This window comes from Indicator indicator, chromosome 1 (assembly GCF_027791375.1).
Source record: "Indicator indicator isolate 239-I01 chromosome 1, UM_Iind_1.1, whole genome shotgun sequence".
NCBI lineage: Eukaryota > Metazoa > Chordata > Aves > Piciformes > Indicatoridae > Indicator > Indicator indicator.
The window spans coordinates 3,459,375-3,563,940 of record NC_072010.1 but is presented as its reverse complement, the minus strand read 5'-3'; the positions used below and the strand labels follow the sequence as shown (position 1 = coordinate 3,563,940).

Genomic DNA, 104,566 nt, shown 5'->3' with positions numbered 1-104,566 from the left:
GCTTTCAGAGGCTGGAGCAGCCCAAGTGCAGCAGAGGCTTTCGTGGGAGCTGGCAAAGCTGACTGGGGAAGCTGTGAGGAGAGTGGGACAAGAAGATACAGATGGAAAAGACTTGTCAGCAGATAACACCTTGTTGACACCAAACCGTTGTGCTGATGGCAGCAAAAACTTAGGGCTTTGCATTTAAAAAGAGAAATCTTTATGTCTGCAGGCTGCAGCTCCCTGTTTTAGAGTGGAATCTTCTGCGTCCTACCGAGTGCCAAATGAAAGGAACAATTAAGAGGCTGCAGCACAAAGGATCTCTAAAGTCACCTGGTAGTGCTACATGGGCTGTGATCCTCCCCTGCTTTTTGGGAGGAACAAAACACAGCACTGGTGTGAGGAGCCCACAGCCCCTTTCTCCACTGCAAGACCTGGGCTGAGCAGCTTTGGTGAATGTGGCTTTGTCACTAATGTGCCATGTTAGTATGAAAATATAAATAAGAAGAGAAAAACGCCACCCTGGGTGTGAGAGATCAGGTGTTCCTTTAGTGTCTCTGAACAGTGTAATGCACATGCAGTACTGAGAGGACATGCCAGGTCAAGTTGGATGGGGCTTTGAGCAGCCTGGTCCAGTGGAAGGTGTCCCTGGCCATCCTCTCAGTAACCAAGACCTCTCTTCCAAAGCCTCTTCCTCTTTCCAGCTGCCCTAAGATTCAAAAGCTCAGGAAATAATGCAAATACACAACTGTGCTCAAGATAGTCAAACCAGCTCTGCTTCAAAGAAAACATGTTAGAGTGGGTCCAGAGGAGGCCATGGAGATGATCAGAGGGCTGGAGCACCTGTCCTGTGAAGACAGGATGGGAGAGTTGGGGCTGTTCAGCCTGGAGAAGAGAGAGCTCCAGGGAGACCTTTTAGGAGCCTTCCAGTGTTTGAAGAGGGCCAAAAGGCCTGGAGAGGGACTTAAGGTTTGCAGTGACAGGACAAGGAGTAATAGCTTCAAACTGGAAGAAGCCAGACTTCAGATTAGACAGTAGGAAGAAATTCTTCACCATGAGGGGCGAGGCACTGGAGCAGGTTGCAAAGAGAAGATGTGGAGGCTGCAACTCTGGAAGTGATCAATGCCAGGCTCGATGGAGCCTTGAACCACCTGGTCTAGTAGGAGGTGCCCCTATCCATGGCAGGACCCTTTAAGATCCTTTCCCACCCAAAACATTCTGTGATTTAATACTCTGCAGATTGGTAGGAGCTGGTTCTGCTGGCATTCTCTCAGGCTGACTACAGCCTTCTGGGTCAGTGGGGAAACCTAATAACAACCTTCCAGTACCTGAAGGGGGCCTGCAAGAAGGATGGAGAGAGACTGTTTACAAAGGCCTGTAGTGATAGGACGAGGGGCAATGGCTTCAAACTAGAGCAGATTTAGATTGGATGAAGAACAAGTTCTTTACCATGAGGGTGGTGAAACACTGCAATAGGTTGCCCAAGGAGGTGGTTGGAGCCCCATCCCTGGAGATACTCAAGGTTAGGCTCAACAGGGCTCTGGGCAACCTGATCTAGTGAAGGATGCCCCTCCTGACTGCAGAAGGGGTTGGACTGGATGACCTTTGGAGGTCCCTTCCAACCCAGACCATTCTGTGGTTAACCTTCTACTTTGCACCATGTAAGTCTCTCAGAAGAAGGTCTCAGACATTCTGATGAGTGTCACTGTTGCAGAGAACAGGGATGCAGCAGGAAAGACAATTCTTGCTGTCTTAGGTATGGTGTTGCCTCACCTACAGCTACAGAGAATATTGCTGCAATTAGGAGATAACACTCTCAGGCACCCACTTTCCCTGTGTATTTTATCAGATAAAGGGTTTATGTGATTACTAAAGCAAATAAACAGAAAAAGAATATAGTATTTGCTGAAGGGTTATTCTTAAGGCTTGGGAAATTCCTTGTGTTCTCATACCAGTCTAAGCCTCTCTGCTGCTACTTGGACAGCTCTGCATGCCTCAGGGCTTCTGTGGTGTCAGCTTTTTACTTTCATTGGCACACACTGATTTCATAAGCAGACAAGAACCAGTGAGCCTGCTGGGGGGAGGGAAAAAGATCTTTAGGTTACTTGTAACTGGTAATATTTAGAGAAACTCACCCAGAACAGCAGTTACAAGAACTTAGTATTTTCAGTGTAAGGATATGCTTGTTGGCACAATGGTTAAATCAGGACAGGTTGGATGAGGTTTTGAGCAGCCTGGTCAAATGGAAGGTGTCCCTGCCCGTGGCAGAGAGCTTGGGTCTAGATGATCTTTAATCAGAGAGTGGTTTGGGTTGGAAAGGATCTCCAAAGGTCATCTAGTCCAAAGGTCATCTAGTCCAACCCCTGCCTGCAGGGACATCCTCCACTAGATCAGGTTGCTCAGAGCCTTGTTGAGCCTGACCTTGAATAATTCCAGGGACAGGGCCTCAACTACCTCCCTGGGCAACCTGTTCCAGTGTTCCACTACCCTCATGATAAAGAACTTGTTCTTAACATCCACTCTAAATCTGATCTTCTCTAATTTCAAACCATTGTCCCTCATCCTATCACTCCAGGCCTTTGTAAACAGTCCCTCTGCACCCCTCTTGTAGGCCCCCCTTCAGGTACTGGAAGGTTGCTATTAGGTCTCCCCAGAGCCTTCTCTTCTCCAGGCTGAACACCCCCAGCTCCTTCAGCCTGTGCTCACAGGAGAGGTGCTACAGCCCTCTGACCATTTTTTGTGGCCTTCCTCTGGACCCCCTCCAGCAGGTCCAAGTCCTTGTGTTGAGGGCCACAGAGCTGGACACAGTACTTCAGATGAGGTCTCACCAGAGGAGGGTAGAGTGGTAGAACCACCTCTCTCAATCTGCTGGCCATGCTGCTTCTGATGCAGCCCAGGATGCCATTGGCCTTCTGGGCTGTAAGTGCCCATTGCTGGCTCCTGTCCAGCTTCTCATCCACCAGCACCCCCAAGTCCTTCTCTGTAGGGCTGCTCTCAATTAATTTCATCGTTCCCCAGCCTGTATTGATACCAAGGATTGCCCTGACCTAGGTGCAGAACCTTACATTTTGCTTTACTGAACCTCGTGAGATTCTCCTCAGCCCACCTCTCCAGCCTGCCCAGGTGCCTTCCAACTCAAATCATTCGATCATGAGATAGATAATGATGACCTGTGGGAATTCTCACCACCCAGCCCTAGCAGCCTCCTGCTAGCAGCAGTTTAGACTGATTTTTCTAAGGGTCAATAGTTCATGTTGCAAACTCCAGTTTAAAGCACACAGAGACTTTTAAATAGACATATATTACACAACTCAATCTTCAAACACATCAATAGGTAGACATTGCACAACCCCCTTCCCCCAAAGGAAAATGCTTTAAGGCACAGATTTCATGTTTATTCCCTGTAGGCATTTTTTTGTTTCCTTTTCCCAAGTTCAATGTAAAATTTAAAAGGACTACAATTTTAAAAAGGACCCAAATTCAAAGGGATCCAGATTTAAAATCACTCAAATTTAGAAGGACCCCAAATTTAGAAGAAGGACCCCAAATTTAGAAGAAGGACCCCAAATTTAGAAGAAGGATCCCAAATTGAGAAGAAGGACCCCAAATCCTGACTGGAGTCACCAGCAGGAGGCAAAGTGTTATGTTCTGGTTTCACTTTTTTATTTATTTTATTTGAAACTTGTATCTACAGTGGAAGATGACTTTGCATCTACCACTTTGTTGTGCTCATCAGTTATCTCATGGCTGCAATCCAATAGCCACGAATGTAACTTCAGGCCATTTCTAAGTAAAAGTTGTCAAAACCTAGTGCTTTAATTTAGCCAATGAGTGAAAAGTTAAGCAACCAGAGTATGGACAATCCTCAGAGGAAGATCAGCTCAATCTCAAGCATGTATGGAAACAGCTCTGTAATTAAATTACCTCATTAGCAACCCCTTTTTGTAAGCACTCAACTTGTTTAAACCCTGAACTCCTAAAATGCCCTCACATTTTAGCTTGTCAGTGCACAAATGCCTTGGCACCTCAGCCCCCATGCTGTGCTGGCTGTAATTTGATTCAGTGGACACTGATTTGGCTGCAGCCAAGGGAGGCAAAATGAGCAGGGAGGCTTCAGCAGGTTGAGTGGAAGACTCCTCCTACTTTGACCCCCTGAGCAGCCAGGGCATTGTATTCTTCCACAGCCTTCTCTGTTTGCAAGACCAAGACATCAATCCCATTCTTCTTCAGGTAGTCCACAGTAGATGGTGGAACCTCAGAAGAGAAAAAGGAATGAGAAGAAGGATTAGGTATTTCTGTGATTCATTCACATTTTATTCTCTCCAATAAAGCTACTTCTATACACCCCTCCCATCTCTCCTTAACACAGTGCTAAATGCAGCCCTTTCTTACAAAGATAAACAGAGCTGGAGCTCAATGGTAACTAAATCTAAACAAGGGGACACTCACCTCACCAAAAAGCTAAAGAATTGCTCTTCCTGAAGTAAAGCTCACAGGAATCATGGAATGATAGGAGTTGGACAGGATCTCCCCTGTCAAGGTAGGTTCACCTAGAGAAGGTCACGCAGGAACACATCCAGGCAGGTTTTGAAAGTCTCCAGAGGTGAAGACACCACCACCTGTCTTGGCAGCCTGTTCCAGTGCTCTAGCACCCTTAGTTCCTCCTCATGTTTAGATGGAACTTCTTATCCTCAAGTTTGTGCTCATTACCCCTTGTCCTGTCACTGGGCACCACTGAAAAAAGACTGTTCCCATCCTCCTGCCACCCAGCTTTTAAGTATTTGTAAGCATGAGATTCCCCTCCCCCCCAGTCTTCTCTTTTCCAGACTAAAAAGGCCCAATTCTCTCAGTCTTTCCTCATAATAGAGATGTTCCAGTCCCATCATGATCTTTGCAGCCCTTTTCTGTACCCTCTCCAGCAAGTCCCTGTCATTCTTGAACTGGGGAGCCCACAACTGGACACATTACTCCAGATGTGGCCTCATCAGGGCAGAGTGGAGAGGGAGGAGAACGTCCCTTGACCTGCTGGCGCCAGCACTGCTGAGCTTTCTGTAGCCATTTATCTGCTGGAATGACACCACCCTGCCAAACCCAGGGTCCCAAAAATGCCTGATTACCAAAGTATACACAGCAGGCTGGATTCATAACCTGTTCTGGGAGAGGGGGACTAACCACACTGTAAAATTTCTCCTGGTTTAGAAGGCTCCTGTATCAGAACATAGACCTGTTGACTGCTCAACACTGATACTGATATAGAGGAGCTCAAACGATGTTTCTTTCAGGAAGAGGACTCCTGGCAGGAGTACACTGGTGCTAATTCAACATCATGACCAGCCTTGTAGGCAAGCTCAGGAGTGTGGGTTAGATGAGTGGACAGTGAGATGGATGAAGAAGAGGCTAAACAACAGAGCTCAGAAGGTTGTGATCAACAGTGCAGAGTCCCATTGGAGACCTGTAGCCAGTGGTGTTCCCCACCAGTAGTGGGTCCAGTCTTACTCAACATCTCCATCAACAGCCAGGATGAGGTGATAGAGTTTACCCTTGGGATGTTTGCTGATGATACAGAACTGGGAGGAGTGGCTGACATAGCAGAAAGCTATGCTGCCATACAGCTAGACCTAGACAGGCTAGAGAGTTGGGCAGAGGTGACCCTCATGAGGTCCAACAAGAATAAGAGCAGAGTTCTGCACTTGAGGAGGAATAACACGATGCACCAGTGCAGGTTAGGGGTTGACATGCTGGAAAGCAGCTCCGTGGAGTCCTGGAGGACAGTAAGTTATCCATGGACACTGATGTGCCTGTGTGGCCAAGAATGCCAATAGTATCCTGGGGTGCATTAAGAAGAGCACGGCCAGCAGGTGAGCGGAGGTTCTTTTCCCCTTCTACTCTGCCCTGGTGAGACCACATCTGGAGTGTTGTGACCAGTTCTGAGCTTCCCACTTCAAGACAGACAGGGATAGAAAGTGTCCACTGGAGGCTATGAGGATGATCAAGGGCCTAGAACATCTGTTTGATGAGGAAAGGCTGAGAGACTTGGGGCTGTTTAGTCTGGAGATGGGAAGGCTGAGAGGAGATCTTACTGATGTGTATAAATACCTGAAGAGTGGGTGCCAGGTAGGTGCCAGTCTCTTTTATCAGTGGTGTCCTGTGATAGGACAAGGGGCAATGGATACAAACTGGAACACAGGAGGTTCCACCTCAACATGAGGAAAAACTTTTTTACTGTGAGGGAGCCTGGAACAGGCTGCCCAGAGAGGTTGTGGAGCCTCCTTCTGTGGAGACTTTCAAGACCCATCTGTGTGACCTGCCCTAGGTAAATCATAGAATGGTTTGGATTGGAAGGCACCTTGAAGTTCACCCAGTTCAAACTCCCCTGCCATGAGCAGAGACACCTCCTACTAGACCAAGTTGCTCAAGGCCTCATCCAACTTGGCCTTGAACACCTCTAGGGAGAGGTCATCCACATGAGCAACCAGTTCCAGTCTCTCACCACCCTCACTGTAAAGAATTTCTTCCTAATGTCCAGTCTGAATCTTCCCTCTTCCACCTCAAAGCCACTACCCCTTGTCCTGTCACTATAAGTCCTTGAAAAGAGTCCCTCCCCTAACCCATCTTTCCCAGTCCAGGCTCTGGTTGCACTTGTCTTCACTTTGCTGCTCTCTGATTTGTTCCCCCCACTGTCCCCACTGTCCCCATCATCATAGGACAAGAGGGAATAGCCTCCAGCTGCACCAGGGGAGGCCCAGGTCAGACACTAGAAGAAACCTCTTCACCAAAAGAGTTCCCAAACACTGGAACAAACTCCCCAAGGAGATGGCTGAATCTCCATTCCCTAGGGTGTCCGGGGTGCTTTGGCAGTGGGGTTGGACTCAATGATCTCCAGAGGTCCCTCCCAACCCCTACCATTCTGTGCCTTTTTTTTTTTTTTTCCCCAAATCAGAAGGAGAGAAAAACCAAAGAGTTCTGGTTTATGTTTCTCACAGAACAAAAACCTACCTGCAAAGCCTCACTCATGCCACGACCAATCACCACAGTTTTAACACCCTTCTTGACAACTTCTTCAAGGTCAGCTGGCTGCACTCCTGGAGAATGCTAAGTGGAAGGAGGAAGGAGGAAGAAAAGAACAATCTGTGTAATGACTGCAACAACCAGGAAAGCTTCCTCTGTCTGCTCTGAAACTGCCCACAGAGCAGCAGGTAAAGTAGCTGTACCCAAAGGTAACACATCCTCTTTCCTGCACACAGAGAGTAGCTAACATTGGTAATTACAGAGGTATTTTCTGTGCAGAGGAAGGATGAGAGTTAGTCAATTGATGGCAGTATTATCATTCTTTATTAAACAGTTAAAAATACAACACGTTTCTAAAATGTTTAATATTTATAGCTGCTAGACAAAAAGGCTGAAGTGAAATCAATACATTGCAGCAGACTGCTGTTTGTTTTCAAAGCAGCAAAACCTTTTAGTAATAAAGACTGTGGCAAACCAAAGTCATTTACTCACTTAAATGACAAACAGCTCCTCAAATTATTAAAGTGATTAAATTCTTCACTTGTTTACTTTGCAAATCTCCTTTACCAAAGAGGACTGAAAGATTGGTCAGCTTCATTGCAGTTCACAGCTTCAATTTAGATCAGAGGGCTGGAGCACCTCTCCTGTGAGGACAGACTGAGAGAGTTTGGACAATTCAGTCTGGAGAAGAGAAGACTCCAAGGAGACCTTCTTGTGGCCTTCCAGTATCTGAAGGTGGCTATGAGAAAGCTGGGGAGGGACTTTTTAGGGTGTCAGGTAATGATAGGACTGGGGGGAATGGAGCAAAACTAGAAGTGGGTAGATTCAGATTGGATGTTAGGAAGAAGTTCTTCCCCATGAGGGTGGTGAGACACTGGAACAGGTTGCCCAGGAAGGTTGTGGAAGCCTCATCCCTGGAGGCTTTTAAGGGGTCAGGCTGGATGTGGCTCTGAGCAACCTGATGTAGGGTGAGGTGTCCCTGCCCATGGCAGGGGGGTGGGAACTGGATGATCCTTGAGGTCCCTTCCAACCCTGACAATTCGAGATTCTAATTTCTGTACTACCCTTAATTTTGAGAAAGAAATACTTGAAATAGAACTCCTCAAAGAAAGAGCTTTAACGTTGTGTTGCTGGGTTTTTTAAGCACACCCCTCTACTATTAGTGTGATTTAAACAGGAATTTACAAAGATTCTTTGGTGTCAAGGGCTACAAAGATGCTGAGGGGACTGGAACATCTCTCTGAGGAGGAAAGGTTAAGAGACCTGGGGCTGTTTAGCCTGGGGAAGAACAGACTGAGAAGGGATCTTCTCTATGTAGATGAACAGGTAAAAAGGCAAGGGGCAAGAGGATGGGGCTGGGCTTTTGCCAGTGGTCCCCAGTGACAGGACAAGGGACAGCAGGCACAAACTGGAACACAGGAAGTTCCACCTGAGCATGAGGGGGAAAAAAAAAAAAAAAAAATCTTTGCTGTGAGGGTGCCAGAGCACTGGATCAGGTTGTATAGAGAAGTTGTGGAGTCTCCTTCTCTGGAGAGATTCCAAACCTGCCTGGACATGATCCTGTGGAACCTGCTGTGGGTGACCCTGCTTTAGCAGTGGGGGTGGGCTAGAGGATCCTCACAGGTCCCTTCCACCCCCTACTGTTCTGTGATTCTGTATTCCACAAATACACCTTTAATATCAATATAAAACACTATTATGCCACACTAATTTTCCTCTTGGATTCAATTTCTGTCTATCTTTGTATGGCCAAGAGCAGGACACTGACAAACTGTGGCCAGAGTTTGGTCTCTTCCTGGTGCACATTTCTTTTTTGTTTGTTTATTTTTAACCACAACTGCTACTTCCCCCCATTTTTTTTTTTTTTGGTAGGATTCTTAAATTCTTTTAGAGGACTATGATGAGTTTCTCACCTGAAGTAGGTAATTCCATGGCAGACTGACAGAGAAAGCTATTTGTTATATTTCCAGAAAATGCTACATTCTTTCAACAAATTAAGGTCAAACCACCAGCTTAACACTTGGCTTCTACTGTGCATTCCTTAGTGAGCTTTTCTCTCTGATGTCCTTGGGTCCTCTCCTATCCTTTATCCCCTGCCCAAGTCTTCAGCTGCTGATGCTGCAGCCTTCCATGAGGTGTTGGGAGCTCTCTCCTCAGCCCTGGCAATGCCTCAGCTTCAGAACAGAGCAAGGAGGACTTTTCAAGCTGAAACAGACACATGAGCTCCTGAAGTTGCACATGAAGCCTCCTATGGTAGAGTGCCACTTCCAATGAGTGGATTAAACTGATCCCACCAGAAAGGCTTTAGCCTGGCTGGTATCTGGAATTCCAGCAAAAGACACTGTTCACCTTTATGGCTTTCCAAGTTCATAGACTATGTCAAGTTGGAAGGGATCCATAAGGATCAGAGTCCAGCTTCCTGCTCCTTGCACAACTTCCTAAAACTAAGCCATATAAGTATCATCCAGAAGCTCCTTGAACTCTGACAGGCTTAGTGCTGTGACTGCTTCCCTGGGGAGCCTCTTCCAGTGACTGATCACTGAAGAGCTTTTTCTCACTGTTCAGTCTGAACCTCACCTGATGCAACTTCACTCCATTTCCTTGTGTCCTGTCACTGGTCACAAGAGGAGATCAGCACCTCTCCCTCTGCTGCATCCCTTGAAGAAGTTGTAGACTGTGATGAAGTCACTTAACCTTCTCCAAGCTGAACAAACTAAGGGACCTCACTCCTCTTAAGCCTTGGCCTTGAGACCTTTCACCATCTGAGAATCACAGAATTGTTTTGGTTGGAAAAGACCTCTAAGATCATTGAGTCCAACCATCAACCTAACACCACCATGGCCGTTAAACCATGTCCTGAAGTGTCATGTGCACACATTTCTTGAACACTTCCAGGGATGGTGACCTCTCCACCTCTCTGGTGTCCTTCCTCTGAACACACTCTAATAGTTTAACGTTCTTCTTGTATTAAGGCCTCCAAAACTGCACTTAGCACTTGAGCTGAGGCTGCACCAGTGTACAGTAGGACAATTTCCCTCCTCAATCAGCTTGCTATGCTGTGTTTGCTGCACCCTAGGGCATGGTTGTCCCTTTTGGCTGCCAGAGCCAAAAGTTGTGCTCCCCTCAGTCCATCTGTAATGATATGCAGAGGTGACTTCAATGTACAGAGCTTCATCAGACCCAGTGTCCACAAGGAGAAGTTTATGACAGACTAGGCAATGCTTTCCCTTGGGGGCTGGAAAGCAGACAGAAAGAAGGGCTCTGGTTTCACTGCACTTACAGTATTTAGATGGCTGGGGAAGGTTTGCTGTCATACAATCAGTACTCCTGACATATTGCAGCCACAGAACAAAAGGTTTTTCCTTGGTTACACAAGACACACTGATGCAGGAGCTTCCATGTGCTTTGCAGGAAACATTGTCACTAAAAGAAACATGGCACATGGAATGTATCCTTGCTGATTTGACAGCTGAAGGCAAAGAGGAAGGGCAGCAGAATTTCTGGCCTGTTTTGTGCTCTGGCCTTCCTCTCAGGATTCCTACTGCTTTTCTCCCATTAGCAGATGGCACTGAAAGGCAGGCAGCCAGGGAGGCTGCCTTTCATCCCTAGGGGTGAAGGTCACAACAACTATTAGTGCTTGGTTACAGAACCTTGCAGAGCCAGTTAGACAATTTTTCTGATGAAAGAATTGGGTACTAGACAGCAGTCTGACAGCAGAGGAGGAAAGGAAGCAATTTGTTTCCAGATAGCGTGTTGGACATGACCAGCAGTGCTTCCTCCCCATACTTCAGCTCCACCTACCCCCTGGAAGAACATGGTCAGAAAAAGCAGACATACTGTAATCAAGTGCAAAGAAGCATGCAGAAAATCTGTCTAGTGAATCCTACTTTTTCCAGTTAATCCAGTTCAGATGAGCTTCCTTACAGCTCTTCTAGAGCTGGAGATGCAGTCTGGAAAAGCTTGCTTCTGTTCTCACATTTACTTTTTGTTCTTCGTTTTTAAACCAAGTCACCCAATGCCTCATAGCTGCAGAGGGGACTGAATTCATCCAAAGCAGGAACTTCTCAAGTGACCTGTATCAGGTATGTTTTACTTCCTGATGATATAAAAACGATGCCAGAAAACCTCCCTCTCCACATTACTCAACTATGGTTTTTTTTTTCCCTCCTCCGATTTTAATTTAACATAGAGTTAATTTCCTTGTTTCAATTGGAGGACTCCTCCAAGGGTATTTATAGACTTCATCCATGACCTCGATGAAGGGGCAGAGTGGTTACCAAGAGAATTCACTGTGTGGTTAGCCAGTCTGTGAGCTCTTCAAAGAGAAACTGGTGCACATGCATTGTATCTCCATATTTTTCCTCTGAAATGAGTACCAGGGATCCCAAGGAAAAAGAATATAAACTAACTCTCATGCATTGTTGTCTTCCAAGCACACAAAGTCATTTACTGTCGATTTCTTTTCACTTCCCATCATTTTTTTTTCCTATCACTCAAGATAAGTATTGTTTACACCATCTGAAAAGAGGTTGTTACCAGCACCTTACAACAATCACTCTTAATCAAACACAGAATGGTGTTTGAGAGCTCTGTGGTGTGTGAGAGTGGTCTGGTCAGGGTAGCTGTGAGGACTGGTGGTAGCAGTTGCTGCAGCCTGTCACCTGTGTCCCTGCAGTCCTCTCATGTCTCCACAGTCACTTCTGAAACATAACGGTCTGTTCATCCCAGGAAAAGTCTAAAAGTGTTAGATGAAGGCAAAAGGTAGCTTGTGGAATTCTGGCTGGAACTTCAACAATTGTTCTCTAGACCGTTATCAGAGTCCCATAGGGTGAGGGACAATGGTTTGAAATTAGAGAAGAGTAGATTTAGATTGGATGTTAGGAATAAGTTCTTTACCATGAGGGTGGTGGAACACTGGACCAGGTTGTCCAGGCAGATAGTTGAGAACCCATCGCTGCAGATTGCTCAGAGCCTTGTCAAGCCTGACCTTGACTAGGCTCTGAGCAACCTGATCTGGTGGAGGATGTCGCTGCTGACTGCAGGGGGTTGGACTAGATGACCTTTGGAGGTCACTTCCAACCCAAACCATTCAATGATTCTGTGGACAGCAAACAGCAAACTTACATTAGTCCCAGTTTCTCGCCAATCCCAGGTCCGGCTTCCCCCCGGCCACACTTTGCAGTCCTTATAAGTTGTAGAGCAGCCTTTCACCTTCATCTGACCCCAAGAAAGGGAAGCAATTTCAGGGGAAGTCATCACAAAGTTGAACCAACGTCTGGAAAAAGGATATTTAATATGTAACAGCAACCTAACATACGCAGCACCTTAATAAAAACAGAGAATTCTGTCCTTGCCCTGAGGAGCTGGGAAGGAAACACTGTTACAGACTTTATCTTTGGGATGTTGTGACAGCAGAACTGAATTCAGCAGAATTCAGATTTGCTGAATTACCAGTCCTCTTGGGGATTTCGTGCAGGATTTTGGGTAAATTATCTTCCACACTCGATCTGTACAAGTATTGGGTGCTCAACTTTTAAAACTCTCAGCAAGGATCACATCCCAGAATATCCTCTTGCAGATGGGTTTTAATCTTCTGCCTAAAATGTAGAATGAAGATGATAATAATTCCCTGAAATATCTGAGAGAGACTTTCTTTCTTTGGCCGCTTCGTTAATTTGAACTGGTAAGCGAGGTTGAAAATCCCAAACATACCAATCCAATAGAAAAGCCATGAACAAAACAATGACAGTGCCATATTGCTATAGCAAACAAGACTTTTGAGACATAAAGGAGTCAAATCTTCTCTCCCCAGTCACCCCTTACAGGGCCCAAGTCTCTGTGTAATGTCTTAGGAGCGTTAAACACCCAGATAGCAGCTTTTCTAATGTTTGACCCAAATCTTCACTGGGTCAACTTAAACTCTTTATTTCTAACCCTTTATGTTGTGGACAAGAACAACTTAATCTTTATCTTTTCCACCATCTTTTGTTTTCCTGAGGACTTAACTCTTGGTCTTTTGTCTTTCTTTTGGTTTAAACTTCATTTCCCTCCAGTCATGTTTTCTAAATCTGCTTATTTTCTTCTTAGTTTTTTTTTTTTTTTCCCTTGGCAGCCAACAATTGGTACATTTCTTTCTTTGACATTTGTGGCCTAGAAGTAGACAGAGTGCTCCAGCTGAGACCTCATCAGCACTGCTACAGACCAACCACTTTTTTGTATTAACCGCAGCAATTTTCAGATCTGCTGTCACAATCACAAGCCAGCCATCAGCAGGGGATTCTGCCTCAGAAAGCGTTTCCTTCCAGCACCAGGAAAGCTCACACCCTCTTCACAGCCCTTCACATCACTGCTGGTGTGATTCCAGGAGCAGACAACAAGAAAGGAATCACTTGGTGATACCCTGGAAACGTGTTGGAGTAGCACAGCAGCCAACTGACACGCCTCAAGGCGCAGAGTTACCCTTCTGCCCTTCCTGTTCAGAAGGGAGATCATCTGAAATCCACATTAGGAAGAAAATGGGTTGGTTGTGCAGCCAGAAGAGCTCTGCTCCTGCCTGAAAACCTAAGTGCCAGATCCTTCCAGATACAGTTTATTTGTTCTCACCATGTTCCAGTATTCAAAGATGGAGATACCTTATATGGAAAAGATGAGGGGTAACAGGTATAAATTTACTCCTGGAGAGATTCCGATCAGGAGGAAAATTTCTCACAAAGGACAACCAGCCATTCCAGTAACCGCCCCAGGAAAGTGGTGGAGTCCCCAACACTGGACACTTCTAAGATTAAGCTGGACAGGATGCTGGGACAGCCTGTCTGTGCATTTGGTTTGACCAGATGATCCCTGAGGTCCCTTCCAAGCTGCGTTTCTATTGTTGTATGATCCTACGAAATTCACCAGGAAAAATAAAAACTACAAAACAAAATAAGATCTATCACAGGTGGTGCAGATTAAAGAAAGAGTCCTCACAAAAGAGAAATCTTTGGATTACCAAGAGGACTGGAAGCCTCCCCTCCTTTCTTGCACATGCTACAGCATGGACAGACAGGACACACTCTTCTTGGATTGACAGGAGTGGATCTCAGTATCTTGAATCAGATGTCACATGAAGTAAAAGCCAAAACTGATGTCAATTTGGATCCAGCACAGGAAAGAGTCTGCCAGAGGTTTTCTTCCTCAGAAAAAAAAAAAAAATGGGGCAATTCTGTTTTTCTTGCTCTTTGTAAAGTTAGTAGCACAAGTGCTCTGCCAAACAGGAAGCCAGGCAAGCAGCTATGGGACAGCCAAATTTGCTTGGATCCATGGATTCCAGGTCATCTCATTACACATCCACAATGCAATGGATTTAAAAGAAGGTTCTAGCACTAGTTTTTTCCCAAATTCTGCTTGAAGAGAGATAATAGCAGAAGAAATAAGCAGAAGTAGTCCCAACAGAATGAAAGCACTCATCAACCAAAGAGTAAAGGATGAATAAACAACCCAGAAGCTGGCTCTGAAGAACAAAAATAATTTGTGCCTGTGCTAGTTTTGAGATAAAATGGTAGAATCAGACCTGGATCTTAAGACAGAGGGGAATGAACAAAAAAATTATTTGGAATATCTCATTTCCCAAATCAAATAGGATTACAAGGCTGGAAATCAAACTGGCACAAACTGCAAATGGAAGAGCAAGGTTTCCATAGTATCTCTTTCAAACAGCCCCAAAATAAGTAAATAGCAGGGGAAAAAATAGAAACAAAAACCAAAAAAGGCATGAATAAAAATTTGTAATCTAAACCTATTTCCCATAATAATGTCAGAGAGCATCAGCAAGGCCAGGTCATTTTAATTAATAAAAATATCCTAAATTGGAGTAAGAATGAACTTTTTAATAGAAACACTGAACATTCTTGATACAGGGCATGGTCCAATCATCACCAGCAAGGAGTAAGGTGGGAGGTTGGAAGGAACCTCTGGAAGTCACCTAATCCAAACCCCTTGCTAAAGCACGGTTACCCAGAGCAGGTTGTCCAGGTTCACAATGTCCAGGCAGGTTTGGAATCTCTCCAAGGATACCCCACAACCTCTCTGGGCAGCCTGGTCCAGGGCTAAGCACCCTCAAAGGAAAGAAGTTTTTCCTTATGTTCAGATGGAACTGTTTGTTTCCCAGTTTGTTCCCACTGCCCCTTGTCCTGTCACTGGGCACCACTGAAAAGAGACTGGGCTCCATCCTTTTTTGACTCCCAGCCTTTAGATACTGAGAAGCATTGATAAGATCCCCTCTCAGTTTTCTCCAGGATAAACAGCCTGGAGTCTCTCAGCCTTTCATGCAATCATAGAATAGTCTGGGTCGGAAGGGACCTCCAAAGGTCATCTAGTCCAATCCCCTCTGCAGTTAGAGAGATGCTCCAGTGCCCCGCCTCGTTTCCTGAACAAATGAGTTAGTGTTTTAATTATTCACTGTAACTAATGTACAGTACCAAAATATACAATACCACTTAAGATCAAAAGAGACCATGAACGATATGACTCACAAGTATGACCTAAAATAGTAATTTCTGCAAATCACAATAGCCCAAACACTGAGAGACAAGCAGGAATAATGGTTCAGGAATCTACAAGCAAAGTTACGACAATGTAAAAACACAGGAAATAAGGGAAGCCAAAGAGCTTAAAAGGAGGCAAAATACAAGTTTATGCAAGGAGACTGTACTGAAAGGAAGAAAGAAAAGCAGTAGCTAAGTATGACAGAAGGAAAAAAGCTGAGAATACAACAGATTAAACTTGAGATTGAAGTGCATTTAGGCAAGTAGGTGGATTTTAAAACTGTCTGCACACCTGTCTTTTGTGAGGGTAAAGCCTGTTTCAAATAGCAACAGATAGAACAAAAAAGGTGAACAAAAGCAGAGTACCAGAGAACATGTTATTGGGAGACCACAGAAGGAAGGAATGTTTCATAAAACTCAAGGCACAACTTGAGATGAAAGAGGACAAAGGGTAAAAGAGTAAATCAAGGTATGGGCAGAGCAAGTCCTGTAAGGTATCAGAAGACAATGTAATTCTCCAGTGCTGCCTGGAAACAGGGTCAACAGGTGAAGGTGGGTGCAGCCGATGTAGTTTCAGAAGTGATATAGCAGCTAGGGAAGAAGGTCAGGATTCAAACAGAGTCAGCAGAAAGGCAAGTAGAAAGGACAGGATAAGTTTAAATGAGCTGGGTAGGGAGGGGGCAGAGATCAAGTTTAAGAACTAGGCAAATACTTTTTGGGAGCTCAGTCTAATTTTGCTGGGGCATGTAATGAAGGCAAGTTACTCGGGGAACTCATGGAGCAACTTGGTCTAGTGACAGGTGTCCCTCACCAAGACAGGGGGCTTGGAACTAAATGATCTTTAAGGTCCCTTCCAAACCAAATCATTCTGTGATTTTGACTGGAAGAGGTCACAGAGGGCGAGTGCTGGAAAAAGAACGGGGCCGGCGGAGGGGGTGAGGGGGGGGACACAAAACTTTGAAGGCAGGGGTGGGGGGAAAAAGGAGGAAAAGTCAGAGAACAGAAAGAAACATCAGGGCACGAATCACAGAATCATTTTGGCTGGGAAAGACCTGTAAGATCGAGTCTAACCGTTATGTAAAAGTCTGGTGCTAAATCACGTCCCTCAATACCACATCTCTGCATCTTTTAAACACCTCCAAGGACGGTGATTCACCACCTCCTTGGGCAGGCTGTTCCAGTGTTTGAGAACCCTTTCGGTGAAGAAGTTTCTTCTGATATTCAACCTAAACCTCCATGGCAGAACCTAAAGCCGCTTCCTTTCATCCTATCACTTGTTACATGGGAGAAGAAACCACCTCCACCTTGCTACAACTTCCTTTCAGGTAGAGAACGAGAAGGAAGGGAGAATACAACCGCGAACACGCTGGGGAGGTGGCGGGGGGGAGGCAGGAACCTGTAGGCAGGGGTCGGCAGGCATAGCTCTTGAACCGCCCATCTCAAAACAGGCCCTGCCTAGCGCTGGTCAAGGCTCCAAGGCCCCACCGCCTCACGCCTGTGTCTCTCCCCCACAGGGCGGGAAGCGGCCCGCTCCACGGAGCCCCTTCGCGGCTGCCGAGCCGAGCCGAGCCGAGCCGCCCTTCCCTCACGCAGAACAGACCCATTACGACCGGCACGCGCCCGCACTCACCGCCCGCGCGCACGACCCCTGCCCCGCTGGTCGCAAGCTCCACCTAACCCGCCCGTCGGTGGGGAGCGGAGGGAAGGATCCTCTACCTTCTCATTGGCCATCACTGCCTGCCGGACCCGCCCTCCTCCCGTTGCGATTGGTCACACCGCCTCTCTATCCTCACCCCGCCCAAGCGTCGCTCCAGCCTTGTTTTCATTCCCCAGGCCGCACGAGGCGGGGGGTGTTGCTCAGCGCCGCTCTAGCCACCGCCTCCTCCCTCCCCGTCCTGCTGTTGCATTGTGGGATAGTGGCGGCGCGGCTCGGCAGCGCCCCCTCCCTTCTCTTTTACTGCCCCCCCTCCCGCCCCCTCCCCAGCTCCTTCTCCATCCTCAGGTCCAAGATGGCGGCGGCGGCAGCTCCTTCGGCTGCATCTCCGCCTCCTCCTTCTCCGGCAGGCCCGTGCTGCCCGGGCTCGTGGCCTAACTTCGCCGTCGTCTGCTCCTTTCTCGAGCGTTACGGGGCCTTGCTGGACCTGCCCGAGCTGCCCTTCCCCGAGCTGGAGCGCGTCCTGCAGCCGCCCCAAGAGCCTGGAGACCAGGGTGAGCGGCCCGCATACCTCCCCCCCTTCCCGTACACACATTCCCTTTTTCCCCAAATGGCCGGCTGAGGGGGGCTGCGGTGCGGGGGGGTGGAAGGGGGGGCCGGGGCTATTCCCCCCCCGCCTCCTCCCGGCCCCGGGGGTGGAGCGCTTTGAGGGAGGGGAGGGGCCTGGGATTCCCGGAGCGGCTCTCCAGGGGGAGGGGAGTCCTTTGCCCCCTCAGCACGGCCCTTCTTTTTTTAGGGGGGAGCAGCTGTTTGTGTATGTGTGTGTGCGCTGCCTCCCCCAGTGGAGAACGAGAAGGAGGTTAGGGGGCCTACCCGTTCCTCCCCCGTCTTGCTGCCGGCTGATACACCCCCACCCCCGCTACACACTTGCCCCCGCCTCTCCTTTACCCTGGGTTTGTCCCTGAGCTCTGTCCTCCTGGAGAATGGAGCATAAGCCGAAATAACTATTTTTGTTTAGCTTGGCACTGGCAGCGGGTCTTTTCTATGCACTCCCCTCCCTCCAGCTTGGGGGGTCGCTTCTCCCTCCCCTCCCTCCTCCCGCCTTGTGTCCATTTTTACTTCTCACCTGAAACAGGAATGACACACGCACGCATATGGCAGTGTTCTGATCCTGTTTCACTCTCTCCTTTCCTCTCTATGTATATGAGGTGAGGAATGGCGGGGGGGGGGGGGGCGGCTAGGCACAGAGAAGCTCATAGCCACGGCTGCTCTTGTAGGCCATCTCCTCCCCACAAACACAGCCAGCCATTGTGTGCTATCTCCATCCCTCCCTTCTCCTCCCCCTCGTCGCCTCTTGTAGTTGAGGGGAGGGGGGGATAAGCTTACTGCTTGGTCCTTCCCCCCCCGCCCGCCACCTGAGCTGTTGGAGGTGGAGGGATGGGTTATGGACTCCACTGTTTTCTTTCAAGGCGCTCCTCCTCTCCTCTGCTCTCAATCCAGTAGCAGATTTGGTTGCCAGACTCTAATTCCTGCTCCGTGCAATGGATGTGGGAGGGCCCAGGCCAAGAGAGCAGGCCGGGGAGGGCTGTGTGGAGGCGGCGATAGGAATAGAGAGGGGAAGGTGCTTGTTGCTCTCGGTCTCTTGTCCGTGTTATTGGTTTGGTTGTTGCCTCTGCACTCTTGCCACATAGGGAGACCGTGGAGCTCACGGCGCATGCTCGGCAAGGCCCCATAGAAACTTCCTGCTGCTGGAGCAGCCCAGCTCAGGGCTGCATTTGGTCTTAACAACCCCTGCTTTTATCCCCAGAACGCACTCACTCTCACCTCATTCCCCACCAAATCTGCTTTGTCTGGGGCTGGGTTTTTTGTTGATGTTGTTGGGTTTTTTTTGTTTGGTTGTTTTTTTTAATTGAATCGGTGTGTAGGTGTTTCCTTATATAAAGGAAGTTGCTTTTTGCAAAGTGCAGATGTCCTGTCAGTGAGTTCACAGCAGCCGCTGCTGGATTATAATGAAATAAGATTAATGTTCTGTCTTCTAGTGTTGTCTGCCATTTAATAAATAGGAAAGGCAGGTGAGATCTGCTGACTTCGAAAAACAGGGTTAACTTCCTGGAAAAGAGGTATTTATATGCAGTTCCCCAGCACTCCTGTGCTCCTTATGTCATATAAAGGACTAATTAGAAATACCATTGTTTTGTTAAACTGTCACAAAACTTTTCCCTAAAAACCACCAACACACTTAAAATTTTGAATTTTTAAGGAAAATATTCCTTTTAAAATGCTGTCTGTAAAGAAAACTAGTAGTGTTGCAGTGTGACACAATAGAAGTGGGTGCTGCAGGGTAAATTAAAAGGTTGACATAGTGACCTGTAAATGCATTTGAGTGAAAAAAGAAATAATCCTGATGACTTTAATTGCATCATGGGGACTGGTTTATCAATAGGACAACAATTAATGCATGACCCTTTTCTTACAAGCTTTCAAATGTCTTGGATTTTTGCATTATGGGTTAACTTGATTCTTTCCAAATTTTTAAACTTGTCCCTGTTTTGCCCTCTGTGTATGGCAAGGTATAGATTATTCATCCTGATTTAGAACAGTCTCCCCAAATGGAAGGAGTTTTAATCTCTGAATGTTTTGCTTGTGTCTGGTGTATTTAATATATTTGCATTTTCTCATCTCTAAGAAGCTGTGGAGATGTGAAGAAGAAACTTGGGTGATTTTTGATGCTTTGTGTGATAACTTGCATGACAAGGGTTTTCTTTTTCTTTGATACAACCAACTCATTGGGCTTGGTTTGTGGTGCCAGTAGCTGTTCCCTGGTATGTTTTATGCTTTTGGATAAAGCTTGCAGTAACTAGATTTCTCTATGTGATTTTTACTTCAGTTAGTCTCTAAAGTGGTGCTTTAAAGGATACAAGTTATAGAGTTGCTAAACATTGATTGAAAACTGAATTGGTCCTTCTATTTTTTTTTTCTCCTCAACTTCTGTTATTTACCAACTGTGTGTAACTTTCCTTGGATAGCAAAAGGGATTTTGATTTCAGTGATTTATAGTTAGTTTCACTTTTGATAGCAGCGTTGCTTGATGGTGGATGTGCACTGACAGTAATATATAACAAAATCTAAGCAAATACCTACAAAACATCGGTGTGTTTTATTCTGAATTACTTAAGAGTCTGCTCTAAGTTTTCAATTTCAGCTGCCAAGTAACAGCTATTTGGAACTGCCCTATGTATTCGTTTTACAGTCAAGGAGGAGAATCAATAGTTTGGGGGTTTTGTTGATTACCTTGAAGACTGTTTTGAGACTGCTCAGTAGTTTCAAAAGTGGTTTTGATGTGGGCTTTTTTTTGTTTGTTTTTGTTTGGGTTTTGTTTTGTTTTTCAAATGTGGTCAATATTGCCTTATCTGAAGAGTTACTCTTGGAAGGTGCCACTAGAAGTGATTTATATTAGGAGCCTCAAGGAGAAGTAGGAGCTCCAGTTTGAATGTTGTTCAGTAGTTGTATAACAGTCATGTTTTTTTTTTCCTGTTAATAATTAGAACAAAGAGCCTGTTCATTGTTATGGAAACAAGGTATAGCCTTTCCTTACAGGAAGGGATGCTGCAGGGATGCTGAGCACATGTTGACAGCTAGGAAGCTATCACATATTTCTTGGAGGGATTTTAGATCTTTGTTAATACTCAGAGAGTTCTTGAACTTTGCCATGTTACCTGTGCTACCTCTGGATTTCAAGAGATATATTGACAGCAGTGCTCAAGTAGTAGCTTAACTAGTTTAGGTAGCAAATTAACCTCTATCAATAGCAGGTTAAATGTTTTAACTTTATGTACACAGGTATAGTCTTGTCTTAAAATGCACAATCCAATTAAAAATGTTCTTTGGAATAAAAATCATGCTTGAGTAGGAAAATAAGAATGTGTGGTATTGATTTCACCAGTAGCTGTTGAAGGGTGGGATAAACTGGTAGCTGTGGAAATAACTTGTGGCTTATGAAGGCTGCATACCATAAAATAGCTTAACCTTTCCAGCCAGTGGTTCATTTTAAAGTTGTAACTGTTTAAAGTAATGAGACCTGTGCTTATCTGGTGATTTATTTTTTTTAACAATTTTCTTCCATTTATGAATGGTTTTCCTTGCTTTCTGTACAACGATGTGACTTGAGATGCCATTATGACAGGCTTAAACTTCTTTAGAAAGAAGTTGAGTGTCTGTCAAGATGGTGCCAGTGTTGACTCGTAAAATGTACTAGTTGATAGGCCTCAACAAGTAAATTGTTTCTTGTAGGATTTATTAAAAGCATCTCAATATATAATTTTAACTGGAACTTCTGAGTGCTGGGTGGTGTCATTATCCCTGTGTTATTGTAGGTTTGGATGCAAAACTAAGGTCACAGTACAGACCATCCTACCCTGTAGTGCTGTCTCTCTTCTGCCTCTGCTTGCTTCTGAATGCAAAATTGCAACCTGGAACAAATCATCCCAGGAAACCAATGCCTCTTCTTCTTCTCCTCACAAACATACACTGTCTTTTTCCACTAAGAGTTTTACTTCCAACAGAAGAGCAGTTGCAATTTTAAATATGTAATAAAGGGGAGTAAGAACTATGTATTTAGGGCTGTGTTTAAGAAACCATGATACCAAATCAGCACCTCTCTTGTGTTGGTAAATAGCTTAAGAATTGGTATAAATGTTAGTTAAGCACTTGGTCTCTTGTGAATGAAAATATTAGTGGAATGATAGCTTGCATAATGGAAATCTAATTTTGCATGTGACTATCTAAAACACTTGCTGGTTTGCCAGGTTCTCCAGTGTATGCATAGGGGAACCTCTCCAGAGGTGAATGGCATCTTCTGAAGTGTGCTGGGCTGTCTTAGCTCCTTAGTTTTTGGCATCTTTCTTAGAACTGTGGGGTTTGATGTGTCCTTGATTGAAATGGTACAAAGTGTGCATGTTTTGAACGTTCTTTCAGCAAAAGCAAATTTGCATCAAAGTCTTGCTGCTAATGATGGTGCTAAAGGTGGCACAGAAAACATCAAGTGTGTTTTGGTGCGTAGATTTACCACAAGGTACTCTTCTGTATCCTCTCCACAGCTCACACTTTTTCACCTCCTTTAACTCTTGACAATCACCCAAGCAGATGGCCCAGCCTAAAAGTTTGTCACTTGCAACACGTTCATCATGTATTCATTTGTTTGGAGTTTGATGATAAAAGCACTCTGCAAGTGTTGACTCAGGTTTAAGCAAAAAAGGACATACTGCAATGCCAGTGCTTGGTGGTAGGTCCATTTTTATAAATGTTTTCTCCCCTTCCCCTTTTCTGTCTTTAAAATGAGAACCGAGATTAGAGGCAGGTAGCTTGTGGAGGATCTGTACAAGCCATTTGTAGTTTCTTTAATTTTTTTTTTTCAGTAGAGAATACCTGATACTACTGGGAAAAAAAAATGAACTGATAGAAGTGAAAAAAAAAATCGAGAGAGGGACTTTGGAGGTACCATGTTTCAAAGCAGTAAGTTCTATTTTGTGAGCTGCTGTAGTTTAAATCTTTCAGACACCTAACATCTTTTTCAAATGAATTTGAATGCTGCAGTAATTTGTTTCAGTGGGTTGTCAAGTTTTTTTGCTGTCATTCCAATACTTCTGGAAAGATTTGCAGCATTAAGCTTACGGGTTCTTACCAGTCTCTGAAGAAATGAACATTGACTTAAACTGCTGTTGAATATTTGTATGGGAGAAATAAACCTGAAGCTTTGTAGCTGTTAATTATTGCAAACAAAGGCCAACCATGTCTAAGGACGAAGAACTTGACAGGGTTTCAAGCTCAAGATTAGGTCTTTTCCTGCCAAAGAGGGTAGAGTATTCTGTTAATGTGATGGCAATGGAGTTGGAACTAGATGGTCTTTAAGGTCCCTTCCAACCCAAACCATTCTCTGATTTTTTTTTTTTTTTTGTACTTTAATGTTTGATATCAAGCATACTTGTGTAGTTTTGATCAGAAATTAGGGGGTTTGAAGAAAAGTCGTGATACGTTGCAGTAATGTGTAATATTCACAGGAATTTGGTTAGTATTAAAAGTGGGGCAAAAAAGTGATATGAAAGTACTGTCAAACACTGCTTTACTTCAATTTTAATAATTGATACTGTACTTGAGGTGTATTAACTGGTTTCAATGGAGAAAGATTAATTCATGTGGTGTCTTATGGAAAATGACAAGTTCTGGCATCCAGGGTTGGTTGTGTCTGCAGTACTGGAGGAGTGGAGTTTATTCACACAACAGATAGTGCTAAATCTTCTGCATTAAACATACCAGGTGTGTGGCTGAATCGATCCTGCAAGCGTGCTTCTGCCAGAGCACTGTATCAGCTACTCAGAGGTAACACTTATCATCTGCTCTGCAGCTCTGAGAGTTAATCTCTCTTCACACCCTTTCCTTTATGAGTAACAAACTTAACTGCTGTTCTGAGTCAGGTGGTTATGACCTGAATGCAGGCTGAACTTCATCTGTGTGCATGTGGAATATAAGTAGATCATTGCTGTCCTGCTGCACCTAGGGACTGAATCAAAACATTTATGTCAAAGCCATTAAGCCACCACCTGTTAGTCAAATGCAGTATTTTTCAATTAGCCACAAACTACTGGAGAGCAAAAGTGTATCTAGTAAACTTCAGAACATGATTTAATATTTCTGTGCTTGTTTCATTTCACAGTATGAGGAGAGTTCTGTACCTCTAATATTTCTGGCCATCAAATGAACTGATTTGTCGGAAGTAGACTTCAGCCACTTGGAGCTGAAATTCTCAAAGAGCGTCACAGGGTTAAATTCTGAGGAACTATCAAGGGTAATCATTCTTGTGCTGACCTCATGGCAAATAAGTCTCTAATGCAGAATAAACTCCTCTTGTCTACACTTCAGTCACTTTAGATCAATATGACTTTAAGATCAGCACGTCTTACCCACATGTGCTTTTCTGTTACTCATTTAAGAAGTGAATTAAGTTTGCTTTGAACTTAATTGTCTCATAATAGAACATGGATTTGTTTTAACAGTTTCTTTTTTGTTAGTTTATGTGCATTGAGCTACCATGTCAGCTCACCAGACTGTGATCTTGTGTTTAGGCTGGCAGTGCCAGTTTTAACTGGGCTTCACATCATCTCATGATCCTCTGTAGAGGACAGGAAAACACTGTGCTTCTGGGGAGACAAGCAGCTCAGTCCGTTTCCAGTAACTATCCATCTGAAAGAGGTGACAGAATGCCATTGGGAATGGAAAAAAAAACTTGAAATGCTGCTTTCCATGAGCTGTGACAGGATACTCAAGGCCCCTTCCCAAAGTTCAACTCTTCTAGGGATTATGTAGGTTCTGTAAGACCATGTGCCTCCATTGAGGAAGGGCAGTATGCTTTTGGGAGGCATCTTTGTCTCAATTTGGATGGTACAGAACTGAAGAAAAAACTTCTGATATTACTTCCAAGTCACATTATTAAGGCTTCTTTCAGGACAAGTGTGTAAGATCTGGAGTTGTTGTTGGAAATCCTTGTGGCCAGTGTGAAGTGACATTTGCTGAAAAGTTCTAAGGGCTGGAATGTGGTGTATTTGTATTGGAGAATTTTAGGAACATCAGAGTGAGTTGTGTGTGATACCATTACATGTAAACTGCAAGTTACATTTTGTCCAGAAATCCATGTTGCTATACCTTGTCCTTGGCCCTGGGCAAATTCTGCAGAAGCTGGTAGAGTTTTTCAGAATACTCTCCTTGTATCCATGTTTGTAGCTCAGAGACTACTGAGTCTTCTACTACTATGAATGCAACTTTTTTTGTGTTTGAGGTTACTTCATGCTAATACTTCGTAGTGTAAGACCACGTACCAGGTATGTGTGTGCAGTCGTAGAATCACAGAAGGGTGGGTGTTGGAAGTGACCTCTTGACATTTTCTAGTCCAACCACCCTTCTTTCCTAGAGCAAGTTGTCCAGGATTGCATCCAAATGGGTTTGGAATCTCTCCAGAGAAGGACACTCCTCAACCTCTCTGGGTAGGCTGCTCTAGTGCTCTGGCACCCTCACAGGAAAGAAGTTTTTCTTCATGTTTAGATGGAACTTCCCATGTCCTGGCTTGTGCTGTTGTCCCTTGTCCTGTCGCTGGGCACCACTGCAAAGAATCTGGCCCCATCTTCTTCATCCTCACCCTTTAAATATTGAGATGATCTCCTCTCAGGCTTCTTTTCTCCAGGCTAAACAGCCCCAGGTGTCTCTGCCTTTCTTTGTCAGAGAGATGCTTCAGTCCATTCTTCATCTTTGTAGCCTCAGTTGGACTCTCTCTAGTAGTTTCCTGTCTCTCTTAAACTGAGGAGCCCAGAACTGCACCCAGTACTCTAGGTGTGGCCTTACTAGGGCAAAGTAGAGGGGGAAGAGAACCTCCCTCAATCTGTTGGCCACACTCTTCTTCATGTGCTCCAGGAGACCATCGGTCATCTTGACCACAAGAACATACCTCTGGCTCAACTGTTAGTGCCTGGTGCGCACATTCCTGAGCCCGTCTGGATGATGACATTTAGATTAGCTTGCTTATGGCCTGCGCTCAACTGAGAACTTCATGGGAACTTCTGGAAAAATCATGGTGTTGTTGATACGATGATTAAATTGGAGTAACTGTGGTGTTTGTGTGCTCTTCAGTAGCTGACAGACTGCGTCCCTCGGGCAGAAACATGGTAGATTTGGGGGGAGGAAGAGAACCTGCTTTGTGACTCAGTGACACTGGCCTACTGGAGGCAGAAGACGAGGACAGAAAGACTTTTTTTTTTGTGGGAGATGGAGGGGGCAGGACCTACAGAAGGACTGCCCTGGCAGAAAGGTGCTGCTGAAGAATAAATACCCTGCTGCAGAATCTTGTGGCTTTGTGCTCACTGCTTCCTCAAAGCCAGTTGTCTCTCAGTATCCAATGTAACATCAATATGTCTCTGGATCATGCAACACTTAGCAGTCCAGCTGCAGTCCTCCAGGTTTATGGTTTTCTCCCCAAATCTATGAACTCTCTTTTGCTTTGGTTGTTCTACAAAGCTCAACAAACATTTTAGCATTAACAAGTGTTTCTTGGTAGACTCTAGCATTTGACTGTCTCAGATATGCAGTTTGCCATCAGCCTGGTATGGTTATTTCTCTTCCCAAGAGCCAAACAAAGCACTTAAAGCTGGAGCAGTGGAGAATTTCTCAGAATTGCAGTAGAAATTGTGACCCTGTTGATGTCTGCAATGGTCTGGGGGAAAACAAACAATTTCTCCAAGTGAGAGCAAGCCAATTTCTAAAGGTTCCTGTGTTTCAGCAGCTGTGCTTTAGCATTCAGTTTCTTTCCATTATGATCATTTAGATCTTGTAGTACCTTGGAGAACAGAACTGCTTACCCTTGAACTCACAGGTCTGATTGATACTTGGAGAATGGTGTACTTCACCAGTCCCAGCCTTGCAAATTCCCTTTTCTAAGCAAATGGTTGTCTAGGGCTGTACCATTTTTTTGTCCTAATGATCAGTTCTGGTTGGCAAAGTCCTCAACCAGCAGCATGCTGAATGAAGTTGGTAGTTTAAGTTTGTAATCACTTGCAAGTAATCACTTGATTTCATACTCCACTCAGTGTCCCTCCAGTACTGCCCTGTCTGCTTTGCAACTTATCCACTGCTTTCTAGTAGCACAAGAGCCTGGGCACATTCATTGCCTTTTAGTATTAATGACTACCAGGGTTATAATGGTTTCCTCCTGAGAACAAACTGCAGTGGCTCACAAAAGCCATATTAATTAGTGCATGATAGAAGTGTGGAAATTTGATTTTGATGCCAGAGCCTGCAGTGTGGTGTTCTTGTTACCAATAATACATTGCAAGGGAACATTCAAGGTGGAGAGCTGCATGACTCTTCTAGAGCACTTCTTGTGAGGAGTGGCTGTGGGAACTGGGGTTGTTTAGCCTGGGGAAAAGGAGTCTGAGGGAAGATCTCACTGATCTCTACTACCACTTGAAAGGAGATTGCAGCAAGGTGGGGGTCACTCCGTTTTCCCAAGGAACAAATGATAGGACAAGAGGAAACAGCATAATGTGACAGGGAAGGCTTATGTTGGACATGAGGAAAAGTTTCTTCACCAAAAGGATTGTCGGTATGTGGAACAGGCTTCCCAAGGAAGCAGTGGTCATCATCTCTGGAGGTAATTAAAAGATGTATAGATGTGGTGGACTTGGCAGTGTTGGATTAACAGTTAGACTTGATCTTGAAGCCTTTTCCAACTTAAATGATTCTGTGATTCCAATCATAGGTCTCTTCCAACCAAAATGATTCTATGGCAGGATGCAACAACGATGGAAACTCAGCCCAAAGAAACCCAGTATTTCCTGGAGGTGGTAGTTGAAACGGAATTAGCTTAAACTAGGCTAAAGAGGCCATGTGAATGCTCAGCTTTGCAACAGATACTTCCAGTAAGTGGCAAAACTATCCCTTGAAATGCATATTTAAGCTTAGACAAATTCTGTAGCAGCCAGTAGTAGCTGACATAAATAACACATTAGCAATCTGTTTGAAGGTTAAGAAAATTTAGCAGCAGGTAAGAAAAATCAATTCTGAAACAGAGGAACTTGAGGAATACCTAATCTTCATAGGAAGGATGACCAAAAGTTCTAAGTGAAGGAATAAAATTGCTGACTATCCTAGATGGAGCATGCTTGCAAAGCTAGTAGAGGTCTCTGAATATGTGTTTGTCTGATAGATAGGAGTAGGGTGGTGAAGATAGGTGTAAGGGCTAAATGTTGGGGGTGAGGGGGTGCCAAGTAAAAGTTGTTTAAAGGGTGGAAACCTAACCCCAATGTAGTCCCGGAGGAGAATGTACATACAGCTGGCAGTAGAAAGAAGGAAGGTAGGAAGTTCAAGGTGGATCTAGAGAGGATGTGGTGAGAGAAGTGTCTTATGTAAAAAGAAAAATAAATCTAGGAAGCATGAGTGTCTAAGATCAGCAGCTACTACACAGTGATTGAACTAAGCACATCACTGAGAACTTAAGTAACTTCTGGAGTAAGGTGTCATTATTAGAGTGACTTGTGGTATCTTTGTTCTAGGTACGCTGCCTCTCTGGCAATAAAGATTGGAGTATGATAAAACTGACATGTTAGGAAATGGTGCACTGGAACATGGCAAAGAAGTGAAAGCATGCTGGGCTGCCAGGCTTAGTTACTTTCCAGAAATGCTTAGGAAAATGCAACTAATGAAAACACAAAAACTCATGGTACAGAAGTGGAAAGCAGAGTGACTAGCACATATTAAAGAGCCTAACAAAGATTTAGGGGATCAAAAGCAAGGAGCTTTTACAGCTGGTTTTGATAAACTTTATGAAATTGTAATTTGAGAGTTCTGATAGTTGTCTTAATTATTCTCCAAAGAAAAACATCTCTGCTGTTTTCTTTTGAAAGTGTGGATCATTCTTCTGAAGCATGGATAGATGGATCATGCTTGGCATGTACTTGTATAGAGAAACCAAGGCTTTCAAAGAATCACAGAATTATTGAGGCTGGAACAGACCTCTGAGCTCGAGTCTGTCCTACGACCTAACACCACTGCATTGGCAAGACGATGTCAAAGTGCCACATCCAATCTTTCCTTAAACACCTCCAGGGATGGTGACTCTGCCACCTCCCTGGGTAGTCCATTCTAGTGTCTAATTATCCTTACAGGTTTACAGAATTATTGAGGTTGGAATAGACCCCTGAAGTCACTGGTTAAAGTGGTTGATTTGTATTCCACAACAACATTACCTGCTATGACCAAAATAGTAACTCTCATGCCCAGCCCTTTCTTTGACATTATTCTTTGTGCCAGGAGGAATCAGGTGAGTTGTGGAATATGTTTTTAGCCATTGCTCTCTAAAGCCCAGCATGTTGATGTAGATTAATGTTGTCAGTGGTCTGTGTTCATGCTGTTGATTTTAATCTGGGACTAGTTGAGGAGTGAGTTTATTTTCTCTTCATCCCTGGCAGAGGGTTTAAGGAACATCAAGGAATGCATCACTCAACCACACCAGCTGAGTCAACCACTGAGCATGAGTCAGCATCCAGAGTGGTTATCTGTGAGAGGGAAAGCATCACTGGAAATTTTAAATTGATTAACCAACAGGAAATTGGTTAGAAAGAGAGAGATGTGTTTTTTTGGTCACTGTGATGTAAATAAAGTAGAATAATTTCTGTTGTGGTGTTTCACGGGTTTTTTTTTTATGGTTGTTTTATTTAATGGCATGGACAATTAATCTTTTTTGCCAAGAAAACAGGAAGCAGGTGAGTTGTTATCAGAAAGATTGAGGTGAGAGATGGCCAATCCAGACTAAAAGGAAGCACTGTTATGGATAAAATAGTACTGTGAATAGGCCACAAAACTGCAAATGAAATGGATCTAGAAGTGTGCATCAGAAGGGAAGATGTTCATGGCAATTACATTCCAGAATACTGAAAATCAGCAGTTAGCTCAATAAAATATTGCAGGTAGTATGGTGATAGGTCAGAGGAAAGCACCCACATTAACACGGAGCTGTAGTTGACAAATTAACAAAGAATCACAGGTAAAACTTGGGGGTATTTTATCTGGGGTATGTATATCTACCTCTTGTTGATTGCTTGTTTGCCTTCATCTTGATTTTAATGCTCAGCTGTGGAAGCACTGTCTTGAAAGAAGATAGATCTGTAGACTAAGGACAGCTGTAGGAAAGTTCCAGCTAAAAAAAAAAAGAAAAAAGTTTTTAGAAAGGAGTGCTGTTAAGTTCAGAGGACCTTTTTATAAGTATATAAAGAATATTCCTAGAGATTTGAGTTCATTGATATTGTAAGCAGAGAAAAAATGGGGTAATTAATGAAATGTAAAAGCGAATCAGATTTAAATTCCTTTCACGTGTTCCATAATTACAGTTGATTGCTGTAAGATATTACTGAGGTCAGAGCTCGAAGATTTAGACACTAATGAATATTGAGTTGTGAAAATATATAAAAGGAAAACTAAGAATGTCAAGTTTCTTGCTTCCGAGTTAAGCCAGGCTCTAACTAGAAAGAGGATTTAAAGATGCCCCAGGGACAGGTAGTTTTCATGTGTGTGCTGGGGGATTTTGTTACCTGTGTTGTGAAACAGCAGATGGTGGTCACCATCAAACCAAGGGCTGGATTGCACTGGAGCCACACTGTGGCTCATCATTTTATTTTCCAGATTCATGCACAAACGCATTTTGTACTGCCAAGTTTTGTTCACTTCTCTACCTGTTCTGTGTTGTACAGGCAGGGTAGGACTTTGATGCCACAAGTTTCCTGTGTTTCAAACACTGTTGTGTTTTTGGGAAGCTAGTTCAGTGGGAAGATTCAGGTACTTGATCCTGAAGTCTTGGTTACCCCTGCCAAGATGCAACAGGCCCAGAGTTATAACAGTTTCTTGCAATTAAAAGAATTATATTAAGGGGATAGAATGCAGAATTACAGAAGTTAGGGGCTGGAAGGGACCTCAAAAGGTCATCTAGTCTAACCTCCCTGCCAGAGCAGGATCACCTGTACTAGATCACACAGGAACACATCCAGGCAGGTTTTGAATATCTCCAGAGAGGGAGGCTCCGCAACCCCCTTGGGCAGCCTGTATTTTAGTAGTGTTAGCAGGTCAAGACATGAGTTTGCTCATAGAATTTTATACTTAAGAATTGGGTGTTTCAAGAAATCCTAATCCTCAGTTCATGTCTGAATCCTTCTCTGAGTCCTCACTTTGTATGTGATTTAATTAGCAACTTGTAAGAGGACATAAGTGGTTTGCTTTTTCTTCAGGTCTAAATAAGTATTTTAGACTTAAGCTCAAGAAAATTGATCAAAATCCATGCCGTGTTTTTATGTGCTACTATCTCTTGCCAGGCAACTGTCTTGGATAGTTTTGCTTCTTAATGTATTGTTTCTTAAGAAATAACGGAGCAAAAGTTTCTGCTAGCTGTGAAACCATTTAAAAGAAGCCTCAAATTCAGTGCTAATTGGATTAAACTTGTAAAAGTTGTGGTTTGTGATCAGGAATTCATCTGTACAATGACTTTCATCCAGCTGTGTGACTGCCTCCTTTCACAGAAGTCTTTGTTGCTCTCTTGTGACTGTTCTGCCCAAGTTTCTCAGATATGCTGTGTTTCTTCCTGGGTAGCTGGTGTTTTTTTAAAAAAATACTTCACATTCTCACTTGCGTTGCTGAAAAATTAATGAACAGATACTACCTTAGGGCAGAACAAACATGCAGTTACTTATTTCCAGCTTCCGGGCAAGCGTGTTCTGCATTGCAGAGTGAGTGGCGTTGGCCTCACCTTCAAAGTTTGCTTAGGCTGATCCTTAGAGAAAACTCATGCTCATATAATGCTGCTATTTGTGACATACCAAATGCTTACTGAGCAGTGCTTGGTTTTGCTACACAAGTTGGTCAGTGCTGAATGTTTTGCTGAGTATAAAATGTACATTTGTAGCATGGTTACGTTCTTGCATTCCTTTAGGGTCCAGGAATTTTTTTTTCTCCCATGGGGAGACTTCAGTTTGCAAGCCTGGGTTTTCAAGAAGAGATGTCTGTGTTAATTGACAGTTACAGAGAGAGTGCCAAGGAACATTCACCTGTTGATATTGTTCAGCAAAGCTGTTGTGTAAATGACAGATGAAATGATGAATTGCTGAATATGTGAGACTTACTTGAAGTGCAGGTTGCATCACCAGTGACTAGAGAAAATAAATGCTATTTAAAAAAGGCAGGAGTATTTTTGTAGCAGATCTCATCTGATATAGGAAAATGGATAAATCATTCTGGTTGTGATTTTTATTTTCTATTTTATTTTATTCCCCCCTATGAAAGCTAAGGAATGATAACCTCAAAACTTAGTTTATTAAAGTGATTTATTAATTTATAGTTTTATTCAACCTGCTCTGAATTTTTTTACCATTGCCTTTTAATCAAGTTGGAGAGAGTGATTTTATAGTATAATTGACATCTTCTCTTCTGTTAATGCTAAAGAAAATTCTCAGATGGTACCCAGCAAAACTGACACCAAAGTGGTGTTTCTAGTAATTGAGCAAAGGAATTAAAAGGCATTTAAATGTGACCTTTATTTCCTGTGATGAACTAAAAAGAACTTGCATTCAACCTATCCTCTAATAGGACACAATGGAGGAAGCTGTTAAATTTGTGATGTGAATAAAGCTAAATGAAGCTGAAACCTTCTTAACTACTGATGTATGAACATAGAGTTGCATATGCTTAATGTTGGTTTTTTTCACTGCACTGAGGATATGTTAGTTTTGTAGATCAGGATATGTGCTCTTTCACTTGAAGTTAAATGCTGCCATGCTTAGAGACTGATTTTTTTTTTTTTTTTTTTTTTTTTTTTTTTTTTTTTTTTTTTTTTTTTTTTTTGGTCTCCCAGAAATGTCTGTGCATGGGTAAACCTTATGAACTGTGGTGGGATCTGCAATGGTAATTGTCTAATGGGAAGCAACATGTTTAGGTAGTGGTTTAAGAATGAGATGTACACCCCAGTAACTGCTAACACTCAGTACCCCCAAGACCTTCTCCCAGGACCTTACATATATTGTTTTTCTCTGGAAATACTTACCAGACACTGCAACAGAACTAACCTCACCAAATATGCTTAGCAGAGCTCTGATGTTTACTTCAGGATGAGCTGACTCTTCCCAAAAGTGTCTTTCTCCCCACGGGTTTTAAATGGCTTTATGTGGACCTAGCTCAGATGCAAATATCTATACTTGTTTAGATTATTCTTACTGCTCTGCTGCTGGTCTTGCCTAGTTTTTAATGGCAAAATATCTAAAAAAATGTGGAGCTGGGAGTAGGGACTAAAACTTAGGCTCCGTTTTCACAGGAATTAGACCATACTTTCCTTTCTTCTACTTTCAATCTTTGAATCTTGCATTACCTTCCTAGCTGGTTGCCTTGTGACTTGGCCACCATGCTAGGAGTGCAAGTTGCAATTTTGAACTTTTTGAAAGGGAATAAAGCTCTTGAATTCAATTTTACTGTTTCTTAAATGGCTGTGTAACTACTTAGTGTGAGATATAAAGGTAGATGTTGCCATTTCAATTTCTTCTACTTGCATCCTTCCCAGTAAGCATGAAGTTCCATTAGCGTACTGGCCAGCAAATGCCTCAGCCCAGACTGAGATCTGGTTGTAAATCTTCATATCATGGAATAGTTTGGGTTGGAAGGGACCTTTTTAAGGCTCAGCTAGTCCCACCCCCCTGTCATGGGCAGGGACATCTTCCTCTAGATGTCCAGTTCTGGGCTCTTCAATTTAAGAAGGATATTGAGACACTTGAATGTGTCCAGAGAAGGGCAATGAGGCTGGTGAGAGGTCTGGAACACAGCCCTGTGAGGAGAGGCTGAGGGAGCTGGGGGTGTTTAGCCTGGAGAAGAGGAGGCTCAGGGGGACCTTATTGCTCTCTACTACTACCTGAAAGGTGGTTGTAGACCAGTGGGGCTTGGTCTCTTCTCCCAGGCAACCAGCACCAGAACAAGAGGACACAGTCTCAAGCTGTACCAGGGGAAGTTTAGGCTGGAGGTGAGGAGAAAGTTCTTCACAGAGTGATCTGCCATTGGAATGTGCTGCTCGGGGAGGTGGTGGAGTCACTGTCCCTGGAGGTGTTCAAGAAAGGATTGGATGTTGCACTTGAAGCCATGATTTAGTTGTCATGAGGTTTAGGGTGATAGGTTGGACTTGATGATCTCTTAGGTCTTTTCCAACCTTGTTGATTCTATGAGTCTAGATCAGGTTGCTCAAAGCTCTGTCCACCTGACTTGTCAGCTTCCACCAGGACATGCTGGCAGGGAGAGCTCAGCCAGCTAGTGTCCCAGGAAAGGCACAGAGAACAATTTGGAGCAACACCAATGCTGCCTTCCTTCCCATGCTGGAAATTTCCACTTCCAAGTACAAAAGCCTCTTCAAGTCCAGGTATGCTCAATCAGTTTCAAGGGAAGATGGACACAAGGAATGCTGTGAATGGCCCAGTGGAACAGAGCCACAGCCAAAACTATACACTGATCATCTGCCCTGGTTTATGGGATTTTGAGGTGGAAGAAAGATCAATTATCTCAGTACAATAACATATCCCAGAGGAGTGAATTAGAGCCTGCAAGGAGGCTGTGCCCCACAGCTACCACCTTAGACGTGCCAGATGCAGCAGGGATCAGCTTTCCTCTGCAGTGGAGATCCTAAAGGTTGCTCATGTGGTTTAATTAAGTAGATCTCCAACCCCTGCATTACTATCACTCTGTAGCAGCAAACAAGATACCTATCACAACCCATTTTTCCCAGCACCACCATGTCAGAACCTGGGTCCCAGAGAGGGGGTGACAGGGAAAGACAAAGGTATTCCACCCCACACTCATACAGCCAGTACTCCCCACTCCACTTTCTGAAAGGTCTCAGCTGTTCTTAACTCCCATCACTGTTTTCAAACATCATTCTGTCTCTTCAAGGACTAAAAGGACTTTTGAAAATAGGATCCAGATGCTTCTGAAAATGTTCCTCACTGTTTGTCAGTTTCAGTCTATGGATAATACCAAAATCATTAACTTCCATTCTCATACATTCTTTCAGAAGTGGTACAGTTTGCACTCATAGTTGAAATTTTGGCTTTGAGCTCATAATTGAAAGTTTCCCTACTGATCTTTCTGGTGAGGGGTTATGTTTCTGAGTATCCTAGAATGGTTTAGGTTGGAAGGGACCTCAGAAATGACCTACTCCAACTTCCCCACCACGGTCAGGAATGCCTCTCAACTAGACTTGGCTGTTCAAGGCCTCATCCAACCTGGCCTTGAACACACCCAGTGAGGGGGCATCCACAGCCTCCCTGGGCAACCTGTTCCAGAGTCACGTCACCCTTGTACTGAAGAACTTCTTCCTACAACCCAGTCTAAACCTACTCACCCTCAGCTGAAAACCATCCCCTCTTGTCCTAGATGATCTTTAAGGTCCTTTCCAACCCAAACGATTCTATGAATGTATGGATCTGGGAACATCTCCCCTACTGAAGTAGGTGCCTCTTGAGCATTTGCTGTTGTAGAGATGAGGAATCCCATCTGATCAACATGCTTCTAGCTCTGGCTGTGCTTTATGGTGACTAACAGGGCACCTTGCATATTCTTACATCTCTTTGGTGTGGACAAGTGTGTTCTGTAACATGCTCCAAAGGCTGGCTCCCACTGTCCAAGCTGGGCATGCTGGTGGCATCCACTGCAGCTCTGCCCTGGTTGTCTTCCAGGAAAAAGCAACAAGTCTCTGAAGTGGACTTAACCCAGTGTATCAAGCAGCCATGGGATGCACCTGGGGAGCTGTGAAACCTTTCAGAGTCCTCTTCTGAAGTGTAATCTTCACTATTACCTTTCAACTTTGTCAAACCTACTCTTTCGTTGTCGAGTGTGAAGGAGGGAAATGAAGATCTTCTGCTCCTATTTTTCAACTCTTGGATAATTATTACAGTGATGTTTGAGGCAGAGATGCCTCAGCAAGAACGCGAACCCTGGAGTCATTTTAGGAGATCTTTTCTCCTGGTTTGGTTTTTTTTTTTTTTTCCTAGCCAAAATGAAAGATAGTTGTGCTGTTGTGTCTTTGCATTTATCTGCTGTGGTGCCAGCAGTTTCAGAGAGTCAAGTGCTTGCCTCTGCATGAATTAAGGATCAGCAAAGTCAAGTGCTCTTGATTTTTACATAGTTGAAATGCAAGTCATGGTCACTGCAAGTGATTTAGCTGTGAACAATGGCGATACCACAGTTACAAATGTTTTCAGTACCTATTTTTCAGTGCACTTTGCTTGTTTCCCAATTGCTGCCACAGTCTGGTTTTTCTCTCTTGCTGTTCATGTGTCCAGAGTTGGTGGACTGGAGCCCATTTTTCATTCAGTACATTTTTGGGGCTGTAAAATCGGCTTTTATTTGCCGTCTTTCCTTTCCTGGGCTGTTTCCACTTTCTAAAATAGATGTTGTGCTATTTTTGCCTGCATTGTTTTCCAAGTAATTTTCCTTTTTTCCTTTTCTGCCTCCATTTATTTTTGTTGCTCATGTGCAGCATGCTTTTCTTCCTAAACTCTATGCTTTATTCTAACACCAGTCTTGCTTTTCACAGCATCACAGAATGGTCTGGGTTGGAAGAGACCTCCAAAGGTCATTTAGTCCCAATCCCCTTTTGTTTAACCTTTTTGCTGTTTATTTAATATTAGCTACAAAGTCCTCAGCATTACTAGCAACATAGGGAGGACCAACTCCCTGTACCAGTACAGGTTAGAGATTGGCCTGCTGGCAAGCAGGCCTGTGGTGAAGGACCTGAGTGTCTTGGTGGACAAGAAGTTCACCATGAGCCAGCAATGTGCACTTATGGCCAAGAAGGCCAGTGGTTTCCTGAGGTGCATGAAGAACACTGTGATCAGCAGGTTGAGGGAGGTTTTCCTTCCCCTGTACTCTGCCCTAGGGAGGCCACATCTGGACTACTGGGGCCAGTTCTGGACTCCCCAGTTGAAGCAAGTCAGGAAACTACTGGACAGAGTCCAGTGTAGACTACAAAGATGCTGAGAGGCCAGGTGCATCTCTGTGAGGAGGAAAGGCTAAGAGACTTGGGGATGTTTAGCCTGCAAAAGGACAGCCTAAGGGGGGGATCTTATCAATATCAAAAGGACAGGGATCAGGAGGATGGAGCCAGACTCTTTTCAGAGGACAGGGCACAATGGGCACAAGATGGAATGCAGGAGTTTCCACTAAGATATAAGGAAAAACATTTCTGTGAGCTTGCTAGAGCACTGGAACAGGCTGCCCAGAGAGGCTGTGAAGTCTCCTCTGGAGAGATCTAGAGTCTGCGTGGATGTGATCCTGTGTAATCTGGTCTGGGTGACCCTACTTTAGCAGGGCAGTTTGACTAGATGATCTCCAGAGGGCCCTGCCAACCCCCACCATTCTGTGATGCTGTGAACTTAATAGCCAGAGAAGGAAACAGAGAGGACTTGTCATTTTGATGAAAAATTAAACCATCATGTAACTGCTAAAGGCTTGCTGGAAAACAGCTGAACTTCTGTGTAGGCGTTTTGTTTAGCTGAGCATGGTCTTTAACTCCAGCTTCAAGAGCTACACTGATCACAATACATAGGATTTTTTTTTTTTTTTTTTTTAAATCTCAGGTTCAGGTGTAGTGAGAAGGTGATTGATGATAGCATGGGCATTAGAGAGCACAATCATCTGGTTGATTTGTGGGCATGGAAGAGGGGAGAATAAAATAGGAGGGAAGGGTGCCTAGTAACAGTTCAGACCTATAAATGGTAAATTCTAAATACTTGAATAAAATATCGTAGCTAAAATTAGAGCTGATATTTATAGTCACTTCCTATTTGTAGCAAGGTCTAATGCAGTGAAGTCAGTAAGCAACTCTTATAGCAAGGTCTGTTCAGTTGGTAACCTGTGAGTGGAAAAGACTTTTTGGTCTCACTTCAAAGCACTGTCCATGCTGATCTCAATTTATCTGCAGGAGGCAGTGAAAGAGGTGCTGTGTTGGGATCCTTGGTTGTGAGGGTGTTAATGAGCAAGATTAAAAATCTTAACTTTGCTTGAATAAGCATAGAATTGTTAGGGTTGGAAGGGACCTCAAGGATCATCTAGTTCCAAACCCCCTGTCATGGGCAGGGACACCTCACACTAGAATGTTAAAGTGGAGGAATAGTGTTAGTGACCCATGCTCAGCACAGCCCAGGCAAGCAGAGTCTTCTAGCAGGTATTTGTACAGGTAAGAGATGAAAAGGTGCTTGGATACATGTTTGAAAATGATCTAGCTGCTGAGCACCCAGATTCCAAAGTGCTTTCCTGGGATAACAATGTCAGAGCATGCTTTGTTTATTTTTAATGCTTGCCAAGTTCTTTTCCAGGAACAGGATGTAAAACTGCTACTTGGTGTCTTGTTCTTTCTGTTTTGATTTTCAGTTTCATTGTTGACATGTTTAATTGCTCTTCTCATTCCCTCTGGAGGCAGAATAGATCCATTTTTTTCCCCTTCCCTGTTTGTTGTCTTTAATGGGCACATGACTTGGGAGGATGGTCATACTCATCAAGTGACTCAAAATAACTTTAGATTGTCCTTTGGAGTGAGAACTGGTTGGTTTTGTTTGTGGTTTTTGTTTGCTTGTTTTATTTTTAGCTTGGGAAACACTACAGAGATGAAATGCTTCAGTTTTTATTTTTTTTTTTTTATGTCAAGCTTGTTACATAATTTGGGGCTTGTTATTATGGCTCTGTATCAGAGGTTCAGTGTAACTTCTTGTCTGGTTCATACTGAAGTTCTGTGCTTAGAATCAGAGACTCATAGAATGGTCTGGGTTGCAAGGCCTCTGTAAGCAGTCTCTCTTCATTCTTTTTGTAGGTCCCATTCAGGTAGTGGAAGTACCTGAGATCTCCCCAGAGCCTTCTCTCCTCCAGGCTGAACACCCCCAGCTCCCTCAGCCTGTCCTCACAGCAGAAGTGTTCCAACCCCCTGATCATTTTTGTGGCCCTCCTCTGGACCCACTCCATCATGTCCATGTCCTTCCTGTGCGGAGGGCTCCAGAGCCAAGTTCACACCAAATCCATAATTTATTTTTGTAATGGCCTACAAACTTCATAATAACACATCCCAACTACAGGGATTTGCGTTTTCTCTTTATTAAGAGAAGAAACAAGTTAGGGAGTTCTTAGAGAAGAATATTTATGGTGGCATAAACCTGTGCTGTTGCTGCAGGATATCCTATCTCCTTTCTTTTCCCAAGTGCTTTGCTAGCTTTTTAATGAACCAGATGAGGAATTTACCTTTAGTTGAAACTAATCTGGAAGACAAAGTGTTTGCTGGCTCAGAGGACCCATGGGACCTCATACACGAAAATGGAGGAGAATTAAAGATGTCAGAAATGTGGTCACTTGTCTGTTGGGTGCTCTTGTGCCTTTCATAAGGGATGCAGCTGACTGGTTTTAAGCAAATTTATGCATAAGGGCTTGTCTGTGAAGGGAGTTAACTGCATGGTTAGTGTGTGGTGGGCTAAGAGGTGGATTTGCTATGTAGTTCACAGCTCTTCATCATCAAATGCCTGAGCGGATGCTCCTGTCTTTGCATGTGCTTCCAGTTCAGCTCCCTCCAGCACTGGCAGCGGAGGGAGCTGAACATGGTGGAACCTGTTTTGCATTTGCTTGTTGTTGAGTTCTTTGTGCAGGGTGCTGGTAGCTAATACACATTAATTTCATCCATGAGCTCACTTCTCTTAGTAGAGAAGAATGGGAAGTGGGAAATGATTAATCACAGAATCATTTAGGTTGGAGAAAACCTTTAAGATCAAGTCCAACCATTAACCCAGCACAGCCAAGTCCACCATTAAACCATGTCCCTTATCACCACATCTACATGTCTTCAAAACCTCTCCAGGGATGGTGACTGTTTGCCAGCTTCATTTCACTACTTTGGACATGTTCTTGTAGTGAGGGGCCTGAAACTGAGCACAGTATGTGAGGTGTGGCCTCACCAATGCTGAGGACAAGGAGACAATTGCTGCCCTAGTCCTGCTGTAATGATGCTGGTGACCTCAACTATCTACCTGCTTAGTGTGATTTTATTTGACAGTGAAGCTACAACGTGCAGAGGTGATAATGGTCAAGGGAGAAAGATGAAAAAGAGCAAACTGTTAACAGAAATGTGCCCTTTATGAGTCACTTCATTTTTTTCCTTCCACTTGCCAAAACAGGTTATCATGGGAAAAGGTTTTACTAGTGTAACTGGGAAGACCTGTTTTGTGTTTGTGAAGCATGAAAACTGCCAGCAGCCTTTGCATCCCAAAATGTGACTTCTTGTTCCTTCCCCATAAGTCCCCAAGCACAAGGGCTGCACTGGACTGGACTGTATTTCTGGAGAAGAGGAGGCATAGGCAGTGCAAACCACATCAGTTCCTGGGACTCTGTGTACACCGTGGTTCTGATCATCCTCTCTTTGTTTCTAGCACTTCAGATCTGATAGGAAGGTTTTTTTACCTGTAATCATTTTCTTAAGAGCAAGTTGTCTTTATCCTCCTTCCAGTCCCAGGGCTTTGTCTGTCACCTACATTTTTTTGGTTTCCTCCTTCACTTCAGTCTTGTTTAGGTGAGTCTTCAGCTCATGTAAGCACATTCATTTCGGCAGAGAAAAGAAGCAGAGCTGAAATGAGGTTATGGTTGTATGGGAAGGGTACCTACAACCAAGTCTTTAATCCACTCTTGTGCAGGTGTTTGAAAGCTACAGCTTTTATAAACGTGGTTTCCACCTGTTCATAATTTTTTCTCTTCTCTTTCAGTTTGCTGTCTTTCCCCAATTATTAGAAATGTGTGACTGATGCAGGGGATATTTCCTGAAATGCTGGAGTAGATAAAATAGAGCTCAAAAGAATCTTCGAACACTTGGATCAGTCTTAGGAGGATAGGCTGAGAGACCTGGGGCTGTTTAGCCTGGAAAAGAAGATCTTTGCTCATCAGTAGCTAAAGGGTGTCAGTCAAGAGCATGGAGCCAGTTTCTTTTCAGTGGTGTCCAGTTATAGGACAAGGGGCAGTGGGCTCAAACTGGAACACAGGAGGTTCCACCTGAACATGCAGAAACTTCTTTCCTTCGACTGTGGTGGAGCACTGGACCAGGCTGCCCAGAGAAGTTGTGGAGTCTCATTCTTTGGAGTGATTCAGAATCTGCCTGCTTGTGATCCTGTGCAACCTGCTCTGGGTGACCCTGCTTTAGCAAGGAGGTTGGACTGGATGATCTCCAGAGGTCCCTTCCAACCCCCACCATTTGATTCTGTGTAAGACTCAGACAAGAGCCTGCCCTTCAGGGAAGGGCAGGTCAAACACCACCAGAAGCCCTTTATAGAGTGACTCACTCTTCTGAGTCATGGCTTTTTTCCTATGAAAAGTCTAGATTTTTGAATATCTAGCAGATGGCACCATGGCTTAATTACACTTGATTCTTTAAACCAGTTTTGTTAGATAGCACTGTACCAGTTTCTATTAGCCCTTTGCACAGAGTCCTGGTGTGTTCTCCATCACTTGTGTAAAGGTTTTGGAGAGCTGCTTTTAATCTTCAGAGAGATCAGCATTTCAGAAGAGTTTGAGAATATGATTCAGGTCTAGATTTGTTTTGTGTATGTTTGGTTTGGGACAAAAACTTAAGCAGAATGGTTGTTAGGCAAGAAAGGAAGATGCTGTGTATCATTCCTTCCTTTATCTGAAACTTAAAGAAATGAGAAGTTGTGAGGTTATTACAGGAGCTCCTGAAATGCATGATGCAGGTCCCACTTGAATGGTGGTGATAGTTTACAAGGAGATAATGGTCTACTGTTGTAGATTGAACAACACCACAACTCAGAAGTCATTACATCTCATAGAATCATGAAGCTTGGAATTAGTCTGGATTAAGTCCAGCCATTAACCTGACACTGCCAAGTTCACCACTAAGCCGTGTCCCTAAGCTCTACTGTGTTTTGTTTTTTTTTTTTTTTAACACTTCCAGGGACAGCGAGTCTACCACTTCCCTGGGCAGCCTGTTCCAATTCTTAACCACTCTTTCAGTGAAGAATTTTTTTGCTGATACCCAATCTAAACCTCCTCTGGTGCAACTTGAGACTGTTTCCTCTTGTCCTATTGCTTGTAATTAGGGAGAAGAGACTGATCCCCCTCTAGAGAGTGAAAAGGTCTCCCCTCAGCCTCCTTTTCTCCAGGATGAAAAAACGCAGTTCCCTCAGATGCTCCTCATAAGACCTGTGCTTTAGGCCCTTCAGCAGCTTAGTTGCCCTTCTTTGGACATGCTCCAGCAGCTCCATGTCTTCCTTGTAGTGAGGGGCCCAAAACTGAACCCAGGATTTGAGGTGAGGTGCAGGGACAATCACTGCCCCAGTCCTGCTAGTCACACTATTTCTGATGCATAGCCAGCAGGTTGAGGGAGGTTATTCTCCCCCTCTACTCTGCTCTGGTGAGACTGCACCTGGAGTACTGCATCCAGTTCTGGAGCCCCTATTAGAAGAAGGATCTGGAGGTGCTGGAATTTGCCCACAAAAGGGCCACGAGGATGATCAGAGGGCTGGAGCTCCTCTGCTATGAGGACAGGCTGAAAGAGTTGGGGCTGTTCAATCTGGAGAAGAGAAGGCTCTGAGGAGACCTTCTTGTGGCCTTCCAGTATCTTAAAGGGGCCTACAAGAAAGCTGGGGAGGGACTTTTAAGGATGACAGGTAGCGATAGGACTAGGGGGAATGGAGCAAAACTAGAAGTGAGTAGATTCAGATTGGATGTTAGGAAGAGGTTTTACACCATGAGGGTGGTGAGACACTGGAACAGGTTGCCCAGGAAGGTTGTGGAAGCCTCATCCCTGGAGGTTTTTAAGGCCAGGCTGGATGTGGCTATGAGCAACCTGATGTAGCGTGAGGTGTCCCTGCCCATGGCAGGGGGGTTGGAACTGGCTGATCCTTGTGGTCCCTTCCAACCCTAACAATTCTATGATTCTGTGATGCAAGCCAGGATAAAATGTTTATCTTTGGTATTAAGCAAGTAAGATTAGAAGTGTTGCAAATATGATTCTTACTGATGACCCACTCCATGTCAAAAATTCTCTGTATTCTGAAGAAAAGTCAGTTAATTCACGCAGGTTCAGTTCTGAGATGATTGAAATGTTAGTTGCATTTACTAGTGTACTTGTACTCCTTGCCAGAGAGGTATTCTGGGAAAGGAGAGATTTTTACACCATTCTTTAGCCTTCCTACCACCCCTTCCTGAGCTGGTGTCTCTGGCCAAGTCAGGTGTACACTGCTGCATGTGATCCATAGATTATTTACAGTTCCTTAGGTTTCAACAGAGTTTGTTTCTTTTAACACTTGCACAAAGAGATTTTTGTGGGGACTGGGGACTGGGTTATTCAAAACAAATCACCTGTCTATCTTTAAACGAGGATTCCAGTCAGAGTGTAACCCTTAGAAGGAGATCTGATTAAATGGAGTCTTAAAATCATGGTTGGAAGGGATCTTGAAAGGTCATTCAGTCCATCCCTCCTGAAGCGAGCAGGGACATCCTCAACTAGATCAGGTTGCTCGGAGCCTTGTTGAGCCTCAGGTTGAGTATCTCCAGGGAAGGGGCCTCAACTTACCTCCCTGGGCAACCTGGTCCAACATTCCACCACCCCCATGGTAAAGAACTAGTTCCTAATATCCAATCTAAATCTACTCTTCTCTATTTAAAACCTTTGCTCCTCATCCTATCATTCCAGGCCTTTGTAAACAGTCTCCTTGTAAGCTCCCTTCCAGGTACTGAAAGGCTGCTCTTGGTTCTCCCCAGAGCCTTCTCTTCCCCAGGCTAAATACTCCAGCTCCTTCAGGCTGTCCTCACAGCAGAGGTGTTCCAACCCCCTGATCATTTTTGCAGCCCTCCTCTGGACCTGATCCATCAGGTCCATGTTCTTCTGTGTTGAGGGCTCTAGAGCTGGACATAGTACTCCAGGTGAGGTCTTACCAGAGCAAAGTCAAGTGGCAGAATCACCTCCTTCAATCTGCTTGTTTTGATGCAGCCTACAATATAGAACAATACAAATAAATAAACCCAAGTGAAACAAATACAAACCAAAACCCAATACTAAATTAAAAAAAAAAGGAAAGAAATAAAGATGCAGATCTAAAGCTTTGATCCAGCACAATTTTGGATATTCTATCTCACTTCCATGTCACACAAACACAAGCTGAGGTTTAGTTGTGTGAGTTGACTTTGATAAAATTGCTTGTGTGTATCAAGTGCTTTGTGCTTAATTTTGTTAGTGCCAAGTGCTTGGCACCTATCAGGGTTAAGACAGAGTCATAGAATGGTAGGTCAGAAAGGACCACAAGTATCATCTGGTCCAACCTTTCTAAGTAATAGAGTTGAAATGAGATGGCCCAGCACCCTGTCAAGCTGAGTCTTAAAACTGTCCTTTGTGGGAGAATCCACTACTTCCCTTGGGAGATGATTTCAATGTCTAACTGTTCTCATGGTGACAAATTTTGTTCTGGAGTCCGATTTGAAGACTTTTTTTCTTGTTCCTCTTAAAATATGTGGTGTTGAAAATTATGAAATGTATTAATTTTCAGGAAAACCAAGGAGGAGATGTGCTAGGGTTCTTCAGTGTGTGGTGGTAGTAGAAATAATACAAATGGAATAAAAGAGAGTGAGAGCTGTGAATTAGGGACATTGAAAGGAGGTGACTTTTGAAGGACCAGGCTGGTACTTTATGTATTTGTTCAAAGGAGCTTGTGTATTAAACTTCTGGCTGCAAACCAGCAGCAGTGATTTACTTAACAAATGACACAGGCATGTTCATCAGACTGATATTTTACCAACTCCATAGGTTCACCTGAAAACAGAAGCATCTATTTAACTGCAAGATAAGTATCAGCTAGGTGAAGTTAAATACTTAAAAAATCACACAGTTACTCAAGTCTTGTATGAAGAAATAGCTTCTCATAACATCTGCTTTAGCTCAAACACATTTGGTGTCCCAGCTGTTTATCCTGTGCCAAGTAATGCTCCTTCAACCTGCAGAAGTCATAAATGATGATCCTGAAAGTTCTGGGGATTTAAACTTCTAAAGTGTGTGTGTTTCTTGAGTAATGAAAATGCTTGTAGAAAATAAAATGGTGTAAAGAGTACAGAAACAGAAATACTTAAAGTTTATTACTTTGTGTTTCTCAACAAACAACAAATGGGAATCACAGAATGTTAGAGTTTGGAAGGGAACTCCAGTGATCAAGTCCAACCCCCCTGTCAAAGAAGGATCACCTAGAGTAGTCCACACAGGAAGGCATCCAGGCAGGTTTTGAAAGTGTCCAGAGAAGGAGACTCCACAACCTCTCTGGGCAGCCTGTTACAATGCTCTGTCACCCTCACTGTAAAGTTTCTCCTCATTCTTGGAGGTCCCTTCCAACCTCTAACATTCTGTGGTTCTCTGATGTTCAAGTTTGTATCTATTGTCTTATTGCTGCGCACCACTGAAAAGAGCCTGGCCCCCTCCACTTGACACCCATCTCTCAGATATTTATACACATTGATCAGATCCCCTCTCAGGCTTCTCCAGACTAAACAGCCCCAGGGCTCTCAGTCTCTCTTCATAGGGAGATGCTCAAGTCCCCTTATCATCCTTGTGGCTCTCTGTTGGACTCTTTCTAGCAGCTCCTTGTCTCTCTTCAGTTGGGAGCCCAAAACTGGATACAGGATTCCAAGTATTCCACACCATCCAGGTGTGGCCTCACCAGAAGAAGGCTCAGCTCACTGGGCCTGTAGACTTGCATTATGTTGTTTTTAAAAACTTATACTACTTACTACCTTGTAAAATGGATGTTCTGCAAATTTGCCACTTGGTGGTGCCAGATTGATTTACAAATTACAGATAAGAGTTAAAATGAGATGTTGAAGTTGTGGCTGAAGAGCATACACCAAAAGAGAAGTAAAACTTGGTTGGAAAACTTGGATTCTGTGGTAGCACTGGAGCAGCTGCGCTCAGCAGCAGTTCTGGCCTCCTTTCTTCAAGCCCCAGCTCTCTCTGTCCCTCCAGTACAAAAGACAGCAAGTACATAGCAGAGCTGCATCTGTGAGGACAAAGTTTCTGGAACATTTCTTCCATACCATGCACCCAGCCAAAAATAGTTTGGATGCAGTGATATTCTGGGATGACTTTGGAGTTTCTGGAGGCAGCTGCAGGTGTGCTGCTCATGGTGGTGTTTTTTGTAGGTGTTTGACTGGCATTATTCCTGTCCAGTTGTTCTTTTAATGCTGCCAAAATATTTATATATTTATCACTGAGATCTGTTTCCTTGAACTTAAGGAAGGGCACCAGAAGGGCAATGATCATTGTAAAGATAAATCTAAGCAACAAGACCCATGTGATTCAGTTAAGCTTCCTTCGTCTCTCAGCTGTGGGGCTGCTCCTCAGCAGACTTTTGTTACTTGGTTTTATTGAAATTTCTCTATTTGTCACAGCGTTATCAGTGTTTAGCATTGAAGTATATTTGCACCAATCTTCATAACATCTCTTTGTTTTGTTTTTTTTTCTCTCTCAATACTGCAGTTCCCAAAGAATTGGTGGAGCTTCACTTGAAACTGATGAGAAAGATTGGGAAGTCTGTCACAGCAGACAGATGGGAAAAATATTTGATCAAGGTACAATATGCACGTTGTGTTACCCTGCAGCGCTGGAATATGGGTATGATGAGCTGTTGTGTCAGCAATCCCTGCTATGAATTACTCTGAGCCTTGAGCTGAGTTGTGGCCAACATCAATCTGTGTGCCCAGACTTCAGTTGCATAAGATCCCAACTTAACTTTGTCTGCTCAGGCTCGAATCAAAAGAACTTCTGAACACAGATGGTATCTTCTGCATAAAAGAAAGTGTCCACTTTCATACCTGACAGTAGAATACTTCTTTGAGAATTTAATAGTCTACAAACAGGCCACACTAAGCAGACAGATTTACACAGTAGATTAATTTCTGTCAGTTCATAGATTCATAGAATGGTTGGGTTGTAAGAGGGCCTTTAAAGGTCATCTAGTGCAACCCCTCTGCAGTCAGCAGAGACATCTTCAACTAGAGCAGGTTGCTCAGATCCCCATCCAACCTGGAATGTTTCCAGAGATGGGGCATCTATCATCTCTCCAGGCAACCTGGGCCAGTGTCTCACCACTGTCAGGGTAGAATTTTTTCTTCCTTTTGTCTATTCTGAATCTCCCTTTTTTTTTTTTTTTTTTTAAGTTTTGTTTGGGTTTTTTTAGTTTAAAACCATCACCCCTTTTGCTATGAAGTCTGTCCCCATTTTTTCTTACAGGCCCCCTTTAAGTACCAAAACATCACAATAAGGTCTTACCAGAGCCTTCTCTTCTCTAAGCTGAACAACCCCAGCTCTCTCAACCTGTCCTCACAGCAAAGGGGTTCCAGCCTTCTGATATTTTTGTGACCCAGTTATCTGGATACGATTTAATTATTGTGATTTGATTGGTATTCATACAGGGACTGACCATACAGATTCTTGTAGCATGTGTTAATAATAACTGAAAGTATTGCAGTGATTTATATGTCCATGCTCAGAATGGCTCAGCTGAGATGAAAATGTAATTATGCATCAGTAAAAATACAGCATCCTGTTGTTTCACATAGTTATGTGTTGGTATTGCAATTGTGGCTATGCCATCACTGGTACCTTGCCTGCAAATAGTTTTCTGCTTAAAGAACTTGCAGTACTTCTATACAGATATTAAAAATTACTAAGTTAACATTTCTCCTCTGGATGTGTTTCATGTCTTTTAAACCACTAAAATGTAGTATTGGTATTGTCTGTACAGCCATGATCATGTTTTAGTTAGAGCACTATGGGAGTAGCAATGATGCAAATAATGGCAATTTGCAAATCCAGTTGCATTTTGCTCCCCTAAATGGTGTCTGTAAGCTGTACAGAGATAGGGATTTGACTTGAGATTTGTGTAGTCTTAAAATTATGTTTTTAGGACTGAGAACATGTCAGGAAATAACCTGCAGAAGGGTCTTAGGTGAAATCTAACCTCTTAACCAGTTGTAAAGTATTTATGATGATGTTTTCAAATAATAATGTAATGATTTATGTAACTTTTGTGTATTTCATATTTACATTTTATTTACTGAATTGTGTTAAACGCACAAAAAAAAGCCATTGCAGTGAGCTGAGAAACCTCAGCTGAGTGGTAAACTTACCTACCCCACTGAAGCCTTTTACGCTTGTATGGTAAGCAGACAGCAGACAGATAACCCAAATTTATGAGGGAGTAGTTTGGAAAATCTTCCTTCAGCAAGCATTGAAAGGATGGGAAAATGGAAAGGAAACTCCCACATGCCCCTGTTAGGACCAAGTAAGTGGTAATAAATTCTACTTCCTTTAACAGTCTCCAGAGCTAACTTGAAGCTTGTTTTAGCCAGTGGCTCAAAGGAACCTTGAAGAACAAAAGAATTTGGATATAACTGATTAAAGGCATTCTAATCTCGTACCTATTTCAGAGGGGTATAATGGATTTAGAAAAAACAAGGAAGAGTATTGGGAAATGCTACAAAAGCCAGGAAAAGCTGAAAAGATGTGGAACCATGGAGACCCTTCTTCCTGCATGCCTGCAGTATTATTCAACACGCTCTGTTGCAAAGCTGACCTGTTTTTCCTTTGTTAGAAACTACTTGTGTGTTGCTTTGATAAAAGAGGGTTTGATACAGCATAGATGTGACCATTTTCTTATTTAGGAAGGAACTGTAAGTGGTGGACATTTAATCTTACACTTATGCATGTGCATGTTATTAAAGTTTAGGCCAAAGTGTATCTCCTGTTAAAATGTTTTGGTTCTAAGCCAACCATCTATCAGATGCTTTAACTGCCATGCTTATAAAGAACATCATAAGAAATCTCTCTAAGCTGGAGCTGGTGTTTTGATTGATCAGTATATTTTGGGAGATGAGAGGAGAGCTCTTTCCTTTCCCTCTTCTGATGGTGAACCACCCTAGCTCACCAGCATACACACCAGTCTGTTATGGAAGAAAATGGCTCTAGGGCTTCAGGAATCTTGAATTTTTTTTTTTCTCCTCTGCACAAGGAATGTGTGTGGTTGTGGATGACTGAGGTAAAGCAGTGGCCTGTCCTAAGCACTTTAACAGCTTGGGGGAACTGTCCAGCTTAGCTCTTATTTGAGAAATGTGTAGTTGAGTTAATTCAGATTGCTCTGTCTCCTGGCAAAATGCTTTACCTAGCTATTGTCAAACATATTTTGCATTTTCATACAGAACATTTCTATAGACTGGCTCACATGAAACAACACTGAAATCATAGAATCGTTCAGGTTGGAAAAGCCCCTAGGGTTCAAGTCCAACCATTGACCCTTGCTACAAAGTTCACCCCTAAACCATGCTTCCAAGCACCACATCTAAACACGACCTTTAAACACATTGGTGACTCAGCCACCTCTCTGGGCAGCCTATTCTATTGCCTGACCACTCTTTCTGTGAACATTTTTTCCTAATTTCCAGTCTAAACCTACCTACCTTGTTGCAGTTTGAGGCCATTCCATCTTATTCTGTCACAAATTACCTGTGAGAGGAGACCAGCACTGCATCAACACATTCTGAGCACATTGTCTTTTCTGATTGTTAGCATTCAGATGTCTGCAGTCACATCCAGGCAGACTTCTCTGCTGTGTCTTTACCTTTCTAAACCTTCATTTTTAAAGTGAACATTTGGAGCATGCTAGTAGTGAGTGTTGGATGTCATCACAGCTGCTTTGGAAATATTTGGGTGAGAGGTGTTTGAGCATCTCCCTTGCAGGGTGGGAAGGTGCTGAGCAGTCTTTAGCACGTAGCAGCCAGCGGCTTCTGTGAGCAGAAGGTTTTTGATCAGTGTGAAATGTCCCCTCTGTGAAGGCAGAGACTGATGTTTCAGCAAAGCCTGGATCAGTGAGCTCTGTAGTTCAGGGATGTGACAGTTCTTGTCAGGAGAAAGCATGATCATCTGGGTTTTAATTGTCATGTCATCATTTCAGCTTGAGCAGATGCTTCATCAGCTCTGATGTCGCTGAGGTTTGCTTTGACAATCAAACGCTTCCACAGCACAGGAAAATTCTCATTATTGCTTTCATACTTAATGAGTAAGTAATGAAGAGCGACTGGCATGTGCCCTTAGCAAGAGTTTGATGTGCAGTTTGCCAGTGCTCTTCACGTTACACAAGTGAAAATGAGAGAGGAAGAAGAGTAACCTCATTTTGTGACTCAGCAGCACTTGTCACCCACTGTGAGCTTTGGCTTTGTGTCAGAGAAGTACCCCTGTAACGTTCCTTAACCTTAGATGAAGCAGAGAAACTGCCTTCCAGCAGGATTCATTGTGACCAGAGAGTTCTTTTCACTGTTCTCTGTCAGTCATGGGAAGTTAGGAGTGTGATTTACGCCATGGCTGAGCCAATCTAATTGCAGCCTTACTGCCCAGTATCAGTACTAGGGAGAGTAGAGGGTAGGCAGCATGGCCATGGGGACAGAGGAGAGCAGCAGCCCTTATCTTGGTTGTAGCCCCCCATGTGGAGTTTTGCAACGTGAATCAGCTCATCTGTACTTCTGGTTGGTGAAATTTAGGGTTATTTTTACTGCTGTTTCCAGAGAAAGCTGCTTTCAGATATGACTCGTGGGTGTCTAAGTAGCTTAGTATCTTGTATTTAATAATAATTCGGCGATTGGGAGATGGCAGTGTTTTGATGAGTCTATTCAGCAGGGCTTTGCTTCCATGCATCCTGAAAGTTAGCAATACCTTGTGTGCTAATGTGAACAGTAATGGTTCAACACTGGCACTTCAAAATAATCCTGACAGGAGATGTGGTTGTGATGGAGCTTCTGCCTCTTTCTAATAGGTATTTCCACTAGAATAGCCTTACGGCTTGGAGATCCCACCGTGTGTTCTTGATTGATGAGCAGCTCCTCTCTGTTCATGAGAGCTGTCTTAAGCACTTCTGAGTTGTTTAGGAGAAGAGGGAATTTCTTCTCTGCAATCATTATAGCAGCTCCTGCTGACTCAATCTATTTATCCTCTACTGCCACTTTTTTAATGTTTTTTTCCTATATCCTCATATTGATGTAATTGAATTCATTTCCTTTAAGTAAATTGAAATTGGCTATACTTACAATATCATAAAATATTTATCGAGCAGCTTGAAGCCCAAGATATTTTCTAAAGAATAACAGTGCCACAGTGTGAAGTGAGCATCAGCTCCATTTGTTGTCTGCAGTACAGTTGCAGGACTTAGGGGGCCCCAGGAGGGCTTGGCAAATTACCTGCCAAATGCAGTAAGGAAATCACCTCTGCTCAAGAGAATTTGTATTCCAGAGAGTCAGGAAAATGGGAGATTTTGCACAGCAAAGATAGGAATACTTTCACAGTTCAGAGTTGTGTCAAATTGAAGAGGTTTAGAGAAGTTGGTGGTGATCAAGGTCTCAGTGACCTACTCTTACATGGAGAATTTTCACTGCTTGCCAACCTACCCCAGTTCTATTGTTTATTTTTTGTGTGATCTTTTTGACCTGCAGTCCTGAAGAGCTTGTGTATCGTTGTTGCAGTAAGGTACTGTTAATATAAAAGTGTAAAGTTCTTTTCACCTACTAACCTGAGCAATCTTGCTGTTTCCTGACAGATATGCCAAGAATTCAACAGCACTTGGGCTTGGGAGATGGAAAAAAAAGGATACCTAGAAATGAGTGTTGAATGCAAACTGGGGATTCTGAAGGTACACATTCATCAGCTAAGTTTCTAACTTACTTTTTCCTCACTCACTTAAATATCATCACGTTTGGGTTGGAAGGGATCTTAAAGGTCATAGAATTGTTTGGTTGGAGAAGACCTTTAATACCATTCAAATCCAACCATCCTCTAACTCTAAGTCTGGTACTAAACCATGTACCTCAGCACCACATCTCTGCATCTTTTAAACACTTCCATGGATGGGGATTCAACCACCTCCCTGGGGAGCCTTTTCTAGTGCTTGAGAACCCCCTCATTGAAGAAGTTTCTTCTGATATCCAATTTAAACTTCCCCTAGTGCAACTTGAAGCTCATTTCCTCTCATCTTTTCACTCAGAAATGAGCACCTACCTCCTTTCAGGTAGTTGTAGAGAGCAAGAAAGTTTCCCCTGAGCCACCTTTCTCCAGTTTAAACAACCCCAGTTCCCTCACCCACTCCTCAAAGGACCCTTCACCAGTTTTGTTGCCATTCTCTGGACCCAATCTATAACCTCACTGTTTCTTGTACTGAGGACCTCAAAACTGAGCACAGTACTCAAGGTGCAGCCTCACTAGTGTACAGGGACACAATCACTTCCCTACTCCTACTGGTCACACTAGTCCTGCTACAGGCCAGGATGCTGCTGGCCTTCTTGGCTACCTGGAGATAAGATGGCTCATCTTCAGCCAGGTTTCTGCTAACACCCCCAGGTCCTTTTCTGCTGGGCAGCTTTCCAGACATTCTGCCCCAAGCCTGTAGAGTCACATGGGGTTGTTGTGACCCAAGTGCAGGGCCTGGCACCTGGCCTTGTGGAATCTCATACCATTGGCCTTGATCCATTGATCTAGCCTAGCCAGATCCCCTTGGAGAGCCTTCTTACCCTCAATCAGATCAACACTCCCTCCCAACACAGTGTCATCCACAAACATACTGAGGGTCCACTCAATTCCCTCATCCAGATCATTGATATAAATATTGAAGAGACATGTTTTGTTCAGTATCTTTATCAGCGACCTGGGTGAAGGGATTGAGCATGCCCTGATCAAGTTCCTGATGATACAAAACAGTGGGGGTTGGCTGACACCTGTCAGGCTGTGCAGCAATCCAACGTGACCTGGACAGGCTGAGAGCTGGCTGCAGGCAAACCTCATGAAGTTTAATAACGACAAGTGCAGGGTCCTACATCTGGGAAGAAATAAGAACAGGCACCAGGATAGGTTAGAGGCTGCCCTGCTGGAAAGCAGCTCCACAGAGAAAGACCTTGGAGTGCTGGTGGACAGCAAGTTCTGCATGGACAACAACATGCTCTTGTGGCCAAGAGAGCCAATGGGATCCTGGGATGCATCAGAAAAGGTGTGTCCAGCAGGGCTAGGGAAGTTCTTCTACCTCTCTACTCTGCCCTGGTGAGACCACACCTGGAATCCTGTGTCCAGTTTTGGGCTCCCCAGTTCAAGAGAGACAGAGACCTGATGGAGAGAGTCCAACAGAGAGCCGTGAGGATGCTTAGGGGACTTGAGCATCTCCCCTATGAAGAGAGACTGAGAGCCCTGGGGCTGAGAAGAGTCTTGAGAAGAGAAGACTGAGAGCGGATCTGATCAATGTGTATAAATATGTGAGGGGTGGGTGTCAAGTGGAGGGGGCCAGGCTCTTCTCAGTGGTTCACAGTGATAGGACAAGGAAACAATGTTTTCAAACTTGAATACAGAAGATTTCACCTCAACATGAGGAGAAACTTCTTTCCAGTGAGAGTGACAGAGCCCTGGAACAGGCTGCCCAGGGGGGTTGTGGAGTCTCCTTCTCTGGAGACTTTCCAAACCCACCTGGATGCATTCCTGTGCAGACTACCCTAAGTGATCCTGCTCTGGCAGGGGGTTTGGACCTGATGATCTCTTGAGGTCCCTTCCAATCTCTGATATACTGTGAGACTGGGATGGCCCCAAAAGTGAGCCCTTGAGAAACACCACTTGTGATTGGCCATCAACTGAGTTTAACTCTATTCACTGGTTTGGGTTGGAAAGGACATTGAAGATATCTTAAGTTTCAACCCCCCTGCTGTTGTCAGGGACACCTTCCACTAGACCAGGTTGCTCAAAGCTTCATCCAACATGGCCTTGAACACCTCCAGGAAGGGGACATCCACAGCTTCCCTGGGCAACCTTCACTGTAAAGAATTTCTTTCTCATATCCAATCTAAATCTCCTTTCTTCCATCTTCAGTGCGCTCACTCTCCTATCACTGCAAGCCTTTGTAAAAAGACCCTCCCCAGCTTTCCTGTAGGGGTGTTTTATTGTAGGATGAGATCATTTGTACTATGTTGAAAAATAATTAAATCATTAAAAGTAAGCATTTTAAGCTGTCCAGAAAAGATGAACCCAAAAATGTCTTTCCTTTAAAAACATCATAATCTGAAAAAAAAAAAAAAGTTGTCTGTGACTAACTCACAGATCCTACAGAGAAATGCTTAAGAAGTTCCAAATTACACTGAAAGGAAATGAGCTGATTTTTGTTATCTGTTTATATTTCGGTATTTTAACAGTCTTTCTGCTTTCTCACTCTTTCAGTATCTCTGTGAATGTCAGTTTGATGACAATCTGAAGTTTAAGAATATAATTAATGAGGAGGATGCTGATGCCATGCGTCTCCAGCCCATCGGTCGAGACAAGGATGGGCTGATGTATTGGTACCAACTGGACCAAGAGCATAACGTCAGGATGTACATAGAAGAACAGGATGACCAGGATGGATCCACGTGGAAGTGCATTGTTAGGTATTCTTTCTTCCTTTTCTTTTTTTTTTCTTATTTTTTAGGGATTTTTAGCTATTTGTGACTGAGTCTTAGAAATTTGTTTTAATAAACCTCCATTTCTCCTAGAGGGGTGTCAAGGGTTAGGGCTGGGCACTAAACAAGTGACAGATGTTCTTTATAAACTCCTCTGCCTTTCCAGTGGGAGGAGAAAGGGAATAAGGGAGAAAGACTGATGGGTTGGGAAACAAAAAAAACAGCTTTGATGAATATAATAAAAATAAAAAGAAATAGATGCAAATAGATACAAACCAATGTCAAACCCAACCTTCTGGTGGCAATTGCATCACTGTCACCACTGACGGGCAGGCACTGAGGAAGTCCCACACTGGACTCGGCAGCAGGTAGGAACTGGATTCAGAAGTTTGATTCAGGAATGCATGGATTGGGATTGAAGGCAGAAGAATGGACAGTCTGAAAACACCAGACACTGAAGATGAGAAGATGACCTTTGTGATCCTTCAGCGTTATACTGAACATGATGTCCATGGGGTGGAATCCTTTGTTGTCACCTGTCCTGTCTGCTTCTCCCTGCAGGTGCCACCTCTTACTTACTGCACCCCAACATGGGGCGCAAGATGTAGCAGCACCTTTGGTCTGCGCAGGAGCAAGTCTAAGCCAGAGCCTTTCTGCAACCCAAGCCTTGGCAGTAGCTCTCCCCATCAGCGTTCTCACTGCTAGAAGCAGCCACTGGCTGTGCACACCTGACCTGAACTTCAGAAAATGCCCTCATTGAGCAGTGCCTGAGCTGAGAAGTCAAATCACTGAACAGAATTAGTTCTGGTCTAGCTCAAGCTAGGACTGTAGGATTTGTGGCAGTGGGATTTAGTGCCTTGACATGGATGTTTTAGTGAAAAACTGTACAGAAAGAACTTACTGAGTTGTTGGTAAGAGCCAAAGTCTAATTTTTCTCAGTCACAGAACCACAGAATTGTCAGGGTTGGAAGGGACTTCAGGGACCCTCTAGTTCCAACCAGCCTGCCATGGGCAGGGACACCTCACGCTAGATCAGGTTGCTCAGAGCCACATCCAGCGTGGCCTTAAAGACTTCCAGGGATGAGGCTTCTACCACCTCTTTGGGCAACCTGTTCCAGCATCTCACCACCCCTGTGATTCTGTTATGGTGAAGAACTTCTTCCTAACATCTAATCTAAATCTCCCCTCCTCTATCTTGGATCCATTACCCTTGGTCCTATCACTACCCAACATCCTAAAAAGTCTCTTGCCAGCTTTCTTGTAGGCCCCCTTCAGATGAGGCTACTAGGAAAATACAGAAGAGGTACCAAGAGAAGACTCATAAGGACAGTGGCTCCGTATTTTTTGCTGGCCAGCAAAATGATTTAGGAAGCAGAGAGGGTCTCCTACTTCTGTGACTTCTGCTCTGTTAAGAAAATTACAAGTGGACAGCTCTTTTTCTTGGGAGAATGACGTTGCAGTTTGAACTTCATGAAACTGCAAAACTGTCAACAGTACAAATAGGCATGAGAAACCTTCTGGAGTAGAATTTAGCTCATGGACCACTAAAGATGGGGTGTGTGACTTTGATGCAGACTGACGTGTGCATGACTCAGAGCCTCTGAGTCTCAGGCTGTTGGTATTTTAATGATATTTTGGCTTCAGGCTCATCGGGTTTGTGGTTCTTGTTACATCTTTTATTTTTCACTTTCCTTCTCTATGCAAAGTATATGGGACCTTTCTTACTGGAAAAAAAAATCAGCTTGAAATTTGTTTTATAGTTATGAGTTACCTATTTTTAGTAAATACCTTAAAATTTCGATTAGTTACAAGTAGATTCATCACAGAAGCATAGAATGGTTCAAGTTGGAAGGGACCTTAAAGATCACCCAGTTCCAACACCCCTAACATTGGGCATGGACACCTTCCACTAGACCAGTTTGCTCAAGGCTCTGTCCAGCCTGGCCTTGAATACTTCCAGGGAGAGGCCATCCACAACCTCCCTGGGAAACCTATTCCAGTCTCTCAGCACCCTTGAATTGGATTCAGAATCATAGAATCACACAGTTTGGAAGGAACCTTTAAAGGTCATCTAGTCCAACCTCCCTGCAGTGAGCAGGGACATCCTCAACTAGATCAGGTCACCCAGAGCCCAGTAAAGCCTCACCTTGAATATCTCCAGGGATTGAATCATCAGTTCTGATTTCAAAAAGTACACAGAGATGTAAAAAATGGATTTTTAAAATGTCAAATGATGCTTGGAGGTTTCTTTTGTTTCCAAATCTTCTTTTTTCTATCTACAGCTTATTTACATCTCCATAACGTTAGTAACCAAGGGACTCATACAGACCATTGATGGTGGCTTAAAATGATAAGTACTGCTACCAGTGACATTTGGACAGATGTTGTGAGAGAATAAAGTGAATGTTTGTAAGCAAACTGATCAAGAGCTGATCAGGGTTTATTTATCTTCATTCATTATGTCCTACAAGAAGGCTGTTGAGGTGCTGGAGCGTGTCTAGAGAAGGGTAAGAAAGCTGGTGAAGGATCTAGAGAACAAGTCTTCTGAGGAGCTGCTGAGGGAACTGGGGTTGTTTAGCCCGGAGAAGAGGAGGCTGTAGGAAGACCTCATTGCTTTCTACAACTCTATGAAAGAAGCTTGGAGTGAGGTGGTGCTTGGTCTCTTCTCCCTAGTATCAGGTGGTAGAATGAGAGGAAATGGCCTCAAGTTGTGGAAGGGGAGATTTAGGTTGGATATTAGGAAAAATTTCTTTCCTGAAAGAGTGGTTAGGCATTGGAACAGGCTGCCCAGGGAGGTGGATGTGGAATCACCATCCCTGGAGGTGTTCAAGAAACTTGTGGATGTGGCACTCTGGGACATGATTTAATGGCCACGATGGTATTAGGTTGATATTTGGATTTGATGATCTTAGAGGTGTTTTCCAACCAAAACAATTCCATTATTCTAGACTACAGAAATCAGTGCCAAAAGCAGAAGGAATCAGGGTTCTGCTGGGCAAGTTCTAAGACCCCACGCTCAGACCAGAACAACACAGCAGTAGTAAAATCTGCAACGGTTTTTAGCCTGAGATTCCACAAAGCTGCAGCCACACACTGGTGGGTCAGGTGTTTCACAGTGCAAGTGTATCAGGTTTGCAGGGCAGAAGTCACTTAAGCAGATGGTGTGTGTTTGTTTCTCATGAACCCCTTGGGTTAGTGAGTGGCTTATCAGACAATGTGTTTTATCTTCTGTCATCTAGAAATCGCAACGAGCTTGCCGAGACCCTTGAGCTCTTGAAAGCACAAATTGATCCAGCCCTGTTGAAACCCAACAGTTCTCAGCAAGAGAATTCATCACGTGAAAGCCCGAGCATAGATGAAGAAGATGCCAAGAAGGGTGAAGAAGCATCTACACAAGGTTTTCTGCCTTCTTTTCTCCGTTTTCAGTCTTGTGCCGAGGCAGTGTTAGAATTTTTAACTGTATGAAAAGTCACTGTGTTAGGGTAGGACTTAATACAACAACAAAACCACACCAAGAAAATGTTTGTTTGAAAGAAATCAAGTGAATACTGACTACTTTCAAGTGATAAATATTTTTGGAGTTCTTCTGGTGTGTATTTAGGTTTAAAGGTTTGTTTAGCAAGGAGAGAGCTGTGTGTAAATTGTTTTCAAAGTGATTTTATTTTTGTTGTACATGTTGTCTGATATTGTAAACGCTCATCGCTGTATCTTTTCGTGGGGCATCAAACCGTTGCCAAACATTTCCTCTTCTAGCAACATTAAAATCTTAAAAAGACCAAAAAAAAAGTTTGCAATGCCATGATTGAAATCACTGAAGTAGTGGCTGTGGTGTTTATTGTTTTCTTCAGGGCTTGATTCAGGAAAAAATGCAGGTTATTTCATCAAATATTTCCCAATGAACATTTAAAATATTAAAACATTTTCAGAGTAGTCTGTAGCTACCCCCACTGTATTGTTGTTATTAGAAAAGAACCTTCTTTTTCTTCCTTATGTCATTGCACATATTTAATAACTTGGGTGTATTGATTGATGAGAAGCTCACCGTGAGCTGGAGTCTGCTTATGCAGCCCAGAAGGCAAATCGTATCCTAGGCTACATCGAGAGGAGTGTCGCCACCAGGTCAAGAGAGGTGGTTCTGCCCCTTTACTCTGCTCTTGAGACCCCACCTTGAATATTGCATCCAGTTCTGGTGTCTCCATCAGAAGAAGGACACAGAGCTGTTGGAGTGAGTCCAGAGAAGGGCCACAAAGATGATCCAAGGGCTGGAACACCTCTGAAACAAAGATAGGCTGAGGGGAGCTGGGGTTGTTCAGCCCGGAGAAGAGAAAATTCTGGGGAACCTTACAGCCTACCTTCTAATACCTGAAGGGATCCTACAGGAAGGCTGAAGAGGGGGAATGGTTTTAAGGTGAGGGAGAGCAGGTTTAGACTGGATCTTAGGAAGAACTTCTTCAGTATGAAGGTGGTAAGGCTCTGGAACAGTCTGTCCAGGGAGGTTGTGGATGCTTCCTCCCTGGTGGTGCTCATGGCCAGATTGGATGAGGCCTTGAGCAGCTGAGTCTAGTTGAGAGGCATCCCTGCCTGTGGTAGGGAGGTTGGAGTAGATGATCTCTAAGGTCCCTTCCAACCTAAGCCATTCTGTGATAACTTCCCTGACCTGTTGATTTGTGCATTGGTTTTACTAAGAATCAGCCTAAAATACTTTACGTTCTAAGAACCTGAGGCTTTTTTCAGGTTACAGAAGGCTGTAATGTTATTATCCCAATAAATTTTACCCAAGTTACCAGCTGCTGTTACCATTTTGTCAAACTACAGCTGTGCCAGTGTGCTCTCATGGACAGCAAGACCCATGGTCTTCTGGGGTGTGCTAAAAAAGATGTGGCCAGCAGGTCAGGAGAGATTCTTCTCCCCTCAACTCTGCCCTAGTGAGGCCATGTCTTACTGTGTCCAGTTCTGGGCTCCCCAGTTCAAGAGAGACAAGGAACTACTGGAGGGAGTCCAGTGGAAGCTATGAAGATGCTGAGGGGACTGGAGAATCTCTCTTTATGTGTAATGGCTGAGAGACCTGGGGGTTTAACCTGGAGAAGAGCAGACAGAGAGGATCTTCTCATGCTTATCAATATCTAAAGAGTGAGGGCCAAGAGGGTGGGGCTGAGCTCTTTTCAGTGGTTCCTAGCACCAGGACAAGGAGCAGTCGGTATGAACTACAACATGGGAAGTTCAAACTAAACATAAGGAACTTCTTTTCTCAGAAGTTTCTTGGACCAGGCTGCTCAGAGAGGTTGTGGAGTCTTCTGCTTTGGTCAGATTCAAACCCACTTGGACATGATTCTGTGCATGCTGCTCTGGGTGACCCTGTTTTAGCAGTGTCATCAGGCTAGATGATTTCTGGGCATCCATTCCAACCTCCATGCTTCTGTGATAAAGGAAGATATTTTCACAGTCAGAAACAAAATCGGAGGATTCCATTGTTAGGTTTGTTTTGAGGCATGTCTTGGTTCTGAGTATCAAATAGGAAGACTTGCTGTTTTAGTCACATTCTTTGCAACGTTGTAGAACAGAGTAAAAACATTAAACACATCGATAAAATTTGAGTTGTTGATGAAGCACTGAAAGACTACTGTAGAAATTGCAGTAGGCTGAACAGCAGCAGATTTGTCTTTCAGTCTGAGGCATTTTCAATGCCCAACTGTGCATGTAGGTGACGACATGACCTGTGTGGTTATTGATGCTACAGAATTACCTCCCAACTACTGGTCTTGTTTTGGTCTCACTAAAAAATGGTCAATCCCAGCTTAGGTCATCTAGTTGAGATCTCTACTTCACGCTTTGTGTTGAATTCAGGAGGAGCCATTTGGAAACATCCTAATGAATGTTCCCACTGTAGATAACTCCCCAAACGCCATGGCACAACTCACCTGGGTCTGTACTTGCCTTAGGCTGTGTGTTCATGCAAAGTCACTCCCACTGCCATGTGTGTAATGACTAATGACATTATTTACTTCTGCAGTGCTGTCAGTGTCTTCACAGAGCACTGCTTAAAATTGAGAAGCTTGAATATTCCTTTCTGTTAGTCCAAGGACTTCACACAAAGCCCTCTTAAGGCACAGTGAAAAGATACTGGAACAGCTGATACCTCTTTGCTTTGGCTACTTCCCAAACAGCATTAAATTGGTTCATACAAGGCTAAGAGGAAATGAAGCAATGTTTATATGTTTTTTACTAACCTCTTTGATTGACTTGCAGTCAATCACAACCTGTGCATCAACTGCACAGTCATTTTGTAGCTATGAAAAGCCTTATGAGCAGTTCAGGGAGTTAAACTGTGGAACAACTGTTTATTTCCAGTATAAAGAAGTTTTGGGACTCTGGTGAGATTTGGTAAAGTTTGGGATAAGGCAGAAGGTGAAGGGAAGAAATCATAGAATCATAGAGGCCTTTTCCAACTGAAACAATTCTAAGATTATTGAGTACAACCATCAAGCTCAGACTACTATGACCACTAAACCACTTCCTAAAGTACCGTGTCTGTGTATTTCTTAACATCTCTGGGAGTGGTGACTTAAAATCATAGAATCAGTCAGGGTTGGAAGGGACGACAAGGATCATCTAGTTCCAACCCACCTGCCTTGGGCAGGGACACTTCACACTACATCAGGCTGGCCAGAGCCTCATCCAGCCTGGCTGCAAACACTTCCAGGGATGGGGCCTCAACCACCTCCCTGGACAACCCATTCCAGGCTCTCACCACTCTCATGGGGAAGAACTTCTCTCATGTCCAGTCTGAATCTTCCCACTTCCAGCTTTATTCCATTCCCCCTAGTCCTATCGCTACCTGATATCCTAAAAAGTCCCTCCCCAGCTTTCTTGTAGGCCCCCTTCAGATACTCCACCTCCCTGGGCATCCTATTCCATGGTTGAACAGAGCCTGGGCAGAAAGAACTGAAGGGAGAGTAGAAGAACTCAAGTCACAGAAAAAATATTCTCACTGTAGCAGAAAAATTTAAGAGACAGTTTTTAGGTTAAAAGTGCTTGTTGGGGAAAAATTTTATGAAGGAGATTGAAAACATCCTTGAACCTTCAAAGTATTCTCCCTTCTGGTGCCTTAGAGAGGCATCTTTCACTGCTGTACTAATTGCTGCGACCTCTTTGGATTCATGCTTTGTATTTGAAAATACTGTAAAATCGATGAGTTCTTCCTCAACACTGTTTCTAAAATGCTTGTTTTCTTTAATGTAGTTGTTAACTGTCACATCCTTTCCCTTGTGTGTTTCTGATAACTTTGTGAAGCTCTCCTCTTAGAAAAAAGATTGCATTAGTGTGGAGGTAGAAAAAAAAAAAAAACAAAACAATTTTTTTGTTTGAAGTTGCAGCACACTTGCCATAACCTCTTCCAAATGGTAGAAAATGCTGTTCTGGTATATATAGTGCTGCTATAGTTGCTCTTTCTAATTAGTTCTGTCTGTTAAAATAAAAAGCACGAGGTATTAAGAGGCTGCACTAGTAATAAATAATAGGTTTAATAATAGTAATAAATAACAGTGACAGAATAGATGTGTGGGTTCTTCTGAGTGCTGGAACTGTGCTTTAAGCCCTAATGATGTAAAACTGATTTAGCAGAGTAGTTATAACCTAATTCCTTGAGCTCTGCAGGGTTTTCTGGGCTATGCTACTACTCACTGTGCTTCTTTTGAAAACTGTGTGAAGTGAAGGTAGAATTGTCTGTGTTTTCATAGTACACAGTCAAATGTGTGAGGTTTAACAAAGCCAGGTGCTGGGTCCTGCACTTGGGTCACAACAGCTCCATGCAGCGCTGCAGGCTTGGGGCAGAGTGGCTAGGACATTGACTAGCAGAAAAGGACCTGGGGGTGTTGGTTGACAGCTGTCTGAACATGAGTCAGCAATGTACTGAGGGTGGCCAAGAAGGCCAACAGCATCCTGGCCTGGATCAGGAACAGTGTGACCAGCAGAAACAGGGAAGTGGTACCCAGCACTGGTGAGGGCACACCTTGAATACTGGGTTCGGTTTTGAGGTCCTCACTCCCAAGAAGAACATTGAGGTGCTGGAGTGTGTCTGGAGAAGGACAAGAAGCTGTTAAAGGGTATGGAGAACAAGACTTGTGAGGAGCATCTGAGGGAACCAGGACCATTTAGTTTGGAGGAGACTGAAGGGAAACCTCAGTGCTTTCTCTCTCTGAAAGGAGGTTGGAATGAGGTGGGGCTTGGTCTCTGCTCCCTTGTATCAGGTGATAGGACAAGAGAAAAAGGCCTGAAATTGTGCCACGGGAGGTTTAGATTGGATATTAGGAATAAATTTCTTTTCTGCAAGAGCGGTCAGGCATTGGAACAGGCTGCCCAGGGAGGTGGTAGAGTCTCCATCCCTGGAGGTTTGAGAGTTGAGTTTGAGAAACATGTGGACGGTCTGGGACACGGTTTAGTGGCTGTGGTGGTGTTAGGTTGACAGTGGGACTCGGTGTTCTTAGAGGTCTTTTCCAACCAAAATAATTCTGTGGTTCCCTGATAGGAGATGAAGTCAGTGCCCAGAGACTCCGAGGTGCATTTTGCCATAAGCTATAACATTGAATGTCTTTTCTGTGACCTGTTGAAATCCAACAGTTAAGTATTTCTTGAAACAAAACCGTGTGCTAGCAGGAGGCTGATTTCTATGTGGAATTCCCTTGTAGGACGTGGAATCTTACACTATGTTCTGCTTTGTGAAGTAACTCAGAAACTCAAGTGAGGCTTCAAGCTGCTGCTTCATGCTCTCTCTGCTTAGGTTTTGTGTATCCTCTAAAAGTGTTGTGGTCTGACTAGAGAAGGAGCTGAGACGTCTGTATTAAGAAAGAGAAATCTAGCATTCTGCTGCTAGCTTCTGAAATTTAAGTGCATAATTCAACCAAACTCTGATTCTCTAGCTAAAAATTGTCAGCCTCATTTAGTGGCAGTATTAGTTAAGCCAGGTTTCTAATAATTCCCTGAGAGAAGATTAATTTGAGAGGGACTCTGTGTCATTGGGGTTTTTAGATATACCTTTGTTTTGATGGATGCTCCTTGTAACCCTGTAGGTCCCCTGGTTGTTTCATTGCTGTTTTTCTCTGTCAACAGAAAGTCAAGTAAAAGTCAAAGAGGAAAAAGAGGTGGTGGAGGAACAGTCGGTGGAATCAGAAAGCCTTCCTCCTCCTGAGGTCAAAGAAGATGAAACTACGGTGAAAACAGAGAAAGTGGAGGAAAAAGAAATTATAAAATTGCCAGTAATAGTAAAATTAGAGAAACCTTCAGAATACAATGAAGAAAAGCAAACCGTCAAAGAAGAAAGCGACTCCTTCAAAGAAAATGTCAAGCCTGTTAAAGTAGAGGTGAAGGAAAACAAAATAGATTCAAAAGACTTAAAAGAAGTCAAAAGTTGTACAGACAAAATAGTTCATGAGCCAGAGAGGTTAGAATTTTCTGTTAATGTCAAAACTCCCCAAGAAATTGTGGAGAAATCTGTGGAAGAAAGTGAGAAACTGAAAAATGACCAGCAGGCAAAAATACCACTTAAAAAGCGAGAGATCAAGCTGACAGATGACTATGACAGCCCGATAAAGGGGCCCCTGTGTAAATGTGTTACTCCAACAAAAGATGTCTTGAAGGAAGAAGGGAAACCAGAAGAAGAAGCTTTTAAGAGAGTCCCTACAATTACTGCTTTATGTCCTGAAGGGAAGGTGCTGGTCAATGGAGAGGTTAGCTGTGAAAAAATAACCCCGAGCGTCATACAGAACAACAAGTCAGAAAACTCTGCTGGCCCAAAGGAAGAGAGCAACTCACTGAAAGAGAAAAATGGGAACAGTGGGGAGAAGGGGTCAGACTCCCTAAATTCTGTTAGTAAAATTATCAAAGCCTGTGAGGCTGAGAAAAACGCAGTAGCTATGGTAAAGGAAACAGGGCCTGTGGTCTCTGAGGTTTCTAATCAGAAAGTGCCTTTAAAGGAGGAATCTAGTCCTGTGGAAAAAGAGTCCCTTGACAACATGACTACTGAAATGGTAGTAGAAGAGTCTTCAAATGCTGAAGACTGTGCCAAAACAAGTGAAGAGAAAGAAGCCATGGACATCCAAAAGGACAGACTGCCGCCACCCAAAGAATGTTTAGAGATGCTAGAGAAGTCCACAAATGCATCTGCTCCTGCAGAACTGCCCCAGCTTGCACTGCCTGATGAAGAGACTTTGAAAAGTAAAGATGAATCTGAGGAGAAACCTGATTCTCCAAAAGCTGCTGAGATACCCCCTGCGTCTGCTTCTCCTGTTACTTTAGAAGAACCTGGTTTGGAAAAGGAGGACTCTGATAGTAAAACAACTCTACCTGAGGAGAGCAAAGCAGAAGAAAAATCCAGCCCTGAAAAACAAGAGGAAGAGCCAGAAGCTGCTAAGACAGAGCCAGATAGGTTAGATGATGCCCATGCTTCTAATCTAGAGGACTCTTCAGAGAGTAAAAAGGAATCTCCAGTATCTAAAAGCAAATTCAAGTATAAGCTAGTTTCTGAAGAAGAAAGCTGTGCAACAGACAATAAAGAAATAACTTCTGAAAGGCAGAAGGAAGGAATTAAATTAACAATCAGGATCTCCAGTCGGAAGAGAAAGGCAGAAACACCGCCAGAAGAGGTCAGCATTGGCCGCACGTTGAGGCGATCTCCAAGAATATCCAAGCCTACTCCCAAAGTTGTGGAGACTCGGGATCAGAAACCTGACAAAAAACGACCTGAAGAGGAAGAGGAGAAACCTGCAGCAGCACAGAAGCATGAACGGAAAGAAGATGCAAAAAAACAGGAGAAGGAGTCAAATTCTAAGGTCAACAAGGTAATGCAATTTTGTTGCCTGGGAATGGCAAATACCTCTGATCTTGCCTATCAGGAGAACATGCACTTAGATGTTGAGGATTATATTCTTTGGGTCAGCTTGTGCAAGAAACTTGATTTGCAGTCCAGTTAGTAGAGTCCAGCAACTTAAAAACACCCCCTAAGAGAGTGCTAGTATCTCTTGACTTAAAAATCTATAAAACCCCTCTCTTAACCTAAGCTAAGTAGATCAAGTCAATGGGAGTGAATTCCTCTAAAAAATGGTCAGACCTGAGTCAGTCTGGTTGAGTGACTGAGGGGTGACTTCTAGCTTCTGTGGATTTATTAGATGGATACTTCATAAGACAAAAAGGAGCCAACAAATGGTGAGGAATAACAATATTGACTTCTCTTTCTAGGTGAAGTTAACATTATTGTTGTGGTGAATTCTTGATACAATTAGGGTGGTGAAACACTGGCCCAGGTTGCTCACAGAGGTGATAGGTGCCCCATTTTGGAAACATTCAAGGTCAGGTTGGACAGGGCTCTGAGCAATCTGCTCTAGTTGAAGTTTTCCCTGCTCACTGCAGGGGGATTGGACTGGGTGACCTTGAAAGGTCCCTTCCAACCTAAAGCAGTCTATGAATCTCTTCTGATTTAGCTGTTCTCATATGTGGGATGTACATTCAACTTCGGGTGGAGGTATCTTTGTTCATGATAAATTTTTGCTTATGAGCACACCTCTTAAAAGTATGTCAAGTAAATATTAACACTCAAAGTTGCATGGACATACATACACATAGTTTGCTGCTTTCACATGCTGCTGTGTTGAATAACCTTCCTAGAATGAACAAGCAGTTACTTTGTCAGTGAACGATGACATCTATACTGAAATGGAAATCTGTCATAAAGAAATGAAAAATGAAAATAGTAATGATTTTAATTGTAGTTTTAATTTCAAAGACCTGTTGCTGCAGGTGTTTTAACTTGGATCTCTTTGGTTTTGAAAGATAAAGAGATCAAAAGATGCTTAGTTTATTCTAGAGAAATTTTAAAGTAAATATAGTAGAAGAAGGAGTTTGAAACTAAGAATGCTCCAGGGAGACCTTATAGCAGCCTTCCAGTACCTGAAAGGGGCTTACAAGAAAGCTGGGAAGGGACTTTTTACAAGGGCTTGTAGTCATAGGATGAGGAGGAATGGATTGGAGCTTGAGGAGGACAGATTTAGATTGGATATTAAGAAGAAATTCTTTACAGTGAGGGTGGGGAGACACTGGAATAGGTTGCCCAGGGACGGTATGGGTGCCCTCTCTCTGGAGGTGTCTCAGGCATGGTTGGATGAGGCCTTGAGCAACCTGGGCTAGTGGAAGGTGTCCCTGCCCTTGGCAGGGAGGTCAAAACTAGATGATCTTTAAAGTTCCTTCCAACCCAAGCCATTCTATGAATCTGTGAACATTTCTGTTCTTTTAAAGAAGGGTCTTTAAAAATTAGGTTGGAAATAATAATGATATACAATGAAGCCTAAACTTTAACTAATACTTGGATTTAAAATATGGATTTAAAATATATGTGCTACTGAATTTTAGTGAAGCTTAAAACATGTAAAGAGAGAGAAATCAATGTTAAGAGCCTGAAACAAAATCATATCAATATTAGAAATACTGCTTTGGCTCAAGTCCATCCTGCAGGAGAAATAGAGTATTTTGTACATCTTCACTTATTCAGCTCGTTCAGGTAGAACTGAAAAATGTTTTGAGTTTGAAAAGCTAGAAAAGTTATTTTCCCTTTACAGTGTCTTTAGGAAGAGTTGTGGGGAAATGATGTCTATGATAAAGAAGTCAGTTAATGGGAAGAAAAGTTTGATATGTTGCTTTAAATAAAAAATATCTTAGTTGCAGAAAGTAGTTGTGGCTACATCAAAATAATATTCTGAAGGGTTAACAGATTAAATATATTAAATAATCTGTTGATTAGATGGTGTTTGGTGATAGGTTGGACTTGATGATCCTGAAGGTCTTTTCTAACCTGGTTAATTCTGTGATTCTGTAATTTTAGTAAAATCTGGTTCTATTTCAAAATATGAGAGTAAATATGATATGTTTTGGCATGGGGGGGTGGGCTAGATGATCTCCAGAAATCCCTTCCAAGCCTTACCATTGTGGGATTCTGGGAGAGGGGGGTAGGTGTCCCTTTGATTAGCTAAAAAAAGGAAACATTAAACTGAATCAGAAAAATAATGGAGAAGTATAAATGTGAAAGAATATGTAGATAGAAATTATGCACTTTAAAATCTTCAGTAATACTATTTCAGAAGAATATGCCTCTCTTAGAGGAAAGCACCAGAAATGCTGAAGTTAATGTACTTGTAAGAGTGGAAGCATGTTTCCTGAAGTGAAATAAAAGACATCAACTGTACATGAGGGAGGGAAAGATTCTCTTTAGTTTGAGGAAACTATCATTAAGAAATCCAGTTCTGGGGCCCTCAGTTCAAGGAGGACAGGGAACTGCTTGAATGAGTCCAGCACAGAGCCACAAAGATGCTGAAGGGAATGGAACATCTCTCTTCTGAGGAAAGGCTGAGGGAGCTGGGGCTGTTCAGCTTGGAGAAGAGGAGCCTGAGGGGTGACCTCATTCATGTTTATAAAGATGTGAAGGGTGGTGTGGGGAGGAAGCAGCCAGGCTTTGCTCAGTGATGTCAAAAGATAGGACAAGGGGCAATAGGTGCAAGCTGGAGCAGAGGAGACTCCAAGTGAACAGGAGGAGAAACTTTGTCACTGTGAAGGTGACACACCACTGGATCAGGCTGCCCAGAGAGGTTGTGGAGTCTCCGCTGGACACTTTCAAAACTTGCCTGGATGTGTTGCTGTGTGATCTGCTCTAACAGGGGGGTTGGACTCAATGACCTTTTGAGGTCCCTTCCAACCCATAATGTTCTGTGATTTTGTGAAATGTAGAATTTACCATGTTCACAAGCAAGTTTACCTTACCAAAGTAGAAAAAAGAGGCTAAGAAATTTGTCTTCCTACTTTTAAATCTTATTTGAAAATGTCTTCCTGTTCTCTCTCTATTGCATTTTGAAAGGTAATCTATTCATTAAAATGCTCTGTTGGACTTTTACTGCAGCTGTGCTGATTGAAATGATTTCACCCTAAAGGGGTTTTAAGATCTGAGGAGAAACTGTGAGCTTCCTTTGTGTTTTCTCTTTGAAACGCTGTGTCTCATAGAGAAGCAAAGTGCGGTGGACGGGTACGCGAACACGTGGCAGGTGGAAATACTCAAGTAATGAAGAAAGTGAGGACTCAGAGAGTGAAAAAAACTCTGAGGAGGAAGAGGAAGAGGAGGAAGAGGAGGAAGAAGAACCTGCACCAGCTGATGACGATGAGCCATGCAAGAAGTGCGGCCTTCCCAATCACCCCGAGCTGGTAGGCTTTTGGGGAAAGCTGCTGTTAGCTGTTGTGTCAGTTTGGGTGGAGTGGCTTTGGTGTATCATCCTTTGGGGTGGCTCTGTGTAGGAGAATGCTCTCTATGTTTTAGCTGGCAAACACATGACAGTAGATGAGTTCACCTTTATTAAGGAGAGAGGGAAGTTACTGTTCTGTTTACCATCTCTGAAATGTCCTCTTTTATGTGGTGTAAACACAGTTTAGCCCACGGAAAATTAACCTGGGTGAGGCTTTGAGGTTGTGCCTGCAACCTCGCTGAATACAGGGGAGACATTAAACACCCAACCAGCAGTGCAAAGCATGATTTCCAGTGGCTTGTGACATGGTCAAAACTAACCTCATCATCCTGGTTGGATACAGCTGCACATCACCCTGAAGACTGGGACAGCAAAACCCCACAGCGAGTTTTTGCTGTTTCTGATGGTTCTGGTCCATCAGTGGTAAATATCATCACAGGTTCCTCTGGTAATCTGGGAGATTATAATGTGCAGTCCTGCTTTGAATCCACAAAATAAGCATTCTCTCAGGTGTGTCACAGGTATCCCAGCCTAGCTGAGACGAAGTTCAACCTTTGAAATGTTAGAGATCAATATTCCACAGCTTATGCCAGCTTTGTTCCTCATTTTAGTGGAAAGGGATACCTCAGGTTTTACCCAGCCTATGACCTCTTAATGGTTGCCTAGTTCTGTATACCCCTAAGTCTGCAAGGCTTTGCCTCTACCATCCTGGACGTAAAATTATCTTGACTGAGGAAGTGACCAGGCATGAGCATATAGGGGAAGATTTCACACCACATCTTGTCCAGATGGAGTTTTCCACTCAGGGTGGGATCTGGAAAGCATTACCAGATTCCACACTGTGGGCCCAGAATCTGTGTAGTCCAGTAGTACAAAGTGCCTGAGAACACATAATAAGAGGAAATCTGGTGTTAAAATGGAAAGCTGCTGCTAGATAAACTTCTCCATCAAAACCAGCTCTGGCCCCAGAAACATTTAGTGATAACTGATACAGGAGTGGTTTGGTTTTGGCACAGCCCACAGTATTTATAAAATGCTTCTGCGTTGGCTGGGGAAATAGTTCTGAAGCTTGTGATGTGTGGTGGATGCCAAAAGACGTTGATGATTCATTTTGTTTCCACAGATATTGCTGTGTGACTCGTGTGACAGTGGGTACCACACAGCCTGCCTTCGCCCTCCTTTGATGATAATCCCTGATGGAGAGTGGTTCTGCCCACCTTGCCAGCATGTATGGTTCCTTTTCAATTTCACTCTTCTTTTCAGCTTTGCTTGTGGCTGTGGGACTTGTTGGAAGTTTAACAAGGGGGTAGAGTGTACCCTCACTGTGTTTGCTGATGGTACAAAACTGGGAGGGGTAGCTGACACACCTGAAGGTTGTGCTGCTAGCCAGCAAGGTCTGGACAGGCTGGAGAGCTGAGTGAAGGTGAACCTGGTGAAGTTCAATAGGAGCAAGTGGAATCCTGCACCTAGGGAGAAGTATCACAAGGCACCAGTACAGATTAGAGGTTGTCCTGCTGGAAAACAACTCCAAAGAGAAAGACCTTGGAGTCCTAGCATACAGCAAGTTCTCTATGGGACAGCAATGTGCCCTTATGAGCAAGAAGGCCAAGGGCAGCCTGGGGTGTATTAGTAAAAAATGTGTCCAGCAGGTCTAGGGATATTCTTCTCCCCCTTTACTCTGCCCTGGTGAGACCATACCTGGAATACTGTGTCCAGTTTTGGTCTCCCCAGTTCAGGAGAGATAGGGTTCTGCTGGAGAGGGTCCAGTGAAGAGGTATGAGGATGATTAAGGGGTTTGAGTACTGTGTCCAGTTCTGGGCCCCTCAGTTTAGGAAAGATGTTGAATTGCTGGAGCATGTCCAGAGAAGGGCAACGAGGCTGGTGAGAGGCCTTGAGCACAAGCCCTATGAGGAGAGGCTGAGGGAGCTGGGGGTGTTTAGCCTGGAGAAGAGAAGGCTCAGGGGAGACCTCATTGCTGTCTACAACTACCTGAGGGAAGGTTGTAGCCAGGAGGGGTTTGGTCTCTTCTCCCAGGCAACCAGCACCAGAACAAGAGGACACAGTCTCAAGCTGCACCAGGGGAGGTTTAGGCTGGAGGTGAGGAGAAAGTTCTTCCCAGAGAGAGTGGTTGGCCATTGGAATGTGCTGCCCAGGGAGGTGGTTGAGTCACCATCCCTGGAGGTGTTCAAGAGGGGATTGGACATGGCACTTGGTGCCATGGTTTAGATAGGCATGAGGTGTAGGGTGACAGGTTGGACTCAATGATCCTTGAGGTCTCTTCCAACCTTCTTGATTCTATCTCTCCTGTGAAGAAAGTCTGAGAGACCTGGGGCTGTGTAGTCTATAAATACCTGAGGAGTGGGGAAGGGCACAGGCTCTTTTCAGTTGCACTCAGTAATAGGACAAGGAATAATGAATAGGCTGTAACACAAGAAGTTCTACCTCAATGTGAAGAAAAACTTCTTTACTGTGAGGGTGACAGAGCACTGGAACAGGCTGCCCAGAGAGGTTGTGGAGTCTCCTCTGGAGACTTTCAAAGCCAACCTGGACATGTTCCTGTGTGGCCTACCTTAGGTGATTGTGCTTTGGCAGGGGGTTTGGACCCAATGATCTCTGGAGGTCCTTTTCAACCCCCAACATTCTATGATTCTGTGATTCTTTTAATTCCCTTTTCTGACAAAAAGTAGACTGTAATGAATGGTACAGATGCTGATCTTTCCTCCTGCCCATTGGTAAGATTTCTTAGCAGTTAAAAAAAATATGTGAGCATTAGTTCAACATGACAATAGTTATGAAAGAAACTAATGTTGTGTTTCCTTCCCTTAGAAATTGCTCTGTGAGAAATTAGAAGAACAATTACAAGATCTGGATGTTGTTTTAAAAAAGAAGGAGCGTGCAGAGCGCAGGTAACTACTGCTGGGCTGTGCTCACAGCAAGCTGCTGAGCAGGGGGGTAGTGGTAACTGAACAAAGCAGTAAAATAAACTAGGGGCTGGGGAGGAAAGTAGTGACAAGATTGGGAATTGGTAAGACCAGTTTTGACTTCCCACTGATTATTGGTGGTGCATTGCTGGGAGAGCTTGCAAAAAGGGAGAGAAGTCAAATAATTGGAAAAGACCAGCAAATAGAAATAATACAGATACAAATAATGCCAACTATTTGTATTGAACTTTGGTTAAGGTGCCTGAACACAGATTTGGCTTTCCCATGCCAAGAGTTAAGTGGTTTTCAGTACTATTTCAGCTGCATGTGCTAATGATACTGTCAGCCATCTGGAGATTTCCTGCTGTAAGTAAGGTGAAGTGCTGACTGTGGGGCCAAAGTCACCCAGATTAATGTGGTTTTTGAGTCTTGCTGCTTTAGGTTCTGTTGGACCTGGCCAAATTTGCAAGATTATGCAGTTGCTGTAGTGCAGGGTCAGCTAAATTGCAGCTCTGAATTCATTTTGTGTCCACTCCTGCCATTACTGAAGGCTAAGTACAAACCGATTTACTGCATTTATAAACAGCATCTTTAATATTTGGAACATTCTGCCTGCACTTTTCAGACCTGAAAATGAGGGACATGAAAGAGAATCTGCAGAATTTATACTTTTTAGGGCATGTATTGAGAACTTAGCACAATGTAATAATGTCATATGCATTATTAAACAAAACTTTGCATGAATTCTATCTTAAAAGGCAAATTTTGCCAGAAGGTGAGACCCTTTCAAGAAAACACTTGAGCAGGCTTTTATTTGTAGCAGGTCCTGAAATATCCCATGGGATGTAGTGATTCAGTGCTGGGAAGAACAGAACATTATCCATGTGTGTTTTCAGCTTCCTTCAAATCTCCTGTTTGTTATTGCTGCTTCAGCAGCAGCAATGGCAGCGTCAGGCGAGGCACTGAGTGTTCCCAACACCACTGCTTCTGCTCGGAGTGGATCTAGATCACACTGTGGTAAAATTACCCACAGCTTGCCAATTCTGCTGAATTTGTAGCTTTGGGAACAAAACTCTTGGCTATTTTTGTGAGTGAGCTCAGCTTACCCACAGCTCCATCTGTGCAGGAGCATGGGACACAATGGAACTGTGTCTGCTGCTCTGCTTTGTGGTGGGAGGACTCAATGATAGTGAACAATTATTTTTGAACCTTCTTTGGTAAATACTCTGCTGGAAAACGTCCCATGGGATTTCCCAGTCTGTCTGGTGTGCTTGAAATCACCAAGTGTTGGCTAAATCTTCTAACAGTTACAGGAGACCATACAACTGATGTCATAAAAATTTTCTTTGTCTGAACCGGATGTTTAACAGTTGGTTTGCAATCTGATCCCCTCACCAAATGAGCCTAACATTTGATATTTTACATCGTAGGATTGATTTTATCTTTTTAGAAGTCTCTTAAAAAGAGAAATAAGCTTGGGTTATAAATGATACAATAGTTGAGTATTTAAGTCTTGGAGCTTAATGATGACATATGTTAGCAAATGGTGGTTATGGTTTTGCCCAGGGGGGTTGTGGATGCTCCCTCTCTGGAGGAGTGCAAGGCCAGGTTGGATGAGGCCTTGAGCAACCTTGTCTAGTGAAAGGTATCCCTGCCCATGGCAGAGGGGGTTGCAACTAGATGATCTTTGAGGTCCCTTGCAACCTAAGCCATTCTATGAATCTATGAAACTGTAGGGAAAATGCTGAAGGATTTTAATTCTAGAAGAAATTAGAGTCCTTCTTTCAGCTTGGTGTAAAAGTTAAAGCAGGTTGATGGTTTGGAGCACAGAGATATTTTAATGCAGTGTTTCTGCCTTTCTGGCAAAGAGAGGAAGCCCATCTGTCCCATAATGGGCAGACAGACCTAAGGGATTCTTTGAACCAGGGTTATTATTGTGCTTTATGAACTGGTGATGCTACTCTTCCAGTTACTCTCTAGCTTTCAGGAATCTGACTGAAATTGATCCATCTGTTCATCTCTCTTTGGATGCATCCCCAAAGTGTTATGTCACAGGGATTTTTTAATGAAAACTTTCATTTCATGCTGACTTACAAGCACGTAGATCAAAGTCAACCTTTTCTTCTTTCTGTTCATGGATTCAAGGTGCTGCTGCAACAACCTGGCTGAATTTCAGGTTTCTATAAGCATGTCCCATCCCCAGCTAGAGAGAGTGGACATGAAAGCTTCTATGGATGTTCCTTTTAGTTCATGTTAGAGACTCTCAGGCTTCTTGATACAAAATCCCTCTAGGGTCTACTTGTCGGCTGCTCCCAGGCCAAATCAGGTGGAGTACCTCCTTTCATGCACACTTTCATGAGATCCCTGTAGCAACTCTTGCAGCTGCTTACAAGGAGGAAAATGTTTTCTTGATTTGCCTAGGAAGAGTTTATAACCTGTCAGTGCTTATCTGCACCTACCATTGGAGACCTATTGGCTCACATGTTGCAATTACTGGCTACAGTGTTGAGCTTCTGGGTGCTACATAGCAGTGATGAATGTCTTGGGTACTTCATTTTACATTTCATTGTAAGACCTTCACCTCAGCAAGGCTGACTTGTTTCATCTGCTGTTTTCTTAAGCAGTGTATATTCAAGCCAAGGAGAAGAAAAGCAGATCTTGAGAACCTCACAACTGGATTCTTCTTACCTCTCTTGTCTCTTGATGTTCTGCATTACAAGTGCAGGAAACTACGAAAGACTCTTGCTGAATACTAAAGTGTTTACATTTCTAGTGCCTTTCTCATTTTAGCAGTTACATCCTTGCCTGAAGAATCATAGAATCATAGGAATCATAGAATCAGTCAGGGTTGGAAGGGACCACAAGGATCAGCCAGTTCCAACCCCCCTGCCATGGCCAGGGACACCTCACACTACAGCAGGCTGGCCAGAGCCTCATCCAGCCTGGCTGCAAACACCTCCAGGGATGGAGCCTCAACCACCTCCCTGGACAACCCATTCCAGGCTCTCACCACTCTCATGGGGAAGAACTTCTTCCTCACATCCAGTCTGATCTCCCCACTTCCAGCTTTATTCCATTGCCCCCATGTCCTATCACTACCTGATAGCCTAAAAAGTCCCTCCCCAGCTTTCTTGGAGCCCCCTTCAGATATTGAAAGGCCACAGTAAGGTCACCTCAGAGCCTTCTCTTCTCCAGACTGAGCAGCCCCAACTCTTTCAGTCTGTCCTCATAGGAGAGGTGCTCCAGCCCTCTGCTCATCCTGGTGGCCCTTCTCTGGACACCTTCCAGCATGTCCATATCCCTCTTGAAATAGGGGCTCCAGAACTGGATGCAGTACTCCAGGTGGGGTCTCAGCAGAGCTGAGCAGAGGGGGAGAATCACCTCCCTTGCCCTGCTGGCCACACTTCTCTTGCTGCAGCCCAGGCTCTGCTTGGCTTTCTGGGCTGCAAGTGCACATTGACAGCTCCTGGTGAGGTTCTCATCCACCAGCACCCCCATGTTCTTTTCATTCATTTCCAAAAGCATAGTGATTTTTCATATTGTATGACAAAATTCTTCCTCATCCAGACAATCTCTTGGTGCTCAGATGGATGAAGATTTCTTTTCATCTGTCAGTTTGGACAACTGACACTAGGAGACAAAACCAATTACCTGCCAGAAATCTCAGTGTAGATGTAATGATACCAAGTTGTCAAATTTGATGATATTTTTGGCTGTAAAACAACCTAAAGTCCATTTTTACTCTTTGTCAGTGTCACTTTAGCAACCATATTTGTTCATGTTATTTAAGATAATAACATTATGGTAGATTTCCTTCAGTAAAGAGTTCTCCAGGAGGTTATTTGGTTAAAAATGTGTTGTGCAGAAAGCTGGTCAGAAGATTTCTAAAATTCACTTAGGTTCTTTAGACATTAATTAAAGCACTGGAAACGATTTTTACACATAGCTGCCTCTATTTGCATTAAAAAAAAATTAATAATGCAGATAAAAAGAAATATATCAGAAATTACTGCACATCTCAAAGCAGGCATTTGTGTTCAGGTCTGGGTGAGTTGTCTACATGACACATCCTGTGGGGACTCAAGGGTAATGTGCTTGTACAACCACTCACTGTAACTTCAAAGGTCTGATTAAGCCTCCTTAGCTCAGAAACCCAGATGAGGTTGGTGTCAGTTCCTGCATGATTTCAACTGTGATGATGCTTCACTGGATCCTGAAAGCTGGAATTCTGCTGGCAAGTGTCTAATTCATACCTTGTCCTCCCCTAGGTTCTTCAGAGTGCATGTTCTAAAACACTCTTACTCAAAATAATTTTAAAATCTAGAGATGTGGTTTGCTTTTAGAGTGCTTGCTGAGCCCAAAAAAGGCTACCAACTTTCTTTAATGTCTTCATTTCTTTCAATTATTCCTTGTTTTCCAAGCAAAAGGCTAGTAGGTGATAGTTTTGTCACACACTCCAGCTTGGTTTAGTACCTGGCTGTTCTTCCTGTCAGGCTGCTCCTTTGAAAGGTCAGCTCAGTACCCTGAAGGTCAGCACCCAGTGCTGTTTGACAGGTGCTGGGATATGCAGGACATCTCTAGTTGGGGCTGACAGATGTGTAAGACCTGTTGGAGACCTGTTTCCTTCAGTAGCCACAAGTAGAGGCCAGGAGCCAGAGCGTGCCCAGGGCAGTTCAAAGGATGCAAGATGCTGGTGCTGAGGCAAGCAAAGCCTAAGAGGAATTTTACTTGCTTTGATTTGATCTTGAAGCAAACATCTGAGAAGAGACTTTTCCTGTCTTTGAGTACTAAAAGCCACTAAGCTGGTGAAAGGCCTTGAACACAATTCTTACAAAGAATGTCTGAGGGAACTTGGGTTATTTAGTCTGCAGAAGAAATGCTGAGAGGAGACCTCATCAATCTCTGTAGCTACTACAAAGGAAGCTGGAGCAAGGTGGGAGTTGGTCTCTTCTTACATGCAACAATTGACATAACAAGAGGAAGTGGCCTCAAGTTGTGCCAGTGGAGGTTTGGGTTGGATAGTAGGAAAAAATTTCTTCACAGAAAATGTTCCCAGACATTGGCACAGGGTGCTCAGGGAGGTGATAGAGTCACCATCCCTGGAGGTGTTTAAAAGATGCACTCATGTGCTGCTGTGGGACGTGGCTTAGTGGTAAAGGCTTAGCAGCAGTGGTAGGACTATGGTCTCTAGGTGAGCAGTTGGAGTTGATTCAGAGGTCTCTTCCAACCTCAACAGTTCTCTGATCCTGTGATTCTCTCCCAGCTTCAGTCTAGTGCTCTCTAGACCTACATTTTCAACCTTTCCCAACAGGACGCATCTGCTGCCCTCTAGTAAATCCTGTTGTCTAGCTTTCAGCTCTTCAGCTGGATCCCATCTCTCTTGATGTGCAGTGGCAGCTGGCACCAAATACTCCAGCTAGGTGTCAGCAGGGCTGACTACTGTAGCAGGCTGTCCTGTAGGCTGTTCTCCTATTCACACATCCATCTGTCATCACCATTGTTACTCCAGCAGCTCCCCTCTGTTGATCTTCATTCAGGCTGTGCTCCTCTGGCAAAGAATTGCTATGTAGTGCACTGCACTCTGGTGTTTCTAGAGTTGATTGTTCCTTCCTAGATCTAAAATCTGGCACTTGCCCGTTTTGGATTGCATCCCATCTTTATGTAGTTTTCCCAGTTCAGTGTGATTTTGAATTCTCATTTTGTCTTTCAGTGCCTCTGAGGTTGGTGGTAGTTTCGGATCTGACAGTGTGATCTTGATCCCAGTGTTACTATTTTTTAAATTGCTTTCTTACACCCTAATTCAGTCATTTCTGTGGTGCCCACAAACTAATGTTGTTTGTCAGGGCTCTTGGGGAATCTCTGACATTGTGCATGCAGGAAAAGGTAATCACAAGAGATTTAGCACATAATTCTAAATAAAGTAACTGTTTTCAGTTGGAACATCCTCTTAGGATGCTTCTGCTTGGTGTTAGAAGAGCTTCAAGCAGTGCTAATTACAGCATTATTTTAGATATCTGCAGTCTTTCTGAAAGATAACTTTCTTCTTCTTTTTTTTTTTTTTCTCTCCTAAAGAAAAGAGCGATTGGTGTATGTGGGTATCAGTATTGAGAACATCATTCCACCTCAGGTAAGTTGTTGTTGTTCTATCACTGTCTTCTGTTCCAAACTTCTCAGGGAAGAAGTTTCTCAGTGGTTTGTTGGAAGTGCTTGTGGCATCCTGGAAATAAGAAAACAGTCTGTATATAGATCAGAAACAATTCTACACCCTTTGTCTTAGACTGAGATTGAATTTAGCATAGAAACCAAGGGAGCTTTGAGTTGTTTTATGAGGACCAACTGGTCCTATGTCAGTGAAGGATCACTGAATCACCTCCATGCCCATTACAGTTGGGTTTTGAGTAGAGCCTTTAGCCATTCTGTAGTTTATAAAGGTGGGATTCAGTTTATTTAACTCTGATGTCTGCTGTGTAGTTACCTAGGTCTGAGCTAATTGTCATACCTTTGCTTTGGAAGTGATGGAAACAAAAATGTTATGATTCAGAGGGAACATACCCATTAGAAGCAAAACATGTGCCTCTGACAGATGTGTATTGAAGTCAGGTTTGGTTAAAGACTAAACATTTAGTGGTTTATTAACAGCTGCTTTGCTATGGTTTCCCTTTACAGTAGAGGAAAAATGTGTTTGCTCATGTGGAGAACAACCTCTTCTCACTTCTTGAATACATGTTAAAGTGATTCTCTTGAAGTCTTAAGCCAGATGCCTTCATCTAAAATGATATAATCCATTCCTTGCACAAGAGTTTAAACTTCTGTTTGTTTTAAACAGAGACTTTCCTTGCTGACTGTAATAATGTCAACTTTCTTCCCCTGTCTCTGGATATCAGCAAAATGATAACAGATTTTACAGACTTGCTAAAGAGTCTCTGGCTGGCAGCAAATACTTTGAAAAATTCAGCCTGGGGCCAAATTTATTTCTTTTTAAAATTAATAACTTGGAAACAACATCATAAAATGATCCTGTGTGGAACTTAATTGAAACTGCACCATGTAAAGGTGTACCTGTGCTCAGTGTGTGAAGATGCCTGCAACAATTTGTTCAGCTGCTGTATTTATTAGTCCTGGGAGTATCACCTGAAGCCTTAAACTCTGGATTTGTGACATCACGTGGCCAGCAAGGGCAATATGTGCATTTTTTTATCTGAACTCTGCTCTGACAAGTCGTTATATTGGATGGCAAAGTGAGTTGTGTTGGGCTTAGGAGCTTTCTAGACTGTGTGAATATCTGTATCATGAGTTCAGTCATAGTGCATGTGGAAAGAAGAGGGGAGATAAAGTTTTTTGACACCTCTGTTTTATGTGAACAGGAACCAGAAATACCTGAAGGTCAGGAAGAAAAGAAGAAAGATTCCAAAAAGCCCAAATCAAAGCTGCTTGAAAGGAGGTCTACCAGAACCCGAAAGTGCATAAGCTACAGGTCAGCAGCTTGTTTAAATACTAAACCATAGTCTCACAGTATATCAGAAGCTGGAAGGGACCTCAAGAGATCATCAGGTCCAACCCCCCTGCCAGAGCAGGATCACTCAGGGTAGTCTGCACAGGAATGCATCCAGGTGGGTTTGGAAAGTCTCCAGAGAAGGAGACTCCACAATCCCCCTGGGCAGCCTGTTCCAGGGCTCTGTCACCCTCACTGGAAAGATTTCTCCTCACGTTGAGGTGAAATCTTCTATGTTCAAGTCTGAACCCATTGTTCCTTGTCTTATCAGTGTGAACCACCAGAAAGAGCCTGGCCCCCTCCACTTGACACCCACCCCTCACATATTTATACACATTGATGAGATCCCCTCTCAGTCTTCTCTTCTCAAGACTAAACAGCCCCAGGGCTCTCAGTCTCTCTCCATAGGGGAGATGCTCAAGTCCCCTAAGCAGCCTCGTGGCTCTCCCTTGGATTCTCTCCAGCAGGTCTCTGTCTCTCTTGAACTGGAGAGCCCAAAACTGGACACAGTATTCCAGGTGTGGTCTCCCCAGGGCAGAGTAGAGAGGTAGAAGAACTTCCCTAGCCCTGCTGGACACACCTTTCCTGATGCATCCCAGGATCCCATTGGCTCTCTTGGCCACAAGAGCACATTGTTGTTCCATGGAGAACTTGCTGTCCACCAGCACTCCAAGGTCTTTCTCTGTGGAGCTGCTTTCCAGCAGGGCAGCCTCTAACCTGTCCTGGTGCCTGTTGTTATTTCTCCCCAGATGCAGGACCCTGCACTTGTCCTTATTAAACTCCATGAGGTTTGCCTGCTCCCAGCTCTCAGCCTGTCCAGGTCACGTTGGATGCTGCACAGCCTGACAGTCACGCTGTCCTTTTCTTTTCTCAAGCATCTTACCACTTTCCATGCATACTTTCAGATTTAAAAGAGGCCCAGCTGACATGTCTTTGTTCTTTCCTCAAGTTACATTTGATGATTGTCGAAGCAGATGAGGGGGTATAGTGGAGGGGTGATGCATAAAAAAGTGTTCAGGAATACTGGAGAAGGTCTTGGTTTTACTCCAGTTTCTGGAGTAAGTTAAAGCAGGTGAATTGTCCCCCTCCTTTATCTTGAAAGGGAGAATTGTGCTTGTGTCTAAAGGCCTTAAATTCCTCTCTCTCTTTACCCTCCTTTATGGCTTCTTTACATGAAAAGGGCATGAAGCTTCAAATGCAGTTATGAGACAGTACAGCTGAAAATGGTTTATAGCTCACTAGAGATAGAGTGACAAAATGCAATTAGTAAATTACAACTCCAAACTCTTAGGACTTTCTTCATTCTGAGAGTAGAACCAGTCACTAAGTTTTCCAAAATTCAGTATGATGTTAATATTTTCTTTTGTTCTCAATGTGTTACCAAGGTGTCTTTCTTACAGGCTCCTTCATACACATAACTTTGAGCTGGTGAAAATATTGCCCATGGCAGTTTGTCACTCTGAATTTATGTGTCTGCAGTGATCTGCTGGTGCCACTGAGGACTGTGTGTGCTCTCCTTCAGCAGGGGAGGATAAATGCTGAATGCCTTGTTCTGCTTACAGACACCTCTGTATTTTGCTCTCTAAATAGCTGTAATCCCTGTATCACCCAAGTCATCTGCTCAGTGCTCTCATGAGCAGGTTAACCAAAATCTGCATTATGAATAAAGCAGCAGCAGCAGAAATTCCATTTCCCATCCCATCCCACTCCATTCCGTTCTATTCCATTCTACTTCATTCCATTCCAGCTATTGGGCAGGCAGCTATCACCTCAGGCTGTTTGTTAGCAGTGATTTGGAAGTGTTAAGTGATTTCCTCACATTGTAAAGAGGTGGCTGATTTGTTTTTTCTATAGTGTGGAGGCAAAGTAGTGTTTGACTAATGTGGTACTAATCTTATCGATGGAAGAATTTCAGAATCACTTCCTTGCTGTGTAAAGCTGCTCTGTATGTGCCATGCAGTTGTTCTTGGGGAATATAAAGAGACCAGGAATCCATTAACTTATTTTTAAATGAGAAAATGTTTTATGCTTCCTATTGGAATAGTGTAATGTTAAATTTGTTCTTGTTCTGCTGGAGGGAACTACAGAGGACCAAATATAACTGCAGTCATAGAATCATAAAATGGTAGGGGTTAGAAGGGACCTCCAGTCCAAACTCCCTGACAAAGCAGGATCACTTAGGACACATCATCCAGGAATGCATCCAGATGGGTCTTGAAAGTCTCTAGAGAATGACACTCCACAATATCTCTGTGCAGCCTGTTCCAGTGCTCTGGCACCCTTATAGTAAAGAAGTTTTTCCTCATGTTGACGTGGAACCTTCTGTGTTCCAGTTTGTGTCCATTTGCCCTAGTCCTATCACAGAACACCACTGCAAAGAGCCTGGCACCTTCTTGACACCCACCCTTCAGTTATTTGTAAACATTAATAAGATCTCCTCTCAGCCTTCTCTTTTTCCAGACTAAACAGCCCCAGGTCTCTCAGCCTTTCCAGGTGTTCTAGTCCCTTAATCATCCTCATAGCCTCTCTTGGACACTCACTAGTATATCCCTGCACTAGTATATCCCTGCACAGCACTCCAGATGTGGTTTCACCAGGGCAGAGTAGAGTGGGGAGGAAAACCTCCCATAACCTGCTGGCCACTCTTCTTAAACCCCAGGATACCATTGGCACTATTGGCCACAAAGGCACATTGCTGTCCCATGGATAACTAATTGTTCACCAGGACTCCAAGGTCCTCCTCCACAGAGCTGCTTTCCAGCAAGTCAACCCCTGATCTGTACTGGCTGTTCTTTAATGGTGAATCTTTAATGAAAGAATTGTCCAGCTGTTTGTATCTAAAAAATACCAAAAATAAAGTTTCTAAAAACTAATACTAAGAAAATCTTCCATCTAAAGAAATTACCTTCCCTGTACTAAAATTTGTATTTTTGATGTGCTATCTTGAGGCATCTATTTGGAGATAGAGATAACAATCTTTTTTTTTTAATGGGATTTGAGTTCATCACTGAAGAAACCAACTGAAGTTATCTCTGTAAAAGGACTGAATCCTTTTCCTTCCCATTTGCTGCCTTCTTTGAGTGAGTTACTCAGAGTGCAGAGATTTATGCAGCTCATGAAAGCTGCTGTATGACAAACGTGCTCAAATCTTTTGCTTTTGTTTGTCCAATTATGTAACATCAGACTGTAGCTTATTTGGATGTAATCACAACAAACTGTGCAGAGTGTGTTTTACCTGTGCAGAATAAGATCATAGGAATCATAGAATCATCATGGATCAGCCAGTTCCAACCCCCCTGCCATGGGCAGGGACACCTCACACTAGATCAGGTTGCTCAGAGCCACATCCAGCCTGACCTTAAAAACCTCCAGGGATGAGGCTTCTACCACCTCCCTGGGCAACCTGTGCCAGTGTCTCACCACCCTCATGGTGAAGAACTTCTTCCTAACATCCAATCTGGATCTACCCACTTCTAGGTTTGCTCCATTCCCCCCAGTCCTATCATTACCTGACATCCTAAAAAGTCCCTCCCCAGCTTTCTAGTAGGCCCCCTTAAGATACTGGAAGACCACAATAAGGTCTTCTTGGAGCCTTCTCCTCTCCAGACTGAACAGCCCCAACTCTCTCAGTCTGCCTCCATAGAAGAGGTGCTCCAGCCCTCTGCTCATCCTGATGGCCCTTCTCTGGACACATCCCAGCACCAAAAAGTGTTGCAGTGCCGTAAAGTGTAATTCCCATGAGCTTTAAGAAGAGAAAGAAGCTGTCTGAAAGAAAATTTCAAGGCATATTTAGACAGGATGAATAATTTAAATTTGACTTTAATTGGTGCTTTTGAGAAAGTCTGTTTTGCAAATTGGCAGTTTGCATGTCATCTAATAAAAGTGTTGGGGGAAAATGACTAATGCTGTGTGTGGAAAATGCCACTGCTACCATCTTCAACTTTCTAATTATATATATTGTTAAATTCAGTTAGTTGCATGCCATGTAAAATGAAAACAGTTTTCTGTTCACAGAAATCAAAGTAGGACATGCAGGCAATGACAAATAATCATTCAGAAAGTTAAAAGAAATCCTAGAATCCTTGAACACAGGTTGGAAGGGACCTGAAAGGTTATGTGGTCCAACCCTTCTTGGGAAAAGCAAGGTCATCATTTCTCCCCCTCTTTGCTCCCATCTGTAGGGATGCCATTTCTGACTGAAGGGGTTGGGAAAAGCCAATGGAAGGATGAAACCAAAGAGCTGCCTACACTCAATCCCCAGCCCAGCAAAGCACTGCAGGAGCGTTTGGTTGCCGTCACCTCCTGCCTGTGTTTAGGGTTCCCCTCTTAGGGGGCATGACTCAAAAAATAAAATAGTTATGCTTCTGCTCCTGCCTTAATGAGACCACACCTGGAATACTGTGTCAATTTTTGGGCTCCTGAGTTCAAGAGAGACAGGGATCTGCTGGATAGAGTTCAACAGAGAGCCATGAGAATGATTAGGAGACTTGAGCATCTCCCCTATGCTGAGAGACTGAGAGTCCTGGGGCTGTTTAGTCTGGAGAAAACTGAGAGGAGATCTGATCAATGTCTATCAATATCTGAGAGGTGGGTGTCAAGTGGAGGGGGTCAGGCTCTTTTTGGTGGTGCACAGCAATAAGACAAGGAGCAACAGGTTCAAGCTTGAACATAGAAGGTTTCACCTCATCTTGAGGAGAAACTTCTTTGCAGTCAGGATGATGGAGCAATGGAAGAGGCTGCCCAGAGAGGTTGTGGAGTCTTCTCTGGAGACTTTCAAAACCCACCTGGATGCATTCCTGTGGGGACTACCTTAGATGATCCTGCTTTTGGCAGGGGGGTTGGACCTGATGATCTCTGAAGGTCCCCTCCAACCTCTAACATTCTATAACTCTATGAAAACCCAAGCAGTGTCTAGGTACACACTTACACACATACAGGCACATGAGTGTGCATGTAAGTATATTACATTAAAGAAAGAGATCTATTAAAAAATGCCTAATTTCTCCTCAATCCACCCCATTATCTTTGTTATTTTATGAAATGTCCAGCCCATTCTCTGTATGGTGTGATTCTCACAGCACTTTTAGACATAGAGTTACGCTTTCATAAGCTAATTTGATTAGGGTTGATTTCAAAGTTGGTAAATGTTACTCTTGGTTTTAGGTTTGATGAATTTGATGAGGCGATTGATGAGGCAATTGAAGATGATATCAAGGAGGCTGATGGAGGAGGTATGGTTCTGCTGTTCTTTGTGTTTGATTGCAGTGGTGATAAGAGACCAAATTTATTTTTATATGAGAAGCAACAACTATAATCACAGAGTGATTGGGGTTGGAAGAGACCTTAAATATCATCTAGTTCCAGCCCTCTGCCATGGGCAGGGATACCCAGCCCAGATTGCTCACTAGCCCAGGTTGCTCAAAGCCCCATCTAACCTTCCAGAGGTGGGGCAGCCTATGTTAGTGTCTCACCCCCTTCACTGTAAGGAATTTCTTCCTAATATCTAATCTCAATCTACCCTCCTTCAGTTTAAAACCATTACACCTCATCCTACCACCACACTCCCTGATAAAAAGTCCCTCCTCAGCTTTCCTGTAGGCCTCCTCAAGTACTAAAAGGCCACATTAAGGTCTCCCCAGAGCCTTCTCTCCTCCAGGCTGAATAACCCCAATTCTTTAGCACTGTAGTTTACAGTTTCTACTGCTGTATTTTCGGAATCAAAGTAAATACTTTCCCTTGGGAATGGGCATCCCAGCCTGCTAAAAGATGACAAAAAATACTGCATCTTGATAGTTAAATTTGCAGGCTGACAGATTGACAGATTGCATGGGGTTTGAAGGAACCCTCAAAGGTCACCTTGTCCAACCCCTCTGCAGTGAGTAAGGACACCTGCAACTAGATCTGGTTGCCCAGGGCCACATTGAGTCTGATCTTAAATGTTTCCAGGGATGGGGCCTTCACCACATCCCTGGGCAACCTGCTCCAGTATTTTGCCACTCTCATTATAAAACTTCCTCCTTATGTCCAACCTAAATCTACCCTGCTCCAGTTTCAAACCATTGCCTCTCATCCTATCACTACAAGGCCCTTACAAACAGTCCTTCCCCAGCTTTCCTGAAAGTCCCTTCAGACACTGAAATTCAATTTGTACATGTTTTGATGTGTGAATACACTGAGTAAGCCTGAAAGGAAAAACTCTTACAATGAATTTGCTCTGTTTTGGATCAGAGATTGGAGTGGCAGCCAGTGTTAGGGATGTTTGTCCCCTGTAAAAATCTGGCTCACAAATTGGTCTGCAGTTGGACCTCCTAAGGATTGGGTCTACAAATCTGTTTTATTAATCCAGATCTGCACTTCTCAGTTGTACAGGAATAAAGTGAAATTATGTTCTTTGTTGCCTGTTAGAGCAATATAGAGGACTGAAAGATTAATCTTCAGCCATATCTGAGAGACTTAGATGGGTTTGTGCTTCTGCATCATCTTAACTTGCCTGGAAAAACCACAGTGAATCATTATGCCTCAGGTCTTTGGCTTGGGACATAACAACACCACTTTGCAGAAGCTTGGTGGATGTCTACAGACAGTCTGAAAATTAGGTGTCTATGGGTGTGAACACAAGACCCATGTCATAAACAGAACCAAGTCTCAACAATAAAGCTACCCTGCCAGCAGCTTCATTCCCTGGACAAATAGCAACTTAGACACTTGCCACCCATGGAGGGTGTTCAGAATTACAAAGAAAATGTTTTTTTCTCATATCTGCCCTACTTAAAAGGCACCAGAATTGGTAATAACTGGGTTGGGGCTGAGTATCAGAATGCTGACACTTAATCTGCTGTCTTCTGCATGGACCTCAGTATTTCCAGGTGCCCACAGCTGGGGCTGTGTGCATCAGGAACAAGACTCCTGAGAGTTTTACATGATAGAAAATAAACTGAAGCTAGAGGCATGGAGGAAAGATACCACAGAATCACAGAAACATTCAGGTTGGAAAAGACCCTCAGGATCACCAAATCCAACTGATAACCCTACTCTGCAAGATTCACCCCTAAACCATATCCCCAAGCACCACATCCAAACCACCTTGAAACACATCCAGGCTTGGGGACTCAACCACCTCCCTGCCCAGCACATTCCAATGTCTGACCACTCGTGCATGAAGTTCAGCAAAACAATAACTTCTCTTTTTTTTTTTTTTTTCCCTTTCACTGAATTCAGGCATTGGCAGGGGCAAAGACATGTCTAACATCACAGGTCATCGTGGAAAAGACATTTCCACAATCCTGGAGGAGGAAAGGAAAGAAAACAAACGACCACAAAGGGCTGCTGCAGCGCGGCGCAAGAAACGACGGCGACTAAATGACTTGGATAGTGACAGTAACCTGGATGAAGAGGAGAGTGAGGATGAATTCAAGATCAGTGATGGGTAGGTCTGCAATTTAATTGCCACCACAAGTCACAGACAGCTGCGAGCTTCTGTGACGCTGCAGATTATGAGGAGCATGTGCCCAGTGCTGGAACAGTACTGCACAATGCCAGAAAATGTTCTCCTGGCCTAAGGGAAAGTCATTGTACTGGAAAAACTGCACTCCAGGGGCATATGCTGAAATCATCTAATCTGTGTTTTAAGCAAAATGTGTTCTGGGAATGTTGGAGGACACATGGAAGGTTCAGTGCGTGGTTGTGTTAGTGAAGGAGCCAAACAGGCTCAGTTCTCTGACTGATGTGACTGTCTAGCAGAAATCCTTAACAAAATGTAGCTGAAATGAGGCTGGTTGTTTCCTTTGGAAATGATGTCCTGTTTTATGAGATTTTTATTGGGCTTGAGTGTCAGTGAAAGAGTGAAATAGCTCCATTTAAAGCAGACTTGACATGCAGGTTCTGAAACCAGTTCTTGATTTCTGCTCTCTAGGAGATTGAGTTTGAAAACAAGTCAGAGAAATTGCTTATACCTCAGATAACAAATACATGTCATGTGATGTTTCAAACACTAAAAAAGCATTGCTCTGGCTAACTGAAACTCTCTTCCCATGGAATTTCTTGTTGTTCAGTCCGGAGAATTCGTAATGTTAAAAAATGTATTCATTTTAGGTGTCCTTTAAGCCATAATGAAGATCCCTAACAGAGCATGAACATCAACAGTTAAAGCTCTGCACCAGTCACTGAGTCAGTTTGCTAAGTGTATGGTTAATCTGTACAACCTAGATGCTGATTTTGAGCTTTACTTTTCACCTGTGACCATGCTGATGTCACTTCAGTGGCACCCCAAACAGTTGAGCAAAATGTGCTGGGAATTTCCAGTCAGTGAGCATAGTTTGTGGAAATCTCCCAGAATTAATAGTGCATGGATCTGTCAAAGTGTGCTCATCTGTTTTCAACCCCATCCTCTGCCAAGTGCTTTCTGGGTGTTACACTGGAATTGACATTCAGCTGGTGGCCACATGCTGGGTACTGTCAGTGCTCAGGGGTTTTTAGAGAAGCATTGGCTCACCTTTGAAATGACAGGAGTGCTACAAGCTGGTATCACAGAGTCACAGAATGTTAGGAGTTGGAAGGGACCTCCAGAGATCAAGTCCAACCCCCCTGCTAAAGCAGGATCACCTAGGGCAGGCTGCACAGGAACACATCCAGGTGGGTTTTGAAAGTCTCCAGAGAAGGAGATTCCACAACCTCTCTGAGTAGTCTGTTCCAGTGCTCCATCGCCCTCACCATAAAGAGGTGCCTCTTGTGTGGTAAGTTTGTGAGATGCAGGTTTTGCACAAGAGTAATAGTGTTAAAACAAGATATTCTCAGAAATGGCTTAGGACAGGGCTTGGTCATGAATCGTGAGTGTTGGGGACTCTCCACCGCTTCTCCACGGAGATTGTTCCAATGGTTGATTGTTCTTGTTGTGAAAAATTTCCATCCTGTGTCTCATCAGAATCTCCCTAGGAGCAGAATCATAGAATGGTCTGGGTTGGAAGGGACCTCCAAAGGTCATCTAGTCCAACCCCCTCTGCAGTAATCAGGGACATCCTCAACTAGATCAGGTTGCCCAGAGCCCTGTCGAACCTCACCTTGAGTATCTCCAGGGATGGGGCCTCAACTACCTCCCTGGGCAACCTGGAGTAACTTGTACCCACTAGCCCTCATCTTTTCCGTGTGACTTCTGGTAAAAAAGGGAAGCAGTGTTTCAGTCCTTTGATTCTGTCTCTGTTGTCTGTGGTCTCTCTTTGAGCAGATCTCAGGATGAGTTTGTTATATCAGAGGAGAATCTGGATGAAAGTGAAGACGAGCCACCGTCAAACGAAGACAGCGACTCGGAGTTCTGTGCCCGCATATCCAGGCGACACCACTCCAGGCCCATGAGGCAAAGCAGGAGGTTACGAAGGAAAACAGCCAAGAAAAAATACTCTGAAGATGATGAAGAGGAAGAATCTGAGGACAATTCAAGCAGAGAATCTGGTGAGTATAAGAAGTCTTAGATGTATTAAATATACTTTTGTGCTGGAGAGAGGAAGAGTGGTGGTCTCGGTTTCCTGTCACAACTGACAGGAAACAAACTTGTTTGCTTGCTTTGGTCAAGTTTTCTTTGTTGTAAAACCCTTTGCAGCTTGTTCAGCTGTGAATATTCTGCAGGGAGCTGGCACTGAGTGGTAGGTTCTTGGCATTTTAAGTAATGATGTATTTAAATGAATGTTGGTGCTACAATTCAAATGCCACCTTTGTGGACAGTTTCGGCTCCCAGTACCCTCCTGTTTGGCACTTGATAGCAAGGAAGAGAACAATGGAGGCAAAAGTGTACTTCTTTAGAGCTACTTCAAGTTTTGTAGCTTGAAGACCTTGCAAATACCTTTGAAAAAGCTTCTGAAAGAAACATTTTCCCTCCCTTTGAAAGGAAGGAAAATCCCTCAGTTGTATGACACTCTGTGTTCTCTGGCAGGCTTGAAAGCAAACAATAACACCTTGACTCTCTCTACTCTATGATTATCCTTTTTGGTCTTTAATAACTGAAGACTGCTGCATCACAGGAGAACCTAATAATTCACTTTATTCTACTTGTCCTTCATGCAGTTCATTTTCTGTTTGCACAGTTTGAAGTGTGAGAATAATACCTGTGCAATACTTAAACCTTTTCATGATTAGCAACTTTCTCTGAAGGCTTTGTTTCTGCTTCTTGTGAGACTTAGTCGTAGAAAGTGATAGATACATCAGCACTTATTTTAGCCTATTTATATTGTGAATTTAAGGTCCAAAGGACATTGGAGCACTTAGTATCTGTTACCTTTCCAGTGTTTGTGTCACCTTTCCAGTGTTTTATCTGTCTCTAGAATATAGGTGATGAACATGGTGGCTTAAGTTACTCTGAAGTACTGCTTTACAGGAGGGAGAGTTCATTCACAGACAGATAACAACAGTTACATGGACTTAAAATAGTTGCTGTCTCCCTGTCCTGAATGGCATCATTGCACTCAGTGCTTACACTTTACTGTTACCAGTCAAGATACTGGCAGAATTCTAAAGAGGTTGCTCATCTATTCTGTAATGAACAAGAGCAAATTTGTTTCCTCATGAGCACACATCTGTGATAAAATCAGCTGATTTCAATATCATTCCATATATATCTTAGAGTGCAGCTTTAACAATATGTTTCTCTCTTTTACCCCCATTACTATCCCTCAGGATCCTGCTTTTCTTTGAGCTCAGGAAATAAGGTACACTGCAAGTGGCTTTGTTTTCAGTCTCCAGAGATGGAATTCCCTTCTGAAGGTGGTGGTTGTTGACTTGCTCTGATTCTTTCTCTAGTATTTTAGGAAGTAAAGAGGATGCCATTTTGATCTGCAGCTCAGGTCAATGACTAGCTAAGCAAAGTGTGTGACTTGTCTAGAAATGTTTCTTGAGACAGTTGCTCAGGGAAAAAGCAGCTAAAGTTGATTCAAAGCTCTTTTTAGCTCCTGTAAATAAATTTTATTCTTATGGACATTAGCAGCAGTAGACTGGTGCAGGAAGAACTGTGAATGGTGGTAAGTTTTTTCTACACAGTTTCCATTTTAATGAAACTTCTGACAGAGTGAGAGACTGACTGTTGTTAATTTAAACTCCATAACTCAGAGCTTCATCTTGTCAGCGTGTTTTTTCATCTGCCTATTCTTAAAAGTGTTTGAGTGCAATGTACTGAGATTTTAAAACCACAAAGTACTTGCCAGTGTCAATAGGACATGTGCATCATCAACTCCAATTCCCAAAGGTTCTCTTAGCTGTCAGAAGTTGTAGAGGAGGCATCTTTGGCACCAGTAGAGATGAGGGAACAAAAGCACTGTAAGGAAACATTCTTCTGGAGGAGTTTGAGGGAGAAAGGAAAAGGGTTTGTGAGATTCTCAAATCAAGCAATTCTCCACTGGTGATGAATGGAAGAACTGATGATTGAGCCTGTGAGAAAAGACTGAAAGACCTGGGCCTTTTTAGTCTGGAGAGGAGAAGACTGAGAGGGGAGGGTTGGGTGTGAGGAAGGAAGGGACAGTCTCTTCTCACTTGCACCCTGTGATAGGACAAGGGGCAGTGGATGTAAACTAGAGCACAGGAAGTTGCACCTCAACATGAGGAGGAACTTCTTTACTGTAAGGGTCACAGAGCATTGGAACAGGCTCTCCAGAGAGGTTGTGGAGTCTCCTTCTCTGGAGACTTTCAAGACCCATCTGGATGTGTTCCTGTGTGACCTGCACCAGATTATATGGTCCTGCACTAGGAAAAGGAGGTAGGACTCAAAGATCTCCAGAGGTTCCTCCAACCCCTAACATCCTGTGATCCTGTGAATGGGTCAGGAGAACAAGGTGTGATGGTTGAGGCTTGAAAAGCACAGGGTTTGACTGCTGCTGGTCTAAAGCTTATCTAAACTGTGTTCTGCTTTAATGGAATAACACACATCACTGTTTCCTTCTGTACAGAGAGTGGTGATTACACAGATTACAGTGATGATGATTACCTGGAAACCAGGAGGAGAAGATCAAGACGGAATCAGAAGAGACAAGTGAATTACAAGGAAGATTCAGAGAGCGATGGCTCACAGAAAAGCGTCCGATACGGCAAGGAGCTACGAAGAGTTCATAAACGCAGGCTCTCCACTTCAGATAGTGAAGGTAAAATAAACACTCCATTGCTTTCAGGAGCTGCTGTATGGCAGGGTGAGCATCAAGAGAAAAGTGTATAGAATTCAGAGACTTCAGAGAATCTTCTTTCTAGAGTTCCTTGATGTTTCTCAGAAGCTGTTTCCTTCTGAAATAGTCCATGGGTACTTCTAAGATGCACTGTTAGAGTCGACTTCTCAAAGTCATGGTTATCCTTAATCCTGAGGGTGCTCCAAGGGTTGGAGCACCTCCACTATGGGGATAGGCTGAGGGAGCTGGGGTTGTTCAGCCTAGAGAAGAAAAGACTCTGAAGGGACTTTCCAATACCTGAAAGAATCCTACAGGAAGGCCAGAGAGGGACTTTTTATAAGGGTATCTAGCAATAGGACAAGGTAGAAATGGTTTTAAGCTGAGGGAGAGTAGGTTAAGACTGGATCTTAGGAAGAAGTTCTTCAGTATGGGTGTGGTGAGACTCTGGAATAGGTTGCCCAGAGAGGTTGTGATGTCCCTTCCCTGGGGGTGTTGCAGGCCTGGTTGGATGAGGCCTTGAGCAACCAAGTCTAGTTAAGTGGTGTTCCTGTTCTGTGCTAAGAATCTGATATGTGATGGCTAAGCTTTTTGCTGCCTGCACTTGTGACTTCAGACAGTGCCTGACTGATGGTGTCTTTTCTCCATGATATGCCATTTCCTTGGGTGTTTTTGGTACTGCCTTTTTGCAGATGAAAATCAGCACCATTTATTGCCATTCCGGTACCCTCCCACAGTTCCCACAATCTGTTATAAAATATGCATGAGTGTTCCTGGAAATGTAGTGATACTGAAGATGCAAGAACTCTGCCACAGCCTCTATCAACCTGAACCTACATGAAGTAATACCCTTTAAAATGACACTTCACAGGCATTCCTAATGAAAATCACAGAGACAGCAAATGCTGTTTTGCCATTTGATTTTTCAGTCTCCATCTTTTCTCACCTGAGCCATCAAAGACCCCTGTAAAGGCTGTCAGTGTGTTGGCAATAATCCAGTTTGCACCAAAGAAAAGGCCTCCTGTGAAAGGGCAGCAAACCTCAGGTGACAGGTGGTGTTGTGCTTTGGATAAAAGAGATAGGACAAGGGGTAATGGCTTGAAAGTGAAAGAGGGTATATTTAGAGTGGATGCCAAGGAAGAAGTTTTTCACTGTGAGGGTGGTGAGGCACTGGCACCAGATACCCTATCCCTGGAGGTGTTCAAGACCAGGCTGCATGGGGCTTTGAGCAACCTGATCTAGTGTGAGGTGCCCCTGCCAATGGCAGGGGAGTTGCAGCTGGTTGATCTTTAAGGTCCCTTCCAACCCTGACAGTTCTGTGATTCTGTGTTCCTGCTCATGGCAGGAGGGTTGGAGCTAGATGAGCTTTAAGGTCCCTTCCAACCCAAACCATTTTGTGCTTCTATGAACTTGAGGGTGGTGGGGGCTATCAGTACAGTTGTGTGTATGTATATTTGTCTTTTTGTGATAAAGGAGTCATTATTTGGGCTCTGAGTTTCTGGAAGGGTTTAAAGCAGGTCCTGTGAGAGTAGGGACACAGTTTTTTGGGGGACTACACCTGCCTCCAAAGCCCCTGCTGTTCCTCAGACTGGAAACAATATCCACAAATTGTTGGGCTCTGCTACTTGAGCAGTTTATATACCAAGTGAAAAGATCAGAAGTGTTTTGACGTGGTTTGGGGAGGAGAGGGAACTGTGTGGAGAGAGAGAGAGAGAGAGAGGTGGCCTTTCACTGAGTGGGAAAGATGAACAGTGAGGAAGGCAAAGTGTTTTGATTGCTCTCAGATTCGCTAACGGCTTTAAGTCTGCTGCTTCTTCCAGAGAGCTACGCATCCAAGAATTCCGAGGATGATGAATCCACTAAGGAGTCAAAGCGACTGATCCGCAAGCGTCGGCGAAGTACAGGCAACTACTCTGAGGAAGAAGGAGGGGACGAGGAAGAGGAAGGGAGGCCTGTCCGCAAACGGCTGAATCGGATCGAAACGGACGAAGACGACAACTGCGAAAATGCCACCGCGGAGGCGGGGAACACCGCTCCTGCAAATAAGCTGCCAGCACCACAGGCTCCTCCAGACGCCACCAAGAAGCACTGCTACCGGATAGAAAGCGACGACGAAGATGACTTTGATAACGTAGGGAAAGTAGAGAGCCCTTTGGACTACAGCCTGGTGGATTTGCCTTCCACCAACGGACAGAGCCCAGGTAAAACCATTGAGAACTTGATTGGCAAGCCAAGCGAGAAGACCCAGGCCCCCAAGGACAGCACAGCCAGCGCCAGCCTGGCGCCCAACGGGACGGGGAGTGGGCAGGAGGCGGTAGGGCCGGAGGAAGATGAAGATGAACTTTTGAGAGTGACTGACCTTGTTGATTACGTCTGTAACAGTGAACAGTTATAAGACTTCCATTTTTGTGCTAATTTATTCCACGGTAGCTCATACCAGCGGGCCAGTTATTAAAAGCTGTTTTATTTTTCCTAGAAAATTCTCCACTACAGTATCACTTTTTAGAAGCAAAGAATTTCACCAGTCCTGCAGTCTTTCTGTGAAGTGACCAGTTTTGAACTTTGAAGATGAATTGCTGTAAATTCCCCTCTCTTACCCGCCCCCCACCCTTTCTCCTTCCAAGTCCATGGTCCTGGGTAATTTCACTCACAAAAACCTTATAACAACAAGAGATTTGTATATTTTTGACTTTATATTTCCTGAGTGCATACAAATTTGTGGAAATGGGTGGCCTAAGAAAGCATTCCAAATCGATCAGGGCCCAAACCGGAGCTGGGGTGGGTTTGGCTCAAGGGGTGGGGTTGGGGTGGGGGAGTGCAGAAGCACTTGGGGAGTGCAGAAGCACTTGTGCTTTAGCTTTTTTTCATATGAGATATATATTATATTTAAATGTTCACAACTTAGATTACAAATTAACAGACAGCTAAAAGAAATTAATGTCTGTACTGTCGCATTTTGTGAGTTGTAGGTTAACATACCATAGCTCATTTTAGTAAATCACCTTCATGGAAGCAGTTTGATTTTAATACTGGAGGCAAAGAGAATTATTAGAGGCCGAGAAGGTACCATAAACAAGAACTCTACTATCCACTATGACTTGCAGACTTTCCTAATAAACATCCTTTAAAGTGTTTGTACAGTGAAGTGTACTGTAATGAAGTTCTTGACAGCCCAAACTCGCTAGCCGCCGGTTTCTAAAGCCCTCTCACGCGTAGCACATCAGACGCTCTTCGATGCACGGCGTCTAGCGGGAGGACATCTCCATCTCAAGTTCAGTCTGTAAGCTGGATGGCATCTTGACGTGCTGCAAACTTGTACAGAGAAAAAAAAAAAACAAAACGAAACAACCACAGCCCTGCGGCAGCTGCCCGGCCACTCGAGTTCCACCACCTGTTGGGAGTGTTGTGAATGAAATCTGTTTGTACAAACAGCAATGACCACAGAGCGACAGCACATCAGAGGATGAATCCAATAAACCACGACTGGTCCATTCATGTCCTTAAATATCTACTTCAAATTGAAGTAAACAAATGGAACAGTTTTCCTTTTGGAGGTTTTCTGTTTGGGGTTTGTGTGTGGGTTTTGGGGGGGCGGGTTGTTTTGGTTTGATTTTGTTTTGCTTTTACTTATCTGCCTGGATGTATTAGCAGGTTTTGAATGTAGTGTTGGCCTTTGGCCAGTAGAATTTTCTTAAAGTACATTTTAATAATTGTCCTGTGACCAACTGATTTCAAGAAGGCAGTATTTCTGAGAGAAAACACTTGACTCTGAGACATCTCATCACTCTTTGAGTGGGCACAAAGTGCTAGCTGCTTTTATTCAAGATAAAAAAGATGACAAAAGGAAAAAACACAACCAATGTGGGGCACATAAAGAGCAGAGCTGAAATTTGTTTTGGGTAGCGTTCAGTTTTCTCTTCACTCTGAATTAAGATGCAGGCTGTGACATTTGTTCATGTTTTAGCACACAGACAGCTCAGACAGATCTGCCAAACGCTGAAATCCAAAAAGGTCACATCTCTGAATCCTTTTTGCTCTGAGATTTGGATTTTTGACTGGTGCTTATGTCCATTGCTGGCAATGGATGCACCAAAACTGCTGCTGCTGCCACCGAGGAGTGAGTTCTCCTTTCCTGCCCCACCTGCTTCCCTTCCATTATGTTCTGTTTTCTACCCAGTCATTAAGCACTTCTCTTGTGATAAAATCGGCATTAGGCCTTTACTAAATACCTCTCTAGAAAACCTAGATAGAAAATATTACCTAACTTCTGGCCTTGAAAGTCTTGGCTTTGTTTCCCCACCTCTGTCCACAGGTTCTATCAGAACCACTCCATGATTCTTCTGGGTTCTAGCAGTGCACTTGTCCTGCTACCGAACTAGAATTGGCAGAGACTCAAAAAGGTGGAACTCGCTCATTATCTGCTGTGCTAAGCAAGCTGGTGATTTAACAAACTGAGAAATCACTCTTTCTAAGTCAGAACTTAATTCCATTAAACATTAAATAGTTTTCCACCTTACTGCTGTCAACTATTAAGTTTTCATGAGCAGGTGTTAGGGTAGTGAAAACCCACAGAACAGTAGAATTGAGCTCTTAAAAGCACATGCAGCTTTTTAAGCTACTGTTTTTCTTTGCTTAGGTGAGGCATAAAGGTAGTGTTACTACATTTCTGATACACTTGTATTTACAAGAACATTTGGCTTCCTCTTTGTAGTGTTAGTAACTGCTGAGCATTTTCAAGGCTTGCTGTGCACACTCTGCTTCACATGCGTCCAAAGGTTTCTCTTGTGCTTTCACAGTGCCATATCATCTTTGCTGCCCAACCAGAGCCTTTTAGTATCTGATCAGTGCTGTAGCAAACACTCTTGCTCGTAGAGTCGACCCCAAATGTTAAATACTTAGCAGACAAGTAATGGTGAACATAGGAAAATACAAAAGAGTTACAATACCGAATATCCCAACCAGGAGACTGAGTGAGGGAGTGATGCACAGACCAGGAAGCAGAATCACAGTGTTGAAACTTGTGTCAGGAGCAATTTTCAGAAAGCAGGATGACAAGTTACTAAGTTTTACTTTCTGTAGCTCACTCTTCTGTCCTTAAAGAAGTTTCCTATGGTACCTAAGCCAGCTTCCTCCTGTGGGATCCAGAGTTCCCCCTGTGGGATCCAGAGTTCCCCCTTAGGCCAGTGGGAATGTTGTGCAAGTAGAAACTGCTGCAGAAAATGCCCTAGAAAGTCTTAACACGTTGAAACTCATGTGTTTGTCTCATCTCTAAGGCTTTTACTTGGTAGACAGTGAAGAGTCTGTTTGGAAAGGTGGCCTGAAGCTGGTTGGCTGCTGCACAGGGTTCATTCACACTGTTAGAGTATGTGAGTGGAAATGTCCTCCTGGGGTCCTTACAGCCATGTGCTCTTCTGTACTTGTGGTGAGATCAGCAGTTAAATGTTTTTGAACAGTGATCTTCAGATGTGGCTTTGGACTAACACAAAGCTTAAACTGTATCAGAAACAGTGAAAACTCACCAGGGAGATTTTTTTTTTTTTTTTAACATAGTGGATTTAAAAGTACAAGAAGAAAGCTGTTGGCTGAACATTCAAAGCATTTGTACAACAAATCCTTGTTTGTTCCACACAGGTTGTCACTAAAAGCATTCTGGATTTTATAAATGCAAACTCTCTAGCATATAACTGATCAGGAAGAAAGTGAATTGATCTCTAGATGCAACTGAAGTAGCATTGGTGAGGGGAAGAACCTATAAATCAAGTGGCAGAATGGACTTTTTGTCGATCACTGAGGTCAACTTTCCATGCGTGCTGCTTGTGTGACTGTCTGTGACCCAAATTGGACAGTGGGCCTGCTCTGTAATCAGTGAGCAGGGTGTGTTGATCTAACCAGAAGGGTGGTGGAATTAAGAACTCAAAGCTTCACTGCAGTTTCTGTCTTCTAGTTACTGAGTCTTCTAAACCTAAGCAGATTCTTGATCTAAAAATGGAAAACGACATAACCAAACTACCAAAAAACCTCTTAGTGTGGAAATCTTGTAAGAAAGTCAGTGCTGAACAATCAACTCTGTGGTAGTTTGGTTTTGTGTGTGGAATTACATGATAAAATCACTGCATCTTCTTGATCTTGTTTTAAGGAAAGGATTGCTCTGTTCTAGCAGCATTTTTTTCCTAGTTTGCTCATTTATGAAATAAGTCACCCAAGATTTCTTTGCATCTCAGTACTCTCTATATAGCAGGAGCTAATAATGACTTAGTGGGACTTGTTTTCAATTCTGTTTTCCAGCTGCTGTGTCTGAACTCTTGGCAAGATCTTACTCAATCTCAAGGGGGAAAAAGTTCACAAAAGACAACTTGTATGCAGTGGTGCCCTCATTCTGACTTGCCTTCACATCGAGCATTTGAACTACACTGGTACCCAGGTGCTGCAGCTGTTTAATAACTTTAATAGTTCCATTGTCAGGGTGTCCATTTTGGTCCATTTTTGTACCTTTGTTTTCAGGTGCTTCTAACTTTGAGTTTCAGTGCCCTTCAATAAGAAGGCCTGGTCTCATCTTTCAAGGAATTGTTTCAAATTACACGTTTTCACAAAATTTTTTAATGAAAAGCGAACAAGGGGTGTGTATGGCACCTACTGGGTTTTAATTCACTTTGTGCACAGTAATTGAAATAAACCATGGCAGTAAATCACAGAAGCTAGCCCCCAGAACTGGTCTGACCGAGAGGTTTGGATCATCTACTTCAAAATAGCACTCTAGAGGCCTTGAAATATGGGCTTGGACCATGTGCAGTGACTACTGTTCACAGGCTTGTGTTAGGAGTATAGCGTGCAGCAGGCACCCTAGATGTGTATTTACATTTGACTTATGCTTCTGATGCACTGGGTATAGAAAATCCTAAAATATATAAATATATATATGTATAAAAGAGCAATTATCTTCAACCAAAACAGTAATGTTTGTTGAATATGGTGGGGGAAACTCCAGTAATTCACCTGAAGGAATTCCTTGAGAGTTTAAAACTTGTATAGAAGCATTTAGGGTATTGTCTGAAGTAAGGATTTGCAGGATCAAGCCCACATATCCTGGTAGTTTTTTTTTCTTCCTCCCCTTATAGCTGGGATAGGGATGAAATGTTGGAAGGCAGAGAATAAAAAATCCAACCTTTTTTTTTTTTTACCCCCCCCCCCAGTATTTACTGCTGTAAGAAAAATTGTATATGACTCATTTTTGGTGCTTTACAGTCGAGTCCCCCAGTCTGAGACCTAGCAGAGAGCTCGAGCTTCAAAAATATTTATCAGCTGAGAACTTTTTCTGAAGCTGGGCACCAGCAGTTGGGACATCAAACATTATTTGTCACTTCTGGAAGCGTGCATCACTTACCAAGCTCTTACTTTAGATTAGGTGTAACTGAAGTAGTTCCAGACAGCGAAAATGTGTGCTTGGGACTTGGTTGTCCCAATGCTCCAGAGTAATTTAACTTATTTTCTATATTGCAGATGTTTATTGCTTAGTGTGACACTTAAAAAAGATTGTGTGCAGCTTCTGGGGCGCAAAGAACAGAACGCTCTGAAAGTAGCTAAGAAGATTTTATAATCGATTATGTGGTGTAAAGGCTCCAGGTTGAACTGCAATTAAAAAGGAAGTCCTATAAGCTTGGTTTTTTGACTATCATTGTGTAAACTTTGCTGGCACCCCACACCTGAGTCGAGGGGCAGGAGAGGGGACAGCAGAGCAGTTGGAGGGGCAGGTGTTGAGTGAAGGCGTGTGCGTGCCAGCAGGTCTGCTCTTGCTGCGTGTGGCCCCAAAGGTTCCTCCCAGAGGCGGGCGGCGGAGCGGCTCCGCGCGTGGGCTTGGTTTACTGCGTGCACTCGGCAGCACCTTGTGTATAGTCAGTCTCCCTGGTGCCCCAGCTGCAGACACAGGCGCTTTCTCCTGCTGGCTGAACGCCCGTCAGGCACCAGCAGGAGATGGGGAATGGATGGAGGGAAGCGGAATGGAAAAATGCATATGCAAACCCGTGCCATTTGCAAGCCTAAGCTCCTTCTGACTCGCCCTTTAAAGGCTGGATTTCCAATGGAAGGTCTCCATTTAGGAGAATCATTGTCTCCTTGTCTCATCCTGACCTTCAAAGTGACAGGAATCGGTGACGTTCCGTCTGCGCAGCATGGATGTGGAGAAAAGGAGGATCAGTCCAGAGAGTCTTCATGGCAATGTTTGCCACTGGCGATGCTGGTCAGAGTCTGCTCAGTTTGCTTTCTCTGTTCCTGTGGCCCACACAACTCAGCTTGGTTTAGTCAAAGAGTCTGTGGGGATAAAGTCCTTCTTCTAAAACACATGGTAGGCCTAGTGACCAGTGCACCACTGGTTAGTTAGGGCAGTGTAAAGCCCTTAACTAGATAGTACTCTGCTACTCGAATTAGTGGTAGAAAAGGAAATCAGCTCATGAAGCCGCCCTTAGTTTGCCATTTCCTGCTGGCTGTATGGACTCTACAACTCTTGTACAGTATCTTGTTCCTATCTCTACTCATTCATATGGTACCCATGCCCCAGCTCACTTTACCATGATTGGTTGTTCCACAGCCCTCCTGCAGCAATCAGGAGGTGGTGTGTGAGCGATTCAGAAGTGTGGTGTCGCCCTTCTCGGGTCTCAGACAAACAGACATCAGACAAACACGAGGTGTATTCAGTGTCCCAGGTAACACAGGCCAGCTACTTGCTAGCAGAATGATTGTCCTCCAGTATTCCATGAGAACTAGCTCAAACCTGACAGACAGGTCTCTTTAAATTTCAGATTCACTTACACAAACCACAGTTTTGTCTTACTCCTGCGTGCTGGCCATACATTTGCAAAGAAACCTTGAGTTCCTTACAAACGATCTCATTCACAGCTGGCCTCGGTTTTCTTCTCTTACTTTAAACATGGTGAAGTTCCACAAGCTGAGCTCTTCAGGTAGAGTCCAACCCTTGCGTTTCTTGGGTCCTGCCCCTTGGTTTCTCAGTCTCTCTTCAAACATGACTCGTTACGATATCAAAGGGAAAGGGCCGAGGGGACACACACTGTGTGTAGGGGAGAGGGGGGAGATAACCTTGCAAAAAACTGGAAGTGTTGTTCTTGTTGCACTTAACCTGGGTGGTGCTTTCACTCTCTGTTCCCCCACCCCCTCACTCCACACCACTCATCAGTGCATGAAAAACACGATTCATTAAAACTTTTTTTTTTTTTTTGGTGGAAAAAAAACTTCTTTTCAGTGGAAAAAACCCTTTTTTTTTTTTTCATTGGAAGTCCTGGTGGCCTCAGTGCTCAAAGGGGGTTAACTGCAGTTTATTAACAGCCAGTGTTTTTAGATTTGCAGTACACAACTGTTTATTAAATACTGTATTCCTTGTAAATGAAGTTAAAAAAAAAAGAAACAAAAAAAAAAAGTTAAGGCTGGTGCCAATATTTTTGTTAATGAATTTGTTCAGCGTTGTCTCTCTCACTACAGTCTGGTCAGAACTCTTTGTGTATAAGCTAGGCCTGAAGCCATTTTATAGCTTGTAGGCCTAATTGTGTAACTTCTTCTTTCATAATGTTTTTTTTTTTCTGTTTGTTTGTTTGTTATAATATCTACTGTCCTTTCTTTCATATAAATATGACATGTAAATTGTCATAATAAAACAAAAGTTGAAATAACTTGGATGTACAAAGTATAATGTGTACTGAAGGAAGCAAAGGCCTCTTAGCGGTCACCACACCTCCACATCACTGGAGAGATTTCTTTTTTTCCTAACCTCTCTGGCTCATGCAATGAACTGTTTTGCCTGCACAATTTTTTACTTAAGTCTTTTGAGTCTATTTTGTTTTCCTTCACCTCTACTTTAACAGGCTTGACATTTTCACAGATTCACAGAAACATTCAGGCTGGAAAAGACCCTCAGGATCACCAAGTCCAACCCAGAACCCTACTCTACAAGGCTCACCCCTAAACCACATCCCCAAGCACCACCTCCAAATGACCTTTAAACACATCCAGGGTTGGTGATTCAACTGCCTCCCTGGGCAGCCCATTCCAATGCCTGACCGCTCTTGCTGGGAAAAAATGTTTGCTAATGTCCAGTCTAAACCTATCCAGCTGTAGTTTGAGGCCATTCTCTCTTGTTCTATCACTAATAACCTGTGAGAAGAGCCCAGCACCAGCCTCTCTACAGCATCCTTTCAGGTAGTTGTAGACAGCAATGAGGTCTCAGCCTCCTCTCATTCACACTAACCATCCCCAGCTCCTTCAGTCTCTCTTCATCAGATTTATTCTCCAAGCCCTTCACAGCTTCCTTGCCCTCCTCTGCCTTGGCTCCAGCACCTCCACATCTCTCTTGTACTGAGGTGCCCAAAACTGGACACAATACTCAAGGTGTGGTCTCACCAGAGCTGAGTCCAAGAGGACAATCACCTCCCTGCTCCTGCTGGACACAGAATTTCTGATCCCAGCCAGGATGCCTTTGGCTTTCTTGGCCACCTGGGCACACTGCTGGCTCCTATTCAGCTGCTTGTCCATTTGAACCCCCAGGTCCCTCTCTGCCAGACAGTTTTCCAGCCACACTTCCCCAAGCTTGTAGCGTTGCTTGGGGTTGTTGTGACCCAAGTGCAGGACCTGGCATTTGGCCTTGTTGAAGCTCATCCCATTAACATTGGCCATGGATCCAATCTATCCAAGTCCCTCTGTAGAGCCTCCCTACCTTGGTACAGATCAACACTCCCACCTAACTTCATGAAGACACTCTATGTCTTCATCAAGATCATCAATAAAGATGTTAAACAGAAGTGGCTTCAAACAGAAGTGGCTTCAAACTAGAGAAGAGCAGATTTAGACTGGGTATCAGGAACAAGTTCTTTACTATGAGGGTGGTAGAACACTGGAACAGGTTGCCCAAGGAGGTGGTTGAGACCCCATCCCTGGACATATTCAAGACTTGTCAAGGCCCTGGGCAACCTGATCTAGTTGAGGATGTCCCTGCTGACTGCGGGGAGGTTGGATGAGATGACCTTTGGAGGTCCCTTCTGGCCTGGACCATTCTATGATTCTGTGAAATGGTCTCAAGGCTGAGCCCTGAGGGACATCACTTTTAAAACAGGCAGGGGAATGGCTGCTGTGAACTGTTCCAGCCCTTGGTGGTGCCACTGCCCACATGGGAATGGAGAACTCGTGTTTTATGTTGATTTTCTTGTAGCAGCTCCACTGACAGAGGTTCACCAGCTCTGGCTAACGGGGGGGGGGGGGGGTGGAAATCCTGATGGATTTAATTTTGTAGTCAGGATAATTGTGGTGATTTGATGTCCTGTGAGAGGACAAGGGACAATAAACTGGAACACAGGAAGGGAGGGAAATTTTTTTTACTGTAAGAGTGACAGAGCACTAGAACAGGCTGCCCAGAGAGATTGTGGAGTCTCCTCTACAGGCTTTAAAGACCCATCTGGATGTGTTCCTGTGTGACCTGCCCTATAGGGGTGATGCTGCTTGGGCAGGGGTGTTGGACTCGATGATCTCCAGAGGTCCTTTCCAACCCCTACCATTCTATGATTCTGTGATTTACTTCATGTGTTCCATCTTCAACATCATTTTCATATCTAATTCCGTAGCCATGTCTCAGCCACCTGACAAAGCCCAGTAGCCTGAACAGGGTTCAATGCTTGCCTTACGCTACAAGATCCATTTTGTTTCCTGCTGGAATTGTGCTGAGTTAGTGAATTCTTAGAGCCAGGGAGAAAATCTGCCTGCTTCTTACCATTATTGATTTCCAAGGGTCATACCTGGGGGCAGCACCATCCCCAGCTGGGCTGCTTCAGCATAAATCCCTGAGGTTTCCATGCAGTGCTAAGGAGAGAGGAGCTGGGCTCATTTGTTTAGGCTGATGCAAGTAAAACCACTTGATGGAGGCCTGCAGAGCAGCATTGAAGATGTTGATGTTCAGACATGTGGCTGTACAGGGCAGTGGAACTTGTGATGTTTTAGGACTTTCACAGGAAAAAGGCAGGCAGAGAGAAATGAATCAAAGGGTGGCTTCCCTCTATGACAATTACCAATGCCTGCCCATCTTTGTTTCTTCCTTTGAATGTGTCTGTGGTTATAATCAAGCTGCTGTGTGTTCCTGGAGTGAGGAGAAATTGTGGCCACATCCATCCTCCTGCTCCAAATGCAAGGCTAAAGTCATACATTTGCATTTTTTATGGATTCTGGGTGTTTGAAAGCTGAAGTGGCCATCTGACAGCAGGCAGTGCTCTGTGGTCAGTGGACAGACACACTCCCTCAGGTGCTGAGTGCTACCTTCTATCCTAAGATGATCCAATCACCACGTGAAGGTACCTGCTGCTCTCCATTACCTCTAAATAGAGCCCTGGTTGACTAAATCATCCAATGTCCAGGTGTCAGTGTGGGGATGTGTCCTGCTTTGAGTTAGAACATAGCTAATTCTGTTCAGTGATTTGGCTTCTCAGCTCAGGCTCTACTCAGTGAAGGCACTTTCTGAAGATCAGGGCAGGTTTGCACAGATAGTGCTGCTTCTAGCAGTGAGAAGCTGATGGGGAGAGTTACTGCTGGAGGAGGAGGAGAACCTCTCTCGACCTCCTAACCACTCCCCTTCTAATCCACCCCAGGATGGCATTGGCCTTCTTGACCACAAGAGCACATTGCTGGCTCATGGTCAACCTTCCATCCACTAGCACCCCCAGGTCCTTTTCCCCTTCACTGGTCAACAAATCCAGGGGGAGAAGTTCACTGATAAGGGAAACCAACTGGACATCTTTTAAGCTGATCAGGTACTCATGACTCTGTTTTTCTTCTCCATGTGTTACCACGTATGTATCAAGCACTGAGTGCTACCCATCCACCTACAGTTCCCTTTCCAGCATCTGGTAACGGTCACGGCAAAGCTGCTAAGGTTTTCTCTCAGTCACTTGCCCAACAGAGATTTAAAGGCTGCTCAGCAGCTGTCAGCAGGCAGCACTGGCATTGGTCACCTCAGTGCTGCACTTTGATTCTGTTTTTCAGATAATTAAATTTTTACTCAAAAACTGCTCATGGAACACAAAACTGCATCACTCTGGAGGAAGGTTGTGACTCACCCTTAGGAACAGGGATGTTTAGGAGTGAAACACTGTTGGGTTAGTGATGAGGGAGTGTCCTGCTTCGGGTCAGAATAGTGCTAATCCTGTTCAGTGATTTGACTTTCCAGCTCAGTCTCTACTTTCTGAAGTTCAAGGCATATTTGCACTGCTTCTAGCAGTGAGATGATGACCAATGACTGCCAAGGGTTGGGGTGCAAAAAGGCTCTTGCTTAGACTTGCTCCTCTGCAGACCAAGGGCACTGCTTTATCTTGTGTGCCGCATTGGAGTGCCCGAAGTGAAAGGATCCTAAGTAAAAAGGTGGCACCTTTTTAGGGAGCAGTGGATGGGCCAGGTGACACAAAACCGACCAACAAGGGGTTCCATTACATGGGGACTACATTAATTATAAAGCTGAGGGACCACAAGCGTTAA

The 104,566-nt window shown here is 43.8% G+C and overlaps 2 protein-coding genes across 3 annotated transcripts; one reads left to right on the top strand and one right to left on the bottom strand.

Moving 5' to 3' along the window:
* Positions 1-3,527: 3,527 nt before the first annotated feature.
* Positions 3,528-17,170, bottom strand: AAMDC (adipogenesis associated Mth938 domain containing). Of its 2 annotated transcripts, none has more exons than XM_054391136.1 (4): positions 17,140-17,170; positions 12,112-12,262; positions 6,976-7,071; positions 3,528-4,233 (listed from the first exon to the last, which is right to left on the bottom strand). In XM_054391136.1, the coding sequence occupies exons 2-4, from the start codon at positions 12,241-12,243 to the stop codon at positions 4,093-4,095; spliced, it is 369 nt and encodes a 122-aa protein (XP_054247111.1). In that variant the 5' UTR covers positions 12,244-12,262; positions 17,140-17,170; the 3' UTR covers positions 3,528-4,092. The 2 variants fall into 2 exon arrangements, with proteins under 2 accessions (XP_054247111.1, XP_054247119.1); XM_054391144.1 differs by lacking the exon at positions 17,140-17,170 and adding an exon at positions 13,976-14,001.
* Positions 17,171-17,518: 348 nt separating this feature from the next.
* RSF1 (remodeling and spacing factor 1) lies at positions 17,519-93,819 on the top strand. The gene is made up of 16 exons (XM_054381939.1): positions 17,519-17,717; positions 46,271-46,362; positions 51,375-51,467; positions 54,023-54,228; positions 57,480-57,637; positions 63,346-65,072; positions 68,275-68,472; positions 69,634-69,738; positions 71,337-71,416; positions 77,504-77,558; positions 78,796-78,905; positions 84,087-84,154; positions 86,142-86,349; positions 88,144-88,367; positions 90,848-91,039; positions 92,875-93,819. Exons 1-16 carry the CDS (start codon positions 17,519-17,521, stop codon positions 93,447-93,449), a joined length of 4,290 nt encoding a protein of 1,429 aa, XP_054237914.1. The 3' UTR covers positions 93,450-93,819.
* The last annotated feature ends 10,747 nt before the right edge of the window (positions 93,820-104,566 follow it).

Excerpts from the sequence above, each read along its gene's own strand:
- AAMDC (XM_054391136.1), bottom strand. The coding sequence starts at position 12,243 with ATGACTTCCCCTGAAATTGCTTCCCTTTCTTGGGGTCAGATGAAGGTG. Across the intron at positions 7,072-12,111 it reads GGCGAGAAACTGGGACTAAT|CATTCTCCAGGAGTGCAGCC; the intron begins GTAAGTTTGCTG and ends CCTTCCACTTAG. Across the intron at positions 4,234-6,975 it reads GCATGAGTGAGGCTTTGCAG|GTTCCACCATCTACTGTGGA; the intron begins GTAGGTTTTTGT and ends TTCTCTTCTGAG.
- RSF1 (XM_054381939.1), top strand. The coding sequence starts at position 17,519 with ATGGCGGCGGCGGCAGCTCCTTCGGCTGCATCTCCGCCTCCTCCTTCT. Across the intron at positions 46,363-51,374 it reads GGGAAAAATATTTGATCAAG|ATATGCCAAGAATTCAACAG; the intron begins GTACAATATGCA and ends GTTTCCTGACAG. Across the intron at positions 91,040-92,874 it reads CTCCACTTCAGATAGTGAAG|AGAGCTACGCATCCAAGAAT; the intron begins GTAAAATAAACA and ends TGCTTCTTCCAG.